Raw genomic sequence first — 144,179 nt, forward strand, 5'->3', positions numbered from 1 at the left:
ACAGTGCTAACATAGGCCGGCTGAAGAAACTGCGGCGCGTACTCGTTGACGTCAACCACAGTAATATGAACCGTGGCGCTGAAATAAAATTGAAGTGTGCACGTGCATCTCAAGGTCTCTCTTCTCTCCTAGCGCAGATAATGACGTGTCGCAGGATATACGCGTCGCTTGATAAAAGGCCTAGAAAATGTGTAGATTTTTCGAATTCCTATCTCTCCATTTATGCACTCGCAATTCATTTTAATATATTTTCTCGGAAATCTGTGCAATTTTTCAATAAGATTCAAGGGGAATTAAAAAAATTGCAAATGCGCCACGTTGTAATGGAATGGTAAAAATGTTTACTTCCAACTACCAGAAAGATTATTCCGACTATGCCCAGAACGGATTACAACCAAGAATTTCCATTATAATCTCCACAGTGAATTTAAAAGAGCTTATTTCCCCAGTCATAAAGGTTACTTTAATAACTTTTGCATCGAGGTAATTAGCTATTTCACGCTCCCGTAGATACATTTACCTCCGTAATGAATTTAATTGTAATAGTTTTTCGAATTAGCGATAATTTAAACAACACAAAGCAGTGCAGTGCTGTAATAGAAAATTACATCTATATCTTTTTAATATTTCCGTGCTGTCATACCAGAGAAATGCATTTATCCCATGTGCCCGTTGGGAAGGGATTTAAAAGAATTACAGTCAAGCAAATACTGTCGATATATACTTAATGTAAAACATTTATATGGCAGTGTCCACTTGGAGCAATATCGGAAATTTAATACGCGGAGTACAACGGAAAAGTCAATAATGCGATACCGCAGAGACTATACGTGCGAGAGAAAAGGATTGAATTTCTACTCGGAATTGTTTCGTTACCGAAAACACGCGATCAAACACCGAACCGTTCGAATTACGCACTCGGAATCTATTTACGTTTGAAATTTTAGACGACAAAATCAATGCATCGAAAATCCGCCAAATACATCGTAATAATAATAAATAATCGAGGCAACTCCGCTCGATATCCGATTCTTTTATATTAATGTCATAATAACGTGCCGGATGCATCGATATCCTAATTAGAAATTACGACGTGCAATATCGGCGGTTGAAGCATGCGATATCAATCGATCGACATCAGTGTAATTCATTCGGCCGTCGCAACGGCCGAAGTAAAATTTCGTTGTAACATCGTTCGCTTGCCTTGCGTATGAAAAATTCACCGAAATCTTTTATATATAAAAGCGTCGTATGTTGTGTATGTATATACGACATGTTTCACTATTGATCTGGCATTCGTGGCAGTGATTCGGCGAGGTGAGACAGATTTCGAGACGGTTTAGAAACGGAACGGGCATCGCGCTAGTTTTTAGCAGTAAATTATTTTTGCTTTCCTATTTACCCTAATTTTACTCGGATGTAACAAAATTTACCGCAATCGTTATCTAATTGAAAAACAACTGCAACAATGGACTAACCGATATTTTGTAAAAATAGAGAAAATAAACTCTAAAGTTAAAGTGATGGAAAAAATTCATTTATTCTTCGTTTTTACAAAATGTGGATTAGTCCACTGTTGTAGTAAGCTCTTCAATTGTTACCGACATTGTATTCTCGGTACGTGAAATTAAACATTTTACAAATTACTTTTTACATTCACAATTTAAATTTTATATTCGCAACAACACAAATACAAATTATATGTACGATTATAATTATGAATTTTTGCGCTCCCCTAACAAAAGTCAAAGTCACCTGTTTCGGTGTCTCGTATACCTATTCTAGTTTCATAACTCTTGTCTTTCCCCTCGGGTCTACAATACATTTTATTAGCTGTCGCGATCGCGAGCGTAAAAGTTTCATTCCGAGGGACGTGTAATATTTATCGAGGCGAAAGATCGGGAGCAAACGCGAACGGACGCGAGGGAATAGTCGCCAGTTACCGTTTCAGACAGGCGTGAAATCGCACAACTCTCGTAATGAGAAAATTTGTGCACTCTTGGACCGGGAGTTATTTCCTCATTTAGCCGATACATGCTGTAACTATAACGCGCCGCACGACGCGAGCCAAAAAAATTGGCATTGTGCTGGCGCGACGTTATTCGGTGACCCATATTCGCAAAGTGACTTATCATAGACTTTAACTACTGATAAATACAGAGTAAGACGATACGTTTCCGATATGACATTATAAGCCCGCTTTTATCTTTTCAAACATCGGCGCGTGTAAATGATATAGTTCGCGACGATAACGTGTAAGGATAAAGTAAAAATTTATGCGTATGTTACTACAGACACGTAAAGTTTAAATTACGAATGTAACAGATGTAAACATCATGGAATAAAATATTTAATTTCTTGGCTGTAACGAACGTGTCATATTTTTTTGCCATATGATAAACGTAACAAATAAATTTCGTACAAGTATATTTGTTATTCAACGTATTTAGTTAATTTTTAAACTGTAATAAAATATGTGTATCTTTTTTATATAATTAAATAAACTCGGAATTCAATACGATATATTCTAGAAAATAAAAGTTGAGTTGTATTTTAATAATATCTATAAGAGAATTCTATATTATATATCTCGTAGCTCTTGTTATGTAAATTTTTTTTTAACGGAAGTTTACTTCTAAGTACGCAGAAGAAAAAGATAACTACGATGTATGAAGAAAAGTCTGATGAGGTGGAAGTGTACATTTCTACTTAGCTGTTATCTGAGCGCCGAGAGCATCATACGATAGGGAACTTTTTTTTTTCAACGCTAAAGCAATCGCGTGTTGGAGCAGGCTGACTCTCGCAATTATAAACTTAGGTATAGTTCTTCCCCGTATCGTCCATTCCGCTCTACTTTCGTCAAGTTTACTTTATCTCGCAGAAGTTTCCTCGAATGAACGCGCGTTACGTACTCGCTAGACTTAACGAACGCGGATGAAAATTCACGCGACTGCTCTAGCAAAGTGCGAGGGTTGTACCCCACGCCGTGTAAAATGCCAGACACAAGAACGTACTTTTCCGATTGCACTCCATTGCAGCCGACCGCGGCGATGTCGAACTTGTAATTACGACGTTTTTCGCAATTCAGGACCCGGAACGCCCGCAGCTCGGCCATCCCCTTCTCCTTCAGGACAATCTCGAACGGCGCCTCGCCGTGGTGTTTGTTCGCGATGCGGAAGGAGCAAACTTTCGTTCCCAGGGCGCGGATCTGCGGCGTGACCTCGACCAAAGTTTCATTCTCCTTGACCAGGCCGTGATATCCGCTCTCGAGACTCTCCAGGTCCAGTCGTGGAGCTGCGAAAACATATGTATACGACTGATCAGTGGCCGCCAACATTATCTCGTTTGACGTAGAGGCGAGAAAGAGCCGCCTACCCTCAGTTTCCTATTTCGCTATTTCTAACGGAGTCGGCCAGAGTAACCGAAGCTACTCGCGTTACTCGTCGAGAAGCTTTCGGCTCGTTTTTCACACCGTTCTTTTTTTCCGAGAAGACGAATAGTCCGATTTCGCTAACTTTATCTCTCGAGACGGACGGCATTTGGAATGAATTTACGGTCCCTCGTTAAACACGGGGGTTTGAGAAATCGGCATTGAGGTCAGCACGCGCACGAATTTACATAACAGTGTAAGCGTATCATCAATAAAATGCTTGGCACAGACATTGTTATATTGTTCTATGATGATCTTGTCGAGAGATTTATTGATAGACTCTGTCGTACTGTGTTTACGTCGTTATGTAAATTCGTGCTCTTCAATGATGCAGATTCTGTGAATTCACTGCCGTTTTTAACGAAGTTTTAAAAATTAATGGACGAATTCGACGACGGGTGGAAAAATTTAGATAACGTGTGTTTGAGAAAGGTTAGTAAAATCCACCTTTTCCTTCTACTCCTCCTCTACCTCCTCCTACTCGTCCTTCTTCTCTTCCTCCTCTTTTTTTTTTGCTTTCCTTCCGACGTATATAACAAGCGAACTTTTTAATTAAGCACTGAAAAATATTCGGTGCGGGTTACGCGGTTTTATCGCCGAGAGAAAGAGAAGAATTCGAAATTTAGTAGAAATGGGTTAAGTGAAACAAAAGAGGCAGCAGCTCGTTAATTCGTTGTCAACTTCTTCAACGTACGGATAATGAGAAAAGCGTTAAACAACTGTGTAGCGCACATAGAAGAGAAGCGTTCGTTTATGTCCGCAACGGTGGCTCATAATTATGCTGTTAATTGCTAACACTGGTATTTTGAGCCGGTAGTCAACAACTAATATCCTCACGTAAGCTTCTCGACACCTAGTGTGACCCAGAATCACCAGATTACATTTGATGGACAGATTCTGCGACCAGTTTAGAGTGGATTTTTCCTTGACAGAAATTTGAAAGAGTAGACGTGACGGTTTTTCAAGTTTAGATGAGTTAAAATAAAGCGAAAGATTTTAGAAACGATTTAGATCAATAATACTTTGTCTATAAATCTAGATGTTTAATATTACTCGATATAAAGCTATTCTTTAAGAAAAGTTTAAAAAGTAAAAAACCTTATTAATTTTTGATGCTGAAATGAGACATTTTACTATTTTCTTTTATAGATAAAATCAATTGCGGATTTATTAAGGAGTTTAATTACAAAATATCACACAGGTGAAGCATCTCGTAAAAAATATTTCGAAAATACTATTACGACGATTATAACGAAAACTTCAGTGTGAAAATTTAATTTAATGAAATCCGCTATATTAAACTGACGATTCATTTAACATCAGATTTCCATGTTTTCGAGATTATATAATTTTACATATACATTTTACAAGCTGAATAATTATTTATAAGCAGTATCTTTCGCTCTCGGAATCAATTATGAAACATATGCATAATATGCTTTCGATTATCTCGCAATTATCGTTAAACATCGAACGCGTCAAAGCAGACAATTTCTTTTAGAAAAACACTTCCGCGAAATAAAATCATGTATATACCGCGGGATAATACAATTACATTACATTTTGCTAATGATACATGTGTCACGAATTTATAGTACAACAAATACGAGTATGTGTACCAAGCATGACATGGAATATCTACACAAGCAAGAAACTCATGTTATACGCAAGTTGTACACAGAAAGAACGATTTTGCTAAAGTATCTAAAAATTTAAGTAAACGTTAAATCTGAAAATAATTTTTATAAATTATTCAAAATAATTATGTAAGAAACTCAAGACTCCAAAAAGTTTTGACATTTCTAACAGCCAGCTTAAATATTTCACATAACTATTTAATTAATCCAATAATTACTTTCAGATTTATATGTAGTTAAATTTTTAGATACTTTAACAAAATCATCCTTTTATAGGCAAGCAAATATGATTGCACAAAATAAAATTGTTTACAATAAAAATTACAGAAACTATAAGACATTTATCTCGTTTAAACTACCTATTTATTGCACCAATAGACGTTATTGTAACAAATGAAAATTAAACAGGTAACTTGCGTTGCGTTGATACTGCTTAATTAACATCATGTCTCCGGCGGCAATGCCTAAAACTCGATCACATCTCATTAAAATATTCGGCGCAATCGGTGGGACATCTAATTTCAGCGGCCGATAATTGCCGGCTCGCGATCGTTAATTAACTATTCGTATGCGAAATATACTTTGACGTGCGCGGCGTATTATCGTGTCGGTGCATCGGGAACGACGACGATAGCACATTCAATTATTGTGACATGCAAATCCCGCGATGTGGGCCACGCGATATCAATGGTCGCAGAGAAAGCTTCAAATATTGTGAATCGCAGTATCGTGTCGGGTATCGTCTCCGCGTGGCAGTGGCGGCCCTTCTAATCTTAGCGGGGTGGGTGATTAGAGATAATTAACGATTCACCGCTACGCGGGATGCATCCAAATATTTTTAACGCCCGTAACACGATCCTTCTCTCCCTTTTATCTCAAGCGAGAAACGCGACGAGAATATTAAAGTCACATCACTTTACTCTCGTCAGTCTTTGCTCGAAATCAGTCTAATTTTATCCCAGGCTTCTCTCTTTCTCGAATGTGATTCACACCTAATTTGTTATTCCGACAAGCATGACTAATACCGTCATTCGGTGAACGATCGTAATCGAGTCCCGGGTGATATTGCCTGAGGGGTGCGAGCCTCATTCGTGCGAAAAGTGCATTTAATTAAGTAGATGAAGTTGCGTAAGGTTTCCGAAATATCGGCGTGGCACGATATTTAGTGCGCCAAGTATATTGAGAAAAAGATACTTTACAAATTTTATTTGTGGGATATAATATTTATTTCACAAAAATAAATATCCTTATTTAAATACGACCAAAATAAGATTTTCTTTTTAACAACCATCTATTTTCTATGTTTTATGGAAGTGTATATTTCATCATCACAGTTAAATTTTTTTTATAACCAATAAATATCGAAGAAAATATGATAAATAAGATTTGCGTATATTTACTGAATATAAAGATATACTCAAACTATTAAATTTAATTATATTATTTTTATTATATTTAACTATATTATCTTTTATTAAGTAAATATTAATTAAGTAAATGTTTAGTTAATTATTCAAATAAATCTATTAAAATTTAGTACATTTTCTTCTCAATTATCGGCAATTAAATAAAATGAAACTATTACATAAATGAAGATAAAACGTTGTTGACAATGTTGTACGAGAAACGTAAAGTTTTATTAAAGAAACGTTTATACAACTTGTTATCACACGTATTGTAATAAAAAGACGGATCAAAATCGTTATTCTTCGTCTCACAATCAGTAATGTCTTATTTCTACCAATGTAGATTAATTTTAATCTCACTTTAACTTACTCTTTTATTTTTTTCTAATTCCTAGGATTAAAAAAAGATAAAAAGTAAGTTAAGCCAAGATTAAAGTTAATGTATATTGACAGAAATAAACACAAGTGTCATTACAGTGAAAAAATGTTCTGATTAAACTAACAAAAGGACTCTACAAGAATCGCATTTTAGTGAGACGGAACAGAATTTTTGGTCACTGATAATCAGAAATTCTGTTCGTCCTTATCAAAATGTCATTCTTGTTCTTTTGTTAATTTTATCTAGGGTCAACTGTACTCTTAAAAGAGTACAGTGACCCTATAGATAAAATTAATGTACATTTTTTTGAGGTCATACAACTTCTGATTATTAAAATTGTATATTTATAAAATTACATTAATAAGAATTGTCAATAAAAATTATATTCTAAAAATGTTATTTTATTAAATACCAATATTTAACACATAAAAATTTATCCCCTCCTTCCACCTCCAAACATCATCTTTTTTTATAAAGTATACATGTATTCTTTTCTTGTAATTCAGATATAGCAACTCTCGTTTATTCTCATTTGCCTTTATAAGTTTATTGTTTGAATTTCAAGAGTCTAGTCTATTAGTAGAGATTATTGTGGAACCCTATAGGTTAATCAGAATTTTTTTTCAGTGTATCGATTTGTCTACCATCGTGTCTTTTATTGCCATTCATATTTTGTTTACATCAAGTCCAAGACTGTGTAAAAAAGAAAAGTGCAGTTGATCGCTCCGTCAGTTGCGACGCGAGAAGAGAACCGTATTTAACGCGAGCAAAAAAGAGACGACGGCATCGTTATGCTTCTCTTTTAGCGACGGGCAACCTCGTGTCGCATTGACAATGAGACGTATTTCGACAATTCTATCACCGCGTCGCTTATATGAACACGCGAATGAATTTTACCGGCGTCGCCGAAAATTTTGCATAACACGGTTATTCTCGTTGTTCCGCGAATTTGGGCGTGTTAACATGCAACGCGTCGGCAAATCCCGAATTTCTCTCACGGCGCGACGTCGCGCGATTTCGAACGGAATCAACCGGTGCTCCGGCACGACAATTATCTCGGACGCGAAAAATCAAAACGAGCATCGCGACAAATCGATTTCGGCCAAGATTCATAAGATCTCTCAAGTATTCATAAACCGTTCTAATTTCGAAAATTTAATGACCTTAGGTAATATCTTAAGACGCTAATACGACCCTCTAATTGATTCGTAACGTCTTAAGACTGTAAAATATAAAACTGTTAAATATAAGAAACGATTATGAATATCAGCCTCGGAGAACCAAGAAGATTTTACTCCTCCAAAACTTTTTCCAGCGTTCCTTTTAAACACGTCCTCGACACCTTTCCGTTACGTCACGCGGCGGACTCCAGCTGCGTTTCGATATTTACTGTCACTGTTGAAAGCCTATAGTGCACGTGACGTACGCTATAGATTTTCAACACTTGACAGTGAATATTGGAACGCAGTCCCCGTAAGGTTCGTATCGAGAGATATCAACAATCAAGCGCGGTCGACCCGAGCGCGGTCGGTGGTCAATAAACGCGCCGCTTAAAACGAACTCCCCCGCATTTTTTTTTCCTTCTCTCCTCGGGTCCGTTTTCTCGGAGCGGAGATGAAAGAATCGTTCTAGGGTTTAACAGCCGCCTTTTTCTTTCCTCGCCCGTTTCGCGCGGCGGTGGTGGCGGCGTCGGCGGCGGCGGCATATCGACCGGGTGGGCGCAGTGCAACGTTCAACTCGTCGTATTGTATAATACAACGAGAGACGGAGCACAGGCACGCACACGGTCAATGAGATCGCCGTGTAACAGCCACGTCGGGGGGCCGCAGGTGCCTGTTATTACCCGTGTCGCACCTGCGGACCGCCGCGCTGCGTCGCGACGCGGTGCGGCGCGGTGCGGCGCGAGCCCCGACGTCGTCTTCGACGGAGGCGAGGAGAGAGTCGTGATTCGAAGAAACACGCGTGATCAGCGATACTCGCTCGCGAACCAGGTATTACAGACGGAGAATGTAGGGCAACGGCGAAGTCCGGTGGCGGCGAGATACCATCAGGTAGACGGGGAAGGATAAAAAGAGAAAAGACCGAATCACCTCCATGATCGAAGGAGCTCGAAGGTGTCGACTCGAAGGCCGCGGCGATGCTCGCGTGGGTGAGCCCCACGTAAAGGGCCAGCAGCCCGCAGAGCAGCGCGCTCGTCGTTGCCTGCGGCAGCATATTTCCTCCGCTCCTCCTCGTTCTCGTTCTCGATTCTCGTCGTCACAGGATCGTGGCTGCCTGGCCGCGCGCGGCGTGGCTTACGAGGCACCTTTACTACGCGTCCTTATACGCGCTTCTCTCGCTTCACTCTTGACTCTCTCTCGGCGGTGCTAATGTCTCACTCGCGCGCGCACTCCGGAGTACACTTCGCTTTTTAAAGGAGCATCGCCGACTGACTGCACGGGACGGACTCTGTCGCTCGCGCGCGCGCTCGCCTCGCTCGCTCGCTCGTTCGCTCACTCGCACTCGCGACGGCACACCGCACACACAATCGCGGAGTCAATATTTGAGCGGAATATCGATTTGCCGGAGTCAGGAGAGAGAGAGGAGACGTCAGTGCCGATTCTCACCGCGTTGCCCCGAAGCGGCGCTGCCGGCGCCGGCGCGCGCGCGCGCGCGACACCTTAAACCCCGTTTACACGATTTTTCCCCTTCCCGAATACCCGCGTTCTGCGCAAGTTCCAATCCAAGAGTCCAAGACCTCCAAGACCCCCGTGCTGTCTCTCTCTATTCAACCTCCTGAATTTTTTTATTAATATTACCTTTAATAAATATTGTGTAATAATAGCGCAAAAGCCGCACGAGTGGTATAAAGAATGTTTAAGCTTTATTTATGAATTTTCAGTCTCCATCTTTAAAACGCGTTATGCACCACGCAGTGCTTCGCACGTATATTCTTACGTATATATTTAAAAAATTATCAGGCAACGGGTTCATATTTAATAAAATTTTAATGCTAACACGTTCGTGTTTACATTATTAATAATTTATTGCATAAATACGAATATGCATATTTTATTACAGAAATATAACAAAGATCATTTATGTTATATTTATTTACAAGTTATTATTTTATCATTATTTTAGAACCGTTCTGCTGACAACCCCTTACCAACCAAATCATACAATGTTTAATATTTATTCAACATTTAAACATATTTAAAAATATCTTCTTCGAGCAAATTATCTGGAAACCGAAATCAAATGTGTTTCTCTCTATTATTCATCTTAAAGCTTATTTTTAGATTCCACATTTCCAGACTTTGAATGATACCCAGGTTTTAGAAATATCACGCAATTATCTTTGCCGTTATCGGTAAAAATTATGTTAACTTGCGTGTCGAGAATTACAATTCTGTTTTTTATCAGGGTCATCTTCTCGAATTCATGTGCAGTAATATCCGACTTATCGATTAATTGTTGTTCAAACAATTCAATTTCTTTCACATTAGGGTACATCGTATCTTCAGGCAAGAGAAACACGATGCCATCCTTCAATTGCACAGTTACCTAAAACATATTTATCAACAACACAATAAGATATTGCATATTTTTCTAATTATTTGTGTTGAAGATTATCCATCCCACAGAAACTTGCAGCAATATTGCTACATCGTTTGTAATTTTGCTGCAATATTGTTGGAACAATCCGTGCTGTGTGGGATGAAAAGCTTGCAGCAACATTACTGCGACGTTACTGCAATGTTACTGTAATATTGCTGAAAAGTTGCAACGTTACTGCAAACTTCTGCACTGTATCCCATACAGCACAGATTGTTTCAGCAATATTACAGCAACATTGCAAACGTTGCAGCAATGTTGCTGCAAGCTTTTGTGCTGCATACGAAATATTTAGCACTTCAACAATTCTAGCATTGGAACAATTCAGCTTACGTACCGATAAATACAGCTGCACGCCTATTTTATTCCGTTCCATGGCAATATCCAGGAGATTATCTATACTTTTAACTTTGGTGAACTTGGCAATCTCGTACTGTTGCGGCGGTGGAAATTCGACATTTGTCGAAAGAAGCTTCTCCGGAGAGAACCACTGAATTCAATTTTAATGATTAGTGTTTATGGGAGGATACGCGTTATCTACGGAGCTATTGTGCAAGTATCTCACTTGTAGATCCTCCATTTCTATAGCTTCATATTCAGCGTGTGGCATATGCGGCATGCAAACCAAGTAAAAAGCAGTGTCGAAACGTGTCTTGAACCTATACGTAGGTGTCAACCAATTGCTCCATTCATGCAGCGCCCACAAATCCGGATAACACTCCAATTTTTGACAGAGATTGAGAAATTCCGTCGCATCATTGTGGACTTTGTTCTTCCACATTTGCAGCTCACCCTCAGGAACTAAAAATTATCCGATAAATGTTACATTAGCTATAAATTTATTCATAATTCCTCACGTAATTTCTTACTTGATACGTGCTCGGCCCAACCAGAATGAGCATCGCCATCTTTGTTACGTCTGCATATTAGTATCCCGCATTCCTCGAAGGTCTCGCGAATCGCCGTAATGCGTAGCGAGATTTCTTTGAGCAACTCATTCTCTTTCGATTGAAAAATCTGCGGTCGCGACACGGTTTTTGGTACCAGAGATGCAAGCTTATCCTTGTCCAGACCGAAGGCACTGAAATGTTCGTACCATTTCAGATTGCTATCAGTTGGGTCCACTGCGCCACCCGGGAAGACGTACAACCCTGGCATGAAACTCGACTTTTGATGACGCTTCAAATATAGCAGCTTGTAATTGTGCTGAAATCATCAATTGCCTGTAGCCTCATCTAAAATGGCAAATTTAGTCATTCGCACTGGATTAATACATTAAAAACTGCTTTATATAAAGCATCTAAATACAGTCGCATAATATAGGTCGATAATTATAGTCTGTTATTTTAAAACGGTCTTAAATAATATCTTAAAATATCTCTAATACTACTCTGTGATTACTTGATTAGCTTATAACATTTTAAGACGATATTTTAAGACCATATTTAAAACAATCTTATTAACATTGACTATGAATTCTGGTTATAGACTGCTTCTCTTTTAGAAGACACTGTTGACACAAAAGTTGTTCTTTTTAACATTCAATGAATAACAAAGATAGAACAATATTTGTCGACTGTATCTCCTAAAAGCAAAGCAGCCATAAGGTCTATTTTTTTATTCTTGCACTAGAACTTTCTTTCTCGCTTTCGTTAAGTATCAAACATGCTTATTTCACTTTAAGTTTCAAAAGTGCATACTAGTTCGATTACAGAAAATAGACTTACTGTAATCAACTTTGATAATGAACCTGTACAACACAGATCATTCCAGCAATATTGTAGCAACATTGCATTGTTCCAATAATGTTGCAGTAGCATTGTAAACGTTACAATAATGTTGCTGCAAATTTATGTGTTGTATGGGAAATAATACAGGTAGATTCTATTCAATAATGTGACAATGGATGCTTTTCATTTGATGACACAAATCAATACATTTATACTTTTGTTATTCACTGAAAGTCAAGAGAAATAAAATGGTGCTTGTCTCGACTTGTCACTAAATGGAAAAAATCCTATATATTGGGTATTTAATCTTTTAAAATATTTATATGTTTTTACATTCAACTTTACTAATTTCACGTAACTTTTAGTATGCATTAATCCAGTACGAGTGATCAAATTCGCTGAACAATAAACCCATGAGGGTGCTTCTCGACAGACATATTTCAGATAGCAACGTGTCTGTCTTATTGACTGCGTTCAGCAGAGAAAGCAGCTTTGCAACTGTTGTAAAATTCTTCAATACGACTGGTTCTTGCTTTTGGTTCCTTACAGATCTAAACGTATAAACTAATCATATTGAAGAATTTTACAACAGTTGCAAAGCTGCTTTCTCTGCTGAACGCAGCCATTGCTGGCATGTTGCTTGCTAAGTATGCATTGCTAAGTATGTTGCTACCAGAATTGCAGTAACCGAATCCTCATTTGTTGGCAACTTGATGCCTTCACGATATGACAACTTTAAGTAGCAACTTGCCAACAACTTTAAAATCATCATCAAAATTCATATTATTGCCGTCATGTACGCTGCCATAATAATATGCAGCACACAATACAAGGTAACATTGATGCAGCTATCTTGCCGTTAAATAAACAATGCTAACAATACATATAATACACATTGTTGCCTGCATGTTGCTACAATGTCGGTATATTCGAAATCGTTGAAGACAAATTTACAGCAAGTTGCCAGCATCATAAGCAATCACAGATTTTTGCGATTTTGCTGAGATACGCTTTGCCATCTGACATATTCATCGATAGATAAAAACGAGTCACGTGTATACATTATGTTTTAGGGTCTGAGCACAAGGTTTATCGCAACACTTAAATTATAGACATAAGTGCAACGCACAAGTTTTGATGAATGTGGAATTTATGTACATTTATGTATCTTTTGATAGCATGCTACTATCAGCTATACAAATAAAACATACGCCAAAGTTTATGCGTTGCTTAGGTCCACAACATAAGTCTGACGTAATGTTAGGGCAATCCTTGTGCTCAGACCCTTACAAATTATAATCATAAATGAACAGTTCAACGTAAACATGTATATATCGTCAATCGAGATCTTTCTCATTCCACGCGCCGTGTCGCAATGTGGAGCAAGATGGAGCGAGAAAGTGTCGATCACGCGACTAGAATACACATGCATGTTGTTATTGTGTTGTATATGCACTTACGACTACAGGCGCCACCGCACGACCGTGTGTTTGTCCGTGACGTGCTGCTAATATCAAACTCGCCGCATTATACCAGGTCTTCATCTTTAAATGTATTAACCAAACGGAAATTTGCCTGCCAATAATCTTTCTGGGCTGTTAAATTATTAAGTGATCATGTATAATTCTGATAACGAAATTATTCACTTTGACGTTACTGCGTTATCGTTTATCTCAAAAACAAGCTGTGTAAATAATTATGTTGATAGCTATTATATATATGGTATTATTTATATGCCATATGTTGTGTTATACGTAAATTGTAACAACCGCTGATGTCAATCTTTTATTATTTATTACTCAGGTTGAGCATCAAATCGACACAATGAATTAGTTTCACTTGCTTGCTGTTGTATTTCCTAATTTTATTAATTGCGGTCCACAAACGCTTCGAAGCAGTTTTTGATTACTCAATTCGTAAAATTCTTTCTGATTGATCGCTCAAACCGCAGCTATTATCGTCTGCATTTATAATTGTATCAATAACACTACACTTCTGATAGTTTCTCGCACTCAATAATATTTATTGTTATATAACAGCTATCAATAATAATAAGCAACAATTATTACACAATACGATCGTCAAGTGAATTTTCCCGCTGACGAGTTGGGAAAAATCGTGCGGGAAAAATTATTTATTTGTATTTCAACGCTACAACTCTGCTGATGGTCCAAGTGCGCTGAATTTTCAAGAATTTGCGATCGGCCACAGCCACGTCACGGAAACAGCCACGTTTTAGCACAGTATGTAGCTACGTCTTCTTTGTGTCATCCGGCTTCCCCGTCGCCGCGATCATCAGCTCGTACAGCTGGTATACTTGCTCGTCTCGTAGCTTCTCGACGTCTTCTTCCTTCAGGTATCGCCCTAGCGGTTTTGCCGTATGAGGACCTCTCAACCCGAGCTGTTCGGCAAGAGATACTGCGTAATTCTGTGAAAAGGAATTACGAAGTCTATTTGCATTGCTAATTACATTTTTAACGGTCAAAATTTTTTATTCTCTTTTGGACCACGGCTTTTGTCTCGGGCTCGCACGCGCGAACATAACCTCAAATAACGCTCGCACGCGGTTGACGCGCTTTTACTTACAGTCCACTCGTGGAGGAAGATGATCGCCTCGCTCTCGACGCATTCCTTATGCCTCCGAAACTCATCGCGGACGTAACCGTCGCCCAAGGGTTGGACCTCGGCCGGTAGACCGCGATGTAACCTCAAAATTGTCTTATACAGCATCCGGACGCGCTGCACGTGCGTCCGGGAGGCCATGACCGTGTGATCACGTGTGATGCACGCGCTTGCGGACACAGCACTGCTGCTATATTCGTCAATTATTATCGATCTCGCTGTTTTTTATTCTATTGTTAATTAGACTGCCTGATCTCTCGTCATTGTCGAGATGAAATTTTCTATGATAATAATGATCGCGGATATGACGTGATTTTCCGAGAAAATTTGGCATCTGTCGGCGAAGGTGTCTCGTTGAAAATTAACTTTGACTGCCGGCTAAATCAATTCTAACAGAAAATTTTGAAAATATCCGCGCGACAGTAATATTTTAGCGAATTATAGCCATAAATTTCGAAAATTCCGTATTATTTGTATATAATAATTTAAATCGCCTTATAAACAGAGACTCTTGCATCTTAATAAACACCACGTAACATCATTTTATAATTTTCTACTCAACAATTGCAACTGTTACATTCAACATGTGTTTATTACCTTTATAGAAATTTAAGTACTGGCCTAATAATCTAAATATAAAACTAGTACTGGCCAATTAATCAATTATTTTGAGATTAAAAGATACTGTTAATTATATATAATATCTATACCTTCAATACTCAAAATAAGCGATTAACAATGATACTTTTAATACTTGACGTAAGTGATTAATTGGCCAGTACTAGTATTAAATATAAGTCCAAGGGAAACAAGAAAGCTAAAATAATATCAATATAACGTTATATATTGACCGATTATTGACCAAATTTATGTCGTTTTTCTGTCATGATTCAATCAATATGTCATTATTTTGATATATTATCATAACTTCTTTCTTGAGAGAGAGTATATTTATATTGCTGTATGGGAAATTACAATATTGATGTAATTCTTTATACAATATTGATGTTATTCTTTATAATTTCTAGTTATTAATTATTGAGAGAGGAAATTCGATGTTCGTTAGTATATATATTTTAGTAACAAATAAAAGAGAGTTTAATGCATGCATAAAATATATAAAATATAAAATATAAAAAAATATAAAATATTTTTTTCTTACATACATTTCTTTATTTGATTAGTAATTTAATTTATTTATAGATACCATAAAAGAAATAGACGCGTAGTGCACGTATTCTCTTATATAAAAATATCTACAGATCCTTACAAGTAAATTTAAGTACTTAAATACGATTACATGACGAAAATTAGACAATAGTAATAACACAATTGTTAACGTTTTGGTTTAATTTATGCATAGTGAGCAACCAGGTCCAATCCAAGAAAATGCAAATCGTTTTGCGCATACGATTAGAATATCGTTGTTTAATTAGAATATCGCTGGTGGTGTTTCTGCTCTCTTGCTTAGATTAGTTATCCTCGGGAGATCTGGCATCTTGAATTTGCTATAAATTATACATTTGTTAAATTTCCGCTTGTTCTACCACTGACGATCCAGGAACTTCTGAGGCACTTGGCGAATTTATATACTTTTGGATTGTTAATTAAGCTTCTTCAATCCCATGCGCTTAAAGCGAACAAGCAAAAAAAAGGAAAAAAAAACATTGTATAGTTTTCATACTTTACCATCCTTATTTTTGAATTTGTGCATTGCAAGCGAAAAATTTGTTTAAATATGTAATAAACTATTTCGTATCAAATACGAAATAGTTTTTATATTGAAATTATTATTGGTATGCATTAAAGAAATAATACCTCTGCTCATCCAAGCAAACGAACAGAAAATAAAAGCTGCAACATAAACTTTTGCACAATGTCTACAATAAAGCAGTAAGTCTTAAGAATCTAGGAATCTCTTAAAAATTAAAAAATATTTTTGGAATATCAAAATTGCAGTGATTAAGCATTTCAGAAATATTAAAAGTATCTATATAATATTTTGCTATAAATTTTTTTAAAAAAAGGAAACCACCCTAGGTGGTCAATTACCGTCATTGGCCTCCATCGTGGATTTCAGTCAGTGTATTTCACTCGTTAGACTTTTCACTTTTCATATCAATTAGGCATACTCGATCATATTAGGACTTGCGAAACTTAATTGTATGAAAATGGAAAAAGAAATTGAAAAAAGATATTTAGAGATGTTCCGCTAGTTTGATGTGAACTAACTCTAGAATTTTTCTGTAAAGAGACAGAGATTCGATTACGCTCTTCATAAAGCTTTGTAATGACTTCCAGCGTCGTAAATGCAACTTCGGGATGCTGCAAGATTCTTTGATATGCATCTTGGCAGAGAGGTAGATCGAGAATTGCGCGGTAAGATAAAACTTTCGTGAGATATGCAAATAGTTTTTTACCCGGTTTCTTCCTTCTCCGTACTTGGACCAGAATGTGACCTTACACGTAGACTTTTGCCCGGTCTGCTTGTTGAAGACCGAGCACGACGAGAATGGCGGCGAGTACAGATGCAGGGAGACCGCGGGATTCATCGCGCTTGGATTTTCGACGCGGTGCAAACCTAGTGAGTCTTTCGAACGGAAAAAAATATTGGAGATTATTTTAAAATATGTATACATACACAGAATTAAATTATTCACATAAATGATTTTATTTATAAATTAAAAGATTCACGCTCGAAATTTTGTTTTATGATTATTTTACGTTTACAAAAATGATCACAGCATGTTTTATAAAACTGTTCGGAATGGATTTTGGTCAAAATTATTCTATTTTCATTGAAAAAACGCAATAGAAATCTAGGAAATAATTGAACAATTTTGATTGGAATCCATTTCGAATAATAGAGCAGAAAGTATTCATACAGAGAACATACCTTTAAAAATAATTATTTTTCGAAAAAAAAGATTAATTAGCAATATATTAACAAAGAAAAAGATAGATCGTTTTTAAAATTATTTCCTAAAAAGTTGTGTAATAATTAAAATATATTATCTTAGTAATAAGCGTAAATGAAAAATTGTATTATTTGAACTGATAAAAAATATTCATTCAGTCGAGAAACTTAGTTTCTAATTTAATTTCATGAATACAGTTTATTTTTGCGAAACTTTTTTATTTATATTAGGACAGAACGTACTGTTAATAAATTGCTAATTAATGTTTAATTTCTACAAATAAAACTTTTTTTAAATCAAAATCTCCCCCGTACAAATATCTTTCACCAGACTCGATACTCGACTCGATAATAAAATAAGTTATATACAAAATGTTATTTTTTTTTTAGAAAGCTCCTCATTGAATATGTAAGACTTATCGTCTAGGATTTAATTTAAAAACAGTCATACCATTAATATAACAGATCTCATTCGTATCAAGCGTGTTCTTCTCAAGTTCCTTGAGTTCCTCCACATCATTTTTCATCTCCGATCCTTCGGGCCACGCGTACCTCGTCTAACAATAAAAAATAATTTGATATCTCAGTTTTACATCACAACGTATGTATGATACGTGGTCTAAAATGATTCCGAATAATTATTCGTAATTTCCGTACCTCGCATAATTTCCCCTGGAGCATTTTCATTACACAGTGCGAGTTGGCATGATCGTGTATGGCTGACCCATGACCTTCTCCCCAACACAATACCATGAGATTGAACCTACCATTCCCTTCGTCAACTAAGTTTCTGGTATATCTGCACATAAAACATCGAGCGTTACAATCTAATATTTTTCCTTCGAAAATGTTGTCCGACCGGTCAGAATTTTCTTATTCCGTTGCTTTCGGTCGGTACCTTTCGAAAATCTTGATGCACATTTCAAATACGTATATTCCTTAAACTTAAATTATTACGTGTGCAGATTTTATTCACATAGTGTATATATATATATATATATCAGGATTGGTAAACAACATGTCGTTTTAACGTGTTTTAAACAGTTTAAAACATGCTAAATTGATGTTTTTTATATATGTTTTAAATGTTTTTTTATAATACTGTTTAAAGCTTATTTGAAGCATTAAAAACATATTTAAGAAGAAACACAGTATATTTATTCTTAAAAAAAAACATTAGTCTTTACCCCCCCCCAACCCTGATATATATACACACACGTTCGACTAGGTAACATGTTTATAGATCTGTTGATCTATTGATTTGTCTTAATAAACAATATTTGTCGATTTAAATGTTAATTCTTTCTCTCTCTCTCTCTCTCTCTCTCATATCTGGATTTAAGTATTAATTCGAATCTATACTTCTTGTAGCACAAAAAGAATTAGTACAAAATTAGCTTTTAAACCGGTATAAATTTTACAGCTTAGAAATAAACTAGTCCTTTGAAAAATACATACTATAATACTATCAAAACTTAAATCAATTATAATACTTAACATGTTTTAGTTTTAGATCAGATTACGTGTTTAAATTATAGTACGATATAAAAAAATCATAGTAGGAGAAAATAAAGACAACTCATCTTCTCGAAAAGAACAATCATTTAAATCTAAATTAGTTCGAATTGGTTGTACGGTATTATTAAATAATTATCAACTTTTTGTAACATTTGATTAACAATTACCTCATCGTCCTAAAAAAACAAACATTATTTACGAAAAGCATTAATATAAAGTGCACGATTTATGAATCAGTGATCTGTGATTCCAGCAGTGAAATGTGAGATGCAGCAGAGCGAATATAATTTGAAAGTTCCAATGTTTCGCACAGCATACGTTTCGTCCGCGTTTTTTTTTTCCACGAATGTCATGCGATGTACAGATACCAATGTTCTCTGGATTGCGCAGAACGCAATCATGGAGAAAGGGAATATATGCATGGAAAGTACATACATATAACTAACTATATATATGTATATATGTGTATGTATATATATATATATATAAAACGTGTATCGGTCGATCGCCTCTGGATATTTATTTATCGCTGTTCTAATTTCCGGTACTAAATAATATCTTTAAATAACTAGATTTAATATCCGTTTAAGAAAAATATAATTTTTAAAATAATCAAGAGAGAGATTTACGTTAGCTTTATTTAATTCGATATTAATATTAACTATTAATTTTGCAAACGTTTTAATTAAAGAATGTCGTCTCATGCAAAGTATCAAGATATCTCCAAATCTCTCAGTTTAAATATATTTGAGTATTGATTTGAAACAGTGATATAAACGAATATTTTGTACGCTCGCAGGTACAAGTGTTCTTCATCGAATAAAAGTATGTGAATTAAAGTATTCAAAAAATCTAAAGCGCAAAAATCTAAAAAAATCTAAATATTGATATGTTCTATGTTTGTCTCAAAAATAAAACTTTCTAGATTTTAAAAACGTTCCATTTCTCATTTTTACAGAAAAACATTTCTTCTCGAGGTATCACTAAATTTATCATTAATTTGTTGATACGGTTTTCTGTATTGTCAACAATTTCTGTAATCACATTGTACATTCGCCTACAGATTGACGCTGAAAGCGTTGAACAATATGATAACCCGTTGAAATACGACGACAAAGATGTTTATCTTTCTAGTGACCTTTCGTAAGAACGATCTCAAAGTAGAAGGAATATTTGCCTGCCACACGGCATTACGTTCTACTTTGTGTTGACAGTAAAACCGGTAAACGTGCCCCGTAGTTTCCGTACTTTCCCGAGTCACGTGGATCTCCAGCTACTGCACACAGTAATTCCACCTGCGTCCAATGCGCTCGTTATGTCGCGAACTCGTAAACTTATTTTCGTTCCTCTTTACGGTTGCTTGCCTAATCAACAGCTATGCAACGTCTTCGACAATTAGCAAGACGTTAAACTAGTTGTCGTATTTCCGATGGCACTCGATAACATAACATATGACGAAAGAAATAAGAAAAACATTAAGAACCATTTGAGAAAAAACAAAAATTCTTGAATATCAGCAGAAATGTGTTTCTCGAATGCTTAAAACGTTTGAGTATTACATACAGTAATCTCTGTGCTAAGTAAACTCTTATCTGCGCTCTGAATATGAAAATACGAGTTGCATCGTCCAGTTCGTTGCAACATGTTCACGGAGATAACATTGTCGATAATGTCTAATAATTCTCTAGAACATTCTCTCTCTCTCTCTCTCTCTCTGTCCCCCTTATCGAACGATGAAGATATGTGATCGCGCGTAATATTGTAAGCTAATCCAGTTATCGTAATTATATATGTGTAATACGCACCCTGGTAAATAAAGCTGTGAAGAACAAGAGAATTTTCCTTTTGATTCGAAATTTATTTCCGTGCATTCTTAACTTTATGAAATAATTAATAAGATTGTTAATACAAATAATTTTAATCTGACACGAAGTATCTCGTTTGCCTTAAAAGTTTTCTGTTTCCTCAAATATTTCCTGATATCAACTTATTGTTAGCATTTCTTTTTACACTCTTGTCATACTCTCTTCGTAAACATGATGTTTTCTTTTTTGAAGACTGATATATTTTATTGCGTGTATTAGTTATCTATTATTTACGGTAGTCATGAGATTGATGAAGGAGAAAATGAAGCGATGACACAATTCTGCTAATATATCTAACGTATTTTTTTGTCCGACGATCATTAAATGGCAATCGTCTACTCCTACCACAGATACAAGTGGTAGTGGTGTTATGGGTCACTTCAGAACAAGGTTACCAAATTTTTTTTCACATTTTGAGGGGAGCATTAGAGAGAGATAGAACAAGCAAAGAACGGCCGATAACCCATTCTGAACTTCGCCAGATTAATTTCAATCCCAGATTCATTTAGATTAATTTTGCGTTGTTAGACATTCTATTTTCCATACGTCAAATATATTGAATAACAAAAATATTTATTACGAATAATAAGAATAAATAAAATATTTATTGTGCTTTCGTCTTTTAGTTATCAAGTACGTCGTCCACTGACGTATTTCTCCGAAATATCCCTAATTGATTATTACCGTTATGCGGTAATTTTATTTGCAATAGTGCTGTAATTATCAGTGTGTAATTAGCTGATAGTTAATGAAAACATTTCCGCACGCCACAATTCTCATCACGTTTTAACAAGTTGTGCAATTACATCAGATATATATTCTGTGGAATCGTGAATCGGGTATGCAAATCTTATCAATTGTCAGATTGAAAGCGATATAATTTTATTCTTGGTGCATAATAAAACAAACGTTATAGAAGAATTTTTAATTTCTTGTATTTCCGCGATTAATTGTTGAGTTTTTATCGTGCCGAAAATATTTTTCAATATTTATCACAGATGATTATATTACTGCTATACATTTTTCAACTATTTGCTATGTAGATTCAACTATTTTTTTCGTCATAATTTATGCATATTTGACACAATTATACATAAAGTGACGATAATCTTGTTATCTGTTGTGATAATATGTCTGTTGCATTTTATATTAAAAGATAAAATTTATATACTAAAAAATTTAAAAGACATACACAATAAATAAATAAAGACCCTAAACGCGGTTAAGCTGGATCTTTAGTGCTTAAATAATTCAGTGTGAGTTTATATACTGCATATTGGCTGGGTTCCAAATTTACTGCCAGCACTGAAAATGTGACGGTTTACGTTATGTGCACTATAGATTTTCAGTACAGACAGTCAATTTTGGAACATAGCCTTAATCTGGCAAATTACGCGCCGAATTTAATTTTCAGTCTTGAAACGCAATCCTAACAGAACTAAAGTAATATTACAAATTAAATTGACAAACAATTTAATAATAATATAATATTAATAGGCATCTTAGAAAAATCTTAATAATCCGATGTTGATATAAGCATCTTAAAAAAAAAATCCTGTAAATTATAATTTTGATAATAATTTTAATAATTAAATTCGGCGCACAATTTACAGGATTGGATATAAATGCATAAATTCACACCGAATTATTTAGGTATTAAAGATCCAGTTTGATCGTAAATGGTCTTTATTTCCTATTTGTTGTGAATTCATATTGTTTAAAAAAAAAGTAAATAAATAAACGTCAGATACCTGTATCTGTCAAACTTGGCAAATTTCTTCCATTCCGCAGGATTGCTCTTATAGCTTATCATCAGGTCCTGAACGTAATCGATATTCACATTATCCGTGTCGTAGGCCTCGTACAGCGCATCTATAAGTTCCCGCAGGGTGGAAACTTTCTTCCGCCGGAGTTTCTCCCCGTTGTCAACGAGGCGCGACGCTTTTTCGCACGGCATATCGTACAATCGATCCTTTCGGTTGCAAATCTCCATTTTTCAACCGGTATCTCGACACTTCAGCAATTCTATTCAATCGGCAAAAGTTTCTCTCTGCTTTCCCGCAGACACAGGAAGGGACGCGGCGATTGCACTACGAAGAAATACTCCAGCACCGGAAAAACCGTGAACGTTAAAACGGGAGCCTTGACTCGTTCCGTCAACTGACTCTGACTCGTAGAATACAGCGTGACTTCGAAAGCGAAGGGAAGACAAGAGATTTATACGAACGTCTTTAGCCTCTGTACGCCGAGCACTAACTGCGTGAACGTACTAATCCGTACTACCTCACTGTCTTTGCTCGCCTACAGCTGGTACCGGTCTAGTACAACGCGGGTACAGCATCTTATATGCAGTATAAGGTGCCCACTACTGGAGTAGGGGGGCTGGAGCTGATCGTCCGAGTAGCAAGATTTTGTGAACTTCTTTCTTCTACAGGCTGCTTTTCAGCTTTTGTCATTTTGTGAACTTCTTTACTGTACGGGATACTTTTCCACCTTTGTCAACGAAAAGAATAGAGCTGAATTTAGTATAGTTCTATAATTCGTGAAAAAGGAAACGCAGATAAAAAATGTATTCTCATGATTTTCTATTTTTATGGCTATCCCGTCGAGAGCTTTATTTCCCAAATAATTCAGCATTTACAGGATGTTACTGAAATGGTTGTTACTTTATATTTCTATTCTTTTTTACGAATTTTGACGATTGAATTCGACAACTACTATTTCTATGTATGTTTTTATATATGTAGGTATATGTTGCGACAGATTTGTAGATTATGTTTGTAGTATTTGTGGATGAAATCTTCTTTTTATGTATATATAAGAATAAGGAAAAAAATTTATGATTCTATTTGAAAAAAAAATATAATTTAATTTTAATTTTTTGTAAAAAAAAAATTAACAATTTTGGAAGTTTTCTTGCAATTAATTTTTCTCTAAAAGCCAACAAACTTTTGTTAGAAATATTTTATCGTCAATTGTCTCATTTGGAAGTATCTCAAAAATCATAGCGGCCGATTTAAAGAACACCTTGTATATAAAAAAAGCTTTTATATCTTGATACCTGATTTGTCCTTTTTGTATGTATAGTTACATCTATATTCATAGTACTGTGACTTTAATAGGTTGAAAATCCGGAAAACAAAACATACTGTCACACAGACAGATGACTTTTTAAGCAACATTTATGATTAGTCAAATTTTAAATGTTTATATTTAAAAGACTACTTTACGAAAAAAGTGGCTTTTTTACTTTCATTACTTAATTCTTCAAGTTTCACACTACAATAATATTACCCTCGAATTTCGGGACACGCTGTATATCTTAAAAAAGAAAAAATAAAGAGTCGATAAAGAGAAGTATAATAAATAAATATTTGTATTTATCGAATATTTCAGATGGTTCGGATTATAAAATACCAGACAAATGTATTCTAAATACATCATTACTCAAATTTCAGTATTCATTAATCGTTATCACGTCACGCGATAATTATTAAGATGACGCTAATTTGTGTTCGTGAGTTTCGAGGCTATTTACATTCTTTTCAATATACAAAGTATGTGTACAAGATATATATATATATATAGCTTCTCTGAGTTCTCTTATCTCTCTTATGACTCGATGAAATATTACTAGTCTTAGTTAGCAATTATTCAAGAACATTACGAAATTAGAAATCATGAAAACATCCTAATTATTTTAGCAACCTTAATAATAGATCGTATTCATAATATACGTATAATTATGACCAATTTATTCGTCGAAATATCATAGGTGCATATAATTCGCTTAAATCATAAAAATAATTTTTTATTATATATGGCACAGATTATTTATCTTTGTTATTCAGAGCACATACAAAAAATATTTGTTACCTACGACGGAAATTATTTATGAGGCAATCCAGGACTTGTTAATCCAGAATTGTTAATGCTATAAAACTGACAAGAGAGATATTTTTAGGAAAAGTTGCGAATAATATTTGCGAATTTTCCGTTTTGTTAGTTACAAAATCGAGCACGTGTGCATAATTTGCTTATAGCATGTTATTTATTTAATAAAATATAAAAATTAGATCGAGAATAATTAATGAAGATAAAAATAGAAATAACCTAGTAAATATCCTAAGTAATATATATTATTGGCGTAAAAATATTAACTAAAATATTTTTATTATTTTTCTGTGTTCTAAATACGTGAATTTTATGCAATAATACATCGCTGTTATATTTATTTGTTATTTGGTTCACCATTAATTGCAAGTACTATATAATTAAACGTCATTTACCTTCCTGTGTCTGTTTCTCGAATTGGTAAAATTCTTTTCGCCTTTGCTTTCATTCGGTGAATCATCGAATACCTGCACGGCTTTGGTTATTTTATAGTAATGCAACTGCAGCAAAGAATGCAATAAAGAAAGCAACAATAAGAAGTGTACATACGGGCCTTATTAGGCCTGGGCTTCTATTCTTGAAAAGAAACGTATACACAAAACTAAAGAAAATACTATGATAATATGCATAACGAATTTCCCTACTTTCTCGTAAACGTTTCTTTTCGTGAATAGAAGCCCTGCGATGAAACCAAGCGTACCGCTAATAGTAACATTCGCTTATTTACAAAATCTCTATCGTTCAAACTGATATAAATTAGATACCGACAATGTCATGTAAAAAAAAACGTTTGCAATTGAGATCCTCTAAATGTAATTTGTTTTACTTACGTGCAAGGCAAGCTCTTGCAGTAATAACATTTTGCCAGCGGTCTCTTACAATTGGATCTATCTTTCTTGTATCTGCACGGTGTTAATTTACAAACGCAACCAATATGTCGAATTGGTATCAATTTTTCAGTAGTGCTTTTACGCTCGTTTCTAGAATTCAGATTACACTTATAATTATTTGGTGACTTACTTTCAGATAACCTTTCTATTTTGGCGTGATTAAGCAACGATAGATACAAGAAATAAGCACAAAAGTTTAATACAATAAAAGTTTATTGCAGAAAAGCTTTAAACAATTATTTGCTACTAGTTAGGATGTTTATATAATATTAGAATAACTTGCTTATGTCGAGATCTATTACTTTTATGTCAATGCAAGTATTTATTTAAACGTGCTACTCAAAATTTTGATGGTTTTCATTTAAATATCATCAAGCAGCTCCGAATATACATTAGTTGGACAATTTCACGTAAATTTATTAATTTACTTTTAAATATTTGTTTAAAAAATTTAAGTTTGTGGGCATTAAACTATTTCTGGATATTTTATCGGTTCGATATTTTTTACTCACTCTGTAGAAAGAGATTATAAGGGAATTATTTATAACGTCAACCGTTAGTCAAGTTGCTAAAATAAGTATAATTATTAGAATAATAGCTTGAAGGATAAGAAATAATAAAGAACCATTTAAAATCTAATAACATGAAATTCTATGGTGGACCGTCTGAATATTTATATGTAGCATAAAAGTTACATAAGAATAAATAAAAAATTTTATTTTTAGTATTTCTCTGACACGTCTTTATGTAAATAAATGAAAAAGAGAAATCTGTTAGATAAAAAATTCTTTTATATACTTGAGACGATTTTCGGCTTTCCTTTCTTCCTTTCTCTTATCTTGATCGACCGGCAGTCCACAACAACAAGGATTTCTCCAGCATCGTGTGCAGCATACGGACTCGCTCATCTTCTGCTGCAGTTCATTCATCACTTCCGAGAAAACATTTAGCCGTTGATAAGATAGTTCCTCAGGATGTCCCTTTTTGCAGCATTGACATTCCTTAGTAGAATACGGCTCGAAATCTTCATAGTTTCTTTCGAAATATCGTCTGATTTCCCTCTTTGGTTTCCAGCTGGTGACGCAAATCGTTCGATTCTCATCCGGTCTTTTAGCAATCCGTTCAGAATCACGAGCGTGACCCTTGTCGCCTTGACAGTTGCAAACATCTGATGGCAATCCGCAATACAAGCACTTTCCGATTGGTGCTCTGCATGTACATTTGTCTTGAGGATTATCACAGTATAGACAAATCATTGTCCTCTTGCGATTGGCGGCTTCCTTGATCTTATGGCACTTTACTAAAGTGAATGTAGCACAGCAACATTGATTTCTTAGTTTACCGCAATTACTACACCTTTCTTGTGATCCACACCTGTCAAATATTTCGGGAAATTGTAACGAGAGATTTATAAAAATATGTATATTCTGAGTATTGCTTTTTGTCTCGGAATTATATAATTAAAAAGTATATCGAAATATCTAATTAATAAATATTCACTAATTTATATTTAATAAATGTATTTATCTAAAATCATACAATATTATAGAAAAAAATCTTATTATATCTTACTTGCATTTATCAATAATTCTTGAAAAATTGTCGCGTGTTGCACACCATTTACATCTACATTCTTCGTGAGAATGGCAACAAGTCGTGGTTTTTCTGCACTTGCGTTCTTTCCGCTTTTTTATACAATAATTTGTGCAGATTTGCGAGCTGATCTTTGAAGGTGATGCGCCATGAAATTTTGATTTATCAGTCTTCAAGCAATTCTTTAGATTTGATGTGCAGATACATTGCATGGTTAACAAACGACAATACGCACAGTAAATTTTGTTTTGTTCAAATCTATTGTTTTTGCAAGGACAATTATCAATAATATTATTGCACTGTGTGCATTTGACAATGGAATATAAATAATTATTCGAATTAAAAGGTAATTTGCGCGTATAAAAGGCAGATTTTTGCAATTCCTCTTCCAAAAAAATTCCGATTTCTTCTGTGGATAAGGTACACGGTCTTTCATACACTTGGCAATCGAGCGCGAACAACCATTCGAATCAGAAGGTAAACCGCATTTACAAAGAATAAGATTTTGAAATTTTTCTTCTGGTTTTTTCTGCGGGCAAGCGACATAAATCCTTGTTGTATCATTCAGAATATCATATTGGGAAACTCTATTTTCATCAGCAACATCTTTTGGAGCATCTTCGATTGCGGCAACATTCATTTCAGGCATAATTACAACATCCGTTTTTATTTCTTTCGCAACTTCCACACGTTCCTGCAAAGTTACTTTTTCTTCTGGGAATTCCTCTTGGTCGACATGAGTTTTTTCAGCAGATAGTACTTCAGGCTGTTGGGGTTTAGAATCAGTTGTCACTACAATTGGTAGAACATACGATCTCTTCGCCGCGATGACTCGTAGTAATTTAGGCATTGTTTGGTCTGTTCTTTGAATATCTATCTTCTTTTCTTTTTCAGGAATTATAAAATCAGTTACTAGGGCGATCGGTTTTGATCTCGCAAAAATTTTTCTAATAATTTCTACAAATAAAATTAACATAATGCCGCATCAAATTGATCAACAATACTTTTTATTCACATCAAACGTTAAAATGCTATATTACATTATTATGTAATATTTATAATTTAATTTAAGTAAATATTGCAGAAAATTTATAGAAATAATTCTAAAAGCTTTCAATAATAAATCTTTACAAGACAAGAAAACCATTATAATGACGCTGAAACAGTGTCATATTTTAAAGCAAGAAATACAATGAAAAATAATAAATTATAACAAATCTTATCTCAGGAAAAGTTGTAAGGTTTAAAAAATAGACCCTCCTCTCTCTCTCTAAAGATTAAAGTAATTAAGAATAAGATGAATTAATTTATAATATACCTTTGTCTGCAATTTCTGTTTGTAGTGGTTTCATAATTGGTACAATCGCTTTTTCAATAATCTCTTGCTGGTCTTTTGTACTGGTTTTATCCTCAATTTCCAAAGCAATTTCTGATTGTTCAACATTTCTTTCACCATCAGCAATTGTTTCCTTTGCTTCAATTTTTCCTGTTTCTATTCTGTCTGTAATAAATGTTTTACCACGTCTAATTACATCGATCAATTTTTTAAATGGTCGATGTAAAAGTGACTCTCTCTGTTTGTCCTCAGTCGTTTTGATTTCTTTTGAAATATCTTGTCTCTCTTTTTCTTCTTGCGAGTTTTCTAATGTTTTTTCTTTCAGTTGATTGTTTTTATTTGATACCAAATTTTTCGTACGATTATTTGATTGTTGAAAGTAATTCCTCATTGATCGATTAAGCGATTGCGTTCTTCGCTGATTAATATGAGTCTTTGATGTTTTCTTTACACTGGAATTAGATACAAGATTCGAGCGATTATAAAACTGCGCGCGTGGTAATTTAGAATAAACATTTTTTGACAATGGTTTAGAGTTTTTAATTGATTCAACGGGAGTACGAGGTACATTTTTCGATCGATCATTTATTATTTTGTTTATTTGTTCATCTTGCTCTGCATTAGCAGGTTGTTGTCCCGTAAAACTATTGAGAGCAACATCATGCTTATTATTTAATTTTACCATTCTTTTATTGCCAGCATTCTTTTCCGGACTATTTAAGTTCGAGCTAGTTGTACTTTCTTCCACAAGTTTGTCCTTTACATCGTTTAGGAATACTCTGTTAACATCGTCTTGGTTAGCAAAGTTTGAATCGGGAATCTCCTTACAAATTGTTTCCTTTAGGGTATCTTTGGAGTCAGAATGTTCCGTCTTGTAAACTATTACTTCTTCCGGGAGTTCATTCGTTTCTCCAAACGTCTTGCAAACTGTGATATCTTCCGGAGGCTCTTCAGTAACGAATTCCTGACAGACTTTTGTTACTTTTGGAGGTTCAATCGAATTTATAAATCTTGTTTCACACACACTAGTATCCTTCAAATGTTCCTCCGAATTCTTACACGTCCATGTTTTTTTAAAACGTTTTCCATCGCCAAATGACGTCTCGCATACAGTTGCACTTTCGGCTAATTTTTTGGGTGTTCGGCAAATGGATATTGTTTCTAAACACTCTGCGACATTGCACACATTTTGTGAGAGCTCTTTCTTGTCTTCCTTGTCTTTCTCAACGCCTTTGCAGTAATCTTCATCCTCCTCCGCAATACAACTACATGTGGACCATTGTCGAGCCATTAGCTCCCTTTGGCAACTTCCAAGAGGTTGTTTCAAGCGTTTATATCCTATTTGCCTCTTCCATATATCATTGCGATTTATTGCTGAATCCTGGAATATTTTATTTCGATATTTACAACCATCTGCGAAACACTCTCTAGATTCCTCGCCGTACGAGCACTCCGTGTAGATCGATTTCGGTAACCACCTGCTACCATCGACCGCATGACACATGGTGCATTCGCTATCGTTTCCGCGAATATTATTATTGCGATCGTTATTTTTGCGATAATTTCTTTGTTCCACATTGGTACAAATCGCGCTTGACAGGAAGACATCATTGTTGTCTAATCTGGCTTTTGCTTCTGAAGGATAAGTGGTCATCCAAGATTCTGGATGTCCGGTATTGTTACACGCGCTGAAACTCGAACACGGAACTGTTAAGTATGACGAGTCCTGTTGAAGATCTGTGTTGTCCATATCTTTGCAGTAGTAATCGTCTTTGGTCAATGAAGTCGCGTCCTTGCCTCGGATGTTCTCATCGTTGACTTTAATATCTGCTTCTTCCTTATTGTTGGCTTCGCTCAATTCCTTCCTGATCATTCTTCTCATGAATAAAATTAGGCAACTGCTGCACTAGCAATTTCTTCCGTTTCTCTTTTATACTGTTTATCAGCTTACATGATGATGCGCTGCTAGCGCTAGCGCTTCTCGAATTGGATTCGGTAATTGTATTAGAGCTTATATCCGTGTAAGGAGGTCTTAATTTTTTTCTTCCCTTTTTGTACACAACCAGTTACAATTAGATATTATATATCAATAATTGAATAAATTAATAATTATTTCTAATTTATAATATATCAGTCAAATAATCATAGTACAATAATTATATGAATATAATGACAAAATAATTAATTCCAGCATTAATATTTATTAGCTTTTACTTTTTTCATGGTATCATCATCATCCGTATTGATTTATTAATATAAACGCTTAAATTATTTATAATTATACATAATGTATTCATAATGATAAACATAATAAATATGTTTTTAGACAAAATATCAATCCATTAATGTATTTTGAAATCTGAATATAATTTTACGTTTTTTATATTGGATGAAAAAGATTATATTTGATAAACTTACCTGGTTACTGTCATTAGTCTCCGAGCAAATATAGATATTGACATTACCGGTCATTCTGCGATTATCGGTGTTCACATTATTCGCTGATTTCGAATGGTTTTTGCTCTTTTTTTTACTGTTGACTTTATTTTGTACTGGTATTACATTTTCGTGCATTTTTTTGCACAGATACGAACTGTCATGCGTGGATAATTTATCACGCTGCCGTGAAACATGGCATGTAGTTTGTCGATTGGTACAAACGTTGAGTGATTCTTTGCAACGTTCTTCTAGTGCACGGGATCGATATGTATCGGATATTCCTTTAAGTTCCTTTGAACAGGGCAAAATCAACTTTTTCTCTTCCTGTTTCAAAGAAGTTTATTTACTAAAAATTTTATCTCGGTATTTAATTATTTTCCACAAGGAGCAACAAATTACAAAAAATAAAATATAAATTTTTGACATCACTATTTAATCTACTATTGTTTAGTTTTATATTTTTACGAAAAATATGATCTAGAGAAAAATTCTAAAGATATGTTGTGGATACTTGCATCTTAGGTACCATTGAACTTTTCACAAGAGTTTTCATAGCATCTTTAATAGAATTGTTAATCCGTTTAAGGGAATCGTTTATTTCTTTGTTGATCATCTCACTGAGCCTTGTTGGACTGATACCTCCGTTGCGCTCGAGTAGCTTCTTTTTCGCCAATATATCCATGCAAATCTCTCGCTTGATCCTTTCCTCTCCGCACGTTTCCAAAGTGCACGTGCAATTCGCCTCCGGCATTCTCTTATGATTTTCCGCCTTATTTTCCGGCTCTTGTTCTTTCATGATATTCTCTCCCTTCTCTTCGTCCACGCTAAAGCTTTCAGAGTTTCTCTCCTTTCGGCTGATCGGCGAAGACCGACGTATTGATCCTCAACGAGGAAAACCGATGATCTTTACGTCGCGAAAGAGGTAAGCTACATTTGCACTGTACAAAAGTATCTTTTGTGCGGAAAATACCGTACTCTATCTCTTGAGTCTTTAAATCCTCTGTCGGTCGAGAATCTACTGCTTTTCCTCTCGCTTCGATTTTTAACCCTAATCGTTTCTGCCCGTGTAAGCTTCTTACTCCCCCATTATCGTTTCTCGTGACGCATGTTACCTTCAGCTTTGTTACACAAATATATAACTCATCGTTCTTTTTGTTTCTTTGAATTTCTAGAAGCTTACATTCTTTGTCGTAAAACTACAATTATTCATACTTGAAAATTTGAGTTACTTGGTTAAATATCACGTCATACTGATACAGTAATGACAAAATGTCGAAAATTACTTTCATACATCTTTTGTTTCTTTCTTTCGACGCTTGCGAACATTATTTATTCTTGTTTAACATTTGATAAACAACAGGGATGAAATAATTTCAAGCGTTGCGAGCGACAAGTGAAATGCACTCTTAATTGAATAACTTTTAATATGATTATTTATTGATTTATATGGAATTTTTTAATATATTCCGGAATCTCATAATTTTAAGTATTAAAATCATTTATAAATCTGGCAATAATCAGACATACAGTTTCAAAAATACGGAAAAAGGAAGCTATCAAATTCATTTCTAAGGACTTCGATTTCTATTTTATCTTTCTTTTTTGTTTCGATGGTACACATATGAAATCGACCAATACATTATTCACGTAGCTTGTTGATCGCATTTCCGATGGTCACGAGTTTCGGAATCCTTCGTGATTTACGAGTGTTCTCAATTTGCCTGTGAAAAATATACGATCGTCTTCAAAGGTTCCGCGTTAGTAAATGGATTTTCAAAAAGTATAACTTTGACTCATGCTCATTGAGCATATTAATTAATCGTTTAGTCGTAATAGCATTTAGCACCAACGATAAAAAATCTATTGTTTGCTTTTGATTCTGGCAGTCATTGTACTTGTTTTCAAACAGATACTTCAGTGCAGCATGTTATCCAGTTATGCATATAAAGTGATAAATTATTGCACTCATATACAATACGTGAATGCAATTTTTTAATATTATTATCAACTTTAATAAATATTTGATACGTTACTCCATAACGCTACTTGATAAACACTTGATATCTTCAGAGAAGTTTATTATTTTTTTAAATTTAATATCATTCCAAAATAAATTAAGCTTATAAATTCTGCTGAACTTATCAATACCTAAAATTGAGTTGCAAATTAGATTCTCAATTATTTATATATTTTAGAAAATTTCACAGGCAAACCCAGCAAACAAGCTGACGTTATTTATCATCATTTTGACGTCATTTTGACGTCCAAGACGTTATTTTAACGTCAAAATGACGATAAATAACGTCAGCTTGTTTGCTGGGAAGCCACCTACCTTAACATTTATAATAATATTTATCACTAACACACTAATTACAAAATTTCTTTATTATACACTAAAACACATTTATGAGATATCAACATTGTTATCTGTGGTTTCATCAGCCGAAGTCGAAACATCAAATCGACGATGTTCGTAGTAACTGCAAATCGATGACATCTCGCTAAACGATTCACTTTGAAATTTTTGAGTTGCTTCATATATTGTAGTACACTCTTCTTCTCTTTCCCGTTTATCACACGTTGGCTGCATACGAACATTAATTATAACACTAATTGTATTTTATTGGAACATAAAGCATTTATACGCATTAAATTCCGGAAGAGCATAAATTAATTTTAAATTGTTTTAGCTTCCATACTGAAAGCCAACATGCAACTGAATTTTCCGTGGTTAACTGCAATTTACGCGCAAATTCACTTTTACCATACTAATCCCGGTTAAATTTCTCGCGAATAAAGTTTCATTTACCTTAAACTTGTTTACAACTTTCTCAAACTTCGACGTCGTAGTAATTTCTTGGTCTTCATTTTTGGGAGGAAACAATTGTTTCAGATCTTTACATTTGTCTGCACGATGAGATAAAGATATTAGAGGCTTGTCGGCTTCTATCACTTTCTTCCGAAACTCTCGCACCACATTTTTGAAAGTTTGCCTTTCTTGATATGGGAGAGTATTCCCCTCGGTCAGTCTTGTGGAGACCTTGGATAGTATTCATATCGAAACTGAGAGATATTCTATATCTTTAACCTTTCATTCTTAAGCGACCATATTGCTACGTAATCACATTGAGAATACTTTCCATTTCCAACAATCACATAGCAACAAAGTATATTAAGATTCAATTAGAAGAAAAATTAATCAAGCTGTATTAGCATATTACTGGATATGACAGAGTTTAAGAATTCTGAGATTATTTTTAGGTAATAGATAATAAGATCTAAAATAAATTTTTTTACCGAAGTTAATCTGCTAACGCTTTCATGAGCATCGCACGTTACAGAAGTACCGCATGCCCACTCCTTCGATTTTGTACTCGAGGGAGAATCCCTCGTACTTCGAAAAGCGCTCAAAGCCGTCCATCCTCTAGCTTCTCGTTCTTGAATTAATCTCATTCTATCATGTCCTTTCAGCTCTTCTATTAAACCTGGTGCTTGATACGCGGGTAGATATTTCTTCAACATAGGTACTTCTAATCTAGTTTTATGCACATTAACATCGTACTTCTTTTTTATTCGCTGTGATTTCTTTTCTGATAAACTGTAATTTAAAAAATTGATTTAATTTTTTTACTCTCAAATTTATTAATATTTTAATATGCAATATTTTATCCGGTTTAATATATACATATATATACATATGTATCAAGTTTTATTTTTAAAATCTTGCTTTATTTGTAGTATCTTATTTCTGTGAGCTATAATAAATACAAGAGTAACGGATGAAATTTTTATTGTTTAAATATTTCTATGTACAGGATGGGACTATTACCATCTTAGACCCAGTTCCACAACTCACGGTTAATTCTTAAAATCAACTTATTCATTGTCTCTTTCAAATTCTAGAATTGGAAAGAGATGAGAAACAAGTTGAACCTCGGTTAAAAGTTAACTGTGAGTTGTGGAACTGGCCTTAGATATATCTTTAAAGATCTATAAGATCCAGGAGAAAGATCTGTGTAATCAAATTGCATATAAAGAGAGTCATACGACAATAAATCAATCAATTGTACAAGATGTATCCATTTCAAGAACAAGTTGATAAGAGCTTCATTTATGGAGAATGTAAAAAAATTCAATGCGAATAAAAAACGTATATCGCTGAACGATATTCTGATCGTACTTAGCCTTCGGATTGAATAATTAAAAATGTATGCGATAAACTTAAGCAAACCGGTAACTTAAATAAAAGTAAAAGTGAACATGAAAAGCGAATAACTCATGAAGGGAATGAAATTGAATGGGATTCTTGCAATAATGGCTCGAAATCCTCACATTAGTTTGCGACAAATTGAATCAGAAACTAGTGTTAGTCGAAGGAATGTTACTCTACATTTTGCACCATTACAAATTACACCTTCATACCATCTCAACCTTCACGAAGTATTGTATGGAATGGACTTTGTCCATTGTATTGAATTTGGTTAATGGGTTCAATATCAAATTCGGAACAATTATCATTTTTTCATATCGTATTACTTACTGAGAAGACAATAGATATTTACAATCACAAGAATGTTACTTTACATAACATACATTCCTGGGCAATGAGTTCTTGTTAGCCATAGCAGATCGAATATCAGAGACAATGATCCCTGAATATATGGTTCAGTATCGATTTATGTACATAAATAAGTCTTATATATTTTAAGACTATCTTAAGTACAGCTTTAAAATATACGAACTAATCACAAAACCGTATTAGCATATTAACTCATTTACCTAAGACGGTCTTGAAATAAGAACTATGAATACCGGTCGTAACTAACAGAATTATTGGTCCTTATTTTATCAACGGACATCTAAATGGAAACAGCTACGCCACTTTTCTTGAGTATATATTGGACCTTTTGTTAGAAGACTTGCCTTTAATCACATGACGAACAATGTGGTACCAGCACGATGAATATCCGGCTCATTTTTCATTGGTTACGAGAAATAAATTTAATAAAAAATTTGCAAATCGCTGGAATGGACGTGGGAGCTGTATAGATCAGCTCGTTCATCAGATACCACTGGATTTTTTATTGGGATTACAAAGGATACAGTCTATAAAGAAGAACCAACTACCTCAAGGCATGCAACAACGAATCATTACAACCTATGCGTTAATAATTTCTGAAATTATTAAAGACTAAGCTAATCAGAGATCAGAAGAATCCAGTGATTATTGATAGTGATGGCCATCATTTTAAACAACTTTTATAACATTACGAACGTTATTTAATATGCTAATTAATAATAAAATAAAAAATAAAATGTCACATAATATATAAAGTATTGTAAAACGTTGTAAAGCAAATTTATTTATTATGAAAAACTTTTTATCGTTTTTTAACTTTTAATCTTGTTCAATAATCTTGGGTTATGAATTCTGAACTTGTTTTGAGCGCCTGTATCACGTTATGGAAAAAAATATTTCCGAACTTATTTAAAAAAAATTAAGATGACCTTGATATCTTCAAAGTACCTCTACAAATTATTGTCGCCGTATGATAACTTCCCTTGTATCGTGAAATTTTGGTTACGCAAATCTTTTTCTGCATCTTATAGATTCGAAGATATTTAAGATTGTAATAGTTATATTGCCTTACTTTGTACATTTTCTATAATATTCCTGTTTAATCTATTATATAATATATTTCTATTTTTTCTATTTTCTCTAAGGTAAGATAAAATTTGTATATAAACGTACTCATTATTATATGAACTCAAAAGTTTCCGTTGATAATCTTGACAGCAAACTATTCGTTCAGGTGCTGTAAATTGTGGCTGAACATGACAAGACCAGACTTCCGGCTTGTTTGTAGACTTCAGATCGTAGACATCATCTTTCCTGCTTTGAGTATCTTCCCTGTCGCGAAGATTATACTGAGTTTGACGATCTTCTCTTAATTCAGCTGATCTTAACGGAGAAACGACTCTTCTGTGTCTTCGAATGTCGTCTGGACACCATTCTGTGCGACTTGCACAGAAAAAGTTTTCCGTGTGTCGTGTACTATCAAATCATTAATCTTAGGAACTTATATGTAAAATACAACATGAGTATGTTACCTAGGATGTCCATAAGTTTGCATATCGCGGCTATAAATCTTTTCTTGCTTCCTCCTATCATAAAGCTTTTCTTTAATCAGTGTTGGTTTATTGCAATATTTTTGTTTTGTTCGTGGTAAACTATTATCAGATTCTCTATAGAAAACATTATGAAATTGCATTCTTATAATAGATTAAGTAGATTAAGTAATTAAATATGTTAATTAAAAAAATACGTTAAGTAATTTAAAAAATCTTTTTTTTTATTACATTTTTTTCTCTTTTCGTTACCTCTGTTTACGTTTATATTTATCGAACCATTTTTCACGTCTTCTTTTTTCTTTTTTCCTTTTCTTTTCCAAGTCAGCTGCTCTGGGAAATTTCGTGTCGATATGCATCTTATCACACCTTTTGTATTTTTCAGATTTTCGCAGATCTGTTTCAATACTTTTTTCGTGTACAAATTTTTTAGTTTCGTGCACGGAAACCTGAACACTTTTTTGTTCCATTTCAATATCTTCTTCAAATTCCACCGACTTTCTATCGTCAATACGTATTTCTGCCGTTCCCGATTGCTTCGTTAATTTTTCCATGGCAGGTTTTTCGCGTCTTTTTATTTGGCACGTGACGCTGTACAACTCTGAACTAGCCAACGGATCGTACAATCGAACTTTTTCATTTACTTCCGAAGTTGATGCTATTACTTCTTCTCCGGCTCTTTTTTTTCTAGATAATTCTGCAGCTTGTTTCTTTTTGGCAAAGTATTTTCTCACACCTATTTCTTCTGCAAAATTATTTGACTCCGCAATTGTTTTGCTATTTTTCGCTAACGATCCCCTTCGATTATTTTCGATTAGAGCTTTAGTTCTTTGTTGTTCTATTTCACTATCTATCGATGTTTCTTCCGTAGTGACAATTTCTTCTGCTTTCTTTTCTGAAAGTCAGATAAATATGCTTGATTGATTATGCTGTTTCTTTTTTTGTGTAAAATTTTAAAACAGAAGATACTTTGATCTAATCTTTCCCAATCAGTAGTCAACAATTCCGTTTCCGACATTGCGTCTGTTTTAGACATTTCGTTACTTTGTTCTGTAACACTCACGTCCGATTGACTCATGCTATCTTTGACATCGCAAGACGTTTGTGACGTGCACGAACAAGGAATCTAAATAAATCCGTTTTTTATTAATACAAATGAATATAAAGTTATAAGAATTGAGAATAACTATATAAGTAAAAGAAATATTAAATAATGTACGAATAAATTACTGCTCATTTTCATCAGATAATAGCTTTAATTTTGTTAAAATATAATATTTTTTAACGATCGACGCTAACCAGAGAATTACAATTTCGCAGAAATAAGCAGAAAACGATAAATGTACTTGAGTGTAATTATCACTAGTGATGTTTGATTTGTCCGTTTTTTGATTGTCGATATCGAGTATTCTGGTATCTGGTAAAATATTAACGCGTTCTGTCGGGCGAACATATCCTCGTTTCGATTGCGAATCTATAATCTCGTTCACTTCGAAATACGCCGTATCTTTCGAAATTGGTTGAAGATATCTATAATATATTACATTGTGTACAATATATTAACGTTGTAAAAAATATCTACATATCGCTTGTTTAATATAAAACAAAATTTTGTAATATTAATTTTAAAGTGCAATTTTGATATAATAACTGATTATAAAGAAATAAAAATATATTCTTTTAAAGTAATATTCTTTCTTTTCTGCTCTTTTTTGCAAGCAACCAAAAAATGACAATTTTTTAGTTGTGTCGTTGTAATAAATGAGCGATATTATGGATTTCACAATTATTGTATAGTGATATTTAATTTAGGCTACTACATCTTGGTTTTGCTATACCTTGGTAACTTTTTTATCATAAATTTCTTTTCGTGAGGATGTCTCAGTTTTACATCATCAGCTCTCACGTGAAGATCTGGTTGGCGACAGACCGTTCCGCGTCGTGCACGATGCGAATCATAATTTCTGCTGTAAATATTATCCCCGGAATCGTCATGATCTGAGATGATTTGTAAACAATTTACTTGCCGATCGTGCGCCTTTAAGAGCGCGCGCTGCTCGTTCTTTTCATCGGTGGAAGACGAGGAAGCGGAGGAAGAGCTCTTATGCTTCGCGTCTTTTTTCGTAGTGCGAATTCGTCGATACGTTTGTACAGGCGAGGTAGATTGATTTCCAGAAAGCATCCGTACTATTCTATCCAGGAGAGACGGTTTTCCCATTCGCCATTCGCCGTCGCTATCGGTCTAAAAGGAAACGAAAATTCACCGTAAATGATCGATGCAGAAATTACTGATTAAAAATAAAATAGAAAGAAGACGCTAGCGAGATATCGATGTTATTTTACCGTTCTTTTACCGAGCCAAGAAATTTTCGTGAGTGCAGCAAGGATTCTTCCTATGCGACTACTTCGTTTTCTTGCTTTGGCAGTACCGTCCTTTAAGAGTAATTCCTTTGAGCCGTCGTCCATCTCAATGTGAATTACCTCTTCCTCATCTAGCTCTTGTGTAGCGCAAGACTCGGTGTCCGCTATTGATGTAGACGAGCTGGAATCGTTCTTGCGCGGGGAAGAGCAGGATTTCCTTTTCAACCTGGTACGAAGCCTTCTACGAGCTCTCACCACGAAACAGGACGTTGGATCTTCGCTGCTGGAAGTAACTTCCTTCGCCAATGGCTCGTTAAAAATCTAAATCGAACATTTCTTTTACTGAGCAGTCCTTCATTATCGCCATCTATTATTGAAGTCAACTTGCTTTTTTATTAGCATAATAAAAATTGAGCTTCGATTAAAGCATCTTAAAAATCGATAATTTATTTATATTTTATCTAAAAATCATGGTATCAAGTACAATATTATAATTTGGAAAGGGTTTATTTGCATTAAAGTTAATTTCGCAAAAAATTGTTCATATATATATATATATAAATTTTTAATAAAATTTTTTTGTTTATAATGCCTCACTTGAATCGTAACGTCTTCTCTTATTTTCTGCGATTCGATGTCTTTGAATGGCATTCTCCGATGCTCGACTTCGATCTCTCGTGATCCTTCTTGATAAGCTGACACATGTAATTATTACTTTAACTTACTCGAATTTATTCTTTTAAGGATGATTTGTGAAATAAATTGCGTGTATTTGAAGGCATGTATTTGTAGTAGAAGTATAATTCAAAACACAAAAGTGATGTACATACTATAACTATAGACCGACTCAGAACTACTTTCACTCGTATCATCGTCCGTTTGGACTGCTACATTCTTCTTTTCAACAATTATTCTTTCTATTCTTTCCTCTTTCCTTTCTTCAGATATTCTTTTTCCCGGTATTCTTTCTACCAATATTTCTTCTTTTGGTACTTCTTCTTCCGGTATTATTTCTTCTGGTACTCTTTTTTCCGGCATTTCTGCTTCTATTTCTTCTTTTATTTCTACTTCTTCTTTTGGTTTTTCTTCTACAATTGGTTCTTCTCTTTCATCGACATAAGTACTTATTGGCACAAATTCCTTTCTTGCGATCAACTGCTCATCCGATGAATCTCTAACTCGATTAAAAACGAGATAATAAATCAATACTACACAGTTTTAATAACATATTTTAAAAACGGGCACTCGTAAAGATATAAATATTTCTTTAAATTGTAATTAAATGGACGTATAATTCTTGTAAAGAATAATTATTTAGAAAAGAGAAAAGCAATAAATTATTTTTTAATGTTCATAAGTATAAAGACATATATAAACAAATATTTTTTTAAAGACGCGATACATTGCTAATATGTTGTAATATGTTGCATAATAGCATACTTTCATTCTCGTGTTTTCTAAATTTTCTTGCAACATTTATCGTTAGAACTTACTGTTCCTCGCTAATATCCGACAAATCGCCGTACTCGATAGGCGATCGGCAAATCGTGCAGAGATTCTGCAAGTCCGCGAAGCATTGGATGCAGAATAAACCGAGGCAGCCTGGCGTGGCACATTTAATGTGCGGTTCTTGATCGGAACGTTCCACGGAACCGCATAGGAGACACACGTTCTGCTTTTGAGGGAACAATTTGTTCAGGAAAGGGCAAATAGCCAGACATCGTTCCCTGAACGTGACTCTCTCGATTCTCTCGCCCTCAGTCATGCCAAACTTGCGGCGCAACTGGCGTCGTGCAAATTTCAGAAAGCTACCTCTCGATCTGTGCACGAATTGAACTCATTAACTAAACGTAGTTTGCAGTTTATATCGATTAAAGTAAGAAAAAAACTGAATGATAAATTGCACGATCGAAGAAACATCGTTATTTTCGTGTAATTTAATATTCAAGAGAGTTTTTTTAAACATTTTTATTTTAATCCTGTCAGATTTTAATACTCAATTAAAAATGACGAAGTGTACAGCGTACTTTTAATACAATATACCGACATCAACCTTTAATAATATTTTATGCAACGACCAACATAAAACTTTGTTAAAAGTACTTTGATATCAATGTGCCGGTCGATTACTTCATTAGCTAATTGAAAATACATTACCTAATTATATGATTATACAACCAAGCAGCTCTTTGCTTTGCTCTTTCCGGGTGATATTTGCACATTACGACATGCCGCAATCGTAATCCGTACGGTTCAAATATCGCCATGATCCAGCAGAAGGCGATTAACGTCACAATCTGTGTATACCGATCTAAATCTGGAGGGATGGGATCTGGGAGGCAGGGTATCACATCGATCTCTGTATCCTTCGCGTGCGGCGTGAAGGCTTTCACGATGCTTCGATAAAGGTCGGCGAGATAGCCGTCACCAGACACATGGACGCCCACGAAATTGGGTCGTTGGACCTAGAGATCGATATATACGTTCCACCATTATATTACCTTCCATCGTGATTATTCTACGCCGCGGTATATATCCGACCGCCGATTGTCGATATTCACCGCCGCACTCCACGCAAATCTCGATAACAAAATTGCGGTTGTAAGCTAACAGAACATTCAATTAACTCAGTCAGCGAAATGTACGTCAATTGTAATTTAATTTTTCAGAAATGTCTATTGCTGATCATAAATTTTAAAATAAGTTGATCAGCAATAGAAAAAATTGATGATGCTTGAACTGGAAATTGTAAGATTCATACAAAAATAAATTATTAGATACCAAGACCCATTTTGATCGAATATGACTTTCTTCGCTTATTTGCATCAAACATTTCTCAGTCAATTTTCATTTACTATTATTAAAAGCTATTTTTTAATTAATTTAAAAGTAGCTTTTTATCGTTACATTTATCGTGAAAGATAAGAATTAAATATTAAAGGATCTAAAAAAATTCTTGAAGAATAGGTACATTTATATTTTCTAATCAATATTAGTCTCGTTAAGATACCTTTGTTTCGATCCGTCCGTGATACCTAATAGTGCTAAGAATCCAATAAAGACTGTAGTCCGCCATCATATGAATGCAGATTTTAAACATCGTTAAGCCCAAAAAAACTGCAGATTTTGCGAGTTTTATTTTTTCTACCTTGATCAGAGTAACGGACGTCAGTGGGATGTATTGATTTCTTTCGCGGCGGTTTAACGGCAGAATGGTTTCCTTATCCTGACGTGTTCTTATTAGATCGATAGTGCGCAAATCATCAGTCAAGTAGCGATTATCGAAGCGATCGCTCGTCAACCATTTATGCCGATAATGCAAAATCCTAGAAAATGTTTCAATATAAAAAATTATTTTGGTTGCAAATTATTAAAATGGCACCTTAAAATTTACCTTAGCAGCATGAAAAAAATGAAGAAAGTGGTCATGAAACTCATCCAATCAAAAACAGCTAAAAATTTATCGGTCCTTGCTCGTATCTCTGTAATTATACCAGTTGATACGTCTTCGATGGTTTTAGTTTGGTTCGTTTCAAAATGGAAAGAATGCGAAAATTTCACTTTAACGTAGAACATCGCTTTTATGTGGCGAGTGAATCTTTTGATCTCTATGTAAGCAAAAGATATTAAATCAGAAAGAAGTATATAAAAGCTTAGCAGTATTATGCTGATGGAAATATTTTTAAATTCATAAATCGCCATATTCTCGTTTATCGACTTTAATGCAAATTTTATTTTTAATATCAAGAGTTTTCTTACTTTTTCTTTTTATTTAAAAACTTATGAAATATTTGATGATTATGATTAAATGTTTTATGAATATTTAAAATTGTAAATATAGATTGTATTCCGATAAATTTAAAAATCATTGACATTTACAGAGGTCTGGCAATTTTAAAAAGTTTATTCTAATATAAAGCTTCCTTTATAAAGTTTTTTATAAAGCCTTTTCTCTTAAAAATCTTTTATATATTTATAATCTCAACATACTTTCCTGTACAGCGTTAACTATAGTATCGGCGACATAAGATACGAGCATGCAGATGAAGTCTAGAGGTTTCACTACATAGCACAAAGCACTAACGACGTACGCCAGATTGCAAATCCCTCCGAAAAGGGGACCAAGCTTTGCCTTGCAGTCATCTACCGCACCTTCAAAGACCCTCTGACACCTGTCGAACGGCGTACCCAGCTTCTTGTTACAAATATTCACAATGCTGCCGAGCCATTGGAAAACCGACGTGATCACTCTTACTGAAAGATACATTTTTAAAATTACGAAGATCGATTATATGCAAAGCCAATGGGAGAACGTTGACTCACGTATACTTAGCACGAGTCGTTTGATAGCCACGAGAGTCCGCTTAATTTTCTTCATGACCACCTTTACCGTCTTTATTACTTTCGATATCGCGTCTCTCAAAGCGTAAAAGGGTTCTTTTATTAAATCAATTACATTCTTTACGGCTTGCTTTAATTGTTCCTATATGTATATTTTTATAAATTATATTAATAATAACAATTCCAAATAACGATGACAAATCAAAAGACATAATCAATTTTATGAATTCGAGAATGTGCATGCAACAGAAAGATTGCGGAACTAATGGTACGTTTAAGCCATTGTCGGTTAAACAAAAGATCTAACAATGGATAGAATCAAGAATGTGTGATTTCAAGGACATTCGACATTGTGTAAAGATGTAAAGACATAAGTGGAATGCATAAGAGGACTCACCTGTAAAAGCTTACCTGTCCACAGGCTAAAGACTCCGAAAGGATACTAATATTATGCAAGATATTCTTTGCCGGTCCGGTAAGTGTTAGAATAAAAGCATATGCCATCAAGGCCTGTCTGCCACGTTTAGAAAAGAACTGCGGCAGCAACAGAAACATGATACACCTGTGCAAATGTTCATATAAAGTCATAAAAGAATGTAAAAAGATCAAATTATGAGATATAATAAAAGTGAAAAATACCAAAATCTTTATTATACTTTTGACTAATTATAATTTTAATAATTTAAATATTCCATGGATCATAACTCTCGTATTTATATCATTGAAATTCGGATAAGGCGAAATTACCTTATACGATGAGAAAACGCCAAACCGAGTGTGAGGATCATTCCGAGGATCGAACACAATATCGTTGCAGACGAGAGAGTAAAACTTAATTGAATCACGAAGAACACGAAAAACATGTACGTAAGAAATATGCCAAACAAGAATCCAAAAATACTCTTCAGAATATAATTTTCGAGTGAACCATCTATGCGAAGAAGTCTCACTTTTTTATAAATCCATATACGCTTTAAGGGGGAAATTATTCGACTCCAGAAATGCTTAAACTTTTTTCTGTACCTATAAAAGTGTGACTGCGTGTAATAGGTTAATTACAAAAAGTAATAGTACACTAAAATAAAATATTTATGGCGCATAAAATAAAAAATACCATCAAAATTCTGAGAGAGAGAGAGAGAGAGAGAGAGAGAGAGAGAGAGAGAGAGAGAGAAGCACTGATGTATTTTTTAAAGATATATGTATAATGTAATATATGATGGAGTAGAATTTTACGCATAAAATTAATATCGATCGACAGATTAAACGAATTAAAAGGAGTTAAGTAGCAAGTTCACTTTAATCTCTTTCGTCGGAGACGCTGCTTCAAAGTCAGATGCGGCTTGACACCCTCGGAGATCTCAATCGATCTCAATTTCTCATCTTCGTACCTCAATCTAGCTTTCTCTAGTTTCCTCGCTTGGAGAACTAATTGAAAAAATGCCATGGTCTTAGTCACTTTATCTAATTTTCTGTTCTATTTCATACGGAACGTTTACTCTTATGAATTATATAACTATCCTAACTAATAAATATCGATAATAAAAATGTCACTGAATGTCAGGTTCCAGTATAAACTGAAGTTTCTAGCAACTTGCATACGTTCATATTCTGATTCTTCGTTGTTTACGTTTTATCCATGAATGAGCTATTTTTTATGTGCATTTTTACTGTATTTATTTAGAATTTATTATTTTTTTAATGCAATTTAATTTTTTTTTTCAATAATTCCTATTTTATATATTTACTATTATATTATAATTATTAATAATTACTAAGCTGATATTTTTTTTTTATTTTATATTCTGTTTTAGAATAAAAAATTGGACCGATTCTCTCGAGTTTTTATTTCAATTTTGTGAGAGAATAGACATTTTATGCACGGATAAGATTTCGTTTAGAGGCAAATACCTACAGTCATACAGATATTCTGTAACATAAACTGATATACTGGAGCTCCAAGTTCCGTTACCAGCAAATGATCACGGAGGTAGGCGTCGGCAGATGAACAAACAATGATAAAAGCCACGTGTTACCAGTACTGGTTTATCAAGAATTTTAATGCGAGCAATGATACATAATGCAGTTTCCGTTTGATTACAAATATTATTATTTTTTATCATGCATATGTATGTGCAATAAGCATAAAAACTGATAACTATTGCAGATTCTTTAAAAATATTGGCAGCCTGGTTCAAATTGCCTAAATTATAATTGTAAAATAAAAACTAAAGTAAATTTATGCTCGTTATCACACTTATCGTAGAGTCTGCTACTTTTTAAAGCCTTATCGAGAATACCACAAACGTTTGAAAGAATTTAATATTTTTCCCAAAATATTTGTGATAGACATTTTACATTTTTAAATTATCTTGAACTTTCTGGATGATGTTTCTTTCTGGAGCAAGGATGGCTATCCAGCGAGTTGCGTTCTCCTTGTTTGCCTGGAACGTTCTCCAAGAGCCCGCTCTACATCGAACGTCGCCAGTGTTGGTCTTCGATTCTTTAAGGAGGACCGCACGATACCACCAACGAGCGTCGGAGCGAGACATCAATGATACCGCGCTGCGGGCCGGCGAAGGTGGGCGTCGAGGTCGCCGGAGAGGGGCGCGCAATCTAAACCCGATAACGAGCCAGCTGGCAGCGGCAGTACCGTCGTTTACGTGGAGGTACGACCTTCGCGAGAGGTTGCTCTCGCTGGTGGTGCCGGATCGCTCCTTCAAAAGGTCACAGCCTATCCTGGGAAATAAATCGCGGCGCGAACTGGTACCACTCGCGGAGAACGGGAAAGTGCCCGTTTATCTCAAGGAACACGTCGAGGAGTGGTGAAACGACTGGGACCAGGAAAGAAAAAAAAAAGAAAAAACAAACATGCCGTGAATTTTGTCAGGTGACATTGCGTACGACCCGACGAAGTCGACGGTGTTCATAGCGCGTGCGGCTTTCGATCGCATGCGTCCAACGCTAGACACTTCGTCGTCATCGTCGTCGTCGTCGTTTTTGCCGCGCGTATGCATGTATACGGTGTGTAGTGGTACGCGCGTGTGATCGTGTTGTACCTGTGGTACCTCCTGACCCAGCTTCTACCTGATCCAGGTGCCCGACATCTGGACCAATCACGATGACTACGAGGGAGCTCTATGTTAAGGTATCGCGGGGACTAGTTCGGGAATTATATTTGATATCAGGTGTGCATCTCTGAGGAAGATGGCAGGTCTCCTCTGACGTAAATAAAATTGCGCGCCGAGGATTTTCTCGCGTGCCGACGTTTCAGTCCTTCGGGGGGGATTAACGCTACGCTTCAAGGGGATGTTTCGATTCAGTATGATGCGCGAAGCGGCGTGACTAGAGATTTTCGTCAGATTTTCCTCTATAACTAGAGACGCAATGGTGGAAGATGATTAGGGATGTTGTTCCATTTTCTGGATCCGAAGGAATTTTGAAGATAAATGTATATGAAACGTGTCTTTAACTTCAAGTACATTAAAAGGGTTGAAATTCAATAAACAATATTCGTAGTAATAATTTATAAATTTTTTGAAACTTAATTATTATTTAAAATTGCACGTTGTCATTGTATTTACATTTATGTAAAAGTATTGGATTAAAAATTCAACGATAACGAAAGAAAGAGTATGTGAGTTAGATATTTTGTGTTAATATGTAATTACCTTAACTTAACATTAACGTTATGTAATATAATAATAAACGGTTTGATCTTTTAACAACCTGTTATTTCCAATGTTAAAAAAATATAAATTACGCTGTGTTAATTTCACCAGAATTTAAAAAAAATAAATTTTAATCGCATGTATTTATTGTTTTTAAATTGGCGAAATTAATGGCGTTTTAATATATTAGCATTGTAGATAACCAGTTGTTAAAAGGTTAGAACGTTTGTTTTTACACTATGTAACATTAGCTACGTTAGTTACACTGTGCCCTTAGTCCGCGACCTATACAATAGGTGTCCTTGTTTATCCTGTAGGTTAAACAAAGACACCTATCGTATAGGTCGCAGATTAAGTGCACGGTGTAAACGTAGCCTATGTAACATTAAATTAAGATAATATATTAATAGCACAAAAGGAAAAATCTAGCTCGACTTACTGCCCTCTTTTTCATTATTTTTGAATGTTTATTCATACGAGAACCTGTATATATTTTTTAAATTAAATTTTATCTAGATTATTTCAGTCGTATATAATATCTCGAAGTCTCGCTTGACGTGATTTATCTTTATATCAACCAGGAAACTCATGGAGTTGAAAATGTCTCGGTTATACAATCAATGGAAACTGCGGGAACGACGTTTGCCACTGCGAGTTTATGGTTGCGCGTGCGAAACCGTGATCCGACTCCGTTTCTACGCCTTTTGTTAAACATTAACAACGCGCAACACTTTGGCATTTGGAATAAACACATCTTTCTCCCGGTATCACCGTGTATAACTCGCAATCCAGGAAAGATCTGTTAGGATTATTTTTTATAAATATCCAGAGAAGCTACATAAGTTCCAGCCTTTTAAGAAACCAGTCCTCTCTATTATACAACAATAAGATCAAATAAGAATTATATAAACAATTACATAAATATATAAATATATAAAAGAATTATATAATTATCGTTATGTCTATGTTGCTACATTCCCATATATACGTATATCACGAATATGGGTCATCCATTTACATAATATGCATGTCACAGTTTCTATGATACGAGAGACTTAAACCGAAGAGAAAATACTGTTTCTCACTGTTATTCTTTTTACTCTCATTTGAATATAACAGACGTCTCCATTGTATTTAATTATGCAGGCTATTATTCTTGCTTCCAAAGAATTTTTTTTTTCTTCTCTTTCCAATGAGTATCTTGATAAGAAGCACAATCATCTCTCTGAAATGTTTATTTGAAGATAATCTTGATAACTTAGCTGTTTTCAGAGATCTTGATCGATACAAAGTAAACAAATTCTCAAATCTCACTGAACGTACCTTTAAATTCAGGCTTTGTACAATATCGTATATGAAAATCAATAACACTAACTTGGCATCCTATCTAAAGCATTCTCTTTGTCAAGATTGACGAGTTCTGTATGTGTCCGATTGTATACTTACTTCATCATGCAGTTAATATCTTTTTCTCAAAATTGATATTAACAATAATTTATGTCTGTTGCAACTTTTAAACCGTATGATCTATAATGAATATATTGTTGTTTTTAAATATGTAGAGAAAATCCACGTCTTTTATTTCTCATTTCTTTAAAACAAAGATATTGATAAGAATTCTCGGTTTATAACGTTTACTACATTTTTATTGATATGTACTGACTGATCGAGCTGCAGAACGCTGACTTGAACAACAAAAAATTGTTAAATATTTTACTGTATGTGTGTGTGCATTAATAAATACGGAAAAATGGAGTGTTTCTCGGGCCATCGAGATTTCTTTCCGAAAGTAAAATCAATAACTGTTAGCAAGAGAACCTCCATTACAAGAGACCTAAATTCTGATCTAAATCAGGTGGTACGATTATAAAAATAACAGCTTGTGTTTAATTTATCGCACGATAATATTCCACTAATAACACGATTGCGATTATATGAAATGCTTTTGATAAAGAGACTTGAAATATAAAATTAATATAATTATTTTGAGAGATTTAGAATCACACACAACTAAAACAAATTATTACTATGAAAAATATAAATTAACAATGAATTAAAGCGATTATATGTGAAGCAATCGATTCCTTCCGAAAAAATTATTGCACCACTTTTTGTAACTCAACTGTCATTAACAGATCGCTAAACAGCCGCATTTTCTACATAGTCATGAATTATGTTAACCAAAGCCGAAATCTCGGAATGTCCCTAAATGTCACGACCATGTGATAATTACAATTGTACCTTTCAAGATAATTAACTGTTCTTTGGTGATTCTTTAATTATTTGCTAAATGGCGGAAGCGAGGACGGATATTTATACGTAATTTAGTAATGACGGAATAAAATAAGACTCAGTCACAAGTTTAAAATTATACGTTTAGGAGTTTATTACAGTGTGACTGGCTCTCTTTCTCCGCGGCTTTTCATTTTTTCTTTTTCTTTGAATCAGCTGCACTCACTCTCTAATGATCAAGTCCCGATCGGTCTTTCTCGAACAATTAAATTTCTAAATATTATCGAAAAAAGAGAAATGTTTTTATCAATCGCGTTTGAAGGATCATATCCTTCAATAAAGGTGAAGGTCTCCACGTTAATTCTCGTGTTTGTCTCGTGTATGTCTTGCCTGAAGCCAAAATAAGAGTCTAAGCTTAGTCTATGTGAATGTCCATGTATGTGTATACCTATATGTTTCGCAGCGAAGACTGATTTCGTGAATGTAAATTATATATAAACGAGACTATCAATGCGGATTAACTGTGACAATGCAATCGCTATAGTATCTTTCAATAGTTAATCGTCGTCATCCGATTCGTTCCGGAAGGAAATCGTCATGTCAGCGACAGGTAATATAAGCGTATTATGAAAAAATTAATTTTGTCAGATTTAAGATAATTGCAACTTAAAAATTTAATTGTATGAAAACAACATATGTCTAACGTGCAGTTTATTTTTTCTCACGATGAGTAGTAAATCCACGTGTGAATTGAAATGAGAAAAAGTAATATGATGCATATAATATGCGTCTTGGGATTAACGTGCTGCCGAGCAATGAAAACCGAGATTAGAAAGCGCTATTTCCTTCGGTTTATGCTATTCCCTTTAAGACTGTGACGCTTCTCCCCGACGTTGGTGGTTGATTTATCGGAGTGACCAGGTAAGCGGCGGGGATTGCCCGAGGTCGGGCATCATGCTTTTTGTTATAACAGGTTTTCGCTTCTTCGGACGCGGGGATACGAGGAAAAATCCTCGAAAAAAACTGGCGACGTGGACATTGTTCCTTAGGTATATTTTTTTTCATCGATCATGCCAATTCGAGCGTAGCTACGACTATGTGGGTCTTCAGAGAGTTCTGAAATATCGAATATCGAACACATATGAAAGAGAAAAATACGGTTCGTGTTTCATATATTGTTCTACGACGAGGGAATTTCAAATCTCTTTCTCTTTATACTTTATAGCATCACAAAATATTTTTCAAATTGAGAAAAATGTATTCTCTTTTACTCTCTTTTTTTATGGCGCATTTTTTCATTTTCGGAAAAAGAGCGCATTTTTCTCAATTTGAACAATATTTGTTAATGCTATAAAACGAAAGATTTAAAATTCCTTTGTCATAGATTATAGAACAATGGAACGTGAAGGTTTGGTCAAACAAATCTTTTTTCTTTTTATTATTTTCCAACATAATTATGCAAAATAATTTATGTAAAGTCAATTATTACAGATAAGATTTGTCATAACGAGAAACTTGAGTTCTGATAAATTTTTTAGTATGACGATACCGGGGACAATTTTCTCGAGATTGTTCCGGTGTGGATCTTCCTTAAACGATCGTCGCGACTGCAGATGAAATGTTCCTCATGATCTCGCGTGAGGAATCTACTGGTCTTTGCAATGACGGAGGGCAAAGAGTGTAGCGAGTGTAGCCTCGTGTCGAGACGTTTTGCTTTTCTACAGCAAGAGAAAGGGATCTGCTTGGCTATAAGCATAGCTCACCGGTCGTGTTCCTCGAACTGATCTCCCGGTTGGCTATTCCTAACAATTCTAGCTCATCTTTTACCATGAAAGCGCATTCGTGACTTCAGATAAATCAAAATTGAAATTTAAGAAATTACGATATAATGATCCATCAAACTCTCATTAAGACAAAGTCATGTGCGGTTCATTAAATATTCGTGTCATTATCTGTTTGAGATCAGCGCGGAGTTTATTCTCATATTGCGCTAACGTTGTAGGAAACCCTTTCTCTTAACGGAGAGACCATTCTCCTTATATTGATTACACCGTGTCGCAGACGGAAAGGACTTTCGTGTCTCAAGATCACTGCGCACAAGCTCTCTAATCTATTATCGATTGCATATGCGCCGTTTCCATCATCGATCATGGAGATTAGCACATTTCATTGCGTCGTCATCCGGATAAGAGAAACTCCTGCCGGCAGTTGAGCGCGCTTCATCGGAGAAGCGCTTCTTTATCTCGCGAAGAAATGTTTCCTGTGTTAAATAAGGCGTTACATCGTCGGTCCTTTATGATCCCTTCTCTTTATCCGCGAGACGTGAAGTCCTCGCGGCGATATCCCACGAAAGCATTCCGCTGTTACTGACGCGCGCATAACACCCGCGCCCGAAGCGGAAAGTCGCGTTCTCACGGTCGCAATTTTTCTTTCACGGAGACTCGATGACTAAATTTGCCTTTGTTTTATCGAGATCGATTAATCGCCTCTCGGTAAGGCATGAATCGGGAGCATTAATCTCTTAGTAGCAGAAAGTATCTCCAAGAAGATACTTTCACGCGTGATGCCACATTACACATTTTATTTTACGCCGAAGGGCATCGTCATTATGTCGAGTTAAATAAAAAATTGAGCGCAGTAAAATATAATGATGTTATTTCTTACAGCGCTTGACATTGTGATTATGCAAAATTAATGTGCAATTCTTTTTATGACGCACACCACAGCTTGAATATATCTTAAACTCTAATTATAAGTCACGTAATTTTGCGTGTGTAGGAAAGAAAGAAGTATATATGTATATATATTGTATATATATATATTTTAACAGCCTGACGTATATATCGCAACTTTAATTGCAATACTTATAGTGTAAGTGTGAATTGGATTAACGAGCTTCTGTTTTTTATGGCCTATTAGATAGGAAAAGGTAAACGCATTCGTCATGTAAGCATCATAAGCAATCGATCTTACTATCCATCGCCAATATCAACGACTAAGAAGGTAAATTCGAAGTTGTTTGCACCAGTCGTTAACAGACCTCGAAGTTTTTATAGTCTACTCTTAGATCACACATGTGTTTCATGGTTGCGAATAACAAAGAACATTATCAATACTTATCTGCATTTTGAGGTATAATTGAAGGACTTCCTGATAGAACGTTGTATTTTTTAACGTTTTTCAAAGTATTTTTATAATAAATAAAAAAAAAACATGTAGCTAACGCACAAGCAATATTTTTCTATTAAAACGTCACTTTTCACAAAAATAATGGTTGCAACATTTTTTCAGAGAGCCCTTCGATTATCATCTCGCGTTTTTCAAAAATATGGGATGTAAAATAAAAGTGAAAAATAAAATGTCAATAAATATTGAATATAAATTTCCATTGATTGTTTTCGTATTTTTACATACATTTATAAGCTGATGCAATTCAATATCTTTTTCTTCATTTTTAAGTCTTGTTTCTTCAATATCCAAAAAATACTTCGTTTACATATTGCATACTCCATTCTACTTCATATTTTAAATGTTGATGTTTACAAAGTGAATACGTAACGAATCGTACAGTTAAGTTTGTCGTTAAAGAAATCCATGTCAGCATGAATCATACATTCCGGGATGGCCTCGTAGTGATAAGATTGCAACACCCCTCCAATTGCTCTTCTACCTAGGTTTAAACTGCACACGAAAATGAAGACTTGAACCGTGAAACATTGATAAAATGTTACTGCCAATCAAACCACTTTTTGCGTCATAATTGACACAATTACTAGCGATAATGAAAATAATTCGTTAGTCGAGCAAATGTTGCTTTTGCAACATTGCTATTCAAAATCAGATTAAAACATGCGATTCAAAATCCTATATTTTAGAAATATATTAATCACATTTCAAGATATATAAGATTATTTATTTCATTAATTAATGACAGAGGTGTAATTATTTTGTATATTATATTGTACATTGAATCTATAGTGGCCTTTTAAAGTTTCTGACCAATAAATTTTATTATATTACTCAAATAAAAAATCTTTACAAGCTCTAGTAAAAATATTGTGTCCTTAAGTTGATTGTATAACAATTTTACTAACTTATAATTAAACTAGAAAACAGATTGACAAACATTATCGTAAAATTATATGTTGGTATTGATCTGTGCATGAAAGAAACACGTGAAAAATATTCGCACGATTAGTAAGAAAAGAGCCTCATGTGTGAAATGCAATGGAAGCCCTACCTCGGTGGTGAACAAGCTCGGAGAATAACGAAAGGGTTGCGTCGCTCGTGCAGAGACAACAAAGCTGCTTCGTGCATATGCGACATATGCGTACAGTGACTTGCATCAAGTTTTGAAGAAAATACATTACCAACGAGTAGTTCTCGCAAAATTGGGACAGTATCGATCACAAAACGTCACCTGCGACGAAAATATATGGTACAACAAAAACATTTCCTCGTTCTTGAGGAAAATATAATTTACAAGAATATAAAGAAAGAGTAAAAAGAAAAATGAGAAAGATAGTACTTTCAAAATAGAAACTTATACGTACCAATAAAACTTCAATATAATTAGCCAAATTCTTTACGTGTTCTTGAAGGAGATAAACCACTTTCTTATTTACGTATTTAATTTATCGTACTTTTTAATTGTTTATTATTGATGCCGTATCTTAATCATGTGCATATATTAAACATATGTGGACGCAGTAAATTAATCCGCGACGGAAAGCGATACAATGAAATCAGGAGACTCACTCACATTGAATTAGGAAATTACGTAAATACGCAAAATGCATCGTAACTTTCTATGGCTACGGATCCGCGGATCACTTTTGTCTTCTGGACATCTCTTCAATTAGAATCCTGCTATGAGAACCCGGTAGAGAACTCGAGTTTTTTGTTCCTCTTCCCGTAAGCTCGTAGTGATAATTGGCCTTACGGTTATTGCTGCTGCTGTGTTGTTGCATGTTGCGGATATATAACATAGAAAGCATGGGAACAATTTCTTTAATATGGTATGCCATCAAAGCGAGCTAGCCAAGACGTATTAATCCGTGTAAAATTTCGAACTATGTAGAGAAATTTGCACACTGATAAAGTCGAAGCTTATATAATTAAAAGATAAATACGAAATGAAAAAACAAAATTAAAAATACTTTTCATCTAACCGATCGTATAACTGTAAAAGTTTGTACTAATATTAATGTTGTTGCATCGGTTGTAAATTGTACGTAACCCCTGGGTCAGGTATTTCAAGAATATCTCGATGTCCTTTATTTACGTCTACCTTTCCATCGTCTTTTTTTTCTTTATGAACTCTGCGAACGCTTCAGCGAAAGTCTCTTATGTAATTAACTAATATACTGTAGTAAAAACCTTTGTGTCACGAGATGAAATTTTATGTCGACAGCACCGACATAAAATTTCATCTCATGACACATTGAGAGATTTCCTAAGTATAAATTCTTATATATATAAATACTACGTGTCTTTTATACGATTTGTACATTTTACAATTAATATAATCTTACAAATTTTATAAATTTAAATATATTAAAGAAAATATATATTAAAAAATTACTGAAAATGTATTAAAAGAAATATCTTAAAAGAAATTTAACATTATTTATACAGAAGAGAGTCATTATCTTTTAGCTCCGAAAATTGCTCACCGATTTATTTTTAATCTATTAGAGCAAGATGTGACTCAAATCGATCGTATCAATTCGCGAAGTGAAGTGTCAAGCTGACTATTGTGTCATTTATTAAATACGACGCGAATGTTATTGATACTCCAATTCTGTTAGCGTAAGCATTACGATGTTTATTAACGTGGTGTCGTGTAACACAGTATAATGTTACTCATATTTCGCACAAGTCTGCGTATAAGTAAAACGTCGTGCGTTTTGTGAGTCACATCAACGTGAAACGTAACGATAGGGGCAAACGAAGAGATAAGAGGTTTAATTATACCGCGTCAATGATTTCACGACCATTACGTGTCACCTGTCCGCGTTTTTATTTCTTCTCCAGCCAGCGAAACAGTATCTTGCGTAATAAATGACATACGTATACGACCTACACACTGTGAAAACCAAGTTCAGGGTCGCGTATTTTACTGTCTTTCTAAATGCGGTTAATTGGCTCGTGTAATCAAAGCAGTTAATGAAATTATTTATAAGTTTTAACAAAGAGAAGAACCGGCGCCTTTTTTCTATCGCTTTCAAAGATTTTCGCACGCACAGTGGAGATGCGATCAACGTGAATTATCGTGAGTAAATAAGGTGAAACTCATTAATGTTAAAGTAAACGTGACGTTGCACATTTACAAGTTTTGCCTGCCATTTCACACGACATTTTATGTAATTACTATCCCAGTATAAATTAGAGATTATGCTGGGATTATGCATTTCATATTCATTTATGTTTTCAAAGATAAAATTAATAATTGTGTAAACTTAAGATTCTGCGATTTTTCAATATAACTTCTTAATATATTTTAATGTGTAAAGCACGTTTCAATTATTAACACACGATTATTAGCACAATTATACAATTATACAAAAAGCATTTAATTGTGTAAATAAAATTTCTTTAGAAATTGGAAGATTTAATTTAGGCGATTGTCTCGGAAGACTCACAAAAAAGCTGTTGATATAATCAATAAACTATTTTGTCTATTAAACTTACTAATTATGGTTACGGATCGTTGACGTTACTTATGGGATGATTCGAAAATGTGGGACGGCGAAAGGGAAGTCGCGACTTCGGCAAAAAAACCAATTTACCGTTGCTTGACATGCTTCTGGATAGTACATTCGTAATACAATTGGGTGATCCCGGTAGACTACTTCGACAATACAAATCCTTACAATGAACATGAAAGCCCATTGGGTTTGACGGATACACCGTTATTCACTCACGATTGTCGTTCACATGTTCGTAGAAAATGTCAAACTGTAAAACTGTCTGACATTTATGAATGATCTAAATTTCTCCATGATGTTTGCACATGATACCTTAATTTCTTGGATTTATGCTTTAAACAGATTTTAGATTTAGTGTTATTTTATAGTATTACCTGTAGGCGCGATTAAAAATTTTAATCAGGATTGGGAAAGTTACTTTTATTTTAAAAAAAGTAAATAGTTACAGTTCTTTTTTCTTAAAAAATATAATAACTAGTTACTTTTACAAGTTATTAAATTAGCTATTAGTTTCAAAAAAATGTAACTAAATTAAGTTACTGCAGTTATGCAGATGGAAAGAAAGAAACAAAGTTAAATTGCTGAGAAAAAAGACTCTATTCCTAACTTCATTACAAGTAACGAGCCAATCCTGATTTAAATTAATATAATATAATATTATACACATGTCTTTGTATACATTTTATAATTAAATAAGTAATTGAAAAATATATTCACATAATTTTAGCTTCCTTTCTAATGTAGAAATAGCGTGACCTGTGTACAATTTATTATTTAGATCAATTTCGTATTCGCAATACATAAAAGAAATCATTGATCTTGTATGTCATGTCGACCTCTTGTTCATCACATATGTGATTAATGGTGAATGTTAAGCATTAGTACCGAGATTGAATAGAACGGTAATTTCTATGCTTGGATGGTATATTCTACCGCATACGAATAATACATGATAACATTAAATGCATGAAATAACGGCGAATTGGAGCATTTGTCAACCAAATCGATACATTCTTATTGGCGACCTCGAGCTTTATGCACCACTCTAAAAAAAAACGGTCGTCTTTGCGATGTGCTGAAAAAGTCATTCCGATGACTAATTAAATGCTGTAACGATTGTATGATATAAACAAGTGCAATTAATAAACATGTTCGATCTTGTTTTAACTTGTAATTCAAACTTTTACCTTAATTGTCAATTTCAACTTAAAATCTAAATAAACCTAATGGACCATCTGATGTTTTTAACAAAGATATATTCAACTTCAATAACCTCGCGCGATTATCGACTTTTTAATAATTTTATAAACCGTCGGTATTAACAAACAGGGATGCACCGCGTTTGTTATTAAACTATATAATAAAACTGACAAAACTTTATTAATGCAAAAAACAACAATCGATCGCAGGACGGCCGAGTATGGGTGCCGCATCCAGAGAAAGTGTGGGAAGGTGCCGTGCTCCTGGAGAACTACAGGCAGAATCAGGCAACGCTGAAGGTGCGCACGGAGGAATCGAATCAGACGAGGATATTGGAGATCAAATCGGACAATGATCTTCCGCCACTCCGAAACCCCGATATTCTGATAGGAGAAAATAATCTCACGTCACTGTCGTTTCTTCACGAGCCCGCTGTTCTCTACAATCTCCAGATCCGCTTCCAACGGCATTCCATTTACACCTACTGTGGCATAGTCCTGGTAGCCTTTAACCCGTACAACGAATTACCCATCTACGGCAATGACACGATATGGGCCTATAGGGGTCAGGCGATGGGCGACCTGGAACCCCACATATTCGCCGTAGCCGAGGAAGCCTATACGAAGTTGGAGAGGTGAGTAATCTCTTGGCGACATTTATCTATAGATTGTGTCATTGATATACGCTTGTAGCGATATTAATTAAAAAGCAGTCTTTATGTTTGATAAGAAACTAACAATATTAACAACTAATAATTGATGAATAAAAAAGGTGAATAAAAAAGATATTCTTAATTAAATGTAAGTATAGTCTTTGAAAAAGTGACTGAAACTAAAAATTTATATTTTCAATATAAAAATAAATTTATATATATATGAAACAATTTAATAAAATCAATATTTAAATTTAAAAATACAATTTTATAGTTTGAATAAAAATTTTTCATTATTTTTTAAAAACATATCTATTTCTTATTGAAATAATTTTTTATCCATTCTAAATCGCTAAACTTTTTATATTACTTTCAAATATATAATACAAAAAATCTGTTTTTAAAATAATTTTTTCAGTCTGTTAAAAAATACATTTTTAAAGGTATATTTAATAGGATATTTAAATTGCATTTATATTATGAAATATGTTTTATATTATTATATGCATACTATAAAATGTTTTTAATTAGCTCAAATTTATATAACGTAATTTCATTCAATCTATTTCATTCAACTTTTTAATTTAGGGAGAATCATGACCAGTCGATTATCGTCTCCGGCGAATCGGGCGCCGGCAAAACCGTCTCGGCGAAGTATACCATGCGGTATTTCGCGACTGTTGGCGGATCAGCGACGGAGACGCAGGTCGAGAAGAAGGTTCTCGCCTCTTCGCCTATCATGGAGGCAATTGGTAATGCAAAGACTACCAGGAACGATAATTCCTCCAGATTCGGAAAGTTTATTGAAATCCAGTTCAATAAGAATTATCACATCACCGGTGCGAGCATGAGAACGTACCTATTGGAGAAGTCGAGGGTGGTATTTCAGGCAAACGAGGAACGAAATTATCACATCTTTTATCAAATGTGCTCAGCGGCAAAACGTCTTCCCCAGTTACACTTGTCCGACCAGAATCAGTTCCACTATCTCAATCAGGGCAACAATCCAAGGATCGATGGCGTAGACGATCTAACGTATTTTAACGAGACCATAAGTGCGTTGACGATGCTTGGTTTTACGTCCAAACAGCAGGACGACATGCTACGCATACTGGCGGCCATACTACACTTAGGTAATGTAAACATAAGTAGTTGCGTCAAGGATGCGAAGCAGAACGAGGTGGATACCGAATCCAGTTACATTGCTCCATCGGATCGACATCTGCTCGTTCTTTCCGAGCTGTTGGGCGTCGAAATCAACGCAATGCGCAAATGGCTGTGCCATCGGAAAATCGTTTCGACACGAGAAGTCTTCCTGAAGCCTATGACTGTGGAACAGGCAAATGGCGCGCGAGACGCCTTGGCCAAACATATCTATGCCGAGCTCTTCAACTGGATCGTGACCAATATCAACATTTCATTGCAATCACCTAGTCAGCCACACTGTTTCATTGGTGTATTGGACATTTACGGCTTCGAAACGTTTGAGATAAACTCGTTTGAACAGTTTTGCATCAATTACGCGAACGAGAAGCTCCAGCAACAGTTCAATCAACATGTCTTTAAACTCGAGCAGGAGGAATATTTGAAAGAGGATATAGAATGGACTTTCATCGATTTTTACGATAATCAGCCGTGTATCGATCTGATCGAAACCAAACTCGGTATTCTAGATCTGCTCGACGAAGAGTGTCGCATGCCGAAGGGTTCGGACGCCTCCTGGGCGGAAAAGTTGTACACTAAGTGCATCAAGTCTAAGCATTTTGAAAAACCGCGATTCGGCACTACAGCCTTCCTGATACATCACTTCGCCGATCTCGTACAATACGAAACTGTGGGCTTCCTAGAAAAGAATCGCGACACAGTGATCGAAGAACAAGTGGACGTGCTGAGAAATAGCGAGAACAAGCTGTTGAGAAGGCTGTTCAGCGAAGAAGATCCTAAATTGGCAGTACCGCACGCAAGAGTGAAAGTGTCTACTCAGAAGAACGTACCGATGAACGCAACCAACAAACAGAATAAGAAGACGGTTGGCTCACAGTTCCGTGATTCCCTTAACATGCTGATGGCCACGCTAAACGCCACGACGCCGCACTATGTGCGCTGCATCAAGCCGAACGACGAGAAGGAAGCCTTCGAGTATAGTCCGGTGCGAGCGGTGCAACAGCTGCGTGCTTGCGGCGTTCTGGAGACCATTAGAATCTCCGCTGCAGGCTTCCCGAGTCAGCGTACGTACGGTGACTTCTTCCAGAGGTACCGCTGCCTCTGCAAGTTTAAAGAGATACGGCGGGATGATCTGAAGGAGACCTGCCGACGCATCCTGGCCAGGTACATTAACGACGAAGACAAGTTCAAGTTTGGCAAGACTAAGGTGCTCTTCAGGGCTGGTCAGGTGGCATATTTGGAGAAATTACGAGCAGAGAGACAGCGTGACGCCTGCATAATGATTCAGAAGACCGTGCGCGGTCTGATCCATCGTAATAAATACAAAAAGATTCGCAGGTCGATTCTGGGTCTCCAGAGATACGGCAGGGGTTACATCGCTCGACAAAAGGCAGAGGCTGTGAGGAGGGAGAGGGCAGCGGTGAAGATTCAGGCACGAGTAAAGGGCTGGCTGCAGAGGCGTTGGTATTTACAGATAAAACGTACGATTCTCAGTTTGCAAACGCTCGGCAGGGGCAATATGGCTCGCGCCAGGTACAAGATAATGAAAGACAACGCCGCTGCGATTGTGATCCAAAGATTCGCTCGTGGATATCTCGTGAGGATGGCGTGCAAGAAGAAACTCAGGGACATAATAATCGTACAATCGTGCATCAGGAAACGCCAAGCGAAGAAAATCTTCAGGCAACTAAAGGCCGAGGCTAGGAGTGTAGAACACGTTAAGTCGCTCAACAAAGGACTGGAGATGAAGATCATCACGTTGCAGCAGAAGATAAATGAAATGGTAAGTGACGTACTATTTATATTAATATTACACTTCTTCTTCTTCTTACGTTAGGCCTCTGTGTTACACCTCTCTCATATGCTTGTGGTGTACAAGCTGATTATTCAATTGCCACGAGCATATAGGACCTACAATTTTAATGCCGGTTCCGAACGGCGGATTTTCTAAAGGTATTTCTGTGGGCAAGGATACTCTCGGGAGGTTACCAGCTTTTTTCGAGAGGAGACACGAGCGTAAATATTTTGATTCTTACTGGGATCGAACCCCGAATCGGGATCTCTGGCATGATAGACCAGTGCGCTGTCTGCCATGCCATGCTCGCGCTCAATATTTTTAAGTTTAAATATCATATCTTTCCTTAATTGTTATCTCTTGTCAGAGATATAGTGACCTCTTCTGTATATATCCACTAATTCTAATATATAGGATATATCATAGTTTTTAACGCCAGTTCCGAATGATCTATTAGAAGAGCTTGTCATGGCAAAGACACTCTCGGTAGTTTGCTACTGCCAATCAGAAATAATTAGTCAATCGACGTCTAATCATCATCAATTCGACGCCAATCGCCGTTGATCGATCAATATTTCTGATTGGGTTGTCTTGCGAGAGATATTAATAAAATAAAATTTGATATATGTATTTTGGGTGGATTTAAACCCGGGATCCTTGACACAGAGAACAGTCACACAACTCTCTCTACACCACGATCGACACATTAAATCATATATGTATACTTAGTTAATTTATTTATATAGCAGTCTGATTCTAACTTATTATTATTTATACACATTCACCCTGCACATTTTCTCTATATTGATTATTGTGCGACAAATATTACATGTCTCAAATTGGGAGAACGCCTACTATAGTAGCAACAAATCGACGATCTTTAATTTGTGAGATTATTATTATTTGATTTTAATTATGTTGCAAGTCCGAAAGTAATCGATGTGCAGTCATATATCTAAGATAAATGTATTTAAAATACATATAGAAATATTATTCCAACGTCTATTTTGATCAGTCTATTTTGACAGTTGGCGCTTCTCTTACTTCGTTGATTAAATCATCTATTTATTATTATACACTAAAAAAATATTCTGATTAAACCAATAAAAAGACCCAAAAGGATTTTGATGAGATTATAATAACCAGAAATTTTGTTCGGTTTCATCTTTTTGTTGGTTTAATCGGAACATTTTTCTCAATTTATATGTTTTATTATTTATTTCAATGTTTTTCCAATAATCGATAGCTGCGTCTAAGAAACATATGAAATTGTTATTTCAGGCGAAGGAAAATCAGTTCTTGAAAAATGTTCAAAATGAGATGGCAGATTTGAAGTGCAAGTTGGATGGTTTGAAATTCGTTGATGTTGAGAATAAGAAACTAAACGGAATAATGCAAGAAAGAGAGAAAGCGCTGAAAAAAATAGAGGAAATTCTACAGCAAGAGAAGGACGAAAAAATGGATATACTGCATGATAAGGAGAGAATTGCTTTACAGAAAGGCGAGGAGAATAAGAAACTACTGCAGGAGAATGAAAGATTACGAAAGGAACTCTCGATAGCGACCGAGAAATTGAAGAGTAATCAACGCGGCGCCGAAGAGAATCTGAAATATCGAATCGAGCAAGAGAAAGATCTACTTCGAATGGAACAAGATCAGGATCGCGGAGCTTATCAAAGATTACTCAAGGATTACCACGAGATGGAACAGCACGCGGAAATGCTAGAACAAAAACTAGCGTTACAAGGAGTGCTTGGACACTCGCGCTCTTTAAGCAATGCTTCCAGTGGCAGTGGCCAAATCACGACTACGGAAATTCCACAAGATGACCAAAACATCGTAAGTCAAGGCATATTATGGATATTATTAAATAAACTGGAGAATCATTTATATAAAAGGAATTTTAACATGCAATAAGAGTATAAAATCAGTTTTACATAACAGTGTTCTTACTATATTTATTACTTCGACTTCATTTTCAAATACTTATCGCAAAATATCATTTTTTTACCAGATCTGAAAACAAATTTTGTTAGAGCATCAAAATAAGTAGGACGCTCAGGCTAGTTTTTAGAGTGTCAAAATTTTTTGCAACATTGCTTACTATATTTAATTGCTCTACATAATGATTTTGATAGTCCCACAAAATTATTTTCAGATCCATATCTAGCTAAATTTTTAAATACTTGAACAAAGTCTTTCTTTCTGTGCACTTTATAAGTGAATGTTCTTATGGTATCATTATAATTCCGTGTTTCTACCCGAATAGCTATATTTCATATCTCTTTAAATTATAATTTTTTACTGTTTATCATAATTGCTATTAAAATAAATTATTGGAATTACATACATCCTAATTTTTTTCTTAGGATTTCGGTTACGGTTCCGTGAGATCCACAGGTTCCTCATCGACGCCTTACTCGCGAGTTGAAACGATCGATTGGAATCAACAGCGTTCGGATAGTCCACCCGATGGGGAAGTTCAATCAAACAAATCGCCTTCGGAGGCACCCGTGTCTGCACACGCGCCCGTGGACATCGGTCTCGTCCTGAAGCTGCAACAGAAGCTGAAAGACGTCGAAAAAGAGAAAGGCAGACTGATTAGAATGGTCGAGGATCTGGAACGCGATAGTAATGAGGAGTCTAGCAAAACGCAGGATTCGTTCAGAGTAAGTAAAGGAAATTATTCGGAAAAGTGATTTTTCATATTAGATTTTAATTTCCACTTATATTGATTTTTCATGTTAAATTCTCACTTTTGATGAGTTCTTTTTGTGTCCTATTCTAACATCTATCAGTCCTCTTCTGACACGAACTTGACGTCATTTAACCGATATTAAAAGATTATCGTGATAAAATAAATTTTTCATTTTACTACGCTCCATTGTCTTATCGCCATTATCACTGATTGCTATAATCACTAGGACGTATGGTTTGTTTGCAGCTCCAAGAATTGGAAATGGAGAACGCGCAACTTAAGAAAGACTTGAATTCACTGAGGAAGACCGTATCGTCTGCTAGTCCATCGTCCGCGCAACAAAATCTCATGAGTAATATATTACAATTCATTATCTATTTGTTGCATTGCTTCTTTTAAGTTAACTGATTTTATATTTTCAAGCACTCAAGGCATGATATAAATAAATGTATATAATACTGCATATCTGTAACTTCTACTTATTTTGTGTTAGATTTCTGCCTTCTTTTATTCTGTCCTCTAAATGCTATCTTCTCATCATTTAATATTAAATATTAACTTTAACGTAGCACGTAATTGCAAATTTGCAACCAATATTTTTCTAATTATTTATTACACACACACACACACACACACACACACACAATACATTCTGTATCTCATACAATTTACAAAATTGTCGCTTTATGCTCATACGAATTCATCTCTGCTTTTCCTTTAAATGTTAAAAATAGTTTAAGTGTATAGAATTAATAAATTTCGTAAAAGTTTAAATAATATTATAAGTTTAAAGCATAAATTATATATGGAAAGAACTTTTTGAAATGTTTTGCATCTCACATATTCGTTTCATGCTATGTAATTACAAATGCTATGATGTTCTATAAACACTATCACTAAATAATTAAATAAAACACAAATATGGAAAACGTCATATTCGGTCAAGATAGATCTTTGTACCCAAACAGAACAAGCCACGATAACGTTAAAATAACATTAAAATGAATCGGAAATGATTGAAAAATGACTTTTAATGATCATTTTGGAGTCATTTTGACATCTTTTGTTATTATAATGACTTATTGTTCTGCTTGGGTACCTAATAATATTTTTATGAATTTATATAATATCCAAACTACAATTTATAAATTTTCCACTTATTTGTGTTTAACATTTCATCGGTCGATAAATGAATAAAATCACTGCTAAATAACTAAAATAACCTGTCTGCAAAACAGTATAATAATGCTAATATAATTCTATTGTAGTACAATTTGAGGCACTGCAAGAGGAATTGGAAAGGAGAAGAGAGGAGTGTATTCAACTGCACAGCGTGCTAGCTGATCATACATGTAGAATGAAGAACTTAGGTGCCAATTATGGTCGAGACGTGGATATCATAAACGAGGACGGCGAACTGGTACTTGCCTTCGAAGCGCAGAAGAAGATTAACAGGTAACCCAAAAATATATTGTTAGCTGTCGAGTGACTATTGACAAAGTGTCACAAAAATCTCTAACAATCTTTTATCGTTTGTGCATGCACTTCGATTTTCAGTAAACTTAAGACAAAGGCACCAAGAGGAGAGTGAGTTGAGCAGATTCACGAGCAGATACACCCGTTCGAACGTTATTGAACTGTTCAATCAGAAAAAAAAAATTTTATAATTTCACGTTATCATAAATGTCTTGAAGCATTTCAAATCAGCTTTTTTTACATCAGCGAAATTAATATTATTAAGTATGAGTCATGCTAAATTTCTTTAATTTATATGCTGTATGGATCATTATTTCTCCAATTACATTTCGATAATTATTTTATAATGGCATGATTTCATATGTTTAGCATGATCCCAATGAACAATTAATTTACGATTGAACAATTCAAGAGATTTTTCGAAATAATTTTTAAAAAGTGAGAAAGTTGGCTCCTTTGTTTTTAAGGCAATTGGAAGATGAGCTGCAAGCGAAGGAAAGAAATTGGCGAGCGCAAAGAGATGAATGGCGAAACGAAATAGATAGGTTGCAAGAAGAAATCGAGAAGCAGCAAAAATTGCTTTCTATTAATTTAAGTAAATCGCCGCAAACTCAAGCGGAGCTTTACATGCAGTACGAGGTGGCTAGATTGACGTCTGAAAATTTGGTAAGTAAAATAATTTTTTGAAATCAATAATGTAAAGTTTATTATCAATTTCAAACGATTTTGTTATGTTGCTTTTAAATCTATTTATACGTTTATTTTTTTATCGTAAGAAAATGATATTAATTTCTCATTTATAAATATGAAAATTAATATTTATATTTGTCGCTTGTATTAAAGGAACTTCAAGAAAAATACGATAAAGTAGCAGAAGAATGCAGACGTTTCAAAAAACAATGCAGAATCCTGTCGAAACGACTTAAGGATGCTGGATGTAAGTATAATAAATAATTATATACAAATTGTTAGAAATATTTAGAGACTCTATTGTTGTACAATTACTTTTATGCATCATAAATTACTTTATTTCTTAATGCTATCAAAGACGAAGGGGAGGAACGTCCTTATATGAAAGGCGGTGAGTGCGTGATCATGACAGACGTCATTACAGTCACTGTTTCAATTGAATTATCCGAATAATTGTTCAAACAAACGACAGTATAAGCTTTTCGATAGAAAGAAAAAATAGAAATTGTTTCGTAAAATAGTTGCTGTAAAATGGAGCAACTTGTTTCAAAATCGAGGTATGTTTGGCCCAAATTTTATGTCTTGATTTTAAACATAATGTTGTTTAGATATTTTTTCAAATTTGGAACAATGCTATCTCGACCGAGTAAAAGTTACTTCATTTTATGTAAGTTAAAAATTCAAAATTTTATGAAAAATAAACTAGATTACATATATATCCATATAGACAATTCGAATCATATAGATTATTCGGACAATTCGATCACAAATCATAATTCATCATTGCTTGCATATTGTGTCAAGTGCAGTTTCCTGAAAACTTCGAGAATATATCAATATAAACGTTTCAATTTTACAGTGTCTAACGCGGTGGAATACGCGAACGGCTGCGTCGCCGCTTCTGGTGCTCACGGAGATGGGAGTAACATGCCTATCATTCGCAAAAAGGAAAGAGATTATGAAGGAATGTTCGAATTTAGGAAAGAAGATATCAACGTAGTCATACGCCACTTGGTCATTGGTAAGTGTTACTTCTCGCTCAATAAATTCTCTAACAAAGATTATTTGATTACTTTTTTCTACTCTCATTATACATACGACTTTCGAATTCACAAATTTATATCCAATATTTCTGTCTCTTTCAGAGCTGAGACCCCGAATAGCGGTGACATTGTTACCGGGCTTGCCGGCCTACATCATCTTCATGTGCATTAGGCACACTGACTGCATCAACGATGACGAAAAAGTGCGGTCGCTGTTAACCGAGTACCTGAATGCCGTTAAACGCGTGTTGAAGAAACGCGACGATTTCGACTCCAGGGTGCTCTGGCTAAGCAACACCCTGCGTTTGTTGCACAATATGAAGCAATATTCCGGCGACAAGCCGTTTCAGATCGAGAACACGCCTAGGCAGAACGAGCAGTGCCTGAGGAACTTCGACCTGAGCGAGTACCGCGTCGTTCTAAGCAACGTGGCCCTCTGGATTTTCAACAATCTTATCACGAATCTCAAGGAGAGAATTCAAGCCCTCACGGTACCAGCCTTGCTGGAGCACGAGGCAATAGCCGTTCCGACCGACAAGACCGGACGACCCAGGTCATCGTCCATGGGCGGTGAGCCAGATTCCACGCAGCAGAAACTAGACAAGCTTCTGGGTGAACTGACATCGGTTCATAAGACCCTGCAGTATCACGGTGTGGATCCCGAGGTCGTAATGCAACTATTTAAACAATTGTTTTACTTCATGTGTGCCAGCGCTCTGAACAACCTGCTACTGAGGAGCGAGCTCTGCCGATGGACGAAGGGTATGCAGATAAGGTAAGATAAACCGTGCCGCATTAATCCTCAGTTTCGCAGTTGTATTGTATTATCCCCTAGTTGGCTTTCCGACCTCTTTGTATGACCTCCAGGTCATAGTGCCAGAACGTTATATATGTCAAGCCTTTGAGTCTCTTCGGAGAGCAGAAGACTCGCTTGTTTTTCACCTTTAATAATGGTAGATTTATTTAGCCCATGGCACATACAAAAACGTAAAGTAGTAAGACGTAAGCAGTAACGAAATCGTAACATTGGATTCGCTACTGGCCTTACGGTCTTTACCGCCAATTCGCTTACGGATTACCTTACGTTTTTGTATGTGCCATAGGTTTAACGCCGAATCTAAACGGTGCTGGTGACTTTCTCTTAATCACCAGATGGAGTTATTTTTTGGCTTCTTAAACGCGAAAAATCACGTATATAGGCGCAGGTGGGATCAAACTCGGATCTATAAATCGCGAGTCAACCGCACCGAGCGGCAAGAGCACCCACTTGACGACTCAATTCGCAGTTACTTATTGACAGTATAAAGAGAAATCTAATACGAATAATTGCTTTATAGAAAATATAGTAAATTATAAGGGAAAACTTTTTTAATAAGAAATCTTACTGCAGGTTAATTTAATTAATACTGAAAGATAGTAGTTAATTACTTATTTTGAAGACACTGTTATTCAGTGTCTTTAGTATTCCAAATAAGTAATTGATTACTGTCTTTCAATAATAAATGTGCCAGTATTAAATTGATTAATATTTATAAACTTCTGTAAATTTTTCTTCTTTAATCTTCTAAATTAAGGCCTGACTTTATAATTATTCATTTTTCAATCTTGTGCATTATTACTTGCCTAATAATATTGAATATATTTGTAGGAATTATACAATGTTTCGTTTAATATTTAAGGTATAACATGAGCCATTTGGAGCAGTGGGGCAGGGACCGACGATTAGAAACCGCGTCGGAAGCTCTATATCCCATCATACAGGCATCGCAGCTTCTGCAGGCTCGCAAGACAGACGAGGACGTTAATTCTGTCTGCGAGATGTGTCACAAACTGACGGCCAATCAAATAGTGAAAATTCTGAATCTATATACACCTGTCGATGATTACGAAAGTCGAGTTCCTGTTTCGTTCATCAAAAAAGTACAAGAAAAACTAAAAGAGCGTGGCGAGAACAACGAACAAGTAAGTTTTCATCATAAGTCAATTGGAAATTATCAACAGAATCTGTTTTCTACAGTTAAACTAGTATACACTTCTGGAACTTAAAATTATATATATTTGATATTTGAGGAAAAAAAATTTTAGTGCAGTCTAGTGAGGAATAAAAAAAACAGATCTAATTCTTTGGCAAGATGAATATTTAAAAGAACTTCGTTTGTGGCGAATCCGCGAACAAATTTTTTTTTTATAATACATGATAATGATTTTTTTTTCAGCTGTTAATGGATCTAAAGTACTCCTATCCCGTAAGATTCTCATTTAATCCGTCAGACATTCGACTTGAAGATATCGAAGTACCTGAGGTGCTTCACTTGCCCATGCTCAAGAAGGTGTAACGCAAGCTCTCTCTCGACATGATCCTGGTCAAGATCCCTGTACTACGGTACTATACTGTGTGTCTTTAGTTGAATTGAAAACGTTATACGCGAATAACCGAAACTCGCTTAGTCCATTTATTCGTACAGGAAATTAGTGATACCGATAATCCGGCTACGTATAGACATTATATGTAGACGCATCGAGAGTGGCTCATTGATATCACGTTTTATATGTTTCTTTTTTACTCGTGTAATTTGTAGATTTTATGATATGTCGTCACATTCCGAATCGTATTCGCGTTTGAAGTCAATTCTGTTGTATAGATAAACGATCGGGTCTCGGTAACGAGAAAGAGCGATATTTTCAATTATTGTTACTGTATAGTGTTGTCGAAATGTATAAAGGAAGGCATGAGTACGAAGTTCTTACAAGGATTTTAGATTTTATTGATCAATATTATTTACATTAAAGATAAATAATATTCTCAGAGATATATTTCTTTTATAAATTCGTTCTTCCTTGAAGTACAAGGAGATGTATGTCTCGCATTCATTTCTTTTCAAATAAAAATTGAAAATCATGAATTTCCGAAAATTTAAGTTAATTAAATTTGGAAATTATGCACTAACGAAACAATTTCTACTGAAAAGCAATCTAACAATAAGGGAAAGATAGTAATGGCGCAATTCTTTCTTCTTTTGTACCATCATACTTGATCCTTGTGAGAATTTCGCATGATAAAGTTGAAAACTTGTTAAAGATTGTAATTAATATGTAAAAAGGAGACGCACGAAAGAGAAAAGATATAACGACATGTTGGAAATAGATTGTATATTTTGTGATACGAAAAGGAGAGAGAAAGAGTTATTATAAAATTGAGTTCAATGATGGACTAATATACGAATGAAAAGAAAATACGATAAAAGGCGACTGAAAGAAACAGTGGTACATAATTGTTGTTGTATTCTAATTTATACATTGTACATGCGATTGTATTTTGTGCCATTTTACAAGTAGATCGTACCAATATTCGTTTGTTATTTTGTTCGGTCTGCCATTGTTTCGCGCATTACAAACGCATTCCACAGAATAATGTCTGAAAAGCGAGAAAATATCCCTTCCCTGAAGATGTTATAGACAGAATATATTTACACACTTACACCTTGACTCGATGTGACATATTTATTTGTTCCTACAGTGAAAATATTGAAAATAAAGTCGAGGTGCTGGATAGTTCAGTGGTAAAGCAATCGCTTATTCAATTTAAAGACCCGGGTTCGATTCTCGGTCTTGTCACCTCACATATAGAATATAAGAGAAGATTACATTTACTGTGATAGAAAAAGAGTATCCAAAAAATAATCCAAGACAACATTTAGGCAATATAAATCGTGGTATATATTACGATTTAAGAGGTCAGAAATCCATAATTAAGAAGACTAAAGTCGACTGATGATAAATGCTATATCAAAACCTCGTTATTTCCTGATTCAATAACTGTATTCTATGTGAAAAATTTTAATGTACTGTGTGCAAGAGTAAATATAGGAATATAGGACACAAGTGCCTGTTGATCAGGTATCGCTTAATAATTTGTTAAAATGTATTACCACATTGGTATACAAGTCAAAAATAATATTGCATTACAATATTACAGAATGTATAAATTAAGGTAACCTGAAATAATTTTTAATTCAACCAATTGAAGCTATGAATCATTATTATAAATATAAAAATTAATACAGCACACGAGTAGAATAAAGCATTTAATACAGTGAAACATAATTAAACAAAGGTTTTTAGGTTTCACCACTGTCATGTGGTGAGCGTATATCGTCAATTTTCAGTATCATCTTCACGAGCTGCGTAGCCAACAAAATTTGTTGTGTCTTGCTCGTCAGCGTTTCGATGACATTCTGTTTTTTCATATCTGTAATAAACGATTCGTGACAATTTCGTGATTATATATATATATATATATACATACACATATACATATAAAGATCAATACGTACTCGGTGTTCCTCGATTTAAACAATCGATCCCAAGAGCGGGATTTTTTTCAGATAATTGACGCGCTTTAATCTCCGCTATAGTGTCTACTGGAGAAAGGCCTGAATTTTCCGCGAGCGCCATTGGAACGCTTTCCAAAGCTTCAGCAAAAGCACGGAAGGCATATTGTTCTAAAGTGCCAATTTTATCAGCTTGTGCCATGCATGCTAGCGCGCAGGATATTTCCGCTGCGCCTCCACCGTAAAGAATCCTGTTGTCTTTTACTACGTTGCGTACAGTGCACAATGCATCATGTATTGATCGTTTCGCTTCTTCGATGATCTAAATGATAAACACATGAAAGTAATATCATATTCATTACAAATTCTAAGAATTATTTAAATAACGTAAATAAATGTTGCATCACAAAAAAAATAAGTTCAATTAATACAGAGCATTGAATAGTTCATATAATTGCAATGCACTACTATTGCAAGGTGTCTGGTCAGTTATGTACATTGGAAAGAGTACTACTGAAATTCTCCTTGCGTAGAAATTATTAGTGCTCAAGTTGACAAAGCAATTAGCCTGTGCGTCGAGCAATTGAACATGATTGGTTCTTATTTATAGATCCAATCAATCACATTCAATCACTCGTTGCATACCATTTTGTTGCCGCCGCGAATGAAGATCGTCACAGCGCGAGAATTCTTGCATTCTTCGATGACTAGCATTCGATCCTTTGTTGTGCCAAATGTCAATTCCCTGACGACACCAGCATGGCCAAGTTTTTCCGGCGTCAATTCCTCGAAGCGAGGTACAATGCGTCCACCGGTCGCAATAGCAATTAGCTGAAAAGAAGATTTGATTCTTTAAGTATTTAATATACAAAACGCAAAATACGACAAAAAGATTGCTATTATTTCAGGTCTCATAATCTTTGGATCATTGGAGCCACCACGAGAGCCAGATCACCAATTACCCAATTTTGAAAGTTTTTTATTTTTCTCAAAAGTTAACATAACATTAATTTACGAGAAAATACTAATACTTTCAAAACTAAGAGCCAGTTCCCCAAACTTTCGCATCTCCTCTAGCGCTTTTTTCTCATCATTAAAGCAAATTGCTATGAAAACAATTAAAATTAAGAGAGTAAAGAAAAAAAAGGAATTATGAAGATATCACTTACTTCAATCTCTGGACCGCCAACCCATCTAACCGCAGGCAAATTATTTTGCAGCAGGAGATGGTTGGCTTCATCGTCAAAGCCCCATTGACAAATAGCCAGGGTTGTACCAGCATCTTTGACCTGCTTCACCATTTCCGTAAACTTTTCACGCTCGTAATCGCGCAAGGCTCTGTAATCGTCGACCGATGTGACATCCAACTTGTGTTTTGTTTTAGGTTTTGGTGGTTCAAACGGACAAGTCAAGATGGCCAATTTGACGTCTTCTAATCTCTATAACATTATATGGAGATTAAATATGTAACTTATTAATTATAAAGCAAAGTTCAACGCAAAATATTTTCCTTACCTTAGGCATTTGTGGATGACTGAAGTCTTTGTCAACAACGACTCCGCGTACTAAAACAGTATCTTCCAATCTACCACCGACTTTTCCTTCTATTTTGATTAGTTCAAAATTAACATCGCGAGTAACAGGATCCATAACTGCCAATACAGCTTGAACGGCTATTTCTGCCATCTGTCTATGATGCTTATTAATGCTGTGATACATAAGAAAATTGTGTGAATAAAAAAAGAATTACGAATAAAGACTTTACAAGCAATAAAAATACTTCATTACATTTTTGAACCTAATGAGGTCATAGCTATGTCAATGTAAGGCTCCAAATTATCCGGAGTTCCGTTGAAGTATTCTGTTATTGTCTTAAGATGCTCGGTCGAACATTTAGCTGCTAATTCAAAACCATCAGCGATTCTGATCGGATGAATTCCCTTGTCTAGCAACTGTTCAGCTTGTTCTAGAAGTGCACCGGCTAATACAACTACTCCAGTAGTGCCATCACCAATCTCATCATCCTGAGAGTTTGACAATTGGACCATCAACTTGGCAATTTCATGCTCTACATCCATATTCTTTAAAATTGTTGCACCATCATTGGTTACAGTAACATCTCCGTCTGAATTCACCATCAACTTATCCAGTCCCTTGGGTCCCAAGGATGTTCTAAGGATGTTAGCGACATTGCGTCCTGCCATAATATGTGACTGTAATCAAAGAATTTCAATATTTCCCATATTTAAAGCTTAAATTTTCACCATACATGTCAACTTTTTATTTAACAAATTAATTTCATAATTTAAATATTAAAATTACATATTCTCTTCGGATTTAAAATAAAAAGAAAAATCTTGGAAAATTACACACACACACACACACACACATATATTATATATATATATCTCGTGGAATAAATAGTGGGTTTATAATTTCGTAGCTCTCTCGCAATGGCTACGTTTACACCGTGCGCTTAGTCCGCGACCTATACGATACACTGAAAAAAATGCATGTAATTTTACATGGAAATTACATGTTCATGACTGGAAAATTGCCTAAATATGATTGGAAATTTACAATTTCCAGTAAATTTCCAAGCATATTTACGTAATTTAGATAATTTTCCAGTCATATACATGTAATTTCCATGTAAAATTACATGCATTTTTTTCAGTGTAGGTGTCTTTGTTTAATATATAGGATAAACAAAGACATCTATTGTATAGGCCGCGGCCTAAATGCACGGTGTAAACGTAGCCAATATCTACAGACTATGGATCGCCTTATATGGTCACAAAGACTCCAAGGTCTCTTAAAGAGAAATATTAATCGACATATATTAATCTGGGGTTCATCCACCGTTCTTAAGTTACAAGTCAAAATCTGGATAAACGAGAGAGAAAAAACCCTTTTGATACACTCCAGTGTGAATATTTTACTTTATTCACTTCCAAACCTTAAAACGTCGCCATTACCGTTCACACGTGGTTGATCGTCTCTCGTGCATCTCTCGAGCGTGGAGGAACCATAGAATCCTCGACGACGCGACGCATCGACGAAACATCGATACGTACGTGTCATCCGCAAAAGAGACTTACGAAGTGACGCAGAAAGCATCGAGGCAGAGAAGCGCGAATGCGAGGTTTGTCGTCGTCGTCATCTCACCTTGATCGCATCATGACCGGTAAGGCGTTGCTGTTTCTCCTGGTTACGGATAATAATGAAGGGCCGGCCGTACTCGTCGAACGCCACTGTTCCTGGTATAGCAGTCATCTTGACGACTGGCGTGATCCAAACGGATCGACTATTCCCTGAAACGGCCGTTCTCTCTAATGCCAATAGTTCCTCTAACGACGTGCCGCAATATAACCGCTACTTACAAACCTTCTGATGCGACCGGAACAACGTCGTCGTGAAGGTGAAGGAACGAATCTCGCGCATGCGTGGTTGCGCAGTTCCGTCTCAGGTACGTATACTGTTTTGCTGTAATGAAGGATGTCATAGACCCTCGTGGAAAAGGAGTAGAATTATTAAATGTAAGTATATAAATTAAATATAGAAAGTATATATTTTAGTATAAGGAAGAATATACTATTAATCTTATAAATCATCAAATAGAATATTGCTGAGTATTTCCGTAGTAAAATTCTAATTATTAATATAATTATCTTGAAATTACGTTGAAACAATGTTTCATCTATAATTATATATAATAATATAATTATATAAAATATTATACATAAAATATGTCCATATATATAATATTTTTTCCTAAAAAAAAAAACAAGGCAAAAATTATTTACGATATAATAAAAATATAATCACGTTAAAAAATTTACTAGCTGTAATTACAGAAACATTATTTTTACATATATCAGTGATTTTTTTACATATATCAGATCATCTTTGTATATAATTATGTTATTCAGAATATTATTAAAGTACTAGAATTTTTATTATTAATATTACCTTATCAATGAAGAAAAAAAGGTAAAAATTATTTGCAATATAACAACCAAATAAATAATATAAAATTTGCTAGTTGTAGTCTTAATTGTGCAATTAATAAATTTCTTTGCTGAGTATTTATATGTATAATATTATAATGCTACATATTTGGCACACAGTATTTAATATATATTTAAACATATTATTAACGTAAGCCTAATACAAAATATTAGTAACTTATATGGGCTCCAGAAAATGTTTTGTGTGGCATCTTAACACGAGTCTGTTAAAGTCCATCACGTGTTCAATATATAATTCACGCATGCGCATGAAATGAATCGAAGAGATTCTTCCAATAAAAAACGGACCGGAACCAAAAGACAAACGAGCAAACAGACCAATCGTGCGAAGCCACGTCACCATTTTTCATTTTAAATTATGAGGGCTATTCTTTTTTGAAAAACGTTCTAAATTGGTTAAACTGATACAAATTATATTTGTTTCATTTTAATTTATTGAACCAGTGCTGCAATGTTCAAAACATTCTTCGAAAAAGAACAGACTTATTGTTTTTTACTAACAGACCGAAATATTTTTAAGAGCCCAGTAATGGAATTGTTGTCTTTCATACAACGCTATGCAAATGTATAAAGCAATATGCAAGATAGATATGATAATAATCCGATATTTTGCGCGATAATACATATTAGAAAGTGATGATACAAGGTGTCCCACGGGAAGATGTTGGAACTAATCAGCTGTAATTTTCGAAAATATTCAATTATTGAAAAAACAAAAATTGCGCTGAAAAGAGAAAAGTCTGCAATTTTTAATGAGTATAAATAAAATTTAATCAAATGTTTGTGTATCAATTAATTTTATTACTGCACTTTGGTAGCACGAATAGTATGCGACGAATATAATATTCAATAAATATGATTTGCACTATCCTCATAGAAATCTCATAGAAATTGCAAATTTCGAACTATTTTCTGTCACAAATAATGTTCTTTAGATAACTCTCACAAAATCGTTTTTAACAGTATCTTGTCAGTTTCCACTATTTTCGACTTTCGGTAAAATATATCGAGTTCTGTATTTTAGCGACATATTTGTCGATATTCTTTTAAAAAAAAACACTCAATTTTTTCAGATAAATAAATTGTTTCACTATGAAAAAGTGAATCACTTCCTTTTTTTTCTAAAATTTTTAGAGCAAGAAAAAGATATTAGAATAGAATCACTCGCGTTATCTATAAAAATATCTTTCGTTTATAAATTCTTAAAATAAATATCCGAATATATCAACCAATTAAAAATTTCTTTATTTAACTGCTTCACCATTTTATTTTTACGACATTTAAATTATTACGAAAAAATATCTTTCTTAAGATTAATATATAAAAATAATTCTGCAAATTTTGAACGAAAAGGAACTCGATCGAAGCCAATTTCCTATTAAGGATTAAAAAATTAATAGAAAAAAATTTCACGTCGCTGCTCAAGTAAAATCTTTCACAGCAATACAAATTTGAAACTGCCTCTCTCGCTTTGTGACATCGATTAATTACGATGTCGTAATCTCGCAGGGAAACGAGTTTTCGTTTCATTCCATCTATATCGTGCGATAATGGCAAGCGATGGTCGGAGGATCAGAATCGAGCGAGTAGTCGACGAGTAATCGACGAGTTGACTACTAACGGGTAGTATAAACTTTCACACTGCGAGGCATTATTGCGATAATTAAACGAACTACCCGTCAGAGAGAGGAAGAGAAAGAGGAGGTGGAAGAGAAGAAGGTGTGGAGAAGGAGGAAACTGCAGAAACTGCGAAAATGCAAGCGCGAGTGCTCATTCGCACGTTAAAATATACATCTCGCGCCTCTCCGCTTTCCCGCTCGGCGAACTTCCATTAAAAGGCCCCGGTAATGCTTGGGTTACGGCTTCAATATGCAGTAAAACTAGGATAGCCCTCACTGTATGCCCCGCGCTCACCTAAAGCATCCCTCGCTCACCTAAAACATCCCTCGCTCATCCTCCCAACTCCCATCGCGTAACACGTTCGGGGTATTCACGCTCGTGATATGAAAGATACGGCAGAGCCTGGGGAGACACCACCGAGGCACTCTCTCTCCGAGGATGAAGAAAGTCGGTAAATAAAGAAATAATCGCATTGATGCGCATATACGCGAAACTTGTGAAAGAACGTCGCGAATAAAGGGTACGATAGCCCAAGATCCAAGATAAAAGAATAGATCGTCCTCTCTTTCCTGACTTTGATGAAACGAATTTATAAAACAAACATCGTTCTACTAACGTTCAATTAGAAAGTAGGTCTGTTTGCGTTGCTTACATTTTTTGTACTCAGAAAATCGTTGCTTTCTCTCTCTTCTTCACTCTAATATATATTTATCTTTTTATTTTTGAGTGTAAAAATTTCGAAGGATTTCAAATAGGACTGATGATTAATTGCTTCGAAAATTTCGACATTCGAATTTCGAAACTTCAATATTAAAATGTTCGAAGAATTAAAATTATACCATTATTAATTTAATATGGCTAAGTAATGAAAAAGATAAGGTGGTATAATTTTAAACATGATACAATTTCGAACAAAATAAAATAAATCAATTTTCGAAGTCAAGTTTGATAACCCTGATCTTATTGTGTGGAGGATATTGAAGAATACTAACATAAAATCAAACTTGAACTTCGAAAATAGGATTCAAATTTTATTTCGTCCATAATTATATGGATGAAATAAATTACTGTGTTTGAAATTGTATCACCTTACCCTACATTTTCATTAAAAAATATACAAATATATTTACGAATGCCTATACATATATTACGAATATATTTTTTTTCTATTTGTATAAATATTTTTTTCAAAATTTCAAAGTTAACTTAAACTTCAAAAGTTCAGAATTAACTTTGAAAATTCGAATATTTTCGAAGTCTCGAATTTGCGAAATCGTCAAAAGTAACAACCTGAATTTCAAGCAACGTGAATATCTAATAAATCATAATCATTCTTTCCTCCATTTTCGAACAACCATTAATTGCACAATAAAGAAACTTTTTTTCCTTTGAAATAAGATGCGAACGTAAATCAATTTTGAAAGGAAGATCTCACGCGTTTCTGTCGTAATCTCGTTTCAACGATCAGCTTTGCAATACATTGACTTCGCTTATCGAACACAAAACAGGAACCTACCGGCGAGAAACATCGTCAAATTCCTGGTAACAGTGATGAGTAACGCGTATCGCGAGGATGGTCCGAGGAAATGACGTGACTTCGAAAATCAAACGTTTTGCTGTACACGTGCGTTCCTCCCGAGGCGGTTGCAAACGCCTGTTGTGGAAAGGGCAGCCTCGGCTTCTTGGAAACAATTTCGCCGCTGGAAAAGTATAATTACCGGTTAGGTAAACCGTTGTCAGGAACTTAACAGGCAAGTGAACATTGTTCGATGAGCAAAGTTCGTTTGTGAGCAAAGATCACGCATCCTATTGAAGCTAATTAAACAAGGACGTGCGCGTGGAAGATGCAGAAGTTCTCCGCAAAAATGAAAAATAATGATATCGCACTTTATTACGCAAACGCAAATATAGTTCTCATTTTATATGTGGAAATATAGAAACATATAAATATATTTATTGACGATTAATTTTCTTATCGACATTTTATGATAAATAAAAGAAAAGTCCTAGAATTCATTTAGTTATTAGTTATGAAGTCACTCTCGTTATGAAACATCAAAGAGGTATAATTAATCGTGATGTAATAAGCGTCGTTATAAAATTATACGGACATAACGTCGGATACGTAATATACGCATGTGATTGAATTATTCTAAAATCGTGCAGAGTTCTGTTATATTTGCGTGCGACTGATTTCTAGAAGGAAGTTTACAGCATGCCAACAGATGGCGAAGTAATGCTAAAAAGCTTGGATGTATCAAAGTTATTCATATCGATCTTCATTCTCTATTTCGATGTATACATTTCAAAGATAAAATAAAGGAAAAAGAGAATATGTATTAAAATATAATTTGAAACACCCATTTATAAACTTTATACTGCATATTTATATAAACAGTCTTAGGATGTTTATCTTCTCTATGAAAGAAAAGATTAAATGGTACATGTCTTATTAAAAATAATATATCAGTATATGTGCGCTTGATAAGTTTTCGATATCGATATAAAAACAATATAAATAAAACTTAGAAATTATCGATCGATAAACATATCAGCGCCTCGCGAGAAATCGCGAGAGAGTATACGGAAAAACAGGGAAATCACAGACGATAGATACAGAAGAGATAGCAAGCATGTCGAATGCGATAACGGGAAGATCGGCGCAGAGGTTGAATTACTCGCGTAATCTCGCGCGTCGAAATAGCTGATAAGCGTTAAGTAATAATAGATATTTCATCCAGGGTGCATACAGCTGATACGCGAACCCCGATAATCAATAAGCGATAAACGACGGCGCCGTTTTAAGAACCGGTAATGCGCCGGGCGAGCCCATGACTCATTCAGAAATCACGTGGCGCACCTGATTAGAGTCTCCGATTTCTTCGCTGATATTCCAAGAGACAAGGAAGATAGATAAAACGACCAGATAAGGGAAAGCTCCGTCGATTATTTTCTTGAAACAAAACAAGGGAATGGAATCTCTCGAAAAATATCTTCTGTAGTAATAAACAAAAATAAGCTTCCGCAAAATACGATAAGATCAGTTTGTTTGCTTAAAATCAAGCAAAATTTTACTGCACTTTAATTAAAAGTTAAACCGTCAAATTTCTTGAATATATTTGGAAGCTCCGACAGAGATTGCTCCATAAAGTTTTTTGTAAGATAAAATTGTTGTAAAGTTGAACTAAAAAAAATTATGGAGCATCCTATTTATTACACAACCATCAGAAGTATTCTTTTTCTTTCTTTAAATATTTCCGTTAATTCTTCATTCATGTCTTCATATTCTTTCAACATGTCTTTTAACGGGGATAATAAGATTTAATGCATGAAAGAGAGTGTTAATTAGATTACCCACAATCTCTGCAAAATCACAGCTTGTGCGATTTATACTGCGTGATAGGTCAGACTACTGCAGCTTAATATACACGGAAAGAATGGTTTTGCTGACATATCTAAAAATTTAGCTAGATACAGACCTAACATAATTTTGTTGGACTAAAATAACTGCTAAAGTAATTACATATGTATGTATGTAGCTCAAACTGATTGTTAGAATGTCAAAACTGTTTGCAACATTGCTCATGCTTGAGAATGTTACTTAATTATTTAGATGGCCCAACAAAATTATTTTCAGATCTGTATGTAGCTACATTTCCAAATAATTTAGCAAAATTGTTTTTTCTGTGTAGCAATTTAATATTTTATAACTTTGCAGATAGTATTTTATTACTAATATTATACAACAACATAAATAATTCACAAAAAAGATTTTGTATTTAATTCATTCTCACGTCTGTTGCCAAAGTTTACCAAGTTTCTTCGTGCATTTAATTCCTTTCTACCTTTTCTTTAAAACATAGTGTTTTATGCTTCAATATTGAGCTAAACATAAAAAGATAGGCATGGCGTAATGTTTTGCAATGAGATCACGGAATCGTAATAGAACGTTACATGGCGTTTAAGGAATGATTACACTGCGTTGTCTTATAACGAATTCGGTTGAACGCACTATTGCTCACTAGTGCATATTAAAGCCGTTCTACACTGATTTAATTTGAGTGTAAACGTAAAATGCAAATATTTTGAATTATATAATACGTATGTATACATTTTACTAACAGCACAATAAAATTTATTGAAGATTTCATGGGTTTGAGAGTTTGACTTGTTTTTATGTTAGTATTAAACACGCACATTTTATATTAATTGTGTACGGTAGCTTTAATATGCACCAGTGCGCACTGAGTGCGTCCAATCGAATTTGCTACTAGTTAACTCCGGCAAGAATCGTCTGTTTTTGACAACATACTTACTCAATTTGTCTTCGTTATCTTATCTTATCAAAGAGTGCTAGACCTTGAAGGAATTTGAGTTGCTATTTAGTAAATATTAATGCAATTTGTCATATACAATTTGAAACATCGTATATGAGAGTAAACGACATACATATGCACATCAATGACAAACGTATTTTATAATCCGAATAATTATTTCGCCATTTCGCATCGATGAGCGTGACGATTAAGTGCGTTATTATTCAGCGAAAAAATCATCTCAGCAAGATTTGGTCGGATCAAAACGAGATCGATTAAATCGCTTGTGGACACATGCCAAGAAAATAATAATTAATTCATTGCATTGAACGCTGCGATTAAATTTCCGATTTTACATTTTTATTAACGCGAACAAGAGTACCGGCTCTAAATGCTCCAACAATCACGCGTTATAACGGATTGCAAATATTGTTTCGCTGGGAGTCGTTAAAACGTCATCATGTATGCAAAATTTAAGCGGTGTTATAAATGTATTTGGAACATGCGAATGTGATGAGGCAGCATCGGAAATTTTGTGCCACGAGTGATATATTAGCAAATTATATTACGAAGTTTATAACGAAATATTAAGTGATACATTACATACGCGAAGTGTATTCTTGATCACGAAATTATTTCTCTTTTCTCTTTCTTCGCTTGATCCTAGATTTGTTAAAAATGAGAATAGAACGATTAGAGTTTATTTTAATGGTTAGATGTGATTGTCGTAAATGATTATTATAGAAAGATATTGCATAACAAAGATAAGTTAAGAAAGGTAGCACCTACGTTGTAATAGGACTATATTCGTACTCCAATCGATCGATTAATACCATCAACCCCAGCGACTTTTGTGATGTCTCTTCATACGAAAATACCTTTCCATACTTTATACTTATATAATTAGATTTATAAAATATGTAATATATAAATATTTTTTTAATACACAACATATGCACTGAGAAAAATGTCTGATTGGATTAATTGGAATTCTGGTTAAAAATGGACGAATCAGAATTTTCTGATTAAATCTAGAATTCTAGTTGAGATTACCAAAATTTCTCTATTGATATAATTAGAATCTTCTAGTTTGTCTATTTCAATCAGACATTTTTTTCAGTGATGTTGTTAATTTTTTAAAGAAATAGATATTAAATTTATTCATAGCCGTTTTCCGCTTTAGACACTATATCCTTTTTTTTTTCATGGAATTAAATTAGCTAAGTATTTATACATGCAAAAGTGCGTGTCTCAATATTTATATGCTGGCATTCCGGATATAAATATTGTTACATATTTATATCTATCGTGCAACCTACACTCCCCACGCACGAGCTCGATTATAATTTTATTTCGCCGTCACGCGACGTGATCGTTATTTACTTTTTGTACCGGCTTCGCGACGCACATCCTCGTTAAAATGCATCATATGCGCACTATGTGATATAGAAGGTGTCCCAGGGAATAATGCAAATATTTCGCTGGTGGATTTTGATTAATTATTTTCAGTGAAAATATCACATCCCCATGGATTCGATAAAATACAAAAATCCTATTTATATTACAATATCCAGAAGAACACAATTTTAATGTGACTCTTATATCATACATATTCAGCTCAGTAATTAAGAAACCGTTATACTACGTCTGACCTAAATGTTAAAATATTCTTTATCTTAATAATAATGACAAACCTAAATGTTAAAATACTTTTTATCTTAATAATAACGACAAATCAGACTTGTATTGATATATCTTTTTCAATTGGATTTATTTTAGGATATACTAGTAAAATATTTACATGTCCGGGATACTATATCAGATGCTAATATACGCGATACCTGGTTCATCGCTCGTTCCGAGTAATACCGTATGACAAGCTTCATGGTTGGGAAACCCACGCGCGTTCTCTCACGTGTGAATCGACCTGAAAAAACGTCTTCCTCTCAACGAGAAGGTGGCAGTTTGTTTGTGATCGATAAGATCAATGAGAAGGGAATAAAGTAGAGAAAAGTAATCATATAATTCCAACTGCGTACAATGTCGACTTTCTGCTTCAATAATGGTCATTATGTTAATATCACGGAATCCCGCTAACGCTTCAAGATTTTCTAGGAAAAAGGGAAATATTTTAACATCTTTTGGATTGATACCGATGAGATCTTCTGACGGTGATACTTTGTAGAAAAAAAATTGTGCAAAAGCGAGGATTCTAAATTAAATTAAAGATTTTTAATTGAATTATCATCTATAATGTATAATTGTAATCGTCACTAAATCGTTATTAAAATATCCAGATATTAATTCCAATATTTTTAAACTATCTAAAGCTATATTTCATTTAATAAAATATCAATATACCAATAGATTTGAAATGATTTGAAAAATAAAGTATCTCACAAATATAATTCCTCTAGAATGCAATTAAATATAACCAATAAATGTTCTTGCTATTTCAGTTCGAGTTCTACTTATCAAAGTGTATAAATATGTAAGTAAAATTTCTACAGACAAAAGTAATGACAATCGTCGTTACCTTACATTCGTGTCAAATACCGTAAAAAATAACAGCTCGATATTTATTATCTATAAATGATCCTGTTACATTTTCAATTTGCCAATATTTGTTCTATTCGTCGATTGTTTTACCATTACGCAAAGGCAAAATGAAAGATACATCAACGTCAAGACAAAATTAATTTTTTCTGTGACGTTCATCGTGCGACGACCCACGGTCGTCATTAAGAGTACTATCATCCGCTGCTTCGCGCACAATGTCGCGAGTAAATTCTGACGTTGAGGCAATCCAATTGTACCTCGCATTCCAATTTATCATCCGCGTTCTCTATTATTACTCGCTCTGTATATGCACGGGTCTATCTAATTGTAAGCAAAAAGTGGTAATAAAGGTGGTTGCAGACGACGAAGGTGGCTTAGGACGCTGCAACGTGATTACGTTGCTACATTAGAAACAGCATGAATTGCAAAGGTACATGTGTACTACATATACATTAGGACGAAAGATTGGAGCGTATCCTGTATGCAGAGACCGCAAGGAAATCCCGTGTGTCACAATCCACTACTTTCCTCACCGCGACGAGGTAAGTCTTTATCCTCGATTTTATCATACCTTCTGAAGGACCCGTATGAGAGGTCGTTCGACACCGTATCGCTCGCCAAGAACATTCTTGGAAAGCGTCTATATAAAGATACTTACTCCTCTCGGGAATATGTCCTGAAATTTTATAAAGAAAACGCTTGTTATTTATTTTCTTATTTGTAATGAAAAGAACAATTTTACTGAAATATCTAAAAATTTGGTTATAGATACAGATTTAAAAATAATTTTATTGGATTATCAAAATAATAGGAAACTCATGATGAAGAATGTTACAAAAAAAATTTGGATATTCTAACAACCAGCTCGAGCATCCATAATTATGTTGATAGTTTTACAAAATTATTTTCAGATCTGGATCCAGTTAAATTTTTAAATACTTTAACGAAATCATTTTTTCCGTGTAAATTAAATCCAATATAAATAACCTTTCAACTTTTTTAACATTAAACAAAATATCACCGTAGGGAGTATTTAAAATAACTGCAACTGGCGTTCTTTACGAGATACGAAATATTCTTTTAATAAACAAACGCAGCATGGCGAACTTTTATACTCACATGTTTAATCTTTGAAATTCATACAAGGATGCATACCCGAGTTTATCAGTTTTAAGTGAGTAGCGACGCGCTTGTTTAATAACTAGCTTGCCAAGAGAAAGAGAACGAACACCTTTCAAAGGATTTTTATTCTATACGCTATTGGCCACGCGCTCTTTGTTCCCACGCTACTGCACTTTAGCACGCATAATAACGTACGACTAGGAGGAGCGTGGGTGTACAAGGTGCCATGGCTCTGCCTACATAATCGCAAAGAGGGTCCGTAAAGCCGGGGTGTTAACTTCCGTCATCCGGGACGGCGTGCGCGTGTGAAGGGGTTTGTTTAACGAGGGTAGTTCGCCCCGATGCGGCATGGTCATAAAAGCAAGCGCATCTCATATTACTATTTAATAAAAATTACGACGACAAGCTGGTTATTACGGCATCTCATTTCGATTAAGTTAGGCTTGCTTCTTTGCGCCTGAATTTTAATGGCATATTCTATAGTCACAAGCTTATTTCGAAGTTGAACTATTACTAATTTTCTTATAATTCGGAGTTAATTTCAATATGACATTCTAAACATTAAACCGGTAATGTTGGATTTTAAAGATACAGTTGATTTTTTTATTGTAAATTTTTAGTGGATAAATTTAAATCTGTAAAAAATAAGTAAAATACAATCTGACTTCTATTATGGTAAAAATTCGTTGTTTAAAATTTTCATAAATATGTAAGAACTTTTTCAGATTTTTATACAGTTCAAAATAATTTGTAAAAAATTTGCTTACATAGTTTCACATTGCTAACGGTAAGTTAAATAATATAATAATCACAAATCATTATCTTTCTTGTATTGTTACAAGCCGACAAAAAGAAATCTGATTGTTATTTGAAGAGGCTTCCGGAATATTATACTTCAAACGTTAACAAAACAGACACTTCTGTGAGACTTTATGAACAACTCTAATAGCCATTCCTTCACGCGTTATGATTTAATAATCGCTCGTTTCCCATCGCGATTAGCACTTTGGCTGACACGTTTCTTGTTGACAGCTCGTACAAATCATTGTGGCGAACTGCACTTCGGATCGATCCATATCCACCAGATACCTTTTCAACCGTAACGAAAGCATTCTCAGCTGAATGGTTTGAATACTGACGTCTCTTCGGTCAGTAAACCATCATTTCCGAAATCTGATAACCGGAGCCCTGATTTCCATATGTGCCATCATTAATAACGATCGAGTCTTTCGATGCATGCAATCTGATATTTTCGATCTTTCTCTCCCTTTCCCTTCGACATGGATTACTATCGGTGCTGTAAAGTAATATTCATCAATCTATATCGCTTTCTGTCAAAACTTTTTTCTCTTTGAATTTTTTTGAATGCAATATGCATAATTAAAACAGGTTTATATCACGTAGTTCAGTTATTTTCTCATTGCTTATCGAGATTCATTGAGAAGCATAAAATTATCTTCAATGGAATACTTCATTGAAAAGAGCGTGGAATAAGATCGAAAACAACGATTATTACTAGCACCCTGTTTTTATCGATGAAAATCGACGTTCTGTAAGTATTGTAAGTAACAGTCGTTTGCAGACTCAGACGGGGTGCTGGCTGCGCTACCATTAATAGATGCTGGATGCGCTATTCAATGAAGGAATGTAAAATTAATGCAAAATTCCACGCGTTTTGACCGGTCGGCTACTTTCCAAGACGCCTCGGGTGTCGTTTTCTAAAGATCGTTGTTAGTTGGTCGAGCTGTACGTGTCCGTCCACTAGGCAAACTGCTCCGAGAGGAGCGGAGAGCAGTCTATACCGGCCAGACACCTTTCTATCCTTGTAGGCCCCGCGAACAGGAGTTACCGGTTGGAATGCCATCGTGTTGTCACGTTTAAGGTCCATGCACACATGTTAACGATGGTCGTTCCGATCTTACATCATAGATCATAGATCCGGGATTCGCGCAAGACAGATCCGTTCCAGCATTCCACGGACTGTTATAGTCCTGTCCGCTGATGCTCATAATGATACGTGATCTTTCGTAGAAACGGTATTCTTCGAGGAAGGAAAGGAAAGGCACGTTCGAGGAAACTAAGAAAGCACGTAAGTTAACGAGATTCGATCGTAAATAACTAGACTTTTACAAAAGAATTTAAAATAAGTCTAACAATAGAATTTTAGTATTCTTTTTTATAAGAGATGAAAGGCAGAGATCTTTTAGGAAAAATACTATTTATTTCGCAAGAGAAAGCTAATTTTGATTAGAATAATCGGGTTATAGGTACAATAAACTTCGAATAACTAAAAGAATTTTTATGAAATATTCAATAACGTAAGTTATTATTATATAGTCAACTGGAAATTTTTCGTAAATTATAGAGAACATACTAAACTTACACTTATCGTATTATAAAAAAATCTATATATACTAAAACTAATTATGCAATCAAAAATATAAGTAATCTCGGGGATTAGAAATTCAATGTTTTAGACAAATTTAAATAGGCAGACAAATATATATATGTATATATAATTCAGCATATTACTTTTTCGCATTTTTGTTATAACGCTTCATTAAGCAATCCATTATCAATGCATATCTCTTTCTTTTTTATCTTTCAAAATAATCTAATTTTTATATCTATTTAAGAACTTTCAACCTATTCAATTACATATTAAAATTGATTGATTATTCAGCACTTCTTAGGCTGTACTATAATTTATTGTTTTCTATTAATTATAACTGGTGATCACCCATAACTAGCACTTAATTTTCAATAAAGCCCTGAAAATGAACAAAATTTTAAAAAAATCTGTTATTAAAAATTCTGTTTAAATATCTAATATAAAATTTTAAGCTACACAAATAGATAACGAGTATAAAGAGATAAAATATACAAAATTTACTGATTGCGAATACCCCTACGACACAAAAGTTGCAGCAATATTGCAGCGTTATTGCAGCGATATTGCTGCAAATTCTGTGCTATATGGATAGATGTGCTAAAAAAAAGACTTTTCGAATGTTACTAATTTTATTTTTATTAAATTTCCATTAACTCTCTTAACTTTATTAAACTGCTTAACAAAACACATATCTGGCAAACAACTTTCATCTATGTATGAATATACCTTAATGCTCTCCGCTCGATAGGTGTTCCCCAGTTTTCAGAGCCACGCGACGCGCACACATACCTACGCGGGCAAGCGAATGCGAACACGCACCTTCGATTGACTAGCCGCGATCGCGCGCGAACTGTCGTGCACGCGTAAGGTTGCTCGCCTTGTGCGACCTCGCCGCGTCACGCACGCATATTTAATTCCTATTGGCCAGATGCGATCAGTAAACCTGAAATAATTAGAGAGACGGGAGCACGTGATTAACGGACTCATTAACGCGAACGAGAGCGGAGATAATTGTTTACGGATTTCTGTGGAAACTGGATACTTTAAGAACGTGTGCTAATTGGGATCACACCGCAATGCGGCGTAAAACAGTGAATAGTAAAACGTAAATGAGAGTTATTATGATATACAGGAGATAGTTGCCGAATGCGTACAGAAACAAAAATGTATCCTGTTAAATATTTATTCCATATATCACTCATTTCTTATTTATTTTATATTTTTATTATTAAATATTGTTCATATTGTAATAATATAAAATATTGATGAAGTATGATTTAGGTAACTGGTATAATATGCAGTAATCCTTCCCTGATTTTGACTATTGTTTAGAAATATTATCTCATAAAAATACATTAATCGTCTCCTTTTTATCGGATATCAAAATTATATCATGATAGACACGTATAAATAAATGTGCGATTGAACTATAATTCATGTAATTAGGTTCGCGATAGCATTACACTGTCGAATAGGTAAGAACTAACCCCAGCTAGAACCACCCTTCCCACCAGGAGCTCCTGCGCCGTTGGAGGTATTCTTGTCTATCCCGAAAGTAACCCGGAAAAGCGGATAGCTTGGAAAACATTCTCGAAAAGTCTAGGCGATTTTACCAGGAATGCAGACCGGCTAACAAGCTACGTCCGTCAATCGAACTGCTTTGTAAGACATCACGACGACATTTCCAATATAATCCGTAATGTCAATCCGATGACCTATTGCCCATTATCGATTGGACAAACATCTAATTCCGAAACACTGTGCTTTGCATGTTTTATGTATTTATAGACGGATGCGTTGCATCATATTACCGCGCATATTGTTTCCTATTTTGTAAACATTTATGCAACTCTTGAAATTTTATATTAACTACAAGGTCGTAGTGTACATATATTTAGCTAGAATGACGTTCTCCGCGGCGTAAAACTGCATACGTGATAAATTTTATGTAAATTCACGATGAATATTTGTGTAAAAGTAAATAACTGCTGTTCCTTCGTTCTTTTAACGAAGCGTTAATTTTGCTAATTTATCACGGATTAAAATGTGATGAATTTATTATCACGGCAGCCTTTTAATGTATTCATAATCGCATCGTGTATCACAGGTCGAATTAACGTTAAATGAAATTAATAAAATGACGAGCAATCTCGACGATAGCTTTTATTATATCCGATAACTAAATCAATTCGTTATCCAAATGTACTACTAAAATGAATTATGAAAGCAGATATTTCTGCGGAAATGTCATATCATGTTACGCCTGACACGAAAATCACGCGATGCCTATTAACGTTGTTAAAAACAATTTAGAATGCAAAGAATCAAAATGTATATTTAATTCACTTAATTTCTATAATAAGTAAATTAACTCTTTAGTCACATGCTTGAAGAGAAAACTTTCAAGCATGGAAATTTTTATTTTATTTCAATTGAGGATTATTATATTAAAACGAGAATTGTTTCATTAAAACTGTTTTAGAGAGTTCGCGTAGATTTAATTAATTATCCTTTCTCTTGGCGGTTTCTGCAGTATAAACAACGTGCTAATATTTTCTCTCCTTTCTATGATCTATTTCACCAGACAGGTTATCGCGCCGTTATTATCATGTCCAAATAAATGCAGGATTTGTCAAATAATGTTCGGCTAGTGGAATTGTGTTGACCAGAACCAGTCAAGTGACCGACATTTTGTCGGTCAGCAAATCGTAGTTTTTCCATGAAAATGGAATTTTGACGAAAAATTGAAGCACCAATGTAACAGGCTAACAAACGCGCGAGTAGGAAGCCAGCCCGAACCGGGAATCCTGCGGGATCCGCGCGCGGACACGTCCAGCCGCCTGTTTTTCGCCGGAACGGAAAACCGATGGCCTCCGTGCCAGATCTGGTCGTGGGCCGCAAGCAGGCGCGCAGGAAAAGTCCGCGTGCTTTCGCTTTCCCTGACCTAGCTCAATCCCAGAAATTGAGGGGAATGAGGTCTTTGTCGGGCGAGAAAATTCTCGGCACCGGCAGAACGAATTTCCCTCGTGACTAGGAGGTCATGTTATTGAGAGAAGGCTCTCCAGGAGAGCCTTGCCCGCGGGATGGATCGAACAGAAAGGTCATTCGTCCATTCGAGACTGACCATTTAGCCAGCGCTGGTCAGATATTAGTAACTGTAAGTCCGGATCTACAATAGGTATTTTAAGCCTTAAGTCGTAAGAAATTACAGTCGTGACCAATTACAGTCGAATTCGAGGAGAACAATCGACTATGATTCGTCCATTTCTTATGGCTTAAGGCTTAGAACTCTATTGTAGATCCGAGGTAATGGAGACGTTAGGCTACGAAATGTTGTCTTTATTCTGATAGACGTTGGAGTTTTCAACTTACGTTCAATATTTAAAAACATCTTTATTTAGATCTAGACGATCTATTTTCTTAGACAATACATAAGTTGTACGAATATAGTTATACTTAAAGGGATCTATGCTACATTAATACTTCCTAAAGATTTATTAAATTATTTACTTTCGCACAAAGTGAGGAGAGGCTAAAAGAGTATAAAGGCATAAAATTAAAATCTGATTTCTACTTCACGTTTTGAATAACATAATACGAGTAATTGAGAAAGAGAAATAAATGAGAAAGAAAATGTATTCATGTCGTAATAATTCCTGAAAATTTAATTAGAATAAAAAATTGAGTCAAAAATAAAATAATATAAAGAATATTAATTATAGATGAATACTTGACACAAATGAGTCCAAATTGAAATTGTTCGGAATTCTGAATGTATGCGTGCAAATGCGCGCGCGCGCGATCCTAGAAGTAGTAAAATCTCTCTCTCTTCTGCGCTCCTGGGACAAGGACTTTCATAGTTTCCCCAACTACGCATTTTCCACGCATTTTCTATGCATCCGACGATTTGCCCCACGAAATTCGTTCCTTCTCACACTCGCCTCTCGTCGTTCGTCCACTGGCTTTCCCGTAGGAGGAAAGGATCCTCGTCCTCGCATAATCTCCTAATTCGAAATAAACCACGGCGCTCCCTCCACGTACTGAAGTATGTGCTTCCGGAAATCGAATACAAGTCATTCCGATGTCTTGAAAAGAGATTTTGTATGAAATTCATCCTCAACATTATCAAGTTGATATCCCCAGTGCGGACTCCCTTAAAAAGGGAATTGAGAACGACAATTTCACTTGCTCAGAATAGATCACTGAACAATCATACAAAAAGCGAAAGACTCATATTTCACGCAAGTACATCAGACATCATCATTATCGCGTACAACAGTATCGAGGGGTTGTTTCCCCGTTCCGAGACAAGACGAGAACCACAATATACGATAGCTGTCGCCATGTGGCGCCGAAACACGCCCGTCGAAAGAAGGTGATTCCGCCACCTCTTCTTGCATGTCCGAGGATGCTGAGACGCATCCTCGGCGCCGACATGCCCTCCTGTTTGCGCCTAGACGTCGGCGGATTGTCGAAAGTGCTTACGTCACGAGGCGTACGTCGGTCTAGCCGAGGCGACGTGCGGCGTCGCGTCGCGGTCGCGTCTCGCCAACGGCCGCCCCCATGAAATTAGGAAATCAGTCGACGGTCGAGACACGTCGCGTTCGCGTCTCTCTTCCCGCGGGAAACGATGATCGCGCGTCGCAACCCTCATCCCTCTCGTTCTTCCGCTCCTCCCGTTCTAGCGAGCGTCTCCCGCGGGAGACCCACCTGCACAGGTGATGCACAGGTCCTACGGGGGTGCGCCGGGCCATCCCGGCAGAAAAACTGCCGATTTGCCCGAAAATCCGGGACTCCCGTATCAGGCTGCCAGGAGACTGGTCAAGGTGTTGCGGACTGCAGGGATCGCGGTATCGAGCTCGTACGTTCCCTCGGGATGCGCACCGGGACGCGGCGTCGATTCACACCGCGTCGCGTCGCTCTGAAGCGCCAGCCGGCGCCGAAAAGCGCGCCCGTTTCACAGGATAGCAAGTGCCGCGGAGGTTCACCGACATCCACCCGTTGCGGCGGGCTCGACGTGCACAGACGCGAGAGGCAGATTCCGTTTCCTCTCAAGTACATCCTGTACGTGTCGCGTCAACGACCCTTGTGTTCAATCAATAAAAAAAAAGAAACTTCTGAAAATCGCAGCAGAAAATCGACGGAATGCGGAAGATGCGCGATAGATAGACGTAGGACGGTATCGTATTTATAGGATCTTATATTTAGGATCGTCTTAAGTACAGTCTTAAGATATCATGTCAACCAATCAGAGGACTGTATTAGCATCTTAAGACATTGTTTAAGACGATCTTAAAATAAGAACCGATGAATACAGCCATAGAGCGTCGATCGATGTTCAATGCAAAGTCTTCTAATAGTTAAGTAATTTTATAATTGTATTAAAGACATTTGTCAATGTCTGTAATAGATTGTGAAAAGACATTATTGTGACATGTGGTTTAATCTTGTTTTAATATCCTTCCAATCTGCGTCTTAAAATGTTATTGAAAAAAATATAAATTTCAAGTATAAATAAATTGAATAGAAAACTAGACTATATTGTCCTATATTGTCTTACATCTTATCGAGGGATGAGATGATGAGTTTAAAAAAAATGCGACAGAAACGAGTGGAAAAAAAAGCGCGTATGCGGCGAACATGAAGGTAGAAGAGCATTAGGGCGTTGAAATATTAATGACTAATTAATAAAGCTGATTAATATCAATGACATCAAATGCGGCGCATCCGCATATGAGGTTATTCCAGTTTAATAATACCCTGTTTACAGCATTTTAGTCCGCAGACCCGACCGCGTAATAAATAAAATCAAACATTATTACTTCTCTTGACTTAAATAAGATAAAAGTATAAAATATGATACTTTTATATTATATTTTCTAAGAAAATGTAAAGATCAGAAATACGAGCAAGATATTTTTAATCATTACTATAAAAATTTTAAATAAAATGTATTAATAATTAAATAATATAATATTACCCCTATTTAAGCGTCTTAATTCATAATTCTTCAAATCTAAATTATTTCATATTCTTTTTAAATCTAAGGAACACACAATTTTTTGCAAATGAATAAACAGGGTGTCAAATTCCTCAATCCTAAAATTTCATAATTTTGCTTCATTTCCAGACAAAATTTCATGATTTTTCCTGATTTCAATAATATAATATTTAAAAATTTTTTGTATTTTTTCGTTCTGATTTGGAACCCGTTAAATATTTTGTTGAGAGATCAATTTAACAGAACAATGTATAATAAATTACTATTAATCTTGCACTACTTACATTTTTAGTTACTAAGTTGCTAGCATTCGAAAACTGTAGGTGTGATGTACGTACATTAAACTTCTCTAAAATCAGGAATTTTAATTTTCCAGAAAATTTTGCAAAATTTTCTGACTTTTCTCTGACTATTTTCAATTTCCCTGACAATCCCCTGACTTTCCTGATTTATGGCAACCTTGATAAAGGAACTATAGGACTGCTATACGATATGTCACGCAATATGTTATAGACTAGTATAGCGTCGACGGCGCCAGTCCCTTTCGCAAGGCCATAAATTTAAGTATTTAAAGCGTCGGGCCGAAGTTTTCCGTGCGATGTAACGCTGATAGCAAAGCCGCAGGGTGGTGTGCGATTTTCGCATCAGTGATCACCAGTGGTCGCCTCTCCGCGCAATACACTCCGCTACAGCTTTTGCATCCCCCCATCTGTGCGTTAACCCTTCTCCCTCTCCTGCTACACTTCCTTCCTCTCTTCATCCCTCCCTCGTATCCTGTAATCCCTTGCGGTCCGTCGGAGCCTGCGCTTTCCCGGCGTTCCGACGTACCTTCCGCGTGTATGAGCTCCTGATAGGTTACCGCCTGTTCCTTTTCTTCCCTCAAAGACATCCCCGAGGGAGTACCCGAGCGCGTACCGAGCTACTGAGGGTTACGGACGAACGCGGATTGTCGATTGTGTCCTTTTTACCAGGAGCACCCAGGGGAGATCAATAGCGCCACGTATGTCACGATAAGAACGTCGCGCAGAGAGCGACGTTACGGTATTGACAGAAAAAAAATGTAAAAGAAAGAAAAAGGGAAAGATAAAAAAAACGCGACGCATCACGTTTGGAGTGTCAAACGAGCGCTACATCAGAGAACGGAATGACTTGTCCGTAAAGGTAAAGGGGATAATCCAATTTCTCGATTGTAACGTGGCTAATCCCTGCGTTAAACTCGTTACTTCACACGGTCGCAATTGTTGCCAATGACATTTTTCACAGAGACACATTTTTTTACAGAGACGTTAAATAGTGTATTTCACTTGCATCTAAAAACGAAATTGTATTCAACATTAAAATATTATTCAACAGTTTATTTGAAATTGTTAATGTTAACAATTTTAAATAAATTGAAATTGTAAATGTCATCGAACCAATCAAGTTGTGCGAAATCAGAAGATGGAAAAATTGTCAATCGTGTAATCGATGGATTAATAAAAAAAAAGAAACTTATATATAAATCAACAATAACATCATTTCTAATAACTACGAGCGTATTTTCGAAATAAATTTTCGAACTGAAGTTATATATGTAGTCCTCATTTCTCTTTTTTTTTCAAACCTCCAGAGATTGTAGCAAATTGATGTATATAATAAGACTTGCTACCGTACGGAAAAAAAACATTCGGGCGTGTACAAATCGATCAACGGCTTATCAAAACGAATCGCTGATACGCTCATCACGCGTTGCTCCGATTTGGAATACAAATGCGGGAAATGCCGCGACGTCGTTTAAATGGAAATCTACAGCGACAATATCCACCAACAAAGCGAATAACTGCACAGTATACCGTAATAATACCGATAACATTAATAACAATATAATAATGATCTCTTTAATAGAAATTAGTTCTTCTTTCGTTATTTTCTGGGATCAATGTTTCAGTGAAATATTAACGTCTGCATACATTAATGAAACTTAGAATTGGATAATTATTTTAATATTAAATTAATTACTAGTATTTAATTATTCAATTCCAAAATATTATATAATATTATATGATATAATGTTATAATTCTTTATATATTTAATAATATAATATTAATAAATTAAAATAAGTAAAAAGAAAGAGTCATATTTGCAATTGTCACAGAATATATTGGGTACGTATTATGGGACTTCGGAATGGATTCCGATCGGAATTGTTCAATTTTCTACATTTCTATTATGTTTTATGGACAAAACGGAATAATTCCGATCGGAATTCATTTCAAATAGTTCCATAATACGTATCCAGAAATGAATGAGCTTTGTCAAGTTTCATATACATTGAAAACCTTGTATACTGTTCAAACAAAGCTTCATGACACGCTTCATGTTCCGTGATGGTAAGTCATTTAAATTTGTTTACTCATCTATCACTCTAATGAGATTTTTTCTAAAAATGTCAGATTAATAACGCTTCATCTTTGTCAATTTGAGAGTGACTTAAGCATTATGGACATGTGAGCTATTTATTCTTGTATTTTTCTTGCTGAGGAGGACTCCAAAGAGAGTTGAAACGTTCAAATAAAGAAGACATCAATCCAATTTCTGAATATTGATTATTCACTAAGTAATTGCGCCGTTTATCGTTGCTGACTCTCATTAGCCTACTCTATTTATTTTTATATTGTTTAAAATTCGAGAGTCCTATTATAATTATTGTTACTGTCCAATTGCATTATTGTTTTTGATGCAAATGTAATACATTTTTTATTAATTTTCGTTGATTGACAAAATTCTCTGCCTTCAACCCTTTGCTTTTCTCATCTCGCGCTCTAATCTCTTCCCTTTTCGTCCTTCACTCGTGGTCCTTTGTTCTGACTTCTCGTTTTCATGTTCCTATGTTTCCGTTTATCCCTTTCTATCTCTGTTGCAAACCATATCTATGTTGATATCTCTGCATAGAAGTTTCGACTGCGCAGTCGACTCACTCAGATGAAATTACATAACGTTATGTACATGTATATTACATATATATATTATAAATGTATATTATATGTATATATAAAATACAATACACACACAAACAATATAACATATATACAATATAAACGTAAAGCATTAGAAGCACAGAAGTTGACACGTAGCGTGTAAATCGTAAAAGCTAGTTGAAGTCCGTGCAATGTCCAACACGGATATTCCGTCTCTTATGTGTGAGCATATGCTGTAACTCGTATATATATAGACGGATGAGTATTGCATATTCCGCTTTTACATCCAAAGCATGAAAAGTTAAACGACGTTACATTGCAGAGAAATGCCATCGGAAAATTTTCGACATTATCGAAAAACTTTTCAGTTTTCAACGATGACCGGCAGCGAATAGAACTTGAATAACATTTCGGTTTCGAGTATGCTGTTATACATATATAGTACATATAAAAAATAAAATTTAAAACAATACTATCGATTGCGATACATTTAATTGATTAAAATTAAAAAGCTATAATCATATTATTCTCAGAGAATGGAATTATTTTATAAATCTCACTATATCTGTAAGATATTAGTATCCATGTTTCTGTATACACTGTGAGCTATGAAACAATTACAAATGATATTTAATCATAATATTCTTACACGAATATGTGTAATTAATGTTTATTAATTTATGAAATTTTTATATGCTTCATCATTTTAAGATTACATTTATAATTATTTCATAATATATCAGGGTTGGCAAACGTGACTTTTCAGTTACTTTGTCATTACTTTTTATAATAAACAATTTGATGGCGATGTTACAATTTTTTATGACGCTAACTAAACGCTAAGATTGTACTAAGGTTAAAAAAGTCACTTTGAAAAGTAACTTGTCACTATTACGCGTTACAAATTAGGGATTATTTTTTTCAGTAACGAATGACTTTTTCAATCTATTATAAGTAACGATTAACTTTTCTAATTCTGATGTTAGCATTACCATATTATAAAAAATTCACAATGTCTTTACCAAATCATTATTATAACAAGGTAACGATCAACAAAGTAACGCATTACTCGCCAACCTTGTAATATATATACTCGTACATGGATTTTCTATATTTTATGTGTATGATGATATATGTGGTAAATACAGACGTCCAAATTTGCGATAGGAACACGGCCGGTCTCGCGCCATGACATATCGCTGTGCTTGTTTAGTGCCGAGATAGTGCTGCGTCTCCTGATAGTTTTCGTTTCCGAGCGGTTGAGCGGAAAGTATACATAACATATACATAACGTACACTTAAATAAAAAATAAAATGTTAATTTTAACTTAAAGACGTTTAGTGAACTTTCTGAGACATACAAAAATGTTAAAATTAACACAAAGATGTTAATTTTAACATTTTTACATGTATCAGAAAATCCACTATACGTCTTTAAATTAAAATTAATGTTTTATTTTTTACAGTGTAAGCAATAGTTTCTGTTCTGTTATGTTAGAGGCAAGTTTCTCGCAACTCCTAATTGCCACGGCGGCCTGACCACGGCTGGCGCTAAAGATAATGACCTGTTCGCCAATGAAACGATGATTCTTTACTTAGAAAAATGATTTTTCGAACGACGGCGTTCAGCCTTGCCGGTATAATTTCAGCGATTATAATAATCGGACACCAAGGTAATTATGAGCCGTGAACTGGTTTCGCGTCTTTCTGAGGTTTCGCCGATATTTTAAGTATACTTTGTTGCCAGAAACTTAATGTTACAATTTTGCTTCATTTATAAAAGATACGGAATTTGGACTTAAATGTTCTGTTTAATTAAATAAAAATCGTCAAATTATGATAACATAAGAACGAAAATAAAGGTATATTAAAACATTACATATTATTTTTATTTCCCAAATTATTCGAGATATTTTATTAAGTATTGAGCTCATATGTCGATATGTATAAATTGAATTTATCGTATAACAAATTCAAAATCAAAATACTTTTCTATCGTTAATATACCTGATTTCCACATAGAGAACTATATACGTGCTAAACACATTGTCTTTTTATATAGGACGTATATTTATTTATTATAGCCCAGGTATGTCGATGATTAAAATTCTGACAGCGATTCGGGATACTGTCGTTACGTTACGACATCCACTTTACGCGACGTAGATCAATACCGAAACTATGAACGTAGCGACACGAGGAACGACTTTAAGCAACAGCACGCCCGCATTGTGCTGCGTACCTGTGCACGAGGGATGACAGCGAGGCAATGTACGCGAAGGGTCGGAACGTTATGATGCTACATTGTGCCACTTTATGACTTCCGGCTCAAACTACCTCGCTTTGCTCGCAACCCTTCGGCTATGCCACCGTATTCTCCACCTCCCTTGGAATTACTCCATTTTCTGAAAGACGTTTAAAGCGACCTTATACGCTGCATCTCGAATACTAATGCCGCTTTTAGTACAGATATGTGCAATATGTGCATACGACTGTGTAAGTTCGAACAATTTAAAATTCTATTCTCTCTCTCTCTCTCTCTCTCTCTCTCTCTCGCATTTTATTTTTTGTTTTGATATTTTTTGTCTCATTTGCTGCTTGTATATAATATTTATTTCTTCTCTTTTTTACATTAATTTCATTGTGTGCTATTACTTGTACGTTCTTAGAGAGTTTGCCTTAGAACGTAAATAAACGCTTTAGCTATCTATCTGTTACTTTACTGATTAAAATTCTACACATGAAGAAGATTACGATTTAAGATAAATAATAAATGAATTGTATTTTGTACAAAATAATATTTTGTACAAAATAAACTGTGCAGAGAATTAGTCCAATTCGCGTTTCGACATCTCAAATTTCTATGTTATCTCAAATTTCTATGTTATTTCAAATTAAAAATACCAACAAGAATAGAATCTAAATTTTACATAAATTCGACTAAATCTTACAGCAATTTACTTATCATCTTGCAAGATTATCAAGATTCGTAAAATGCCTATTCCTGATTTTCTCTCCTCTTGCAAGCAACCCTCGCTATCGTTCCAGTACTAACATTACAAAATACATGATGCTGCAGTATTTGCAATTGACAGCGTCTGGTTTCCGTTAACAAGCTCCTCTGGGAAAAGATGATGCTGTAAGACTTCAAAAGCGAGTCATGTAGTATTAATTAATAAAACGCGGATTATAACTCCAGTTCGTGTTTCCCTAAATCCACACTCTACTCCACACGAGACAGATGTAAATACAGCTTGAGAAGTGGGTATCATTAGAAGAGCCGGCCACGTTAATTAAACCAGTCGGCTTGTAACATCGGCAATTATATGAAAGCGTTCCCGCCACGACGGTTATTCCATCATTAGTGTCGGAAATAGAGCGCCGGCCGGAGGATGGAAGTCATCGGGAGTTTCGTAGAAGCCATCGGGAGAGCGGAGCCGATTAGCGGTCCGAATTTCGCGCAGAACCCCATGAAAGCAGGGCACAATGTAAGGCGTCTCGAAATAGCGACCACCACTTCGCGGGAGGAACGAGGTCAGAAGTTCCCGGAACTCTCAGAGTTCTCTCGGTTCCCAGATGAGATCAAAGCATGGTTTCAAGTTCCCGGAGGAACATTTCCAGGATTCGCCCTTGGGTTGAGTCTTTCATAAGTTTAAAAGGCAATGAATGCTTTTGAAACAATGAAAACAGCTTCGCGAAGAAAATCGCGAATAAAGCAATAAAGGAAGAAGTTATAAACTTCGACAATACTACGCTATGAATTTTAAATAAAAAAAGGTACAGATCCGAGATATCGAACTTATTGTCCGTTAAAGTGAAACCTTATATTTTCTCTTTCTTCAAGCTAAGTCAATAGGTCAGTCCTCTTGTTGGAAGGAAATACTTTCATAATCCAGAGTTTGCCGAGCTGAAAGTAACTCAGGACTTGACGATTAGATTTCGCGGCTTTGAAATGTATAAATCACGAATTGAAGCAGCGCGCTCACTCGATATAATAGGTATTTTGTATGTTGCAAAAATATACACGTCGTTCGATGTACCAAAAACGGATTTTCCCGGCCAACTCTTTATTCATGAGATCCAATTATCGTCGGACCAGTCATCGTACGCCCTTCGCGTGCTCACTGCCTCTGCTTCTGGCAGATAGTCGATATTCGGTATTGCATAATTGACCGGAGAGAGAGAGAGAGAGAGAGAGAGAGAGAGCGCTAACTATGTGCTCGAAATCCCGTCGTTCCTCACTTCTCTTTGCGCTGCGAATCCCCTCACGATTTTCCTCCACTCCCTCACATCTCCTGCACGCTGCTAATCGCGGAACGGCGAGAATGCCCCGCTACAGGAGTGTAGCCCGGTTTTATCTCGATTGCGCAAGCATCGCGAAGTACGTCGATCCGACGGATCGCTCGATATCCATTCATTGCCGCTGCAATTCCATCCCGTGTAGATATCGAATTATCTACGTACTACGCTCGGGACAATCTCTAGATACGACAGTTTCTTAAGCGTATTTGTGTACGCGCTGTATTTACTGTATTTAATGGCTCATATTCTCCGTGGATATGACGTTAAATGTGGCTATCTAATTCTGGTCCTAGATATATCTCGAGAGCAAGTGACTTGTGCGCAAGTACGATTTTGAATTGGACCATCATATTTCATGTTAGGATGAGTCGAATTAGATTGTTCAATTGTAAAATATTGACATGAAAAAATATACGAGTATATTAATATGATTTTATGAAAATTATATTATATATATGTATACATATTATACATACATAAAAAAATATGCGAGGAATAAATGAGAGAAACATACCTTTCGCTCCTTTATTTAAACAATGACGTGAAAAAAATACGATTTTTCGAATTATTATCGTGAATTGAGTAAGTAAACAACCCTATCAATTATCAAAATTATAAACTACACTGTTAAATTATAAACTACACTGTTAAATCTGTAGTATCAAATTTAACCTGTGAGTCGCCACTGCTGCTACGTAATTATATCGTTATTTTATACTAAAACAAAGGTTATATTTGACACTATACAATGTCAATTTGACACTATATGTATAGTGTCAAATTAATACGATAGTAACGATTAGATCAAATTTAATTATTGTTTTGGTATAAAATAAGGATATATTTAGTAGGAGCTGTGACGACTTACATTAGGTTAAATTGGACACAATAGATTTAACAGTGTAATTTAACTTCATAAAAGAAAAACGTCAAAACGTCATAACTCAAAAAGGTATTATTAAAAAATCATGAAAATTGTCACGACTAAAAAGAAGGTAGTTTTTTAAGGATAAAACGAAAATGTTAAGAATATATTCTTTTTGTAAATAGTATTCAATTAGTCAATAATTTAGTAAATAACTGTCAAGTTGAAAAACAGGAAAAAATATTTTTCTCTTTTCTGGAAACTTTAATTTGTTGAGTTATGTGACTTTTGAAACAAGAGAGTGATATTACAATGCAATTATTAATTATAAATAATTGATATAGATGTAATAATTAATCATAGATGTACCACAAAATTTTTCGCTAAGTCTTCGTAGGGCTCTCAAAAAGCGAAATCCTTTTTCACTTCTGCGGGCATCCACCTAGCAATAAAACATAATCCATCCGTTCTTCTCATCCCCGTAATGACGCCGAACAAACGGCATCGGATATAAGCGAGGCGAGGGTATCTTTCCCCACTCAGTATGGCATAGCTTTTAATGCAGTTATGAAAGGGGAAAAGGAACGAATGAACTTACTTCAAAGACGAAAGATACGATCAGTTACCGGGACCACAATAGGAAGAGACAGAAAAAAACAAGAAACAGAGAAGAAAAAGAGACAGAATAATTTCTTGAATCCTAGAACTTCGCGCCTTTGAAAGAGGAATTCCCTTGATAATTTCCATAAAAATCTTTCTGTCGTTGCATCGCGGAATGAGATGTCGTACTCCGAGAAGATGCATTTATTTATACTGTATTCTTGCTATCATTTTCATGTATCTTTTGTACCGTCTACGTCTTTTTAGTACAACACGTTTTGTTTTCAAGGAAAAAATTTCTTTTCTTCAATATATTTGTGTGCGTGTGAAAGAATATATTCAGTTACATACATATTGATAGAATGTATTGGATATTGTGCCAATAATTTTCCTCTCTCTCGTCAATAATTTTTTAAATAGAAGAGAAAAATTAATGAACAAATTTATTTTAAACTTTGTCAAGATTATCATCGGAAATTTAAAGGTTGATGAGATTAAACGTTTATTAGGAAAAAAAGCTAGGAGAGATTATATATAAACGTAATATTTCTTTATTTCTTTATTGTTAAACGTAATATTTTTCTTCTTCAGTTTTATTTATACAAGTGTTTTATGTATATTACAGAATACAAAAGTTATCGTTCCAAAATAAGTTCAAAAACAGAATACGCTAAAAACAGTTCAATAAAAAAATACGATAAATTAGAAAAAAGTCAAATTATATTTTATCACAATGACTTCCTTAAAGATCACATTTATTTCCGAATTTATTTCTTTGCCCTTTCGGCTATTAATATTGATCTACTCAGCCTTAAACAATGTATTGTCTCGTATAAATATTAAGAAACTATATGAATGTCTAAATAGTAATCAGTGCTGCATTAAAAATGAGAAACACGTTTTATGGCGTTCGTTTTCAAGATGATTGGCATCGTTCGTTCCTCGGCGAAACTTTCCGGCGCTTGAGCCCTGGAAAGGGATCCGTTTAATTTCAGGAAACCCCATAAAGGTTATACGTTGAGACGCCCTATACGCTCAGCGTAGGAAATACGTCCTCGTAAAGTAGAAAAGATAAAAAAAGAAAGAGAGGAGCGAAGAAAGTGTGGAGGAGAGACGGCGCGGAGCACACACTGACGCGCGTCCATCGTGTGCGGGCGAAACAATAGCGGAGCGGAGCTAGCCGAGGAGGTGAACGAGGAAGACAGCGAAGGGATGGAGAACACCGCTGTTGGCAAGAAAAAAAACAAAAAGGAGCCAAAGGCGAGGGGAACAACGTCGCCGCCGGTGAGCGTATCCCCGGGGCATATTCCGCTCGTACGTTGACACACGCATGTGCGAGATCAGAGGGATGAAAGGCGTGGATGTGGGTATAAAGTTTCCGGGTAACGCTACGGCGGTCGAGCAAAAGCTGTCGTAAATGAAAAATAGAAAAAAGAGAAGAGAGAAAGAGGATGATAAAGAATTTAGTAGAATTATATATATGCGTGTAAATATATATGTGTATGTATACAGAGTATACACATATAGACGAAAATTAGAATACCTGCATAACTGCTAAAAATGATACCAACGTTCTTGATGGAGAGAAAAAAATTGTATAATCCACCAATAAAGAGATAAAGTTTTATTTCTATATGTATCATAGAATATTAAAAGAATCATATAAAATTTTTTATCAATAAAACAATACTTTTTAGCTTGCAGGACGTAAACATTTTTTCGAAAAAGCCACAAATAATTTTATATAGATATGGACAAGTAGGAAAAAATTATAAAATTCTGCGCACAAGAGATATTTTCCTTAACCCTTCATTTCTCACATGAAGTGTCTATATTCCAGCTTTATAAATTCGCCAAATGTATGAATGCTATTGTATTTAGTACAATATTTTTCACAATTTAAAATAAAGGTTTAATAGTATTTATCTTTTTAGTTAAGAAGGATGTACGGAATGTTAATATCGATCTGATTTAAATCACCAAAGAGAACAATGATAATTTAGGTATGACGTTCAAGTGTCATCCCATAAGGGATGATACTTGAACCATAATTACGTTAAAAAATCACGCGAGTAATGTAAGATTAAATAACTTCATCCTTTATATGGTACATAATTAGAATATTAATCTCTTTTTAGATTCAGGCCAAAGTAATTTATTTATTGGAATGCAAATATACTAACCGAATCTAATCCAGAAAAATTCGCAATTGGCGAGAGTCAACTCCTTCCTCGCGTAAAAAAGGAAAAAGTGATGTGTCGGCTCCACAAGGGTGCCTCGTGAAGTTCGCCACGACGCAACGGTTCAAGTGAGGCGAGGTCCTCGAAAGGTCAAAAGTTCGTTCTCTTTGCGTATACCCTGCGTGACATCTTTGAGGGTCGACGAGGACAACGGTATTCCTGTCGCCTGGCAACGCCTGGTTCGGCCACGAAGCAGAAAAAGAGGACACGGAAGATTCGATCCACTCTTTCGCCTCTCCGAGTCCACTCTTTTCTCTCCCAACCACCCCCGCGTCCTTTTCTCCCTATTGGGTGGCTTTATTCCCTCGTACCACTCGACTCATCGCCAAGTGGCAGGCGCCACCTTAATTGGACTGCGGCAATCGCCGTAGTCTGTCGCCCCCTTTTCTCCTCCTGCAAAGATCTGAACGAGAGTTCCCGAGGAAGCCCGAAAAAGCTTGATCCTCTTTAAAAGTACCCTTCTGCTTTGGAGTTGCATCTTTCAGAGGTTATCATCGGAGACAACTGCAACCTGCCGTTTGTAAATGTCTTTAACCCTTTGAACCCGCTTCATCGCCGGATTCATGTAAATTTTATGTAAAAAGGATATGATAAAAGCTACGAATCCAAAGTAGATCAAGTTGTGTGAAACATTGCCCTTCTTAAGATGCTCTATTTCATGTAAATTATTTATAAAGACATTCGATGTGTGTATTCATTTTCTAGCGTGTTCACTGAAACGACGAAATAAATTTTATGAAAAACGGATGCGCTCTTAGGACAAGCGTGCAACCGTGTAGTTATTTATAATTTATTTTCACATATTAAGTTCTATGTAATACATCTGAATATACGCGAAGGGAAGTAGTAAAACGCATATGCAAATTTTTATGTTTCGCGTATGTCGCATAAATGCACGTTTTATGAGGTTTGTCAATGCCATAAAGGTATCTCGATCTGCTTTCGTAGTAAACCACGGTCATAAAATCTTAGATAAGCGCGTGCTCATAATTCCCGCTGTAATCCAACCGTGACTCGCGAAGAAGATTGCAATGCTCATAAGTACACAAGTATAAGTTACATCACTACAGTATTATATCTGCATCGTGATTTTACTTTCGTGATTTCGCCTATGTATATCACTCTACTATTCTTACAAAATCGGTATATTATAGTATTCTTTCATTTACCAAACAAGAGAACTAGATATCTTTTTCTAAAATAAAAAGCGGTCATCAAATAAATTTAATGCAAATTTTTGTTTAGTAAATCTGAATAAAATAACTAATATTAACCCAAAAAATAGAAACATGATTACTTCTTCAGTTAATTCAAAGCAATTATTCAAATCGTAAATAACAAATACTAAATGGATCGCATATAGTAATTGTTGAAAGAACTGCGTGTGAACATAATTCAATTCGTTTCTAATTAACTATTCGCTGGAGAAAGTAAACAGACATTTGTATCAATATAATATTCACGTTAAAAAGAATAGAGAAAATAAACTGTGAAAAATTGACATTAGAATATTGTGTTTATCCAGTTACGGAAAAATAGAATGTTATATTTTAGTCACTTTGTAACATTTTTATAATTGACAAAACGAGACAACGCTGTCGTCCACGAACTCCCTGCAAAGTAATTAGAAAATGCAGTTTCCATGGCTTTCCGCGCGAGCTTTATCTCAAGGTAATTATACATCGGATGGGCTAATTACACGTTTTCACCTGCTAATTTTACATGAATTATATATTATCTAGTTGAAATTTAGATCTCTAAATTGTACACGATTTTGCGTAACGGCGACAAAAGATAATTCAGTATGAAAACGAAAATGGAGAATGAAGAAACTTGATTCTAGAGTTAGATGACGAAGTGAATAATGAGATCGCGATTATCCACGTCTTATTCCAAATTACCATACAAAACAAATCGTACATTATAAATTTTATCGATTATATGTGTGTGTGTATATATAATATATATATATAATATATAAAAGAAAAATATTTATTATCAATTATATCTTCTCAGAATATTTATGCAAGATTCTTGCAAGATTTATGCAAGAAAATATAATGTATTCTATTTATATCAAATAATATGCTTTCTTCTGATCAGATAAATTCTTACAATTAGTAAAATTCGTTCAATCCAATTCGACATCGTTACTATTAAAATAACCCTGGTATTTTTTACGTTCAACTGCAACATTGAAGATCATCCTTGCCGTAATTCGCACAAGCTTTGATCTTGGTACCTTGAAATTGATGCGCACAAACTTCCCTCAGATCATATCCAGTGTACAGAATCTATAACGGTTAAAAGGCATTCTACCTAGAATCCTAGATGCATCAGACGTAGCCAACGCAATCTTGACCGATCGAGGAATTGGATACCGACGTCGAAACCGCCCGAACGTCAGCGTGAAAGCCGGCCGTGCACGCGCGGTATTCCCTCGGATTCAATAAAAGCAACGGGGGTAGGCAGGCAGATACGGTGCAGCCTCGTAAACGGGTAATCTGCTATTCAGGTCATAACCTAGCACACGTCGGCCCGGGACGAGGTCGTTTTCCCGGCGGCCATCCCGGATTCCCTTCTATCCAGGGATTCCGCGAGGTACCAGCAACGCCAAAGAGCCGAGACAGAACATTGACAGAGAAAAAGGAAAGAGATACCCCTTTTCATTCTCTCTCCCTCTCTCATCTTTTCCCTCAGTTTATGCTTAGCCAATCCCGCATCGGCGAACGCGACCCTCTAATACCGCATCGAGCGATTCCCAAAGTCCGATTATCGGAAATCTATTACGATTTCGGGAGAAATTTATTGAGGTCGCGGGCGGATCCGCCTCGAAATTTCGCCTTTCGCGAGAAGCGGAGAAGCCTCTTATTGGAATCCATAATCTATCGCAGAAATTGATATGATTGATGGCGCAAAACATCATCATAGTGCAATTAATCTAGAACTCTCTCGAACGTTTGGATTGTTCTTCGGACGAACATAAATATTTTTGCTCCATTTTTTTATAATCTGCTCTCTACCTATCCTCAATCAAAGTAAAATTTAATAAGGAACTATTGTTAGAGTCGTTTTTACTCGATCCCTTTAATTTTTAATGTATAATTTCCTGTTCGTTTTCCTTTGTCAAAGCATTTATAAAAAATGTCTATATTTTATAAATGCTTTTACGTATATTTTAACTATTCGGTAGCTTTCAAAATGTCGCTAATTAAAATTGAGTTATTTAATGATTGTGTTTTGCGTCTTACAATGTAACTTTATAGTTATGCAATTAATTGCAACAATAAATGTACACATAAGACGCAGACACCATCTTTTAAGGTCACTCATAAATTATCTTCTTATAAAAGCTTCTTATAAAAGCCATATGTAGAACAGCAACTTTTTATGAACACGATCAATTAAAATACGCCGTGTAGACATTAATCTTTTGCACTTTCACTTACTGCCGCTCTGTTCGGATAGTCATGCAGAGACAGGTGCGCCGTTATTTCTTCCCTCGATATTCAATATTCGGCACGCGCACAACAAATTGAAAATGAAAAGAAGAGAAAAAGAAAGGAAAAAAGGAGAATTCTCCATCGACACCGAGCTACGAATCGAGTTGCGAATATCGAAGATATAGGAAACCGATCAAGATCTTAATTCTGGAACATTCTTAAAACTTCAGAATCAAAAGCACTGATTCAAGTATGAGAATCTTAAAAACCCAAGAATCGATATTGGAAGATTATATTCTAATCTTATCCTTTTAGCAGAATGGAATAATAGAATAATAATTAAAACAAATAAGAGTTAAGCGCAGTTAATATTAGAACACAAAATTGAATAAAAGTTAGTGTTAATAAATTAGCGGACCAAAATAAACCAATTCTAAATTTCAGGATTAATCGACAATTTTTCTTTCATAATTCCTTCGGAGTATTAATTCATTTCAATCGTAAAGATTCGGTGAATAGGAAAGAATGTACCGTAGTTATGCGATGTGTTATTACACCGAATTACAACATTATGTTTTATTGTGCAATATTCACAGAAGATTCGCGAAACGAGTATGCACGGTTTTGCCTTCAGCCAGGGTGTTTAGGGAATTACGGGACTCGAGATGCATGCATGCCATAAATGTACAGGGGTACGTGCAGCCTAACAGGTTTCCACGATATGTTCGCTCGCATATGCACCTTTCGTACGCAGTGCGAGTATGTATGAGCTCGTGGAGATGCAACAACGTACGTGCGAGCGTAGACTGGCTTCGGAGTTGCTAGGCGACCGATTTATGCACCCTTTCCTCACTAACACTTCTAGAGCTAAGATACGTGTGCATCGTCAAAGTAAATCGCTCCGATTCTACACATAAAGCGATTATCCAATTTGCGCGACAGATCTCTCTTGAGATCTGCTTTGTCATAGAACTCTGGATGTATCAAAGTAGCACAGAGGTCTGCCATGTTTGATCTAATAACTATATCATATTAAATATTACTTACTCATTTATTTACTAAGCTTACTTATTATTTATTACTTATTTAATTATTGGTCTATTTATTAAGCTTACTTATTATTTATTACTTATTTATTGGATGATAGATCTGGTCGAAAATAGCCGTCGAAATAGCCAATAGGAAAGTTGTTGACATTCGGCTCAAATAAAAGGATTTTCTACTTTGGTACATCTAGAACTCTAACTTTGTCAGAACTAGTTTTATCATAGAAATCGATGTGAGAATTCAACATTTTTGCTATTTCAGATTGGGTAGCTAAATTAGCAATTAAACATTTTTTATTTACAATGTACTATTGTTATTGCATTTGTAAAGTATAAAACGTATTGCAAACTCGCGTGAAATTCAACTGTCCTATATAAAGTTTAGATAAAATTAGAAAAACGAACATTTAGCATGGAATTTTGTTTGGTCAATCAAGAGTTGTTAATTACATATTCCACATCCTTCATATAATATACATCAGTGATATGCATATGTATACTTTTATATTATACGTTTGTGTGAGATATTTTAAAAGCATATTTTGATGCCGAATTGATTGTTGTGTCACCTGAGTTGATTCTCGAAACCTCATGGTATGTATAATTTATCTCAATCACAAGTCAGTGAAAAGTGATAACTAAAACGGAGTTTCCAAAAGCGAGAGATACTTTATGCAAATGCTATGCAATCGCCATCATGATTCGCTTACAACATCCGACGAATTCTGCAATATCCTTATCTGTTATTTATAATCTTCTCATAATATATTAACCTAGAAATGTTATTAAGAATTAGCGGAAGCTGTAGCGATTTAATAAAACCATTATTAAAATATATGCAACACAAATGTCTAAAAGTATCACCTAATATTTTAAATAATTAAATAACTTTAAATTTTTCAATATTTCAAGAGGAAAAAAATCATTATGCTTAAAAAGCATATAAATAAGTTTAAAAACAGATTGATATTGCATAAATATCTTTTTTTTCATAATCTGTAGTACCTATACAGGTTGATGTTGCATTACGAATTCATCTATTTGTTTTTACTAATTTTTTATAGATTTTACATTATTTATATTAGATTTTACAATTGTCGATTAATATTATATATAGATATTATATATAATATCTATATATATATTTTTATCACTACAATTTTATTAATACTGTATCAATAAGTAAGAATATACTATTGTGATCACACACATACAAAAATATATAATAAAAATATTACAACTTTGGAAGAAGCCAACTAACTAAGCTCATAGCACACATAAATCGTCAGAAGAAGAGCCATGTCTTGCGCCAGTAAAAATCTGCAGCGGTTCTAGCGATGAATTCAAGTATAATCCTGCGAATGTCCTTTAAGCAGACTGTTCGAGCTCTCTCGAAGCCCTTTTATCTCGCGCGATTTATCCTTTCCTCCTTCTCCTTACCGCCCGACCAATCCACGTGCATCGTGCACTGACATAAACTTCGCAACAGATCAATGCACTTCGCAAGCTCGCTTCCGCTTCGCGAACGCGTGCACATATACACGTATACGCGTACACGCCATTCAATCGGATCGCACTGCATCGAATACTTAATGATTAATCCAGGATTATCAATGCTTCCTGCCACTTTCAGCTTTCAATTCGAGACAATTAACTGCGCGACTACCGTTGAGCCTCGATGCAATCGAGAAACTCGATCGCTATATAATTCCGGAAATTAGTAATAGGAAATTAGTGTATTCTGTACTTTTGCGGAGAGACTGACTTTGCATCTAAATTCTGAAGTGATGAATTATGTCGGAGTAAACTTGTTACTCTCAGACGGATCGCGTATGCTTTGATTAACATAAACCGAGCGTGGAGGTAAACACACCCGTGATTGCCTTCGTCATTATTTTCAACGCCGAGATTATTTCCAGTTTGATTTATTACTTTCTCTATTGAAAAGTTTTAGCATCAGAATACACATCAAAATAATCATTGTAAAGTCTATTTAAGGATGTATCAGACGTATAGTTTCTGCAAAAAATGACTGGAATTGAAAATTTATACTTCTCATATAAAAATAAATATTATACATATATAAAAAAGTTCAACAAGGTCAATATTTAAATTTAACAACTTAACAATTTTATAGTTTAAATAAAAAATTTCTCATTTTTTTATTTTAACTATTTTTAAAAACATGTCTACTTCTTATTGAATTAATTTTGATGAGATTCTAAATCACCGCCAAATTCTTTGTATTAAGTACTTTCAAATACAATATAGGAAAATTTTTTCATAACTTTTTTATTTTATTAAAAAAATACCTGTAGTACATTTTAAAAAATTGAATCTACTGCTGGAATTTCCAAATTTTTTATGTGTACCACATATGCTAAAATAAAAACAAAGCGGTCATAAAAGTACGCCACCTATGCGAAGCAATAAAAGTACGTGTGAAAATCACTTGGGACATGCAAACGGCGCAGTCACATTACACATCGCCGAATATTTCGGAGTGTGTCGCGTATCTCTGCCCGCGATTCGTATCCATTATAAAACGGAAGGCATCAAAATTCAGGACCGAGCGGCGGGACTTGTTGCAGTGATGAAAAATTCATCGGGAACATTCATACATCGCACAGCGTCGCGGCTCGGCCGACAATTTCGCGTAAATAAAAAAAATAGCTCAAACGCAAACGGGAAAGCAAAATAATAGCAGACAATATTTTCGGGCCGATGTCGTTTCGCATGAATAACAGATCGATTGTGCGCAAACCGCGAACCTGTCGCTTTGTGTCATCGGACTATCAGCACTCATCTTGTTTCATCCTTGTCTCGTCCTCGGCTCGCCATCAATAATAAATCGACAAGCCGGGCACCGCTGACCACTTCCTACGCTCTTGGATCGTCTCGAGTATCCTACCGTCTTTCTCCGTTCGCCTGAGAGAATGGTTCACTCTTTTCCGCAGGTCCAGGTGAATAACCACCTCGTACCTTCGGCAAGGCCGGTTATCGTCATTAACCGGAATCTTTTCAAGCGGATTCCCCAACCACGCGGCGCGGCTGCAGGATCGAGGTGAGTCTTGGTTCATAAACTTTCTAGGAAATCTGCTGTAGTCTGGCAATTAAGACGAGATGAGCAAATAAACAAGCTCTCACCTATTATGAATTGCTTAAAGAACGAATCATTCTCGAGTCGATTTTATCATTAGATTTACAAAATGACAATTTTTCGGAAATATCTAAAAGTTTAATTAGATATAGATCTGAAAATAATTTTGTCGGACCATCAAAATAATTATGTAGAAAATTCAACCAGAATGAGGAATACAAAACATTTTTATTCATTTATATTCTACCAATCAGCTGGAATTTCCTACATAATTATTTTGACAGCACAACAAAATTATTTTCTGTTCTGTATCCAGCTAAATTTTTAAATACTTGAGCAAAATCATTCTTTCGTGCAGGAACTGCAAAAAATTGGATATTATTTATCGAATTTTCGGTCATACACACAGATCACGTATGTAAAAATAAAGAGAAAAAAATTTTCTAAGCTATTTTTATTTCAGTTTTAAATGCAGCGTTTGAATGAAAAATAAATATACGTGGAAAGAATGGTTTTGCTGAAGTATCTAAAACTTTAACTTGATATATAGATTTGAACTATATATAAATTTGAAAATAATTTTGTTTGAATCATCAAACTAATTATGTAGAATGTTCAAACTGATTGCTAGAGAATGTTAAAACTTTTTTTAACAACAGCATTATCATCAACACTTTAGCGATCTATATATAATTATTTTGGTGAGCCAACAAAATTATTCATATCTGTATCTAGCTTTTTACATCAGCAAAACCGTTTTTTCCTTGTAATGTTTCATATTATTTACATTAAATATACTTAATACTAACCAACTGTAATATTCATCTTTTGTTATTGGAATTGTAAAAATTTTAGAATGAATTTATTATTGAGATATATCTTGAAAAACTTGTTGCCGTATTGTGAAAAATGAAAAAATAATTGACAATAACAGCTAATTATTTTAATTAATTACTTATTATGTGTACGTTAAATTATTAACTTTCAACAAAAATTTAATAAGAATTAAAGTATTTGATAAGATTTTGCATTTTTACGTCATAAGATAATCATGGATGAAAATAAATGCGAAATATGCATAATTTATTGATTACATAATTATTCCGATTAACACAGTCTGATTATATAAATAGAATAGTATAGAATTAAACGCACGTCCGTGTAACTGACGGTAAATTCCAATATCATCAACAGAACCATTAACATTATAGATTCATAACGGTATCTAATCGATAATTCGACTTCAGTTCATCTAAGATTCATATAGGAAGCGAGTATACCGTCGAGAATACCGCCTCTACGATACTCACGCCAAAGGTAAAGGTGAAGCAGAAAGGTGATTTGCGCTCTTTCCATCTTGGTAGGTAAAATCGGATGGGAGAATCGGATGGGAGAATCGGATGGGAGAATCGGAAAGGGTCCGGGCCATAAGTGGTCCAATCTACTGGTCGTGAAACGGTTTCATGAGGAAGGCGGCGATCAGGGGGGGGGAAGGGAGAGGGGCGACAGGAGGACGCCTCGAACGGGCAGGTTGCCGCTCGGGATCGACGCCGGGCAGGTGCGCCTTTCTCGTGCAGGGCAAGGCAGGGCAAGGCAGGGCAAGGCAGACAAAGGAGCCCAGAATCCTCCTGGCGAATGGTATTTCGAGCAGAAAGCCGGCTAACAGCAATGACGCCAAACCCGATGGATTCCGCCGTCGGGCGAATTTCTCGAGCGAATGGTCCAGTCGATGCACGCGTGACCGCTGAATACGATCCGCTATGGAATTTCGTGCCATTGTGTGTTTGGGGTGGTTGCACCGACTTCTAAGAAAGATGGCCGAAACGGTTCGGGATTATCCGGATATTTAAAATTGTCCTCTTGTCGAACAGGTATCCGGATATCGTTGTGGAGAACTTTTTAATCCTCACTATGAGGAAACAAATAATGAAGATAGTCTAAAATTTCTTTTTACATTGATAAGATTTGAAAATTTTATCATTTAAATAAAAATCTGGATCAAATAATTAGAACTTATCAATTCTACAATTTTTATAGATTTTTATAGATTAACAGTATCTCTATTGAATAAAAAAAAAACAAAATTTTGCTATTGAGTTCTACGATCCACTACTAGAATCGATCAGTCAACGAGTTATTTACTCCGACTTGGGACTTCTTTAAACTCTTTTCTATATAATTCCTATATAATTCGATCTACGTCATTGTTTTCATGGATGCTGATCGGTCATTGATACCCCGACTAAATCATAAACCTCCGCTCAAAAAATATAATACCAATATTACCACCGTAGAAAATTTCATCAAGTGACCACGTCCCCCTTGCACTCGGAAGCATAATGGACACGAGAGAGCACACCATCATCACGCGCGGAGATCGTTACGTGCTCCGCGCGATCGCTCGATCGATTGGTGTCGGGCGTGACGAAGGATTCGCGCGGATAGCGGTTTGCTGCCCATAGCGGCCACGTGCAAACGGATAGCAGCTCCCCTTTCACGGGCGACTTACTCTTCGCCCGGATCTGCAATCAGGGCAAGATTGTAGACATCTGCCGGCCATCTGCCGGCAGCGGCCTTCCGGAGGACCGGCGATAGCCGCTCTTGCCGCTCTCTGGTGTGCTCCGCGTCCCTCTCATCCCGCAACCGCATTTGTGGCAAGGTGCACGAACGCGTTTGAAATCGCACGCACGCGGAGACCCGTACCGCTCCTTCTTGTTGCTCGTCCTGTTGCACGCGCGTCAGTATAACATGCGAGAGAGGTGCGATCCAGATTTATAATGACGTAAACGCATACGCGTGTATATGTGGCTTGATGATCCCGATAAAATCTCGAATATCTCATGTCCATGAACGTAAGAGTACGCAAGAGAGTGGCAGAAGAGGATGCTTATCTCCTTTTTTTTAAAGAGAAACAAATTATGAAAATCATTTTTACGATGAAAAAATTAAACGCTCATTGCTCAATTTGTGGCGCATATCTTATTCATAACAAAATTTGCTGAAGATTCTCGAAGGTTGACTTTAATACAAATAGTTTAATAATAAGTAGTTTTATGTGAAATTTTTACATTACTAAATAATTTTTTTAACTCAAATATTAAAGTATTTATTTGATCCATCCTCCTTTATTCCGGCAAAATGTAAGAGTGAAATTTTGCTTGTATCAAAAGAGATCCATTTTGCAGGCGGGAGATCAACTTTTTCACATGATGGATCGTTAAGGCTAATAATGTGACGTGTATCGAATCGATGTAACGAGCCGAGCAATCTTATCTATATTTTCATCGCGTTACAAATCCGCGTTAAAAAATGTACATGTCATCACATGCTACGTGCACTCGTCGACTCATGCCGAGCAAATGACTTTTGCAATTAAATCGTCGATGCATTATCGTTACAAGCGCAATGATTTTGCCTCAATGCCGCCAGGCCAGGTGTAAAATCACAACGCCGCTGAGCACCAGGTGTATGTAACCTGGAGCGGAGGTGCAGAATCAGGCTCTCCGTCAGCCGGCGAGATTAATTTAACGAGCAGCTCGTGCGGGATCATAAACTGCGTGGAGGTTAAATCCTAATTAGCTCCCCGCGGTCTGTGCGTGTGTGCAGGGTTCTCTAGAATATATCTTAAAGCCATACACAATGCATACACTGGAAAAAGAGTCAGGTTGTATTAATTGGAATTCTGATTGAAAATGAACAAATTAGAATTTTCTGGTTGAATCTAGCTATTATAATTGTAGTTGAAGTAACCAAATTTCTGATTATCTTGATATGATCAGAATCTTATGGCTCATTTATTTTCAACCATTCTCAGTGTATGCGCTGGTTTTCTTGGCCGTGGCGCATCTCCGATATTCGCGCCGATGACGTACCTCGATTAATCAAGGATGTGGATCAAACGCTCAATTTTCTTGCGAAAACTTTGATTAATCGCGGGGAAATAATAAGGACTCGGCCTCATCAGGCGTCGTCAACTTGGCGTTATCGTCGAGCGTTGAAAGTCATTAAGGAACGAATGATAGATCGTCAAAGCGAAGGGGAATGTGCTGCAAGACATAGCTGTGCCTCCCTTTTCTCCCTTAAACGTAAATGTTTCTCGAATAGTGAATAACGAGGATAGAATAATGGAACTTAATGAGAATTTGAGAATGCCTCTATCGCGCTCTTGCGCTAAGCCTTTCTGACTTCGTTCTTTGTTGTTTTTTCGGCGATCAGCGATTATTCTTGCCGCCGACCTTACCCAGTATCCGCGTCACGCTTTCCCGAATCTATAACTCGAAGGTCGTGTAATATATTCGTGACTGGCGACATCGTGGCGACCGACACAAATAAAGCGCAGACGGACGGACGTATGGAGAGACGAATGGACAGACAGGGACGGTGCTGTATTTTTAGACGTCTAACCACGGCAGAGAACACCGCATTACGCCGCCGCCGCCACGAGCTCGCTAAAGCGAGCACGTAGATAATAATGTTAGGGAATTATTATATTTCGTGAGAGGATATATATTATAAAAAGTCACGTGTTTTAACTTAGTCGCGGAATCGAAAGATAATTCTTCTAAAATATTTTATAAAAATTATTCAATTATATGAAATTAATTAATATCGAAAATTGTAGCGAGCTAAACTTCGTAGTAATAAAGATATGTTACTTTTCTTCTCTCGATTATATTTAATATTATATTACAGTCTAAGTAATTATAACCTATAATTTTGATATCGCGATCTTGAAATTTTCTCAGTTAATCATATTACCTTCAGTATATTCATATTTTATATTTTTTATCCCATAAAAATTCATGGAAATAGCGTGCGCAAAATTCCACTCCTCACTCAGTACTTCTTTTCTTAAGAATTATTTAAAAGGTTCAGATGTATGTCTAATTAACTCTGAATTTGTGACACTGTTTGATTCATTACCCCATAATTGCGTAATAGCAGACTCTTTGATGGAGAGCGTACACGGAGCAGGAAATTCGGGATGTCTCCAATTAGCATTTCACTTGTCTGTACTCATCGTCGCGTTATATAACAGCGCGTAATATAGCTCAATAGATCTTACGAAGTCGCTCGAGCGCTCATACGAGGTGTAATACCCCGGTAATTCGCGCAGGCAATGGGGACACTTATGGCACTACGTACACATACCTACGTATGTGCACAAATCGTCGCCGTCGTCATCATCGTCGTCTGTGTGCCGAGTACCGCCTGGAAGAAAAACCTCAATTTAGTTTATAGTGTCAATTGAATGAACAGACGGGGTACGTGATTTATTTTTAGACCTGCATCATAGGGGGACTCCGCTGCATTAAGCGGTTACGTGTGTGCACGCTCACGCACGAACGAGTTCATCTCTGCGCCGCGCTGGCGACGACAGCATCATCGGCGAACACTAAGAGCAACGTCACACGGGAGACGTTCCTGCGATGATTACGTCGTCCGTGCAATTTTCATTTCTTCAGCCATACAGAAATAATTAAATGACTATTTCTATCCTAGCCACATGTGCAGTATTTTCTAAAATATTATTTATTTTGAATTGTCGAAAATATTATTTTTAGTTTATCATTGGCTACATTTAGGCCGCGGCCTATACAATAGATGTCCTTATTTACGGTGTAATCGTAGCCTATGTCTTTCAAAATGACGGCTCTTAAAAAAAAAGAAAAGCACAGAGATTTGCAAATTGAAATTATACTGCCTTGAATGTTTTGATAATGCAGATGCAAATAATAAATTTTTTCTTAATTTTAGAATACCTATATAATAGGTATGCACTGTTGAATTTGTATAATGTTAAATTATACTTCAATTAAGTTATTTGTAATCATTTCTACAGATCATCACTGCTCCTACTTAATATGTTATTAATTTAACTAAAGAATGAATTAAATTTGATACCCAAATTTAATTTATTATTTACTAATTATAAGTACGTTAATATGGATATTGTTTACTTTGAAACTGACCACAGCAATGGATTAGTTTACAATTTGCATACATGGAAATTAAAAATAACAAAACGTTTTTTTTTTACTCAAGGGATTAAGTTATATTGTTCCTTTGATATCTAACAGTGCGGTTTAGGTATTGCTTTCCAAATTTATAATTTTTAATCGCATTGTGCATAGCGATTAGTTATGTATTCAATAATCGATTAAAATTTAAATGGCGCTGAACGAGCGTCATTTATGTCGAACTCGCGAATGTCTAACAAGTCGCTCACATTACTATTTCTTAATCAATACAGCGGTTTGTTTTGGCAGGTCAATCAGGAAGAGCTCGAAGATCTCGACTCCGAAAGATGAGAGCGACAGATTGCATTTCGTCAAGTCCGCACCGGGTGCTGGAAATGCTTACAATTTGACATGAACTTACATCGAGGAATTTCAAAGGGGAATGGCAAACTCTCGAGTTTAAGTAATAGAGGTTTAACCCTCTATGGCTGTGACGAGGGATTTACCTCGATCCTCAACTCAAGCGGCGTTCACAACATCACCGCACAAACTACTAACACAGACCATTCGCGGCAACTTGCTCATCTCACGTAAGGATCGATAAGCTTGTGCAGTTATTGCGAATTTCTCGCCTTCGTTAATCCTCAACCTGTTAAACCTGCTTCTCCAGCAGCAATTTCACCCTAGTAAGCAAAATATAAAGTCGCAAACGTCGTATGATTGACATTTTTTTCTCATACGGTCTTTAGTTGAACTACGTTCAACAAAATTACTCGAATATTCTGATTTCCGACCACAAAAGATTATAAATAAAAAGTATCTATAATAAAAATGCGGCTACATCTAGATTAGTTCATGTAATATTTTAACTCTATAAGAATTTTTCATTTTTTACAGGCTTGTGTGTGTGCGTGCGTGCGTGCGTGTATGTGTGTGTGTGTGTGTGTGTGTGAGGAATTACTGACTTATCTTCATTATAATCTTGCCATGATTATAATATTTATGTCATAATTCTATAATATATAAGTCTCTCTTAAATAAAGCGATGTAAAAGAACAGACCCCCTCTCGCTACAATTTCAATCTCCATCTTATACGCCGCGTCGTTATTACCGACACCCTTCAGGCAATCCACTCTTCCGCCTCAATCCTTTCGAGTTAATGACCGCGAATGAAATCGGAGCACTCCGCTTACACCAAGCTGTCTGTATGTATAACGATCTTGAATAAAAGGCGGAGATCCCTGAGAACGAAGAAAAGAAAGAAGGAAGGAAGGAAAGCACCGAGAAAGGACATACGATGTCCCAGCCCTTTCGCGGCGACCGGGGCAAGATCGATGGAGCGCGATTGAGGGTCCTCGAAGATAGGATCCGTCCTTCGACCTACATCTACTATCCGCCCGCGCGCGCGCGCGTATAAAAACCCGCACGGCCTGTCGACTTCCGGTCCTCCGGACGCCCGACGCAGCCCGGGGCTTTAAGCTCGCTCCGGGGAAGCCTCGGGAGTTTTTACGAGCACAGTTTATGGAAGCGAGCCAGCTGTGCTCGCGATAAACCCGCTGTACCTACCTACGCTGAATATTTGCACATACATTCACACGAAAGCATATGGAATACATACACATACACACACACACACACACACACATATATGTACAAACATACACACACACTCATGCACTCGAGAGCAGTACGTCATACACACCAACGAAAAGCACACAAGCGCGTCAAATTTGCAGCATACATGAGAGGTTTCGCGAATAGATATACGAATCACACATACATATGTATAAAATTGCATTATACAACTACAAAGGAATATTGCATCGCGTATGCATGTGCACAGCCCAAGCCGTGTCGCTCGGATGGTCGCGCCGTGCCAAAAACTTCCGTTTACGATCGCACGAAAATGTTGATTGGAGCATCGCGATGTGAGTGACGCGTGACGCGGAAACGTTACCGTTGAATTTATCGGCGTTTACGTTTGCGAGGTACAGTTAAAAAATAAATCGAGATTTTTAGACCACAAAAATACGGCAGTCTTTAGAAACATTTTTTGCAAAATGATAAATGTATGATGATGATAGATGTAAATTATGTAATCATAAGCAAGATAGGTGTAATTTGTATCTCTAAAAATATTTAATAGTACAATATTTTTTACATACCGAAGAAACGATTTTGCTAAAATATCTAGAAATTTAGGTAGATAAGATCTGAATAATTTTGTTGGACCATCAAGATAATCGTGAGAAATTCAAGAATGATGGATGTGCAAAATATTTTGACATATTAGTTATTTGCTTGAGCGTCCTACATGATATTTTGATAATCCACAAAAAATTATTTTCAGATCTGTATCTAACTAAATTTTTATATACTTCAACAAAATCGTTTTTTCTATGTGATCATAATAATAATGTGATCATAATAAATTATTAGTTATATAAAAAATATTACTGATAAAGATATAAAAAATATTGTAATTTATTGCTATAAACATTATAGAAAATTTATTAATAATAAAAAGTTTATTAAAAATAAATAGCATGTATAAAAAAAAATAAAGAAGATTAAGCGAAATCCTTGTGTTTGATGGCGCGAAAGAAATCAACAATCTCCAGCTTAATGCCTCCCGTTGCTCTCGTGTACTTTCTCGCGGAATGAATGACCTTAAATCCCGCGTTCGTGGGAGCTCCCGTTCGAGTGGGCGGTGAATGGTTGTATTCTTTGGTGTTAGTGGAGGCCGCGCGACGACCTTTCAACCGCACCCAGCTTGAGTCGCTGTCAAGACCCATCAAGGAAATTGACGCGAGCAGTTTCTCAGGAAATGATCCGCATAAGCATATCGGATCAAGTCAAGCTTCTTACGTTTTGCTTGCTTGTACTAAAAAAAATCCCCGGAGAGTCGCACGTCATATTTCGTGCGAGCGTAAAATTAATCGAGTCTAACTGGTTATTACTATCGCAATTATAGCGTGTGAAGAAAAAATTCCCCGACAAATGATAAGCGATGATAATCGGCGTATACGAAATCGTCTGTGTTTATCGTTTGCGCATAACGTGTGTGCGAATAATGGGGATACGGCTGAGCGCGTTTCTACCGTACAGGATTATATCGAGAGGATTAAACGACAGAGCACGGGGCACGGACGACACGTTTGACCGAAATGCAAATTCGGTCACGTCGAATTAAACAAACTGTCCTGTAGGCGCCAGTCGCGTTCGATGCGCGACGCGAGGGCGTCAATCACGAATGCACGAAACGTGTTTTCAAATGCGATTGACGTCAAATGATACGCACACTGAGCCTTCAGAATTTACCGAATAATCCAAACGATATCGCGCTTTCCCGTATTCCTTGTATTAACACTAGAATCGTCAATGGTATCTTGCTAGAACTGCCGAAAATGCGAATTTGGTAATTTCCTATCCCTGATTTTGATTAGTGAAAAGTTATTTTAGTACTATTTGTGTATCGTTAGAATTTATATTATATTAATAATGTTCTGGTATTCTAAATCTACACTGAAAGAAAAAATTGGCTGCTGCAGCAAATTAGAGGGTAAAATATGGCATAGCATTTTTAATTGGCTGCAGCAGCCAATTTTTGATTGCGTTAGCCTATCCACAATGTCAGTATAGGATTTCAATAGGTTAACCTCAACCAAAAATTGACTGCTGCAACTAATTAAAAATGCTATGCCATATTCAGCCAATCTTTTCTTTCAGTGTAATACAAAAAAGAAAAAAAAATGCAACGATTAGCGAAGTCAAAATGGCACCATCGACGGTTCTAATGTTAAAACTCGGCCAGCACACTTTTAAGTACTATACTTACTTTAAGTACTATACTTACTTTGTATACCTAAATTTACTTGCGCTCATTCTCTTGCTACGTGCATGATATATGTAAAGAATAATAAAATATTAATAGATTTAAAGCGTTGTCTTCTTTGGTAAAAAGATATAAATTTCACATTTTCAAAAAGATTAAAATTCACAGTTATATTTTAGCTATAACAATCTGGGGTTACTCTTAATACGAATCATTCATTATTCATATGGCACGACTTTCTGTTAGATTATGTCGTTACAAAAAAGAATAAATTAATTAAACTCGAAGGAGTTCACGACATTATAACTTTTAATGGAATAAATAACAATACGAGGAAAACCTGAATTCGCCAAATGGTCCATATTTAAGGATTTTGCACTCGGCAGCTACAAATTTTGGTGGATTTAATCCATTATTTATAGCGGACACAATTGACGGCCGCGTCGTTGGAGCATAGGCATCCGTATTCGTCTTCGTGGGGACACGGAGACGAGCCCCAGTCGGAAAAGAAATATAATCCGGCGTTGGAGCCAGAGGAAGCCGAAGGATTCTCACGCACGAGAGAGAGATGGAAGGTCACGCTGCATCTGCGACAAGGCGGACTTCGTTCTCCCGGGACGGCTCCAAAAATGCACATACGAAAGCCGCTCTATTTACGAGCGAGGAGAAAAGCAGAATGAGCAAAAAGATGCTCTTTCCCACGCGCAGAAAAGCAAGATAAAACTATTTCCATTTGGTTATTAACATTGTCATCCGCGAGATAAAAAAAAACCATATTTCGCAGGTGAGAGAGAGGAAACTATATTTACACAGAAAAAGAGAAGGTTTTGTTGAAGAATTTAACTAGCTCTGAAAATAATTTTGTTTGGATCGATATAATTATGTAGGACACTCAAATTGGTTGCTAAAAATGTTAAAACTTTTCGCTGCATTGACATCAACGCTTTAAATGTTCTATAAACAATTATTTTGATAATCAATAAAATAATTTTTAGATCTGTATATCTAGCTACATTTTTAGATGCTTAAAAGATTATATTTTCCAAAACTGTACTTTTCATATAAAAAAAAGAACAATCCGCAAAATTCAGCGGTTTCTTTTAATTTTGTTTGCAGCTTTAAATTTGAGAGCTAAGACAAAGCAAAAATATCACGACATTTTTAGTTCGGAATAATTCAATAAGATTCGGTGGAAAGTATAATATCTCGGAATACAAAATATTGATGAATCGCGGAGTGGCGACGTTTTCTGAAATGTTAGCATTGGAACGCCGTGGCATCTTCGAGAATAGATAAAATCCGCACGTCAGTTAGCAGCTGCCAAGTTGAGGAAACTTACGTTCTGGCTTCGCCACGTACGCTCTCAATTAAATACCGTCATTTTGGAATCTCTGACAAGCGCCAGGAATAAGCGTACGATCCCTTGGAGAGATTTTGCGGTCGCGTCTGTCCAAGCCCATCCTAGAACGAGGCAACTTAATTCTAACCTGCCCAGAGAAATTTCCTGACTTACTCAGATCTTTCATTGTTATTTCCGCTAGTTGCTTCTACTGTTGTATTATAAAGCTATTCGAAAAACAATGGCTGCGTTCAGAAGCAGCTTTGCAACTGTTGTAAAATTCTTCAATATGATTGGTTTTATCTGTTTTAATCATAAAATTTCGATTCTTTGAAGAAAGAAGAAAACCTCAAATTCCTTTCAAACGAATAAAACGCATTCTACTAAAAATTTATCATAGAATTGTTCAACGTTGTTGCACGGAAAAACAATTTTGTTGAAGTATCTAAAAATTTAGCTAGATGCACATCTGAAAATAATTTGTTGAACCGTCAAAATAATTATAAAGATAAGCATGATGAGTAATATTGCAAAAAGTTTTGACATATTAAGAAACAGCTTGAGCATTCTACAATTTTGATGGTCTAACAGATCATTTTCAAATCTGTATCTAACTCAAATTTTGTACAATAATAAACGATTTATTAAGATCATATATGTGAATACACAACAAGTAAGAGTTTAAAGCCTATAACAGTCGAAGCCAGATATTAATTAAATTTTTAAATATTTATTAGGTATTACTTTTAAATACTTATTATTAAATTTTTAGATACTTCAGCAAAATAGGTCTTTCCATGTGATATACAAAAATGCGCAATGAGCGGGTGACAATTTAAATCGCGATTCGATAATGTAAATGCAATCGAAAACAGTCGTTTGTCGGATTATACAAGTATTGTCAAGAAAAAGATACGAGACAGGACAGATGATTATGTGCCAGCAGGCGGATTTCTCGCGTCTCTATAGCGGCCTATTCTTTTTGGCTGAACTTTTCCAGTTCATCTTTCTTCCTTTTTTTTCTTCCTGGAGAGAAAAGGAAGAAAGATGAATTTCTCCATGACACCACTGATATTCTTCGCGCGTGATGAGGATGTATCGCTGCACGGACACGTGCCGTCGCACGTGTGCGTGCGTATATTATCAACATCGGTCGAGACTATCGGACGTCTTATATTAGTAGAAGAAAAGCTGTTCGATTAAACGGGTTCTCCGCGCGCGGACGAATTATGTAAATTGCGGAAAACCGGTCCCCCGGTAATTTCACGCTGCACACGGTATTATCGCGGTCTCTCGGAGGATTTTTAATCGATTTTAAAATGAACCGACCGATTAATGAAAGATAACGGAGGCCACAGATTAATTGAATTATTCGAAATTTATTTGGTAGATCGAGCAGTAATTTCGCGATCGGCTTTACAGATTTTATTCGCGTGAGTTATATAGGCGAGAAAATATACAGAGTACCAAAAGACCGGATTCTTTCTAATACTACAAAATACTCTCCATTGAATTTTGAAAAAAATTTTTTTCTAAAAATATAAAAAAACCGATTTAAGTATATTTATTTAACAATAAAAGATGATAAACAAAATTAATATTAAAAACCTTATTTTTTTATTTCTAGATAAATTTTTATTGAAGAAAAAATTACGTTTACATTCTTATACACACGCGGTTCAAATATCTTACAGTCATATCTAATCTCTAATTTTGTCTTTAAGTTTTATTATATTTCACAGGTATAATGAAATATTCGCGTGTCACTTACAACGTTTACAGTTGATCTTTTATCTATGGACACGAAAAGTGGCAAATGCCGCACGCTAATATTATCATAACCGGATTTAGTGTTAACAACACTGGATCTCGATGTATCTCGAGCTGGGAATCATACAACGATCGGCTATCACGAATAAATTGCGTTTGACAAATTCCACGAATGCCGTCGAACGTTGTTCATGTTAGCGGGTCGACATATATCTCTGTCGTTTACACAGTGGCGTATCCAATTTTTTTATTATCTTTAGACAATGGTGCTTTTTTACAATCAGATGTCCAATCGTGTATCGTGATAATACGTAACAATAACGTATCGCGATGTCCCGAAAAAAAGACATGGATATTAATTACTCAGGCATATCATACAGCAAAACTTCTCCCTGTCCAAATCTTGAAATGGAGGAGGTAAAAAAGTGTGCGAAAAAATATTTGCGTTATATAAAAACCGCGCATCAAAAGAGGAAACGTATAAGTCAAGAAAAGAATAATGATCGTCATAAATTTTCTCGGATTCTGAGTTATATGCTGACACGATTTTTACACGGATTACTGGAGATACAACGTGTCAGCCAGAGATACCAAAATACGCCACTGCTTCCAACGTGTAACATTGTACGCACCAGCAGCAGTGTGCGTGTACGGGAACATGAGTACGAACGCACGGAGCGCGCCAGACGATCGGCGCCACAAGGAATCCCCACACACACTGCATCTGAATGCCGACCGAATGGCGACCGCTTGCGTAAGAGTCCGACGAACGATTGCCAGAGTCAAGTCATTCTAAGATTTCCGTTCGCCGGCCAGCCGGTCGAGTGAGCCGAGTTGGGAAAGTCTCGGGAAACTTCAAAGCTCTGGCGATCTATCTGTAGCAACTCGGATCCCGATACTTTTCGGACCAGCAATCCCAACGGCGTTGCAGAAATTATTATTCAAAAGTTATTTAAAAGAAACCCTAGAAAGAACTGTTTTATTGAAATATATAAAAATTTAGTTCGATATAAATCTAAAAATAATTTTGTTGCCCCGTCAAAATAATTTAATTATGTAGGACGCTAAAATTGGTTGGTAGAATGTCAAACATTTTTGCAGCATTGCTTGAGTTTCCTACGTAATTATTTTGACAGTCCAACAAAATAATTTTCAGATCTGCATATATATCTAGCTAAATTTTTAAATCTATAGACTTCAGTAAAATCGTTTTTTTTTTCATGCAGTTATTTTTAATGCAGGAGATAACGTTGTGCGTTAACATATGTACAAAGACAATATACTTTCTGCTTTATCATGTCCCGTATTTCAATTTCGCAAATTCTCAAAACAAATTTTGATGTTATTAATATTAATGCGCCATTTGAGGCTTCTTCAGTCGCCGCAAATTTTCATTCGAGTCAAGAATGCGGATAGGAGAAGCGTCATAAGAGTTGTCAACGTGTCACATCGTCAGTGATTGCATGATATGTACGTCGAAACTTCCGCAACGAGAAATGCACCTGCTGTACTAGTTAACTATAGTGAGGCACTGCTATTACTATTACGCGCCAACGGCGGTTGGAATAGCGAGACAAGTTTAATAAGTCTGAGCACATACGGATTACAGAACAATTTCTTGCGGTTGATTAATACATCGCAATACGGCACTGATGTGATGAGGAAAACTTCGTACTCGCTCATTATTCTCTTCTTTATTACACATCCTGATTATGTGCTCATCGCGCGATCCTTGAACTTCATAGGAGTCACAATTTCAAGGTTTGCTCTTGCTGTACGTAATCTCACACTTATCGAGATTTTTTATCGCGAATCATCACTGAACGCGTAACTGCGTTTATACGTTTCTATTCGATAAAGATAGAATCCAACTTCAGCTGTTACAATCTACATATTCTATATATAAATCTATCCAGCTCGTGATGCATTTCTGCGCAAAATAATCTTGAATATCTTAAAATAAGTACATGATAAAATGATTATAGATGCGCATTGAAAATGCATAGAATGATATTTCATCAAAGGTATTTTACGGAAATAACTTGTCTGACATCAAGTCTCACAATCAGATGCGTATAACTGAACAGACATTTATTAACAGCTATTTATCTTAATATAATTTTAATGTAATAATTTTTTGCGTTTTTTTTCCGGCAAAGGTAAAAATTTATAAAAACATTACATTCGGTTTATTTTGCATATATTATAGACTCAGAAATAAATGCGCGCATTTATCGCGCGCATTTATTTATATTTAAAAGTGAAGTGTGAATAAGAATTTACATATGGATATTCCTACGAAGATCCAGCAATATAAATAATATATTTTACGAAAACTACAAAAAGTTTCCGAGTAGAAATAAAAAATTAATTATAAATAATCTCTGTGTCAAAATATTTCAAAATATGTCAAATTTTTCACGAGTATTTATTCGATATACTATTATTTCGAATATAGACATTTGTTTCAGTTAAATCTATTTTCGATTTTCGACGCTATTTTTACCGAAATTTATTCCCAGTTACAGTAAGCATCTGAAAGCACATTTTTAACACTAGTTTAGTTCTTCTGCGAAATCGTAATGTTATGCCAGAGAAATGCAAATGAGTCACGAATCGTTGAGCAGCCGAGGAGTCGAGCCGAGTCGTTTGTCGTCGGCCGAACGATCCCAAACGTGGCGTCGATCGTGAGGCTCGCGCAACAAAGCATGAATTACGACAGACCCGTTGCATATATTACGTACCGTCGATATCCCTATTAACTCGTCGTCAAAACGTAAATAAACGGGACGCGCGCAGAGAGTCGGGCTCGCGGCCTTCGGAAGAGAGAAGGCCGTGGCAGAACGGGACGGATCGGGTCCTAACCGCGGCTTATCGTAAATTCTCTTACACAAGAGTTATCCCGTGGCATGCACGCGTGAGCGTTACCTTACGAGGCGAGAAAAGGCATGCCCACGCGTGCCTCTCGAAAACTCGAAGACCCGAACGCACGCTGTCATAAATTTATATGATAATTATACTGTTCAACACTCATTCTTTGAAAATTCTTTCTAAAGTGCTACAATAGATATTGCGAAGATTTTTCACGCTGGACACGATGTCGTTAGCAGAATTTGCGTCAGGATTTTGAGTAAATTGAGACCAAATGGACAAAAAAATGACATTTTTTGCCCTTTTCAACATTTTTTTATGGCGAAACAGAAACTTATTGTTTCTAATCAAATGACTTGAAATCGAAACAAAATTAATGCTATTAACAATCACTATAAAATTGTTCGAGCGCATATAACAATAGAATTGTTGCGTCTACATTTCCTGAAATCTTGTTGATAGTCAATGTACCGTGAGTCACCGAAGCATCTCGATTAAATCAGGGCACGGAGAATCGCTCGTATCTACGTGGAAGGAATTGCACTCCGTCCCATGGAACGATCTCGATGAGATCATTTCAGCTTGGCTTCTGTCAAATCAATTCAGGATCGATCGCGAATGCACGGCCGGATGCGATCAAGTCGCATCACCCACGAGGGCAACGGGCGTTCGGTATTTAATTGTATGGAAATTAGCTACCGTGGAAATGTACATGCGCAAGGTTAACACGTACGTCAAATCACCTTCTATTGTTTTCTCTCTATCTCACGGTCGTAAAACGTACTCTGTTTAGGCAGCGATATTCTTGATTGCGTTTAGACGGATTGAAAATATCGCGATCGACCAGTGGTTAGAAATATCAGCTCTCTCTAATTGGCGATTGTTCAACGTCCGATATGAGCGCAACGCTGTTATTAATATTTTTGAATGATCCCTAGCCAGAAACAATCGCTATTATTTTCAATCTGTGAATGACTGTGAGAGCGTAATTAATTATAACTCAACTGCGGTAGGTCCATACCTTTCACGAACATTTATTTTACATTCGACCATTTCAGGAATGGTATCATTATTTAGCATTCACATGAAAAATCTGTTTTGCGTGGAAACTGCAGCGGGATAAAGAAAGAAAGAAAGAGAGAGAATTATAACTGAGATAATGGAATTATCTCGAAAAGTCTTCAAACTTTTCTGTGAATATTAATATCTTTCTTTGCGTGAAAGAACATGTTCAAACCAATTATTTTTATTTGAAAAATAAAAATGTGAAATGCTGTTCGAACTCGTTTCGGTGACTTTACTTCCGAATGGCAAGAGCAAAGAATAGTGGACTCTCGAAGAAGTTTGTTGAAGACGGACGAAGGATTAGGAAGAGCTGGAAGGTACGAGTTACTTGAAGTTACTCGGAGCTCGGAGCACAGCGGTTGTTCTGGGGATTGGGGAAACCCTCTCGATTCTCCGTTGTGCGAGATTATTCTCCGATGTTCTAGGATCTAGGAATAAAACTCTACTTACAGCATCATCGCTTCTCCAGTCTTCTCCTCTTTCTCTTTTTCTTTCTCTTTTTCGTAGCCGCAGGGACATGACGAGCAACGGCTAAAGTGTCGTTCACAATGAACCGTCATCATTGATCAATGACCATATGTCTCCATTCAAAAAATTCTCCATGCCGTGTACGACTGTTGTGTTATTGTTCTTGATTCAGTGACTTTTACGGAAAGTAAAATTAAAAATATCCCAAGTTTCTTTAAAGCACATATGTCAGACGACACAACGAACGGGCTAATGAAAGAAAGGAGCTAAGGAGAGAAAGAGAAAGAGAGAAGAGAATCCTAAAGCACTTTACAGTTTGCGAGCACAACCCCGAACCGATGATTTAAGAATCAGCTTGGCTCCTTTTCGACTCCGATTCCCATGGAATCCCTAGAAAGCCTGATCTTAGTTCGAGATTCGAGAAAGCTGCATTCTTCAGCGTTCGTTCTTCGAGTGCATTGAGCTTGATAGAATCAATTCGAGAAAGCGATTATTAAATTGCTTAGATTTCCGCGAAATAATTGTGTAAAGTATTTGCATTTTACGGATTCAAATGTATCAGGAATCAGTAATAAAGTAAAGCAAAATTTGAATATAAGAATACAAAAATATAAGTAATGTAGAAATACAAGATTTAAAATATCATAAAATATAATTCCGTTTTTCGAAAAAAATTCAAAATGTAAGTGCTCTTCGATCTCACTGAAATTCTGTAATTCTTCCTCTTATTAATAAAATATGCGAAAAGCTGTACATCTTTAATTTTATGAATTACGTCTATCTCGAAGCTTATTAACGTCACAAACGTGATATGTCGTAGTTGTACCATTTTCATCAATTTTGATGTTATGGATGATACATATTTTATGCAAATTGTTTTTAGATGATATTTTCATCGCTATTTGCGACTTTGCTATTTTGCGCTTTTCATTTATTTTTCTTTCCTCTCTCGTTTTATTTTCAATTTTAAGAATTGCTTCGTTTCTTATAATTAATCGTCAAAAAAATCGGTATGTTCCATTTCTTCTAATTATCGCTAAAAAAACAAAGTGTTCAATTTCTCAGAAACCAATGGAATGTAATGTTTAAAAGACAGTAGCGACGGAGAAGAAATATTGCAAAAACATCGCCGAAACATCCTTCGGTAAATCGAATTAAGTGCACGACAGAAACAGCTCTGCTCTTCGTGAAAGTAACAGGGAGACCCGCGACTAGAATTCGGTCAAACGTGAGCGTTACGAGGTGAACGTGAGATGACCCTGGTCCTCTGGTTGTCACACTACACATTCATATCACACACAATCTCATTTCCCTTTTTCCTCTACGAAATTGTCGACGATGGAGAAATCCGATGAAATGTCCTTGCTCGACGAAAAAAAAGAGCATTCTCGCCGCCGTTGCTTCCAGGATCGAAATTTACTTGCATCAAATGCGTCGTTGCAGTTTGTAAAATTTACTTATACTTTATATTAACGTGTTAGCCAATAGTGACGAATTAAAATTTACATACACAGAGAAAAATTTCTAGTTGGAAATGTGAACGAACCAGTAGATTCTAATCATATCAACCGGAATTCTAGTCGAGATGACTAGATATCCAATTATGATTATCGGAATTCTGATTTATTTTCAACTAGAAATTTTTCGCTGGTATGTAAATTCTAATTACTGCACAGTGCAATCGACCTTCTACGAATCAACAATAAGATTAATAATGCCGCTTTGACAATACTTTGGTTTTTCAATGTAAGACGAATCTAAAACTATGTCCGTTTATTTAAACTGCATTTAGATATCAACATATGTGTGATTACAATTGAATAAACAAACCGTGACGTTTCTATCATTTCTACGTAACCACGGGATCAATCGCGCTATATAAATTGCCTATCATGACAGTACGCATTGTGTTATACCAGACGATCTCTCCGTCGATCGATCTCTTAGTCGGCGCCGCTGGCATGAATCACGCTCACATCCAGATGACGATGTTTGTCCTCTCCTCGAGCGATCTTTGATTACCGGTGAGAGTAGCAGACCTCGTTAAGACGTCTCAGCGCGATATAAAGTTAATATTTTGCAGAAATATTGTGAAGAACGTTATAAAAATGTACATCGTACAGCAATAGCAAATTAATGAATCTCTACATTTGCTCTTTAAAAATTTCTACATTTGTATCTCTTAATAAATAATTCCATATATATATAATAATTTTACTTATGTATCTTAATAAAAAAATTAGCAAAAAATTTCGAGGATCGCTTTCGTCGCGCTCTTGTCACACGTCTTACGCGCATGATTCAATTTCTAGCGGTTCTCTTAAATTTAACAGCCCGAAAGAGCGTTATGATTCACACCGGAATCCAGATGACGCCGAATAACCACATTCTCGTGGAGCGGAGAGGAGGACACGAGGGACGAACGTGTAACGGAGAAGTGTAGAAGAGAGGCAAACCGTCGCAGATGCGCGCGTATTTATATGCGCGCGGCTAGTGACGTGCTCACGCATACGCTAGCACGCTTACGCACGTACGGGACGCGACACGCAGGCACAACGTCGACGCGGGGCGCCGGCCGTCTCGCTCGGCGAGGTTCCTGGCGTCAGTCTGTCGGGCCTCCTGGGTCCCTCCTTGAGCTCCTACGATACCCATCGAATCTCTACGACCCTTTCTCTTCTTTCTCTTCAATGCAGCGGTCGCTCGCTTTCTCGCTCGGTCTCATCAGAGACGCGCTTTTCAATTATTCGCCGCACCGCGCTTTAAATTCCAGACTTCAGAAACGAACCACGATTGGATTGGACATTGATCCTACTATTTTGTAAGCTACAACATCTCTCACGTACTATAGACTAATTTTATTTATCTTTAGTTAAATTATTGTCTTTTTATTCCATGATCGATAAGATTTTAATATCACTCGCAATTAATTCGTAACTAGTATTCTCAATTAATTTATTTCTTTAAACCATTATGCGCAAATAATTGTCCTATTGTATGTGAATTTTATACGCAAATGAGGGAGGTCATTGAACGCTAAACTGTGTCTTCAGTGATCATCGGGAGATCCAATCCCGCCATATGCTAAAAGCTAGAACAAGTGGAGACAAGCTTCTAAAAATTCAGTTAGTTATTTACCAGTTTAGACTTCTTTTTTCGCTTCATACTTAATTCTTTATTCTTACTTATTCTTTCTCTGTAAGGGAAAGAAATATATACATATATTACACGAATCTTATTTTATTATTAATTTTGTTTACGCTTTCTTTGCTAAGACTCGCTTCAAAATAAATATACTTTTCTCTCACTTTATTCTCTCTTTTCGCGCACTTTCTCGTCTAGCAAATCAGAAATAAAACACGCGGACGCAATTCTCTCTCACCACACTAGCACTTTCGCAAAGGTACGCACACCAGAACACCGCGATGACCTCCCAGTGCGTCTGCAGAATGACTAGTCCACGTTCGAGTTACGATATCGTCGTCTGCAGCGACTGCGATTACGCTAGGGCATTTTGCGCAAGTTAGATCAAAGAGCTTTCCCTCGACATATTATAGCTGGCACTTAGACATATATTTTTCTTCCTGCGAGAATATCTTCTATAATAACATCAAAAATTTCTTTTTTCTTTTCGGGAGAAAATCATGTTCTATGATTTTGCTGTTATTTCTATCTGATATTCTCTAAATCTAAATCAGTAGATGATCACTGACATCAATCCCAAGTATGCCACTGTATCAGTAAATTCACAGTGAAATTCAACTAAAAAATCAATGAAACGTGGAAAATTAATGAAACATTATTTTAGTATTAATAAATTCAATGTATATGGTATTACAACTGAAATACAAATATTGGTATTTTAATTATATAATGCACTATGATTATCCAGAGTCAAGTATATCATTTGGGAATCAGTAATTATCCACTAATCCAGATTTAGAGAGCATGTATGATCATTGATCACCGACTCGTGTATCAATGTTTTAATAACCTACCTTTTTAAAAATACTGAAAATGAATTTAGACTTTCTGTTATTCGTTTAAAATTTATTATCTGATTTTCCATCTTCCATCGGATCCTTTAAACAGTTTAAATACGTTATTCAAATTTTTTTGCATGCGTTTCGGTAATAGATTTTAAAAAAATTTAACGTATATACGCGAAAAACTTTGACGTACGTTACAGAAAGAATTTATATATCCTTTTAATTACAATTGTAATTTTTCAAATAAATTATATGAATTTAAGATTCGATTTAAAAAATAAAAATGTAAAATTAGGATAGAAATCCAATTAACTAAATTTTTATTAATATTAATTAAACTTTTATCACTTGCTCACGTCACACACATCATCCTCGTTTGTGTTACCCTCGAGTTGCAGCCGCTCGTATGCTCATCGACTGGAAATAATACACCTTGACGATCCCTTACCCTTTTGCATATACAAGCGACCTCTCGCCCTCTCTTACACGCGGATGAATCTCCCGCGATCGGCCTTTCGCGTATGTACGATCTCACGCAGCAACGCGCACGCACTTTTATCGCATCTCTCGTCTCGCGTTCGCATAATGATTTTTGCATATACGCACCATTGCAAAATATTACCGTTGATACCGTTTGAATAATCAATTTAAGAACCACTAATGTCAACGTCAGTCTATCGAAATTATTCTTGTTATTTTTTGTATACTCCTACGTTAGTTTATCGTGATGTTGAAAAAAAAACTAAATTATGCAGATCTAATTAAGAGAAATGCTATTATCGGTCAAAGTGGATCTTAGTGCTTAAATATTTCGGTGTGAATTAATATAGACATCTAATTCTGCGAACAGCGCGCCGAAATTTTTTCAATTTTGAAACACAATCGTGAACAGAACTAGAATAGTTATATCACATTAAATTAACAAGCAATTTAATAATATTGATGTTAATAAGCATTCTATAAGTAAAAATAATGTGATGTTAATAATAAATTATTACAGAGAATTTTTAATACATGTTAAATAAAGGAGTTTATATTTGACTTCTGCGCTGAAGAGGACTTAAAATCAAGAGTTCAAAATTTACAGTTAATTTCATATGATAAGTACATTCCAGTTATTTGCGAAGTATATCTTATCACCTTATAAAAATATAATTTACACACTAACAATCACGGAGGCTTATAAGCATTTTATTTCTATCGGATTAAATAAAGAAATCATGCTATGTGAATGCAACGTTAATTCGTGGTACGACGGTGTATCGTAACTGTGTAACGCGCATGCGACATAATTTACGGTGGAGCAGAGCCTTGAAAGAAATAAATAGATGAAACATTAAAGCGACCATGAAATCATCTCGAATTAGAGTAGCGTCGTCGCTCAAGTGTACACGCACGTGCACTAATGTCGGGACGGCGTCGCATGGTCAATCTCGTAACCTCACGTACGTATGCATTCTCTCCGTCTGTCCACGGTCTCTTTACGCGGGCGGTATATAACACAATGCACACATTCACAGATCGACACACGTGTCAATGGTCAATTTGCCAAGCCCGCCGTTCGTGATTCGTCACCGTGATACGTCGTTTATAGCTAGACAACGATCGACCGCTGTGTAATGATAATATATGTAGGTTCAATCGAGATAATTGTAGGATAAACGTGGCGTCGCGATAGTCCCCCAGACGATAACGTTAACACCATAATTGTAGTCAGAATCTGTCAATCTATAATAGACACACTGAAAGAAAAAATTGGCTGAATGTGGCATAGCATTGGTTGCAGCAGCTAATTTTTAGTTGCGTTAGTCTATCAAAATCCTATACTAACATTGCGGATAGGCTAACGTAACGAAAAATTGGCTGCTGCAACAAAAAATTTGCAGCCAATTAAAAATGCCATATTTTACCATCTAATTTGCTGCAGCAGCCAATCTTTTCTTTCAATGCACATCGTTCTTAATCTTTTGTGGTCACACTGGGGTCAAAATGATCCCAAAGCGCATTAACTAGTAATTTTTTGACTTCTTAGAACGAAAACTGTAGGTAAATACGACAATCTTTACATGTGCTTTGGGGTCATTTTGATTCCAGTGTGACCTTTACGAAACTTTTTAGAAATGTGACTACGAAGGGTTAAATAAAAAAATGAACACGAAAAAATAAAATTTTTCCCATTTTCCCAGTCAAATAATCAAACTTAAACACAGGAGACAATACTTTGTACAAATGGAAATAGAGTGGTGAAAATAGTGTAAGAATATACACATATAATATTCCTTGACAAAATAATTACATGCAGGTTTAAATTTGTGTATATATTTTTGTTAAAGAGTATTTATGGATATAAAATGTACAAAGAAGATGTTACGTAAAAATAAATTTGATTTCGGCACGAGGAATACTGCAAGACGCTCGAAATGTTTCGTGATAAAATAAAATAATAAAATAATCACGTTGTGTATCATTTTACTACGTAAATATAATACACATATATACACCTTGCTATTAGATAATAGTTGCATTAGCGTTTGGTTCCGCGGAGAGATCGAACGAGCGTCGCCGACTGGATAGTTTAAATGTCACGGGGAATATCACCGTCTGAAACGATCGATGAATCAACAACCTGATGCCAGCCGGCTCGCTGGAGGAGAAGAACGGTCGTGGGGTGTGTATATCTTACGTGACCCGCAAGCCCTTTACCATGTCTCGTCGAGATCGACGCTGCAGTTTATTATTGCATCACGGAGCCGCCGCCGCTGTGCTTTTGAATCTGCTCAGCTCTCTCATCCCATGGATCGGAATTGTCACAAGAAATATCGTAATACCTCGTTATCTTCCGGGTATCGTAATTTCGCAACAGAACAGAGACACAGGTCCGGAGTAAATGGTATATTGACGTAGCGCTTGGACTTGGCAAATCCATGGATCCAAGCTCAATATAATGCAGACGCTCACATACATTTATACATTATATGCAGTTTACGAGTGACAGTGCAATAAACATTCGAAGAAAATTGGAAGCAAGATACATACACACACAACCTTATTTAAAAATAATAAGAAATAAAAATATAAATAAACCGTTGCAACGGATGTAACAAAGTAGTGCAGCGGAAAACCAAAATTTAAACAAAGTTAAGTCATTTGATTTGAAATGTGCTACTGAAAATCTCATTAATCTTGACCTTTGATTCCTTTACGATCAACCAATTTAATTTTATTTTGTCACGGTGGAGCTAAGGTCTCTTAGGTCTCTTTCATGAAAATGGAATTTAAAGAAGCCGTTTTTAAGAAATTTTGCAGAAGGACAATTGAACGGACCAACAATGTAAAATTATAAAGAAATTTGCTATGTTGTACTACTTAATAAGAAGTAGCTCTATATATATATATATATATTTGATGAGACGCCGCAGTTCGTTGTCACATGTCTTATATTACTCTCGGCGTGATATTTAAGTAGCGTCAAATAAATGCGACTTGCTAGTGTCTCGTAATACAACTTTAATGTCGATATTGAGGTGACCAGAGTTTCAAGTTAACAAGGACGAGCGATTCCGCGATGAATGTAATATTTTTTTCTTTGGTGTTCCAATAACAGAAAGAACATTATTTGTCGATGTAATTTTTTGTTAATTAAAGGATATAAATAAAAAATAAATTCTAGCTTTTGCATTTTTTTTCTATATCAAATATATAGAACTGTTTCTTAATCTTCTTAAATTATTTTTACGCTTAAATCTTGCTTCCATTATTCTTCGAATGTTTACTGCATTATTATTATTACTGTCAAAAGCGTGTGTATATATGAAAGTATCTGATGCGTAAATGTTATGTGTGAGCGCCTGCAGTGTATTGAGCTCGGATGGATTTACTAAGTCTAAATGACTATTGGGATCAGTCGTTCCTGCAGAAAGATATAAATTTGGACTCGCAGAGCCATTCACGTCATTCATCACACAATGTTCGTTCATTCTTATTTGTTCACATTCTTTGCTTCTTGATCTGTAATATACCTTTCACTATGAATCAAGCTTAGGATTTAAAGCTGCCACATCAAAGGCGCAGATTTTGGATTATAAATTATAAATTGTTCACATTCTGCACCGTGAGTTTACTATTGACGTACACACGCATGTTATCTTGCTTCTCTGGGGAAAAAAAAATAAACGATTTCGTCATTCATCAAAGTATTGTCAACAAAATGCATTATATGTTTAATTTGACCATGTACTTATTTTTCCGACAACGCGTTAGTGACGGACGTAGAATCGCGTCTACACGTAGATATCAACCGTGGAAACGGATCTTCCAAATCATTGACAAAACGGCCAATTGATGCAGCATAATCCAAATTGGTCGCGTTTGCACACGTTAATTAATTATTGTTACCGATCGCTTGGCTCAACGAAAATCCGACGCATCGAGCGTGCCGATGATTTATCATCTGCGCAATGATCGATCGTAGAGAACACGATCGATTCATTTTCCACGCAGCGCAAGTTAATGAGATCATAGTGGGCGGTAATCCGGTACTTCCTTCTCTTTCACATTACGGTTGCGCAACGATATAAAGGGCATCGCCGTATTACGGTCGCGGAGAGATTCGAGCGATCGTTGAATTTCAAATGAATGCGAGATTAAACGAGCCATTAGAAAGCCATCACGTGTTTAATAGCACGTGTACGCTGATGGGCAACGAGGCAACGTACACGTGGCATTTATTTAGAGAGCCGGGGCTGGGCTAGCGTGGGGATTCCTATAAGCGTGTGACAAAAGAAAAATAATAATTCTAGATAAGCCTCATCCGCTTCATCATTTTGTCATGATAAATCATTACCGTATGCGTTTACCGGTTCGCTATGAACAATTATAATAGCGTTACACGGTCGAATATGAATGATAATAAGCGTTGAATTATCGATGGTATACGATTGGATATTCGTCCCGCATACGAAATCGCAGATCATCGATGCAATTGAAATTTTTTGCATCGATGCATCCGTACGCGTAGTTATGCAATTGTGCATACGTCGATATTAAATAATTCATAGAAATTCATATCGATGCGAAGGCAAACAATAGTCGAACAATAAGATAAATGTTCTCGGAAATAATAATGCGCTCAATTGTAGTGCTATATATAGGCGGGAATGAACGATGCCCGCGTGCACTATCAAGGCTATGTTTTACAAAGTAACCCCATCGCATCCTCTAACGTTCTTGCGTTATCAGGCGCCAAATAATCCGTGATCTCTCTCTTTCTCTCTTTCTTTCTCTCTCTCGTTCTCTTTTCTCCCGTAGTTTCTTCTAGAAATCCATCTTATCGGAAATGACTCAACTGCCGCTATTGAACGCAACATCGGCAGAGATCTTGATTCAAAGGCCACGCCATGAATGGAAACTATGCGGCAATTCATGACTCGACTCCGCTTCGTGGAAGTTATTATTCCGCAGAATAATTCGCGAGTATTCTGCGAATCCCATGTTCGCGCAGTTGAAAACGCGCGACCTATTATCGTATATCTTTTGAATCCATTCATCAGATACATTATGTAGAGAGAACTCGAGCCTACACTTCCGAAGAAATATTCTTTTTAAAAAAGAGAATCGTATTCTCGCGAATAAGGATATTAAATCCCGATAATAACTTCCGGTGAAGAAGAGGTAGAAAAATACAATTGAATGCGTATGTGCACAATTTTTGCAAAATGTCTAAACGCATATATTAAATTTGTAATCACGTTAGAACAACTTAACGATACTTAATGCAATTTCAAAATTAATATACGTGTTCTCTGTTAATTAATATCGCTGGAACGCGGAACTTTTTACGAACGTATGTATACAATTAATTATATGTACACAATTAATTATATTAATTTTATCTTTTCTACTCTGCGAGTATCTTGAATATAAAACGAGTATTTTCTCGATTACAGAGAATTTGCACCGAGCGCAAAATATTACTTTTTCCTCGATTTTTTCACGCACATTGTTCGATAGGGAGTGAAAAGTTGTCGATGGTAATCGCAATAGAGGTGACATAGGAAAAACATAAGCAGTGCTCAACAGGTGGATATAGCGTGAGCGACAGTCATTCGCAGAGTTTATTTCGCCTTCTGTGTAACAGATAGCGACTACCATCGAGCAGCCGGCCTAGCAATCATCGTGACGTGACCCAAGTAAGCTTAACTGACCCAACCTTACGTCGACCTGTTGCAAGCCTTGCATTCGATATTGTCTCTCAGAATACTCAGACAAGCATTCACGAGTATTCACGCGAATGTCACCGAGAGCGTATGATTTATAGTGGCATTTATTATCAAAGTCTTCGAATAATTATTTCTATATACTGGCGATTATATTAATTATCTATTACTCCGAGCGTGATCGCCACACATAATCGATCGTTGATGTAAAACATAATAAATAGCGGTGTGGAGATTAGCTCGTTGTCGACATTTCAATGTAGTCGACGGTCGCAATGCTCGTGACACTTCGACATTATGTAACAATGCTCATTCGTTATAACATGTATAACCAGCGACGTCTCGAGTCTACCACGATATCGTATTCTTACGAAAATATGTTATCACGTTATAATTGGACGTCACTGATGCAACTGTATTAGCCTTTGACCGGGAAAAGCGTTGCTACAAGAGTCGATTTCGTATTTTTACTTGATATTAAGACACAACCTGGAGATAATCCCAGAGTATATTACGCGACGTCTGGCGCCAGCTTGTCCGCGCGTTTAATACATCTCAGACAATCCGAACCCCGCGAACTATTATTACACGACGAAATAACGCAAAGACGGAACTTTCGCGAATGACAGAAACATTAATAAGCGCTTAAAATCGCGTCTAACTATGATAAGAATATTAAAGCATCGTGATTAATTGATCGCCTTGTAACCTTTATAGTATACATTACTTCTTGGACGCTACTTGGGATTTTAATGTCATTTCAGTCAGTACACCTCCATTAGTATACCTCTTCGCGTCTTCAATTAACCGTGTTTCTTCCTTTGCAATACTGAGAAATACCACGCGAGACATAGGCGTACGCAAAGGGGGACAGAAGGGGCGTCCTAAAGAAGAGTATGTAAAGACCAGTCCAGAGTATTTAACTAAATAGGATTTTCATGAAACTTTCATCAAACTTAATTCCTGCTAGGTCATAAAATCATACTGGTAAAAGGATTTTATGTAGAAATGAAAAGCAAAACGATGACACAAGTGGAATCTGCAGATCACTTTTCTCGGAATTTGAAAAACGCTAATAAAAAAGACAGTACCCGCAGATCATTTGAATGATTAAAAGAACGTACTGCGAAGGTCACAAGATTAAAAAATCGTCGAAAAGAACGAAATATTGACCAAAAGGACGGCATAGTCCAAGTCATCATATTAAGACTGTCCTAATTAATTATCTGTTTATAAAATCTTTTATATTTATGATTCTTATAACTCAGTAGAACGTTTGAAAGTTTCATACAAATCTATTTAACTAAACTTTGGATCGTCTTTGCATACTTCTTTGGCAAAGAGAAACAATTAAATTACGAAAATCGTTTTATGAAAAGTTAAATGCTCATTGATCAATACATGGTTATATGTTATTCGTATAAAAGTTCGTTGAAGATCCTTGAAGACCGGCTTTAATAAAAGTATTTTAATAAGTTTTGTATGAAGATAAATTTTGTTTTCCCTCCTTCCTTTCGACCGAAATTCTGGGATACGACCAAATGCACGCAGGTGTTCCTTTGTGGAATTCAAGCGAGGTGTTTTGACGCAGAAGAAGATTCGAGGAACATAAAAGGCACTTTTTTGCGGCCAGAGCCATGATCACGGTTTTCGTGAAATACGCCCAGCTTTCAGCATCTGGCGCTTCTCGATTTTGCGAGCGAGATCGATCGAAAACGATGCAACAGTCGTATCGATACGCGTCCGTGCAAGATATATGGTATTCGTGCCTGCCAAATAATTATTGAATCTGCGAACCGATATCGTGCTCGCGGACTTTCATTCACGGATTTCGCGTCGCACGCAACATCAGGGAGTTACATTCAATAAAATTTGAACGCGCGTAATCATCTCGGCAGCTGTTGCACTCAGTCATATAGGGTGGAAGTGATATTCTCGGCACCTGTCGGTGCCTATGAATAAAACACGATGATGCCTTCGCGTAAATCTGGATCCTAGAACGGCCAGTTTCCTAGCTAGAATTTCACTGGATTTTATTTTGAGTGACACCGAAATTATTCGCGTCCGCTCTCCGTTGACCAATCAAAATCATTGAATTGTTGCGCGCTTATAATATTCTTTGATAAATGATCTCATTTGTTTCATCTCGCTGTTGATATATACGAAGCCTAAAGCGACAGATGCAACGATTCACTCAACAACGCGTAACGTTACGCCTAATTTAAACTTCTCTCTCTCTCTCTCTCTCTCTCTCTCTCTCGCTCGCTCGCTCGCTCGCTATCTATCTATCCCTCTTTCTTTCTCGTTGCGACGAACTTGGACGCTTCGCGGAAATTTCTTAACGAGCGCGAAACTAGGTACGTCGTCGGTCCATTCATAAATTCTGGGTATCATGGCAATTTCGTTTCGCGAGTTTCGCGGCTAGTGGGTACGACTATAATTGGAGTGACTCGCATTAAATTAGAGAGAAACTCGTACGTACGTGGGAAGCAGATAGAACGGTGAAGACGACGATATGCCATCGACGTGGTATACGTATCTTAAAATTATCGCATCTTTATCCCACGTGAATATAATTTTATTCAAGTTCATTCAAATCGGCGGATGATATTCGTGTCAAACACTTTTTGCGATATCGTATTAATAAGTTTTTTATGCTATTGAAATAATTATCATAAATGCAAGGATAAATTTCTTTTTTAAAAAATTGTAAAAAATATTTCTTTATATTATAATATATCAGAAACTTGCAAACAAAGACATTTCTCTATTCCTGTAATATAAAATAATATGTGTTCTTGCAATATTTGGATAGATTATTTATGATGATTTCTTTAATTGAAAATAGAAATATTAATTGTTTCGCTATCGAAATATACAAGTGAAGTCTAAATTAATCTCTGCTGAAAATTTAACCAAAAGTTAAGAAAAATATATACGAAAAATAATTCCTCATCATTCTCTTGCTCTCTCCCTCTCTCTCTCTCTCTCTCTCTCTCTCTCTCTCTCTCTCTCTCTTTCAAGTTTCTCTCTAATTTAATGCGAGTCACTTCAATTATAGTCGTACCTATTTTATATTTTATCACCGAATGTCAGTGACTGTGTCTTCTTTACTATTCAGATACCGTACACCCGCGGGAAGAGACCTAACTGCGCCGCGTTCGACGTGCGTGTCTGATGTGTAGGAAGCCACGCTGAAAATTCCGGAACGTCAATGGACAATAGCGATTACCAGTCCGCCCGACACGGAGACCTCATTGAGGCGGGAACCACTATACGTGGCGCTTCATTCATGAATTCCAAGTATAACCGCAAATTGGTTTCGCCGGTTACACCGCCCTGCCAGAAGCCTGTAATTACATGCGCGTTGCACGCACTTGGTTCCCCGGTGCATTTGCGAAGCGTCGAGATTGCCACAAACATTTTCTTCTTTTCGATAAATTATTGAAATACAGTTCAATCCATTTAATAATAACAATGGAAATATGATTAACCCAGCAATAATCACCTAGGATATTTTTAAACCTTAATGGCGAAAAAATATGAATTGTAAAATTGTCTTGTATGAATATTGTTTAACATATTTTTTTCTTTCTTAATAACTATTCTTTACGAACCTTTAAATACGCAATTCCATCGAAAACTCGCAATAAAAAATCATTAAATTAATTAATACGATAATTTTGCAGTTATCAACGACATTAAGAATAATTATCGACAAAGTGTATCTCAAATCTGAATTCACATTCTATAATTTAATCAACAATTTTAAATGGAATAACTTCTTGATATATTTCATAATTATCTCTTAAATAATCGGAATAAATTCGAAGATTCTTAACATAATCGAAGAAATCTTGACATTTGATGTAATGAATTATTAGGAGATCGATTAAACGCAGTCGTTCGAGCTAGTGTCAGAGATCGAGATGGAAATAAAACCACTACTAATAACGGCTTAATGATCCATGAAGCGGAAAAGGCAAGTCATTAGCCTTGATGCACTTTCAAGATACGGAGACATAAAAAAATTTGCGTTATATTGATTAAATAATTAACAAGGTGAAAATTATATTCCCTGTCGGTCAGAGATGTCTATCGCGTATATATGACTTGCGCGCAATTAGCGGACTCGCAATGCTCACCGACAACGGATTTAATGATACGCTTACTTAATTCTGAATGATCCCCTGTCTTATCGGTAGGGGAAGTTTCGTCGATGCGCTCTACTTCGTCATTCTTTCATATTTTTTTTCTTTTCTCAATGAGTCGCGCACTCAACGAGCCGTAGTAACGTGTAATTTGATCGTCTATTTGAACCTTTCATG

The 144,179-nt window shown here is 35.6% G+C and overlaps 8 protein-coding genes across 11 annotated transcripts in view; 1 reads left to right on the forward strand and 7 right to left on the reverse strand.

Annotated features, from left to right (window-relative positions):
* Cals (calsyntenin 1) overlaps positions 1–9,411 on the reverse strand; it is a 16,541-nt gene extending 7,130 nt beyond the window's left edge. Inside the window, 3 exon segments of the mRNA XM_018451583.1 lie at positions 1–78; positions 3,015–3,294; positions 8,943–9,411. The exon segment at positions 1–78 is cut by the window's left edge and continues 550 nt beyond it. Coding sequence (XP_018307085.1) covers positions 1–78; positions 3,015–3,294; positions 8,943–9,066 — 482 coding nt within the window. The 5' untranslated portion in view covers positions 9,067–9,411.
* A 526-nt stretch (positions 9,412–9,937) lies between these two features.
* LOC108724901 (nucleoside diphosphate-linked moiety X motif 19) lies at positions 9,938–14,317 on the reverse strand. The gene is made up of 6 exons (XM_018451600.1): positions 14,249–14,317; positions 13,640–13,774; positions 11,319–11,655; positions 11,015–11,250; positions 10,787–10,939; positions 9,938–10,398 (listed from the first exon to the last, which is right to left on the reverse strand). Exons 2-6 carry the CDS (start codon positions 13,721–13,723, stop codon positions 10,117–10,119), a joined length of 1,092 nt encoding a protein of 363 aa, XP_018307102.1. The 5' UTR covers positions 13,724–13,774; positions 14,249–14,317; the 3' UTR covers positions 9,938–10,116.
* A 95-nt stretch (positions 14,318–14,412) lies between these two features.
* Positions 14,413–15,200, reverse strand: Sdhaf3 (Succinate dehydrogenase assembly factor 3). The gene is made up of 2 exons (XM_018451603.1): positions 14,766–15,200; positions 14,413–14,607 (listed from the first exon to the last, which is right to left on the reverse strand). Exons 1-2 carry the CDS (start codon positions 14,940–14,942, stop codon positions 14,431–14,433), a joined length of 354 nt encoding a protein of 117 aa, XP_018307105.1. The 5' UTR covers positions 14,943–15,200; the 3' UTR covers positions 14,413–14,430.
* An 847-nt stretch (positions 15,201–16,047) lies between these two features.
* LOC108724903 (cysteine dioxygenase type 1) lies at positions 16,048–23,411 on the reverse strand. Its single transcript, XM_018451602.1, has 5 exons — positions 22,853–23,411; positions 18,376–18,517; positions 18,170–18,275; positions 17,222–17,391; positions 16,048–16,309 (listed from the first exon to the last, which is right to left on the reverse strand). The coding sequence occupies exons 1-5, from the start codon at positions 23,092–23,094 to the stop codon at positions 16,274–16,276; spliced, it is 696 nt and encodes a 231-aa protein (XP_018307104.1). The 5' UTR covers positions 23,095–23,411; the 3' UTR covers positions 16,048–16,273.
* Positions 23,406–27,702, reverse strand: LOC108724902 (uncharacterized). The gene is made up of 5 exons (XM_018451601.1): positions 27,458–27,702; positions 26,684–27,259; positions 25,826–25,975; positions 25,391–25,495; positions 23,406–23,594 (listed from the first exon to the last, which is right to left on the reverse strand). Exons 1-4 carry the CDS (start codon positions 27,688–27,690, stop codon positions 25,477–25,479), a joined length of 978 nt encoding a protein of 325 aa, XP_018307103.1. The 5' UTR covers positions 27,691–27,702; the 3' UTR covers positions 23,406–23,594; positions 25,391–25,476.
* Positions 27,703–28,785: 1,083 nt separating this feature from the next.
* On the reverse strand, positions 28,786–45,531 carry LOC108724906 (uncharacterized). Its single transcript, XM_018451604.1, is given in 24 exon segments — positions 28,786–30,720; positions 31,233–31,577; positions 31,780–32,111; positions 32,114–32,135; positions 34,063–34,293; positions 34,551–34,851; positions 37,006–37,308; positions 37,365–37,499; positions 37,635–38,277; positions 38,352–38,508; positions 38,729–38,912; positions 39,221–39,624; positions 39,726–40,064; positions 40,341–40,438; positions 40,574–40,917; positions 41,237–41,563; positions 41,901–42,208; positions 42,754–43,069; positions 43,138–43,351; positions 43,734–43,997; positions 44,067–44,226; positions 44,496–44,646; positions 44,832–45,107; positions 45,383–45,531. Coding segments are annotated over 24 exon segments (7,938 nt in total).
* Positions 45,532–46,549: 1,018 nt separating this feature from the next.
* didum (dilute class unconventional myosin) lies at positions 46,550–70,229 on the forward strand. Of its 4 annotated transcripts, XM_018451605.1 has the most exons (15): positions 46,550–47,232; positions 58,107–58,531; positions 59,138–61,496; positions 62,790–63,347; positions 63,878–64,177; positions 64,453–64,558; positions 65,475–65,661; positions 65,764–65,793; positions 66,150–66,348; positions 66,526–66,619; positions 66,731–66,763; positions 67,232–67,393; positions 67,518–68,190; positions 69,095–69,377; positions 69,632–70,229. In XM_018451605.1, the coding sequence occupies exons 1-15, from the start codon at positions 47,206–47,208 to the stop codon at positions 69,749–69,751; spliced, it is 5,556 nt and encodes a 1,851-aa protein (XP_018307107.1). In that variant the 5' UTR covers positions 46,550–47,205; the 3' UTR covers positions 69,752–70,229. The 4 variants fall into 4 exon arrangements, with proteins under 4 accessions (XP_018307107.1, XP_018307110.1, XP_018307109.1 ...); XM_018451608.1 differs by lacking the exon at positions 66,731–66,763; XM_018451607.1 differs by lacking the exon at positions 65,764–65,793.
* A 1,294-nt stretch (positions 70,230–71,523) lies between these two features.
* Positions 71,524–75,168, reverse strand: CCT5 (chaperonin containing TCP1 subunit 5). Its single transcript, XM_018451567.1, has 7 exons — positions 74,915–75,168; positions 73,535–73,959; positions 73,262–73,454; positions 72,916–73,185; positions 72,392–72,577; positions 71,750–72,068; positions 71,524–71,664 (listed from the first exon to the last, which is right to left on the reverse strand). Exons 1-7 carry the CDS (start codon positions 75,020–75,022, stop codon positions 71,534–71,536), a joined length of 1,632 nt encoding a protein of 543 aa, XP_018307069.1. The 5' UTR covers positions 75,023–75,168; the 3' UTR covers positions 71,524–71,533.
* Between the last annotated feature and the right edge of the window lie 69,011 nt (positions 75,169–144,179).

This window comes from Mycetomoellerius zeteki, unplaced genomic scaffold (genome assembly GCF_001594055.1).
Source record: "Mycetomoellerius zeteki isolate Tzet28-1 unplaced genomic scaffold, Tzet1.0 scaffold312, whole genome shotgun sequence".
NCBI classification, from domain to species: Eukaryota; Metazoa; Arthropoda; class Insecta; order Hymenoptera; family Formicidae; genus Mycetomoellerius; species Mycetomoellerius zeteki.

What these genes read in the sequence shown, in the direction of transcription:
- LOC108724901 (XM_018451600.1), bottom strand. Translation starts at nt 13,723, where the DNA reads ATGAAGACCTGGTATAATGCGGCGAGTTTGATATTAGCAGCACGTCAC. An exon ending in GTGCGGTGGCGCCTGTAGTC is followed by an intron (nt 11,656 to 13,639) that starts GTAAGTGCATAT and finishes TGATGATTTCAG; the next exon opens with CACAATTACAAGCTGCTATA. An exon ending in TAGAAATGGAGGATCTACAA is followed by an intron (nt 10,940 to 11,014) that starts GTGAGATACTTG and finishes AATTGAATTCAG; the next exon opens with TGGTTCTCTCCGGAGAAGCT.
- Sdhaf3 (XM_018451603.1), bottom strand. Translation starts at nt 14,942, where the DNA reads ATGGCCTCCCGGACGCACGTGCAGCGCGTCCGGATGCTGTATAAGACA. An exon ending in TCTTCCTCCACGAGTGGACT is followed by an intron (nt 14,608 to 14,765) that starts GTAAGTAAAAGC and finishes TCCTTTTCACAG; the next exon opens with AATTACGCAGTATCTCTTGC.
- LOC108724903 (XM_018451602.1), bottom strand. Translation starts at nt 23,094, where the DNA reads ATGGAGATTTGCAACCGAAAGGATCGATTGTACGATATGCCGTGCGAA. An exon ending in TGAGATCTGTTATATTAATG is followed by an intron (nt 17,392 to 18,169) that starts GTATGACTGTTT and finishes TCCGTTCGAAAG; the next exon opens with ACTCACTAGGTTTGCACCGC. An exon ending in ACGGAGAAGGAAGAAACCGG is followed by an intron (nt 16,310 to 17,221) that starts GTAAAAAACTAT and finishes TATAATTTATAG; the next exon opens with CAAATTCAAGATGCCAGATC.
- LOC108724902 (XM_018451601.1), bottom strand. Translation starts at nt 27,690, where the DNA reads ATGCAATGTATCTGCACATCAAATCTAAAGAATTGCTTGAAGACTGAT. An exon ending in AGAATTATTGATAAATGCAA is followed by an intron (nt 27,260 to 27,457) that starts GTAAGATATAAT and finishes AATATTTGACAG; the next exon opens with GTGTGGATCACAAGAAAGGT. An exon ending in AAAGCCGAAAATCGTCTCAA is followed by an intron (nt 25,976 to 26,683) that starts GTATATAAAAGA and finishes TCTGAATTCTAG; the next exon opens with AAACGAGCGTAAAAGCACTA.
- didum (XM_018451605.1), top strand. Translation starts at nt 47,206, where the DNA reads ATGACTACGAGGGAGCTCTATGTTAAG. An exon ending in CATACGCCACTTGGTCATTG is followed by an intron (nt 67,394 to 67,517) that starts GTAAGTGTTACT and finishes TGTCTCTTTCAG; the next exon opens with AGCTGAGACCCCGAATAGCG. An exon ending in GTGGCGAGAACAACGAACAA is followed by an intron (nt 69,378 to 69,631) that starts GTAAGTTTTCAT and finishes TTTTTTTTTCAG; the next exon opens with CTGTTAATGGATCTAAAGTA.
- CCT5 (XM_018451567.1), bottom strand. Translation starts at nt 75,022, where the DNA reads ATGACTGCTATACCAGGAACAGTGGCGTTCGACGAGTACGGCCGGCCC. An exon ending in GTCATCCACAAATGCCTAAG is followed by an intron (nt 73,186 to 73,261) that starts GTAAGGAAAATA and finishes ATAATGTTATAG; the next exon opens with AGATTAGAAGACGTCAAATT. An exon ending in TTCGCGGCGGCAACAAAATG is followed by an intron (nt 72,069 to 72,391) that starts GTATGCAACGAG and finishes TTTATCATTTAG; the next exon opens with ATCATCGAAGAAGCGAAACG.